General features: G+C 38.1%; 11 protein-coding genes and 1 long non-coding RNA gene across 15 annotated transcripts in view; 7 read left to right on the forward strand and 5 right to left on the reverse strand.

The window, feature by feature from the left end:
• Window positions 1-8452: 8452 nt before the first annotated feature.
• LOC132096081 (low affinity immunoglobulin gamma Fc region receptor II-like) lies at window positions 8453-15369 on the forward strand. The gene is made up of 6 exons (XM_059501222.1): window positions 8453-8509; window positions 8542-8676; window positions 10877-11057; window positions 13839-13874; window positions 14670-14912; window positions 15035-15369. Exons 1-6 carry the CDS (start codon window positions 8453-8455, stop codon window positions 15367-15369), a joined length of 987 nt encoding a protein of 328 aa, XP_059357205.1.
• A 6096-nt stretch (window positions 15370-21465) lies between these two features.
• LOC132096089 (low affinity immunoglobulin gamma Fc region receptor II-like) lies at window positions 21466-37659 on the forward strand. Its single transcript, XM_059501235.1, has 10 exons — window positions 21466-21496; window positions 22482-22508; window positions 32878-33126; window positions 33524-33766; window positions 33889-34161; window positions 34494-34598; window positions 36133-36228; window positions 36771-36857; window positions 36957-37001; window positions 37093-37659. The coding sequence occupies exons 1-9, from the start codon at window positions 21466-21468 to the stop codon at window positions 36998-37000; spliced, it is 1155 nt and encodes a 384-aa protein (XP_059357218.1). The 3' UTR covers window position 37001; window positions 37093-37659.
• LOC132100698 (uncharacterized) lies at window positions 23275-25584 on the forward strand. The gene is made up of 5 exons (XR_009423112.1): window positions 23275-23400; window positions 24300-24429; window positions 24573-24657; window positions 25171-25298; window positions 25434-25584. It is a non-coding gene; the product is annotated as an uncharacterized LOC132100698 (long non-coding RNA).
• Window positions 37660-39527: 1868 nt separating the features above from the next.
• Window positions 39528-44516, reverse strand: LOC132096315 (uncharacterized). Its single transcript, XM_059501605.1, has 7 exons — window positions 44462-44516; window positions 42425-42520; window positions 41576-41872; window positions 41209-41466; window positions 40262-40413; window positions 40041-40178; window positions 39528-39913 (listed from the first exon to the last, which is right to left on the reverse strand). Exons 2-7 carry the CDS (start codon window positions 42462-42464, stop codon window positions 39749-39751), a joined length of 1050 nt encoding a protein of 349 aa, XP_059357588.1. The 5' UTR covers window positions 42465-42520; window positions 44462-44516; the 3' UTR covers window positions 39528-39748.
• Window positions 44517-48794: 4278 nt separating this feature from the next.
• On the reverse strand, window positions 48795-62017 carry LOC132100564 (ATP-sensitive inward rectifier potassium channel 10-like). Its single transcript, XM_059505819.1, has 6 exons — window positions 61442-62017; window positions 55986-56345; window positions 55659-55870; window positions 54879-55010; window positions 54600-54777; window positions 48795-49722 (listed from the first exon to the last, which is right to left on the reverse strand). The coding sequence occupies exons 2-6, from the start codon at window positions 56341-56343 to the stop codon at window positions 49328-49330; spliced, it is 1275 nt and encodes a 424-aa protein (XP_059361802.1). The 5' UTR covers window positions 56344-56345; window positions 61442-62017; the 3' UTR covers window positions 48795-49327.
• Window positions 62018-75252: 13235 nt separating this feature from the next.
• Window positions 75253-78812, forward strand: LOC132100808 (purine nucleoside phosphorylase-like). The gene is made up of 6 exons (XM_059505825.1): window positions 75253-75423; window positions 76279-76448; window positions 76556-76659; window positions 76896-77071; window positions 77187-77377; window positions 78566-78812. The coding sequence occupies exons 1-6, from the start codon at window positions 75401-75403 to the stop codon at window positions 78781-78783; spliced, it is 882 nt and encodes a 293-aa protein (XP_059361808.1). The 5' UTR covers window positions 75253-75400; the 3' UTR covers window positions 78784-78812.
• A 1161-nt stretch (window positions 78813-79973) lies between these two features.
• Window positions 79974-81079, reverse strand: LOC132096095 (dual specificity protein phosphatase 19-like). Its single transcript, XM_059501248.1, has 4 exons — window positions 81016-81079; window positions 80584-80630; window positions 80347-80499; window positions 79974-80278 (listed from the first exon to the last, which is right to left on the reverse strand). The coding sequence occupies exons 1-4, from the start codon at window positions 81077-81079 to the stop codon at window positions 80096-80098; spliced, it is 447 nt and encodes a 148-aa protein (XP_059357231.1). The 3' UTR covers window positions 79974-80095.
• LOC132100870 (purine nucleoside phosphorylase-like) lies at window positions 80986-82861 on the forward strand. The gene is made up of 2 exons (XM_059505830.1): window positions 80986-81441; window positions 82616-82861. Exons 1-2 carry the CDS (start codon window positions 81273-81275, stop codon window positions 82831-82833), a joined length of 387 nt encoding a protein of 128 aa, XP_059361813.1. The 5' UTR covers window positions 80986-81272; the 3' UTR covers window positions 82834-82861.
• A 1197-nt stretch (window positions 82862-84058) lies between these two features.
• Window positions 84059-85614, reverse strand: LOC132096320 (dual specificity protein phosphatase 19-like). The gene is made up of 4 exons (XM_059501617.1): window positions 85319-85614; window positions 84635-84681; window positions 84398-84550; window positions 84059-84329 (listed from the first exon to the last, which is right to left on the reverse strand). Exons 1-4 carry the CDS (start codon window positions 85542-85544, stop codon window positions 84147-84149), a joined length of 609 nt encoding a protein of 202 aa, XP_059357600.1. The 5' UTR covers window positions 85545-85614; the 3' UTR covers window positions 84059-84146.
• Window positions 85615-86427: 813 nt separating this feature from the next.
• LOC132100824 (calpain-1 catalytic subunit-like) lies at window positions 86428-98525 on the reverse strand. 4 transcript variants are annotated; one of them, XM_059505829.1, is made up of 21 exons: window positions 98463-98525; window positions 95272-95636; window positions 94273-94342; window positions 93655-93773; window positions 92558-92691; window positions 92317-92485; window positions 91209-91292; window positions 90893-90978; window positions 90727-90801; window positions 90323-90483; window positions 90064-90236; window positions 89650-89861; window positions 89015-89054; window positions 88764-88829; window positions 88642-88699; window positions 88458-88522; window positions 88309-88377; window positions 87892-87970; window positions 87698-87814; window positions 87109-87167; window positions 86428-86922 (listed from the first exon to the last, which is right to left on the reverse strand). In XM_059505829.1, the coding sequence occupies exons 2-21, from the start codon at window positions 95521-95523 to the stop codon at window positions 86896-86898; spliced, it is 2115 nt and encodes a 704-aa protein (XP_059361812.1). In that variant the 5' UTR covers window positions 95524-95636; window positions 98463-98525; the 3' UTR covers window positions 86428-86895. The 4 variants fall into 4 exon arrangements, with proteins under 4 accessions (XP_059361812.1, XP_059361811.1, XP_059361810.1 ...); XM_059505828.1 differs by having other exon boundaries at window positions 95272-95655; window positions 98463-98499; XM_059505827.1 differs by lacking the exon at window positions 98463-98525 and adding an exon at window positions 89945-89956 and having other exon boundaries at window positions 90076-90236; window positions 95272-95673.
• Window positions 98526-104142: 5617 nt separating this feature from the next.
• LOC132100887 (splicing factor 3B subunit 2-like) lies at window positions 104143-117186 on the forward strand. The gene is made up of 22 exons (XM_059505831.1): window positions 104143-104300; window positions 105469-105512; window positions 105598-105654; window positions 105758-105913; window positions 106733-106783; window positions 107472-107601; window positions 108158-108261; window positions 108358-108466; window positions 108784-108884; window positions 108962-109156; window positions 109359-109481; window positions 109558-109638; window positions 110231-110458; window positions 110945-111094; window positions 111169-111258; window positions 111429-111536; window positions 111618-111725; window positions 111892-112040; window positions 112124-112225; window positions 112806-112905; window positions 115858-116052; window positions 116984-117186. The coding sequence occupies exons 1-22, from the start codon at window positions 104195-104197 to the stop codon at window positions 117053-117055; spliced, it is 2559 nt and encodes an 852-aa protein (XP_059361814.1). The 5' UTR covers window positions 104143-104194; the 3' UTR covers window positions 117056-117186.
• An 8304-nt stretch (window positions 117187-125490) lies between these two features.
• Window positions 125491-143713, forward strand: part of LOC132101129 (phosphofurin acidic cluster sorting protein 1-like) — a 43906-nt gene continuing 25683 nt past the window's right edge. The window contains exon 1 of the mRNA XM_059505848.1: window positions 125491-125904. Within this exon, the coding sequence (XP_059361831.1) occupies window positions 125756-125904 (149 nt within the window). The 5' untranslated portion in view covers window positions 125491-125755. The remainder of the gene's footprint in view (window positions 125905-143713) is intronic.

Raw genomic sequence — 143713 nt, forward strand, 5'->3', positions numbered from 1 at the left:
CATAACTTCTCTTTTTCCACATTCTGAGACAGTCAACGACATTTAGTCAAAATTACCTTATTTGAGCAGTCTGACGATAGGTTTAAAACGATCCGCTTACAGTAACGAATTAGATCCAGCACCAGTGTTGTGCCTGAATGCGTTCATTGAACGATAGTTCATGAACTCGTTCATATTTTGGGCGAACGTGAACTGAACGTGCTGTATTAATGCCTGATGAACGTTACTGTGAACTCGTTCATTCTGGTGTCTGTGAACGGCACGCTCTCTCAGGTAAACTTCGTTCAATAGGGTGCCAGATTTCTATAGAGCCTTCCAGGCGAAAACCCGGCTAAAACACACCGTAAACGGATCTTAATATGTAGCGGAAAAACACCCAATCTGGCAACACCAGCCACCAGTGTCGCGCCGCCGTCCGCCGCCTGCGTGACGCGCCATCAAAAAAAAACTGCAAACGACAGCAGCATGTAGCAAGAAGGCGTATGATCATTTAAAAGAATTTTATAATGTGTATGACAAGGTCGGTGAGAATGGGAGACAAAGCATTAAAGCAACAAAGGGGAAATACTTTCCCCTCAAAGCTAATGTAAACCCCGGTTGGATAAGGATTCAAAATTGGATATGAAGATGAAATCTGACGCATAACTTCATTGTTAAAACTGATAAAATAATTGCTGTCTGTGATTCTATATGGGCTGTGGCAATAATTTTGAAAAATAATAGCTCGCAGCAACGTATGGAAGAAAAGAACTATGAACTAGTTCATTTTTGGAACTGTGAACTTTAGTTCAAAATTTTGTAGTTTGAACTATGAACTGAACTAGTTCATTTTAAAATTTGTGAATTGAACTTTGAACTAGTTCATGTAGAAAGTGAACTTTCCCAACACTGTCCAGCACTAAAATACATCCCTTCTCATTCAGTCTGATATAGTTTTGCATCCCTTGCTAACAAATCATCAGCTTACTGAACATGTACAATATTTTGTGTTTGTGTGTGTGTGTTCAAGATTGCACAAACACACTGAATCAGGGTGTCAAACTTACGGCCCGCCAGAGGGTTCAGTCCGGCCCGCGGGATAAATCTGCAATATAAAAAAAAATTCATTTTCATTTTCGGCGGGCCTAACAGCAGATGGTAGAACTGAGCTTCAGGGTCTGAGTGGCGTTTGGTTCAATCAGTTTTCCCGCTTTTCTGTTGGCACTGGTGCCCTCATCAGCAAAATGTCTTTGTCAAAAAAGAGAAAAGTGGACACAGAGTGTCGGATTTTTCAAGAAAAATGGACATCTTCCTACATGTTCACGGAGGTGAATGGGAAGCCTGTGTGCCTGGTGTGCACATGTAGCGGGTCCCAGCTAGGTCTCCGCTGGCAGATATATAGATAATCCTTTGATAGGAGTGCTATGGAAATATTAGAAATATTACAGAGAAATCAGTGACACAGGACAACAGTTGCTCATTCTCCATTCACTTGGATTATATTTATTTTCAACTTCATTTTAACTTTGTATCTGCAATCATGAATTATTTTCTGTTATTTTGTTCTGCTTTACATTGAAGCACAGGTTATATCCACATTTGGATTACATGAAGTAATATAATCTTCAACTGTCTGTTTTCACATAAATGTATCCTCACATATTTTTCCAAACATGAACTTAAAGTTTGTATGAAACCAAAAACAAACGCTTTCCCTTTAAATCCCATGTTTGGTCTATCATCAATCATGTCTAAACTTCTTCATTTAAACACCTGTAATCTTTGTCCTCTTATCAGAAGAGTATTTTTGTAAATAATTGTACATTTTATAAGTGTTCACTTTATACAACAGAATAATTTTCATTTGCAGTTAAGCTGTATTACATTTACACTATAAGAACACAGACTTCAATAATAAACATATCTGCCTCATAACTTGGCACTCAGTTCTATAAACTAAATCTGTATCATTGTAATATTACCGTGAGTGTGCCCTTAAACAAGGCCACAGCCATAACTGGTCTTACGCTGTACATTCACATTAACTTTTTACCCTTTTAACATTGTACTACACACATTGCTGTTTTCCACACACACTGAAATAACTCACAAATGCCCCGGAGCCGTAAGGTACAAATAAAATAAACAATCTGCGGATGTCGGCCGCCATTTTCTCACCTGCGTACTGTCAAACTTAACTGTTTACACATTTGACATACTTTTAGCTTACAGAGCACAGATCACTGGGGATTACTATTAGCTTATAAACATTTGTAGTCACATACAAGATGTGTAACTAACCTGGAAATATTAGAAATATTACAGAGAAATCAGTGACGCAGGACAACAGTTGCTCATTCTCCATTCACTTGGATTATGAGCTCATCTTGCTCTGCGCATCGCTAAATGACCCAGTGTGACGCTACTCATGGTTACTGCCACCCAGTGTCCATTTTATGGAATACATGTCATTATGTGCTTTTTCCGTAATATCTCATTAATATTTAATTATACCAGTCAAAATAAAAGAAAATATTATTTCAATAAAAGGAAAGGAAACAAAAAGTAATAATCTCAACAAAACTTATTTTGTGAGTGTCACATCCACCCCGACAAACAAAAATGGCTCCTGACATTTGTTACAACAAGAAACCCTTTTTTTCTCTAATAAACCTGTGTGGTGACTGGCATATAATATGTGTAAGGCATGTACATTTGTGGTGCATAAGGTGTAGGCAGAATAAACTGTCTAGTTATGTGTGGCATTAGTGGTAGGGGAGTTGAGGTAATCCGTGAGGAAATAGAATCTACATGGGTTTGTATTGAAGGTTGGCCCAATGATTCATAAGTGAACACCAGCCTCGGCCTCCTCTCTCTGGCCGACCTCCTAATCTCTCTGGGTGTATCTTCGGCAGGCCAAGTCATCATGGAGGGATAACTCCGTGTTTCCTCCTGTACTTGTTCAGCATGTTCCGTTTGCTCATCCTCTCCAGGCTGAGGTAAGTAAGTGACATCAGGTTGTTAATTCGTCTGTAATTCCTCTCTCACTAATTCCACTTCTCTATCTGTTGAGCTTTGTTCATCCTCTTTTTCAGGTGTATTTTGTTCGTGCTCACTTTCAGGTAGGTTTGTCTCACCCATGTGTGTAAAGTCTCTTTCAGATGTCCCTCGTTCATCTGGTAAGTACGCGTCCATCTGTTCAGTGTCCCTCGTCAGTAATGCACCTGGACATTCTTTGTGGGTCATGGTTGGTTTCTTCGGGGTCAGACCAGGCACTGTTGTAGGAGATGACTTTGACATCGGACTCTGTTCTCTCTCTGAGGTCGCTGATCTGTCATGTCCAACTTGATCATTTTCCATCCTGACTACAGGTGTTCTCAGCCTCCTGTCCATTCATCCTCATCATCAGTGTCCGATATTCCATCCTTGTCAGCAGAATTTACCCTCTGTTGAGGCTTCTTTTGTCTCTGATGAGGGATTGCAACAGAGTCAGCTGGCTGTACTGGGTTTTCAACTGGCAAGTCATTCACTAACAGCAGCAAGTTCCTGTGTATAGTTCTGTTCCTCGCATTTAGGTCTCCCTCAGGATGAATGACATATACCGGATTATCTGAAATTTGCTCCTTCGCTACATAGATCCTCTTCTCCCAGTATGAGCGTAGCTTACCAGGTCCACCTCGATCACCCATATTTCGAACCAGTACCCGATCTCCTGGTTTGAGGACCACGCCCCTCGCCTTTTGATCAAAGTAGGACTTGTTCTTTGCACTTGATGACAGGCTGGATTTGTTTGCAATCTTGTATACTTCCGTCATCCTTTTTGACCATTTATCCACATATTCTTTCTGTGTCACTGATTCGGTGTTTCTCAATAATCCAAACAAGAGATCCACTGGGATACGGGGGTGCTGCCCATACAGCAGGTAATGAGGTGAGTATCCGGTGGACTCGTGGCAAGTACAGTTATATGCGTGTATCATTTGTGGCAAATGTTCTTTCCATCTCTCCTTTTCTCTGTCTGTTAGGGTCCGTAACATTTGCAGTAGTGTACGGTTGAACCGCTCAGCAGGATTACATTGTGGGTGTTATGGGGATGTACGTGAGTGTCCGACCCCTGACAAGCGTCCAAGGGTGCGGAAAAGATTGTTCTCAAACTCGCGTCCTTGATCATGGTGGAGACGATTTGGGTAACCCAGACGAGGTATGTAGTCGTTGTATATCCGTTCAGCTGCAGTTTGTCCAGACTTATTTCTGGTTGGGTAAGCCTGAGCAAATCTGGTAAAATGGTCTATTACTACCAGAATATACTCATAGCCTCCTTTGCTTTTCTCCAGATGTAAGTAGTCTATGCAAACCAGATCAAGAGGGGAAGCAGAAGTCAGGCCACCCATTTGCGCGCGTACATGCGTGGTGGGTTTTTTTTGTTTTAGGCAACTGCATTTTCTTGTGACATACTCCTCTATGCATCTCTTCATCTGTGGCCAATAGAAATGTTCTCTGGCAAGATGGAGCACATGTTCTGTGCCAACATGTCCCATGTTATCATGGAGGTGTTTTAGGGCAACTGACCGGTACTTGGTGGGTAGGACTAACTGTTTTCTCTCTGGTGTTTGGCGGTACAGGACTCCATTCTCCAAATGTAGTTGATTCCACTCATGAAGGAGCTTGCGAGTGAGCCCACTCACTGACCTTCTGACCTCATCAGTAAGAATATTATTTGACTCTTTCAATGTCATTATTTCCCCTATTCCAGGGTCCTCTCGTTGGGCTTTTGCCAGCTCTTCATGGCTTATTTTGGGCAAGAGTGAATGAGGCTGTGGTATCACATCAGCAGAGGAGGTGTAAAGTGCAGCTATCCATGCTACATCTTTCTTCTGGGCTGCTCTACTCCCTTCCCAAGTCGCATGCAACACATCCTGAGACAGCTCCTCTGTGCATTTTGCCACATAATTGTCAATATCGAGTGGCATGCGTGAGAGCGTGTCCGCGTCTATATTGTTTTTTCCAGGTCTGCATTTAATATTGAAGTGGAACTCTGACAATTCTCCAACCCAGCGATGTCCAACTGCATTGAGTTTCGCAGTGCTCATGACGTAAGTCAGTGGATTGTTATCAGTGTAGATGGTGAAGTGTGGAGCATAGAAGAGATAGTCTCTAAATTTCTCACACACTGCCCACTTCAGAGCAAGGAACTCGAGCTTTCCACTGTGGAGTCGGTAGTTCCTTTCAGCAGGTGTCAGAGTTAGTGATCCATATCCGATGACTCGCATTTTTCCACACTGTCGCTGATAGAGGTTAGCGCCGAGCCCTTTCTCCGATGCATCCGTGTGTAGGACGAATGGCTCCTCGAAGTTGGGATATGCAAGGACTGGGGGGTTGGTCAACATACTGACAAGCCTTTCCAAGGTGCTTTGGTGATCAGCCTTCCATATGATGGGTGTTTTGGATGGGAGTTGTGGACCCTTGGACTTGCAGTGACGTGGAAGGGGTTGGGCCATGGAGGACTTAACTTGGAGCAGCTCATATAATGGCTTTGCTATTTTAGCAAAATCCTGTATGTAGGAGCGGTAATAACTCAGGAAGCCAAGAACCTGTCGGAGGTCACCAACTGTTTGGGGCATTTTGGTTTTTAAAGCCATCACTGCCTCTAGGTCTTTGGGGTCAATACGAACTCCTTCTGCTGACACCAAGTGACCAACATAGCGAACCTCCTTCTGAAACATCTCACACTTTTCTGGTCGCAGCTTTACCCCATGCTGCTGCAGTGCTTGGAGGACCTTGCGAATCACCGCCACGTGGTCACTGAAAGATCTGGAGTAGCACAGTAGGTCATCTAGGTACGGTATACAGTACTCGTCTCTCAGAGAGCCTTTTCCTTTGAAAAGCAGCAGGTGCATTAGAAAGTCCAAACGGGATCCTTACCCATTCGGAAAGCCCCCAGGGAGTGATGAAGGCAGTGAGATGGCGTGACCCTTCTGCCACAAACCCTGATGGTAAGCTTTACCTTGGTCCAGTATGCTGAACATTGAGTACCCACCTAGTGTGTCTATCAAACCCTGTATTTGCGGCAGTGGATGCCTGTCAGGTATGGTTTTTTGATTTAGGAGACGATAGTCTATGCAAAGACGAAGGGTGCTATCCTTCTTCCGCACACATACAACTGGGGCGGAATAGGCAGACTTAGATTTCACTATCCAACCCTTTACAAGAAGATCTTGAATGTAATCTTTCACTTCTTTAAACAGTGATTTGGGAATGGATGTGAACGCTCTCTGCACAGGAACATCGTCGTTGAGGTTGATCACCATTTGCAGATTTGGGATACAGTCGAGGTCGTTTCCATCCCTTGCAAAGGCGTTTTTTTTTACTCTTCCTTAAGCATCTTTCTAACAACCTCTTGCTGTTGTTCCTCCAGATGGTCAAGGTTTACAGGTGGGTCCCACAGAGGTGGATCTGCATTGCTGACCTGAGTGGTGTTTACCAGACTGACAGTTGCTGCAGGCTGTGTTTTGTCCAGGATATCTGCCTCCACAACATTTTCAACGCGCTGCAGGATTCCTAGAGCTGTTTTACGTAGTATTGTGATGTCATGATTGGTGTTATTACCAATTGGAATGGTGACATAGGGCTTTATTGGGTTCTGGATTTCAAACAAACCTGGCCCTGCATCCCACCGTCCAGACGGTAGGTTGTCTTCATCTGTCTCGAACAACACTAATCGTGTAGAGGCATCCATGTTTGATGGCACCCGACACCTCACCCACAACACTTGACCAGCTGGAAGCACGATATCCTTGGCACCTGTTCTTAAGCGTCCCTGATGCATAACTGGCTTTGCTGTCTGAATAAAGTTGACAAGAGCTTCAGCTGTTTCTTTGGGAACAGATATGGCATTGCTAAGAAGGCTAGCAAGTACTGGCACCAGTCTCTCTGGTTTCCTACAAATTAGCACTTCCAAAACATTAAAGCCAATCAATGGTTTATCCATGGGGTAGCTGCTGATGAGGAATGGCACACTAATAGACAGGTTAGGGTCCAAATTCCCTGGCTAGTTCACTGTAATAACTACCCACCCATCATAGGGAATGAGACTACCATTTGCAGCAATAACCTTCAGTTCCTTCTCTCCTAAGATCTCAGAAACTGAGTGAATACTGAGGTCAGGTAGGTACTCCAATTTCCAGGCATGACTGACTATACTGACTTGGGACCCCGAGTCGAGCAAAGAAGTGACTGCTAAACCATTTAGATAGCTCTGAACTAGGGCCTTTTTCCCAATCAGGCTAGCAACCGCTCTAGCTTTAGCTACACGTGGTGACTGGGGAGGGAGCTGAGCTACTTGGTTACAGTGACTTAATGTGCTTGTCATTATTGGGGTTAAGGGTGAGGAGGGGAGTGTTTTGTCATTGATGACCTCACTTTCAGGTTGGGACTTATTTCCAGACCCGGCCACTAGATGTCCCTCTCCAGTGCCCGGTTGGAGTTTCCCTGTCTCTTTAGACAGCCTGCTGCATGGTGTCCTTCCTCCCCACATGTGAAACAGTGTTTACAGTCTTGTCTGTCTTGTTCCACGCAGCTTGGACAACCATAGGGTTTTCCACGTTTAGATTGTGTCCTATTTTGACTGTACTGGCGCCCCTTGTGAGTCAGCTGTTGTTGGTTTTGTTTTTGCATGGTCTCAACCAGTCTAGTGAGCTCCTCTACTTTGGTCGTGAGGTCTCTCAGAGGATCTGGTTTTGTTTGTTTTACCTCTACACTCTCTGACTTTGTGCTAGGTGTCTTTACCATATCAGACTCGAGCTGTGCGCTGTGTGCATTTGTTACAGTCTGTCGGCGGGATGAACCAAGTCTTTTCATTCTCTCTATTTCTTCACTAGTGATTTTCATCACATGACGCAGAATCATCTCATCAGTGACCCCACTGTTTGTCAACAAAGGTTTGAGCTCTCTGCGTATGTCAGTGTGTTTGTGTCCAAAGCCTTGGTACACGGTATGTAGGAAAACATCTTGCACTGTAGCTGTAGAATATTTAATGTTAGTGTCAGCCATTCGTGCTTTAAGCAAATCAGCATTCGATGTGTCAGGTACATTTAACATTGTAACTGAGCCTGAATCTGGTTCGGCAATACCACTAGGCAATGTAGTACTGACTAAAGTAGGTGTGTGTCAACTCTGCAGGTGAGTGTCTGTGTGGATTTCAGGGTGTGTTTGGGTAGTAACAGAACCCCCAGAAAAATCAACAAGATCATCAAGCTTATCACCACTCTGCCTAGTATGTAACTCAGAATCACCCTTTACATTTAGAAATGACATAACATCACGACATTTTACTATCTCATCAATAGTATATTTTAACATCAGCAACTGAACCATTCCCTCATCCTCTGTTTCAAGTAACTGCTTACTGTACATGAACGAGTTGATGTGCTTGTAGCATTCCTCCTGATCTCTCTCCACAAGCTCTGACTGGTCCATGTCTGACACTGGATTCACCGCTCTGGCGACCCGAAGAAGCTCTTCAGCTGTCAAGGTGAGTAGGCTCTTCCTAATGTCCCACACTAGGCTCTTCCTCCCACCACTCGACATGATGGCTCTTCGTCTCCCTCACAGCTGGCAACACAGTTCAGTGATGGTGCAGTCGGCTCTGAATCGCAGCCCTCCACTCGTCCACGTTTGCAGTCCCCAAGGCTGGACAGCGTTAGTTGCTGGTCAGCGTTGTCATCACTCGGCTCCCTTTCCAATAGGTGGTACCGAAGGATCCCGGACGAGCCCCCAAGAATCTGTAGCGGGTCCCAGCTAGGTCTCCGCTGGCAGATATATAGATAATCCTCTGATAGGAGTGCTCTGGAAATATTAGAAATATTACAGAGAAATCAGTGACACAGGACAACAGTTGCTCATTCTCCATTCACTTGGATTATATTTATTTTCAACTTCATTTTAACTTTGTATCTGCAATCATGAATTATTTTCTGTTATTTTGTTCTGCTTTACATTGAAGCACAGGTTATATCCACATTTGGATTACATGAAGTAATATAATCTTCAACTGTCTGTTTTCACATAAATGTATCCTCACATATTTTTCCAAACATGAACTTAAAGTTTGTATGAAACCAAAAACAAACGCTTTCCCTTTAAATCCCATGTTTGGTCTAGCATCAATCATGTCTAAACTTCTTCATTTAAACACCTGTAATCTTTGTCCTCTTATCAGAAGAGTATTTTTGTAAATAATTGTACATTTTATAAGTGTTCACTTTATACAACAGAATAATTCTCATTAGCAGTTAAGCTGTATTACATTTACACTATAAGAACACAGACTTCAATAATAAACATATCTGCCTCATAACTTGGCACTCAGTTCTATAAACTAAATCTGTATCATTGTAATATTACCGTGTGTGTGCCCTTAAACAAGGCCACAGCCATAACTGGTCTTACGCTGTACATTCACATTAACTTTTTACCCTTTTAACATTGTACTACACACATTGCTGTTTTCCACACACACTGAAATAACTCACAAATGCCCCGGAGCCGTAAGGTACAAATAAAATAAACAATCTGCGGATGTCGGCCGCCATTTTCTCACCTGCGTACTGTCAAACTTAACTGTTTACACATTTGACATACTTTTAGCTTACAGAGCACACATTACTGGGGATTCCTATTAGCTTATAAACATTTGTAGTCACATACAAGATGTGTAACTAACCTGGAAATATTAGAAATATTACAGAGAAATCAGTGACGCAGGACAACAGTTGCTCATTCTCCATTCACTTGGATTATGAGCTCATCTTGCTCTTCGCTAAATGACCCAGTGTGACGCTACTCATGGTTACTGCCACCCAGTGTCCATTTTATGGAATACATGTTATTATGTGCTTTTTCCGTAATATCTCATTAATATTTAATTATACCAGTCAAAATAAAATAAAATATTATTTCAATAAAAGGAAAGGAAACAAAAAGTAATAATCTCAACTAGGGATGGGACGGTATGAAAATTTAATATCACGATTATAGTGACTAAAATTATCACGATTATCAATATTATCACGGTTTTGTTGAAACGAGATGAAAGTGTTCAAAAATAGTTGATGCTCACACTGAAAACATTTCAGCACGTTTTATATTTAATAATCAACAAACAACTAATAAAACAAGCAACTCTATGCACTTAATTTAAAGAAAGATTAAATTCTGTGGCATTTCTTTCCTTACAATGAAAAGTGTAGAAGCATAGAAAAGCATAGAAAAGTCACTGACTTTCGCCATTCCTTCTCGAAAAAAAACAAAAAAAACATTGTGCGCTGCGCTTGCGTCAGACTGTTGCTGGCTGGACATGATTTAATAGTGAGTTATTAAAACCGCGATAATCAAACACGGTTTTAATGATAATTAATTTTTAAACGATATTACTAACCTTCAGCACATTTTATCACGGTTATCAATAAAACCGGTTATCGTCCCATCCCTAATCTCAACAAAACTTATTTTGTGAGTGTCACACACACAGCAAGTTTCAGTTCAGTTGCATGGAGAACTGAGAAGACAGAAGGTAAATGAAATGTTGGTGGGTCTGAAGAAACAGCAATCTGTTTTCACCCGGAGCAGAGAGGCCAGTGATGCTGCAGTGAAAGCCAGGTACCTAATTGCTACCGAAATAGCATTAGCATCAAAGCCGTACTATGAGGGGGAGTTCGTCAAAAATTGCATGTTGAAGGCTGCCGAAATTGTATGTCCTGAGAAGCGACAAGCTTTTGCCAATATTAGCTTGAAGAGAAATACCGTGGCAGACAGGATTTCGGGAACTATCGGCAGATTTGGACAGCCAACTGAAACGCAAAGTGGAGTCATTTCTGACATTTTCTGTTGCAATTGCAAGTGTCGCCAACTGGCCATATTCATTCGTGGAGTTGACGAGACTTTAACTGTCACAGAGGAGTTTCTTGAGTTGGTGCCTATGACCGACACCACAACTGCTGAGGACATTTTCTCCTCGGTCGTTGGAGCGCTGGATAGAGTCGGGGTGGACTGGTCTCGCGCCGTAAGCCTGGCTACAGATGGTGCGCCGTCAATGATTGGAAAAAAGGCAGGTGTTGTGACAAAGTTCAGAGAGAAAGTACAAGCCGCAAATGGAGGGGGTGATTTTTGGACATTTCATTGTATTTTGCATCAGGAGGCATTATGCTGCAAGTCGTTAAAAATGGATCACGTCATGGAGGTGGTTGTCCGAACTGTTAATTTCATTCGAGCCAGAGGTTTCAATCATTGTCAGTTTGACAGCCTTCTCAGTGACTTTAACATTACCCATGGTCTGCCATACCACAGTGAAGTAAGATGGTTTAGCAGAGGTGCTGTGCTGAAGCGCTTCTTTGATCTACAGGAGGAAATCGGACATTTCATGGAGGGAAAAGGTAAACCTGTTAAGGAATTACAGTGCCCACTATGGCTGCAGGACCTTGCATTTATGGTTGATATTACAGAGCACTTGAATAATCTGAACAAAATGTTGCAAGGCCGCAAAAAAATTATAACGCAGTATTATGACAGCATACGTACATTCAAGTTAGATGCAGATGGCAAGCGGTGACCCTGCTCATTTTCCCTGTCTAAGAGATGTGTGCGCAGCAAGCATTAATCCTGACGTAAGATGGTACAAAGACAAGATTTCAGGGTTACTGAGGGAGTTTGAGAAACGATTTCAGGTCTTTAGCGAACTCGAGACAGAATTCGCAGTTGCCTGATGCCTGTTGACATGCAACTTGAAATAATTGATTTGAAGTGTGATGTAGAATTGAAGGACAAATTTGCCTCTGTGGGCTTGGACACATTTTATCAGTATCTCCTGCCAGGCTATCCCAAATTAACAGCACTGGCTGCAAAAATGTTGTGCATGTTTGGGACTACATACCTTTGTGAGCTAATTTTCTCAGTAATGAACATTAATAAAACGAAAATGCGCTCAAAGCTCACACATAAGCACTTAAATGAGATTCTAAAAGTGACTGCTACTCAGGACATGATGCCTGATATTGATGCACTTGTGCAGGCTAAAAGATGCCAACGTTCAGGGGCAAATTGATAAAGTAAATTTGTTTACTTAAAAAAAAAAAAAAATTCCAAAAAACCATACATACTTATGTATAAATTTGCACATTTTACAAATATTATATTATAAAAGATTTTAAGTGTGTGAAGTCAATTCATGTGTTCAGAATTGCTTCCCAGAATTGGAAAATGGATTTTAAATAATTTTTGATTTATGTTAAACTGCAGGACAGTGTTTTTAAGTTCCACAAAACTGTGACTAAATGTTTTGCGACATTGTACACTAACTGTGATCAGTTTTTATGCATAATGCACTTAAATAAATGTTAAACTGAGTAATAGTGTTGTTGAAATTGCACATACTACTTAGGTTGTTCATAATATATTTTGTTAAAGGACAATTCATTTAATATAAATATTTTTATAATTTACTTCTTTGCACTAGTACAATGAAAAAAGTGGACTTATTGTTAGTTCTATGTAATTTTGCTATGAGTTTACTGGTCTGGCCCCCTTGAAATCAGAATAACCTGTATGCGGCCCCCAGACCAAAATGAGTTTGACCCCCCTGCACTAAATGAAATCATTTGTTAATAAGTGGGAAGTCGTGTCCTAGTGGTTAGAGAGTTTGACTCCTAACCCTAGGGTTGTGGGTTTGAGTCTAGGGCCGGCAATACCACGACTGAGGTGCCCTTGACCAAGGCACTGCTCCCCGGGTGCCGCAGCATAAATGGCTGCCCACTGCTCCGGGTGTGTGTTCACTGCTGTGTGTGTGCACTTTGGATGGGTTAAATGCAGAGCATGAAGTATGGGTCACCATACTTGGCTGAATGTCATGTCATTCAATAATAATCTTCAATTTTCTCAAGAATTGTAAGAAAAGACAGGATGACACATTTTACGGGGGAGACATATTCTTCTTTATTTGTTTGTAGGAAGTGTTAAGATTGGGTATAAAACAGCCAGTGTGTTTGACTGTGTATCATTAATAGATCAGTATGGAGCTCAGTCTACTTCCTCTAATGCTCTGTGAGTATAATTTTCTTATTTTGTGTAAAAATGTGGTGAATCAGTGTTCATCTGTATTTCATCGTCTCATGTACAGTATTTAATGTTTTCATTCATGCCGCTATTAATCTTAGTATCTAATCCAGTTCATGATATCTGTGTGTGAAAGTGAATTATACTCATGTGCTGCATGTATCTCAGACAGATCAGTGTATTTATTATTTATCATGTTCTGAATTGTTTTCTTCAGTAGACCTTCACCAGCAGCTAGTTCATCTTTATTTTCACTTGTGGTGTGATGTGGTGACATGAAGTACTGATGAAGTAATGATATTCAATCTCTCTGTTATTTCAGTTGTGTGATGACAGCACCACACTGATATTCTTAGTTATGCACACAGATGTTGTCTTTATTCTTTTACCTTCATCATTCTGGTCATTCTTGAATTCCTCCATTTTTGATAGATCTGAAAGGATAGAGATAGATTTTAGATGATTTGATAGAATAGAGATGATAGAAAGAGTTGAGCTGATCAATTCTGCTCATTATCAATATACAATTGATCTAAAATCTGTTGAATCAAAAACCCATTGACACTGCTTGTAGATTGCTATTTTGAATTATTCTATAATAGAGTTTATTTCTCTCTCAAATTTCAGTGTAAACTATTGAAATGGAGATGTTTTCTTGTGAAATTCCTTACAAAAGTTTTTAAATATATTCATGTAGTTCATTTAGAAGCAACTAAATCTAATAATTAATCAATAATTGTCTTTTCACTTTTCAGTGCTGATTTCAAACATTCATCCTGTACACACTCAAGGTGATTTATTTCTTCAAATATTCACACATATTATGCATATGCATTATAATACTAAATATAATAACATGTTAAGAGGGACTTTTTATTTACATATTTAATTTTACTACTTCATTATACTGTTATATTATTACTACTTTATATTGCACCATTCCTGTACAAAGACAAGAAATAAACACTGATACATGTGTAGATTATTGTGACTTATTTAGATGTTTCACCATAACTTCTGTTTGTTCTGTTCTTACAGACGCACTTAAACCTCGTCTGACTGTTAAGAATAAACGATCACAGATATTCAGAGGAGATACTGTCGAACTCGAATGTGAACTCAAGGGGTATGATTGGAAATACACATTTCAGTGTGGAGATAAACAACACAACTCTAGATTGGATGAGTTCAAGATCACTGTAGAGCTCACACAGTCATGCAAGTGTAAAGTCTGTAGAGACTCATTCTGCTCTGAATGGAGTAATGATGTGACTTTGACTGTTTCAGGTGAGTGATCATCACTGATACACGTCAGGATCTTATTCAGATGCATAAACAATTTATTGACTCCAACTGTATTTTATTATCAGCCAAATGTCCATATGGCAGTAGCATATATAATATAATTCACACTATGTGGTTAATGTGTTGTATTGAGATTAAGCAGACACAATTAACATTCAGTCTGTTTAAAATGCAGCATCTGCAGTAGAAACAACCCAGTCTCAGTATAAATAACAGAAATCATAAGATGTGATAGATGATGACTCATAAAGTAGTCATGGTGTATCATGAATTATTTACAGGCAAGCCCAAATTAACTGTAAAGCCCCAGAGTTCAGTGTTCACTGGAGACACAGTTACTCTGATCTGTGATGAAGGACGGTCAACTGGACAGAAAATTTACTGGCTCAAAAACTTTAAGAGAATAAAAGCTGGTTCTGCAACAGAAACACTGAGAGAAGTGAGAGTCTCTGATAGAGGAAGATATGCGTGTACTGTAGATAGAAAGACCACACAAAGCCAAGGAGTCATGCTAACAGTAAGAGGTCAGTGCTGTTTTTACAGGACAATCAGATTTAGAGTTTACAATAATATTATGAAGATTAATGTCCTCCAATCACAATATCATGTGCTGTCAGTTAAAGTAACTTCAGTTTGTTTTGCACAGAGAGACCCAAGCCTGTAGTGCGTGTCCAGCCGGATGGACGTGTGTCCAGAGGACAGACAGTCACTCTCTCGTGTGACATACAGCAGACAGACGTCATCAGCTGGAGCTACAGCTGGAATAAAGATGATTCAGAGATTCATGTCAGTCAGTCTCAGGAATACCGAATCAGTTCTGTTGATGAATCTCACACAGGTAATTACAGCTGCACTGGAAGAGAAACAGGAGGATCACGATACTCACACACCAGTGATAAAGTTACACTCACCGTATCAGGTGAGAGTCTTTATATCTGTTCACATCATTCTGACAACATGAGCAGAAATGTCTGTAAATAAGAAACCTTAACCAACATGTTTAATGTTTAATATAATGTGCATTGATTCATGCTCTGCTACTTACCTACTGTATGTCATTTGTAGTAAATCTGCAGATAAATAACTTAAACTAAAGGTATTTTAATAAATAAATGTGTTTACTTCAGGCTAAATCATGTCACAATCAAATTCCAAAAAAGAAAAAAGAAAAACTGCTGAGATGTCTTTTGAAGTTGTTTGTTGTATCATAGTACAGTAAAATAAATGAATGTATAATAAGATAATTGTGAAATAAATGTATGAGTCACTCTTATCATCTGTTAGGAAAGGAGAGCTATGGGACGGTTTACTCCAAGCTGAAGATTTAAGGTGAAGTAAACTAAAAACTATGCAAAATAAGCCATGTTTTATACTGAATTAATTTGTATAATTCCAGGTTCTGTTGCTGGATCTATATGATGAATACTCAACTTTTATCAATAATGGAATTTACAAATGTACCAAAAGTTGGTGAATTGGATGTATTATCCTTATTATTAATCATATTGTTTAAATTATTAATCATATTGTTTAATAAATTATTAATCATAGCATGCATATATTCATGATCCATGATATTTTAAAACAAGGTTTGTGTCCCCACAACACATGATTCTTCTAACCGCTGATACAGTACCACTGGGTTCAGATGCATTTTTCTTACATAACTGTTACATTATGTATTACAGAATAATGCATATTATAAGAGAATAGAAATAGGCCTACGTTCATGCATTAATCTTTCCTCTCACTGTCCAATACATATCATCTTGGTGATGATTTGGTTGTTTCATCCATATTTACAATCTATATGCACAATGCAAATCATTGTTTGATAATCTTCCATCTTCTTTATTAACTGTGTGTTTGTCCTCTTGCTTTCATACCTGTTGTACTTTAATCATGCAAGTTAATAAAACGTTTTCTTCCATGCAAGTTGTAAGAACTAAATAAACTACTATATCACTTGTGAAGTGAAACCAACTGAACACTACATCTTTAAATTTTCTCTAAATGGCATTTTTTATATATACATTTCAAAAGTCTTATTCTGTTCACCAAAGATAAATGTGAATTCCCTGTTTGTGCTGCCAGTAAAAACCACATCAGTTATATCCAGAAATCGTTAATCATATGCCCTTCGTCAGCTAAATACTGTACATTACAATCTAGATTCTAGCACTTTCCACAAAGTTGTGGAAAGTTGTGGAAGTTTCTAATGAATCTGAAGACCTACTTTGGTTCAGGTGTGTTTAATCAGAGTTGAGCTAAACTCAGTATAGTAGTGCTCCAGGAACAGGTTTGGACACCCCTGCCTTAAATGAAATAGAATGCAGTCAACATATAACAAATGATGAAAATAACTACTTTGCAATTGCCTTTATTTTAGAAAAATAAAACTGTTTAGTATTACATTATAATTTACATCTTCATTCCTGACTAAAGAGTTGTCAACCCAGAGAGAGTGTGTAATACAACAGACAGTTACGTTCAGAACAGCGTATCATCACTATTTCTTCAGTATGTATGCTGTGCACAGTATGCTATTTCTTTCTCTTTTTTTTTTTTTTGACAAAATGTGCAACTACATGATACATGAGATAAAGAATGCTACAGTCATGTAAACTGCACTCAACTTGACTCTTCATTTCCAGTGTAAAGAATGAACTAGAGACTATGTGTGCTGTGATTTTTAACCACATACATTTTTTTTAAACAAAATGGTTTAAAAATGCAAAATGACACTATTTTCAGAGATGACAACTCAACATGCTACACAATGAGGTCACAGGACAACAACATGGGACTGTTTGAAATGTACAGCATTGCACTTTTAAAAGTAAAGATTATTTATTGCTATTGATGGTTCATGAAGAATCTTTCCATTTCACAAAATGTTCTAGAGGTTCTTCATATTATTAAAATATTACTATGACAATATATATATATATATATATATATATATATATATATATATATATATATATAACCAAAAATAGTTTTTGATCCTCAAGACCATAGTCACTGGTGAAAACACAAACTTTACATTAAATAGCAGTTTTTTTTCTTTCTCACAAAGGTCTTAAATCTCCACTGAAGTGACTTCTCTGACATGTACGTGTTTGTACTTGTGAACACTCTTCTTTTGGCAATACTACAATGAAACCCATAAACAAACCCAATAAAACCAACACCAGTGGTGACAATGATCCAAGTGTTGAGTTTCGACGGAGAGTGCAAATCTCTTCCTGAAGCCAAAGAAGTGACATTTAAAAATCACAATGACATTTATCCATCTAATAACTTCCTTCAAGAAAGATTTAATTGGGAGAACCATTCATGTAGGTTATGTGAGAAAGACATTGAAACTGTAGATGTTTTTCCAATGTGAACTTGTACAGACTTTTTGGCTGGAATTTCAAAACTGGCTTCATTCCAAACATACATTAATACACTCTTTGACTGTGGTCTCAATTAAGGTTGGAGTATTGTTGAAGGAAAATATCCTAGAATTTTTGATAACTTAATTATTTTGTGCAACTACTATATTCATAGATGTAAGTATTTAAAGGTTAAACCCCACTTCAGCGGATTAAAGAATGAACTAAAGATATTTGCAAAGTCTCTTCATTACAGGAACGCCAAGAAACACATATGCTTGTTTTCGCTGTTAGAATAAGACCCTCGTCCTTCTTTTGCTTTCCCTTTTTATTCTGTTTTATCTTGGCAGTATCAACACTAATAATATGTGTTCAGTTGTTGAAATGTGCCGTAAATGTTTGTAATTGAAATTGATACCTTAATAAATGAAAACCATTGGCCAGACACACTGATCTATATATGGTGTATATATGATTTATAGATTAGTGGCCAGACATCAACATTGCTCGAGATAGAAAAGAAATCTAGAAGTCCGCCGTGTTTATTAATCCATTTGTACATAATATCACGCAAGCCCTGTGCGTTTTACTTACACTGCACCATACAACAGCGTCCGTTTGTCATTTTAGCGATGATGAGATAAAATTACCTGAGTTTAATTTTGAAGAACTCACGGCGACGCCATCTTGATGTTTTCAAGTGAAGGTGATGTATTTCCTGTTCGACAGTGGAGCTCAACTCGCCCATGGTCTGCAGCCAGACCCTTCTCAGTTTAGGTCTCTATTTATCAATAATCAAAAACAAATGACAACTATTTTTTGAGGATACAAACGTCTCTTAACACGGTTGGTCACACTAGCTGTTCTTAAGTTAGTCAAAAGTTGTATTTTTTTTACATTAGTTAATGCACTGTGAAGTGATCGAACAAGAACAAACAACGAACAGCTGTATTTTTTATCAACTAACAAAGTTAAATAAATACTGTATCAAATGTATTGCCTATATTTAATATTAGTTAAAACATCAGTGTCAACAAATGAAACCTTATTGTAAAGTGCTACCCTAGAAAAATTGATTTTGCCTGATAGAGAAAAATATATAGTTGACAAAACCACTAAATTATCAAATTTAAAAAGAGTCAGAAGAGTTTAGTAACCTTATGTTACCTGACATTAACCAATTAACCTGCAGCTTCACACGTTTCTCTGCTTTATTGATACAAACCCCCGATTAAAGCTCAAACTCAGCACCTGATCGCATATATCAAAAGAGGCTTTTTTGTTTGTTTGTTTGTTTGTTTGTTTGTTTATATTTAACTGATGAAAAAAACTAGTTAACTTGCCACGGTGTGCAAGCATTAACAAATGGAAGCAGATCATTTATTTATATGTATTTTCCATATGTACATTATTGTTATCAAATTAAACACATTACATGATTAGACCAAATTAAGGATAAATGTTGTTTTGGATTAATTCTGATTCTAGTTACAGAGATCATCATGTCATTTCTGTATTTAAGGCCCACATCATCACCAAAGACTGGATAAAAACAGGTCAGCACCCACAGCGACTGTCAGACGCCTGAAACCGGAAGACTGTCATCCAATTGTACTTGATGTTGCAATACAATATAGTCCCACAATAGCAACGCTTTCCCACATACTTTGCTATTCTAATTGTGCTTATGTCCGTATTAGTAGCAGTGGGTGGCAATTTATTTAAGTTTTATACCATCACCGTGATAACATAGTCATTCGCAAGCCTACAAGCTGAACCACTGTAGTGAAACCATCCTTACATTTTCATGGGACTGACAAACCTGGTATTGATTTAAAAGTGAAAAATATCAGAAAGATCTCAGTTGTAAAGACCCCCTCTAATATTATCACACAAAGGCCCTCATACACACAGATGACAACAGCAGATGATAAATCACTCACACTGACCCCCAGTCACTTACACATCTCACATTCTCCTTTTGCACTGATGAATTCATGGCCATGGACCAGACATGATTCAGTTACCCAAAACAGATGGTTGCAAAATCATTCAGAAATTTAAGCAACGTTTGTGGCTTCATAACTTCCCTTTTTCCACATTCTGAGTCCACATCATTTAGTCAAAATTACCTTATTTGAGCAGTCTGACGATAGGTTTAAAACGATCCGCTTAAAGTAATGATTTAGATCCAGCACTAAAATACATCCCTTCTCATTCAGTCTGATGTAGTTTTGCATCCCTTGCTAACAAATCATCAGTATAAAGTCCATGAACATGAGTTGTGTATGTTCTTATAATTACAGTTTTTTTCGATTGCTAAACGACAGTGGGCACAACTGGAGTCACATGGGCATAACTCTAACTACAGTCTGCACTGCAGCAGTTCCTGTGGACCAAACTCTAGTTCGTTTTTCATTGCTTGAACACGGTTTTCAAAACTCTACACACTTATCCCATGACTTTAACCACAACACTGTGGATTTACAGCACTTTGTTCAAATGCTAACACACTGCTGTCAGAACTGTGAAGCACACATTCAAAACAGAATAGATTTCAAACACTGCTGATTGCAATTTCAGGATTAGCCCTGTAAATTATTTGTTTGAATTACAGTATGTACTTTTAGTTTCTACCTTTTTTTTCTCATTACTGTAATTCCGTAAATTACTGCAGACTATTGAAGCAAACTACTAATTTTCATTTACCTTAAAGAATTGTTATGTTTTAAAAATTTTAATACAGTTTTTTACAGACGCTAGGACACATTTCTCAATACTTAGGTCACTTTTGCAAAACTCTTCACACAGTTCTCCTAACCAACTTTCAGCTTGGCAAAGCAGTTCATTTCACATTCAAAATGCACTACAACTACCAAAACACTTTATTCAGGTCTCAAAACAACTCATTCTTCCAGAACACTAGCAAAGGTTGACAGCCGACAAACACAGTTTGTCAGCCACAAAACAATGACCTAAAAAACACTAACAACATGTAGCATTATACAATGATTTCTTGTGTAAAACAAGGACACATCTCGGTTTATAATTCACTGCAATATATGTTACTGGAATGAATCAGACATGATGCAGAATTCGTCAATATTTTATGACGTTTATTTATTTTTATTTTTTTGCACTGAGTAATTCCAAAATAGAGGAATTTGTATACACACCATCCACTGATACAGATATAATAGTAATGCTAATCTACTAAATGTCCAGTTGTTTTTATAGCATTTAATTTTAAGATTTAAAATATATTTCATTCAAATATTACTGTAGAAATGTAGCAAATTGCTGTCTTATTCAGTTTTGTATTATGCTGTTGTTCTGAACATAAGTTTAACAGTTTTGAAAACAGTATGTAAGCATGTGCAAATTGGCCTGTGCATACAAAGTGTTTTGGCAGTTGTTGTGTCTGAGTGAGAAAATAATTCATGAAATTTGAGAAATGAAGTCATTGAATGCATTTTGTGCCAAAGCATAGTTGTGTGTGTGTGTGTGTGTGTGTGTGTGTGTGTGTGTGTGTGTGTGTGTGTGTGTGTGTGTGTGTGTGTGTGTAAAGGATCTTCCATATTCTCAGGATGACACATTTTACGGGGGAGACATTTTCTTCTTTATTTGTTTGTAGGAAGTGTTAAGATTGGGTATAAAACAGCCAGTGTGTTTGACTGTGTATCATTAATAGATCAGTATGGAGCTCAGTCTACTTCCTCTAATGCTCTGTGAGTATAATTTTCTTATTTTGTGTAATGATGTGGTGAATCAGTGTTCATCTGTATTTCATCGTCTCATGTACAGTATTTAATGTTTTCATTCATGCTGCTATTAATCTTAGTATCTAATCCAGTTCATGATATCTGAGTGTGAAAGTGAATTATACTCATGTGCTGCATCTATCTCAGACAGATCAGTGTATTTATTATTTATCATGTTCTGAATTGTTTTCTTCAGTAGACCTTCACCAGCAGTTAGTACATCTTTATTTTTACTTGTGGTGTGATGTGGTGACATGAAGTAATGATGAAGTACTGATGGCATGCAACATAAGATTTGCGATTCATTTTCTGTGTTATTTCAGTTGTGTGATGACAGCACCACATTGATATTCTTTAACTATGCACACAGATGTTGTCTTTATTCTTCCTCTTTAACCCTCGATCATTCAGGTCATTCTTGACTTCCTCCATTTTTGATAGATCTGAAATGATAGAGAGGATTGAGATGATTTGATAGAATAGAGATGATAGAAAGAGTTGAGCTGATCAATTCTGCTCATTATCAATATACAATTGATCTAAAATCTGTTGTATCAAAAACCCATTGAAACTGCTTGTAGATTGTCTTCTATAATAGAGTTTATTCATCTCTCAAAGGTTTAATCAGTGTAAACTATTCAAATGGAGATTTAAACTGTTTTCTTGTGAAATTCCTTTCAAAGGTTTTGAAAGATATTCATGTAGTTCATTTAGAAGCAACTAAATCTAATAATTAATCAATAATTATCTTTTCACTTTTCAGTGCTGATTTTAAACGTTCACCCTGTACACACTCAAGGTGATTTATATATTTCTTCAAATATTCACACATATTATACATATACATTACTGTATGATCAAAAGTATAATAACATGTTAAGAGGGGCTTTTATTTACACAGAGAAAATAAATATCTTGTAAATAAAGTGAGTCTATTGTTCTCATCAAGCAGGGCAAGAGGCTTCATTGGCACACAAAAGTAAGTGCTTCCAATGTATTGCACCATTCCTGGACAAAGACAAGAAATAAACACTGATACATGTGTAGATTATTGAGACTTATTTAGATGTTTCACCATAACTTCTGTTTGTTCTGTTCTTATAGACGCACCTAAACCTCGTCTCGTATTCTGTCTTCTTTATTACTCAGATTAGCGCCATATGTTTAATCGCTGTATTATATCGGTCATCCGCGGCTGTCTTTGAGTTTCATTGCGTTTAACTAAATGAACACAGCTGCTAATTAGTGTGATTAAACTCTATCTGTCACGTGACGTGCCATACACCTTCTTAATTTCAGGTTCAATGATGTTGTATTTGTAGTAAAATCGTGTTTATCACGACACTTACAAAAGTAATAAATGAAATGTGAAGTTAAAACACAGTAAACGGGACATTAACCATGTTTTTACCACAGTAACTGTAGTTTTACTATGGTATATTAGTAATCAATACAACAATACAATAATCACCAAACCAGCTATGTTTGTATCACTGTAATGTTAGTGTTTTTATGTGCTCTTATATGACAGATATCACAGTTATCATATGTTCTGTATCATGCGTTTTAATACCTTTTAATGTAAATCCAAAAAAAAATCAAATAAAACAAATTAAAATGAAATAATACAAAAAATGTATTTTTCCATCTTGCAGTTCATTCATATCAGTTTATATCTAAATATTTTGCTCACAGATCATTATTAACAATCTGTATATAACTCAATTTTATTTTCTCTCCCCTTTTTTATTATTTTTATTTTTATTTTTAGCTGAAAAGACGTAAAGACAGTCAGTCCAGTGGTGTTTCTGGAGAGGTATTCCTTCAGAAATGGAGACGACAGAAAGCTGCGGAGGCAGACATTTGCAGCAGTAAGTCTGTGATAGTTTGTCTCTTTTATCAAACATTCCTGCTGTTATAATTTGTACAGCATTTGTTGTTTCTTAAACTGTTGCACTGTCCAAATACCCACACTTGCCATCTTTGCACTTGACCACTTGATTAATTATTTGACGTCTTTCCTGTATTTGGCCTAGGTTTTCATGACCTGATGACTGTGTTTCCCAATCCTGATCCTGGAGAACCCCAACACTGCATGGTTTTGGTGTCTCTCTTATCTGACAAACACACTTTTGAGGTGTTGGAGACTTCACTGATGAGCTGATGAGTTGAATCAGGTGTGTTTGATCAGGGAGACGTCTCAAATGTGCAGTGTTGGGGTTCTCCAGAACCACCGCCTTATGGGACACACTTATGTGTTTACAGAGATTTTTAATATCTAATTATCAATATTTCACATACTGTACATTGATCTCGGTAAAAAGTCTGACAATTTATTCCAAAACATGATGCATGATGGGATACACTAAGCGTTGTATAGCGCTCCGGAGCAGTATTGGAGAGGTTTAGTGTGTGTTAAGGACGCTGTGCTTTGACATTATTAAGACCGGGGACAGTCTTGTGCACACACTGTCACGTACACACACTCTCAAGTGGCCAAGACTGCAAGTGTGGGTATCTGGACAGGGTCAAAGTCTTAAAAAAATGATCCCTAAACACAGTCGCACATCACAGTCTTAATAATTCAGTTTAACACTTGTATGATATTGTCTCATCTGACACTATCAAAATAATTCATATCACTATAGCTTGCTATTAATTACTTGCTTTTAATAATGCATGCATTTAACATTTAATTATACAACATCTTTACAGTGTAATGTATAAGTTGCACATAATTAATAATATTTACTCCCTTTCTGTCTTACAGGATTGTTTGCAGATAATGCTGTTCTTCTTTTTCAGAAGTTTTTGGGGAGCCAACCCTCACAAACCTTCCGAAAAACTAAAAGAGCTATTACTGAGTCTCAGCGAATCTTGCCATGATCAGCTCTTCCCAGGTACATTTGTTTAAAATATTTTTGAATCAACATTTACTCATCAAATGCTCTGGTTTGAATCTTACTTTAAATTAACTTAATTATATGTTTAATGAGCAATATTAATTGCACACAGAGTAAGTAGAGATTATCTTGTTTCACAGAAGAGAAGGAAGACCAAGGAAATGATTTGCTCAGGATGAGGAATGAAGACGGCCATCTTGTGCTCAAACAAACAGAAGTCCTCTGGTATGTGTGTGTTGAAGCAATGCTGTGTTATTTGTTACAGCACTTTATGATGATCTCTCACAGGACTGTTCATGTCAGCCTTCATTTTTTTTATATATTATTACAATTACAGCATGTTAGCAAAGTGTGACTGGACATTTTTAATCTTATGTTTTTAAAAACACACCACCTGTTTAAAAGCAGACAAGTGTCATGAAATTGGTTTAGTTGATATAAACACCAATTGACATTATCTCATTGTTTTGTAAATGTTGTGTTATAAATTGTGGATTGATAGTTGATTGGTTTGAAGCCAGGCCTTACACTGCACAGACTAAAACACATTTGTAAGAGAAGTCAGGAACTTTGGAGAAAGATTCTAGAGGAAGAAAGACACATTTACTGCAGCAATAGATGAATTCTAGAGTCTCTGAGAGCTACACATGCTAATGCAGTCTCATGAACAAGACCCTTGCCTCTGTAACTTTTTACTTTAAACTTTAAAATTTTTATTGCAGTATTTAATTTGTACAGATGATCTCATCAGCCAAATGAGGGGTTCTGACCAAGTGATGCTCTTGAAAGGACTGAAAGAAGAGGATGTGGTAAATTGTCTTCAGAGAAAAAGCTTCTCTAAAGGTCTTAAAGCAGCTTGAAGAATGGTAAGTGTACAGTACTACAAGGGTCATAGTTGCTCACCCTGCTAAAATCACACAGCATACATAATGCTGAGCAACATAAACTGAGCTCTCTGTCCATTAAACAACTTCATCTGGATTGTTTTTCACTTTGACCAGGTCTGGGATGTTAGGACTGAGAGATCCTCTGGCTGAGAACAAGCTACACCACATCAGTGCTGGATATCAAACACAAACTGTTTCCAGACACAAGAGAAGAAGATCATGATGGGGAGATGAAACCAGTTTAGATGTGATGATAAGGAATCATTATTTTCTGGAACAGTATCACATGTCTTATAAGTATCACATGATCTGTATCACAGTTGAATATATGAGTTAATATATGAGGTTAATGTATTTTTGTTGATAATTATTTTCCTTGAATCTTATTTGTCTTGATGCTACTTTATCAACTTTATAGTGTATGCTTCAATAAAATGAAAATTGTGAATATTGTGTTCTGAAGATTCTTGGTAAACACATCATTTTACTAGGTAGGCTCATATGTGTTTATTTTAGACTTGGAAAAACTACATATTAATTATTAGGATTATTTTTTACTTAAGTCATAAACATTTTTGATCGGATTAATAACATCTGGGACATCAGTGCACCAGAAAGTTATTTTTTATATTTTAGTAACAAATATGCAATTTTTTTGTGAAATAAAGGGAGTTATGAGATTAATTATTTTGCATTACAAGATGGTGCCATGGGCTTTATTGTTACAAACACTTGAGGGATAACTGAGAATGTAGCAGGAATGATCAACGTGGATCTTGTACTGTATTCAAACCAAGAGCATCCACATTACTAATGTCCAGCACATGAGGAAGATACAGGGGTGAGGAGGACATTTTTACACTGATTTTTGCTAATTAGTTTATATATATATATATATATATATATATATATATATATAAATATTCTTAGTACTGCATGAATTTGTCCTTGTGTAATAGTGAAGTATCACAATGTGTATACATTGTCCTTGATTACTGCTTTACAGTGGGGAATAGATAAAGGCAAGTTGTTGCAGGTTCATCCATTATATTTATTGCCATTTACTTCAAAAATCAAAGAAATAATCTATTATTTTCATTATTAAATAATTTCTTTCTAATTGTTCCATGTTTCATCAGATGGCCTCACAATGTCCTGTCAAAAGCTGTCCTAGTCATGATGTAAGAATAGAAAACAGAGGACTGTGAAAACTGTCAGATATAAATGTGACTCAGCTCAGTTTGTTGTCCATGATGAGGAGAATACATATATGTAGGTTTTACTGTCCTTCTACCCCCAGGGGCCCAGTAGCACCCCCCGGAAGAGCCCAAAACTGTACATTTCAAATGGCTGTAAATCAGAGTCCAATAAACATATCAAAGAGAAAATGGGCAGGATTATTACTTATGCTATGCTGATAAAATAATGTTGAACTCAGTTTTCAGAAATAAATGGAAAGCTGGCATAAAGGCATTTTAAATATTGCTCACTGTAAAATACCACATTTCAGCCTGCCTCTCAAATATATCATAGATGTTTGCACAATGAACATATTTAGATATCCAGTTTTCCTTAAAATAAATAATTTATTTTGTTTCGTTAATAAAAAGTTTTAAACTACATTACCCACAACCCTCCGTCGTTCTATCTATGGAAAGGCAACACTAGGGGGCTGTTTTTTGCAGTTCATTGAAGTTATGCACAGGGTTAGGGATAGGATCTCGCTAAAGATATCATTTTTCTCAAGATAGCGACACTTCATTGTTGACTTAATATATTACTAATGTGATGATAGCAGCAAAACATACTTTTTAACATGATGCGCTGTTTAAAATAGTTTAAAAGATAGTCCAACCACAGACTGTCCTGAAAATTCACAGCCAATGACATCAAAGCTGAGCAGCGGCGTCACACTTCCTTATCCATTTATGACAGATGTCTTTCGTTTTTCGGCTGAAGGGATAGATTCGGTTAACAATAGATAATATTTGCTACTTATTAGATTCTGCGTCTACACCTATTAACACTATTACACTATTAACGTCTACACCTTCCTCCGTTGTTCAGCTTGACAAAAATTGGGCAATATTGATGTGCACATGCCCAGCACTCGCAGTTAGCACCCAACAGATAGATTCCTCTCATTAAATATAAAACAGATTTTTAAGATTTAATTTTTTTTTGACCAAAGAAAAATATATTTACTAATCAAATGATGTGCTTCTAACATTTACATTGTATATTACATTGTGTTTTAAAGTTACAATTGTTCACATTAAATTGTGTTTCTGTGATTTACCATTCTCTACCATTTGAACTCTAGGAATAAAAACAGAAAGAATGAATCAATGAATGAATGAATGAATGAATGAATGAATGAATGAATGAACAAATAAATACATAAAGCATAATGAACATGCATATTTTGTAAAGATCTTCCATTTTTTATTGATATGTCAAACTCATTTAAAGACGTACCCAAATTAAGAATAAAAAGGCAGTTATGTTGTAAACGTTAACTATTTTCAGTATGCAAATGAAAATGCTTTTATTAAAAAACAAAACAGTAAATACAGTATGTCTTTCAGAGAACACTGGAAAAAGCTGACCAAAATGTTATACAACACAATGTAAATGTTTCAAACTCACAAAATAACATCATGAAGCAAATCAAGTGTGTAATATCATCTAAAAAACTCTATCAGCACAGCATCAAATAAACACTGATTGTCCGAACAATGGAAGACAGAGAAAGTGTTCAGGAAAACAAACACCTGCTTCCTTTGACAATAACATCATGAATTCACTTCATGACTGGAATTAGGGGAAGATGGTGTATGAATATCTCCTTTACTAAAACTCTTGATGAGAACTGATGCTTTTTTCAATGATAAAAGCATTAGGAAGACACCAAGTAAAGTTTACTGTATGAAGCTTGAAAAAGAGAACACAATGCTTTATCAATGCGAAAAATACTATTTTTAACTATTCTGTAATGTATTCATTATGAGCTTATAATTAAAACAAAGTTACATCTTCTGCAAAAATCAAACCACTGCAAAGTCTAATCACTGATCCAGGGACAATTTCTGTGTGTGCGGGGGATAAAGAGTTAACGAGGTGAGTCCTTGTGCATGATGGAGAACTACAGTGTTATCTGCAAACAATCCTGTAAAACAGAAAGGAAGGAAATATTACATTACATTCAACTTATACATTACACTGGGTTTTGTTTAGAACACAAAAGCAGCCTCTGTAAAGATGCTCTATAACTAAATGTTAAATGCATGCATTATTAAAAGCAAGTAATAAATAGCAAGCTATAGTCATATGAATTATTTTGATAGTGTCAGATGAGACAGTCCTGGGGCTTGTACAATATCATACAAGTGATGTGCGACTGTGTTTAGGGATCATTTTAAAGACTTTGACCCTGTCCAGATACCCACACTTGCAGTCTTGGTCACTTGAGAGTGTGTGTACGTGACAGTGTGTGCACAAGACTGTCCCCGGTCTTAATAATGTCAAAGCACAGCGTCCTTAACACACACTAAACCTCTCCAATACTGCTCCGGAACACTATACAACGCTTAGTGTATCCCATCATGCATCATGTTTTGGAGTAAATCGTCAGACTTTTTGCCGAGATCAATGTACAGTATGTGAAATATTGATAATTATTAGATATTAAAAATCTCTGTAAACACATAAGTGTGTCCCATAAGGCGGTGGTTCTGGAGAACCCCAACACTGCACATTTGAGACGTCTCCCTGATCAAACACACCTGATTCAACTCATCAGCTCATCAGTGAAGTCTCCAACACCTCAAAAGTGTGTTTGTCAGATAAGAGAGACACCAAAACCATGCAGTGTTGGGGTTCTCCAGGATCAGGATTGGGAACCACAGTCATCAGGTCATGAAAACCTAGGCCAAATACAGGAAAGACGTCAAATAATTAATCAAGTGGTCAAGTGCAAAGATGGCAAGTGTGGGTATTTGGACAGTGCAACAGTTTAAGAAACAACAAATGCTGTACAAATTATAACAGCAGGAATGTTTGATAAAAGGGTAAAACTATCACAGACTTACTGCTGCAAATGTCTGCCTCCTCCAAAATATTTAGATATAAACTGATATGAATGAACTGCAAGATGGAAAAATACATTTTTTGTATTATTTAATTTTAATTTGTTTTATTTGATTTTTTTTTGGATTTACATTAAAAGGTATTAAAAGCATGATACAGAACATATGATAACTGTGATATCTGTCATATAAAAGCACATAAAAACACTAACATTACAGAACATAGCTGGTTTGGTGATTATTGTATTGTTGTATTGATTACTAATATACCATAGTAAAACTACAGTTACTGTGGTAAAAACATGGTAAATGTCCCGTTTACTGTGTTTTAACTTCACATTTCATTTATTACTTTTGTAAGTGTCGTGATAAACACGATTTTACTACAAATACAACATAATTGAACCTGAAATTAAGAAGGTGTATGGCACGTCACGTGACAGATAGAGTTTAATCACACTAATTAGCAGCTGTGTTCATTTAGTTAAACGCAATGAAACTCACAGACAGCCGCGGATGACCGATATAATACAGCGATTAAACATATGGCGCTAATCTGAGTAATAAAGAAGACAGAATACATTTTATAAAAGGCATTAAAAGAGTGTATATACGACTACTCACCCAAACTGTGGAACTGACAGCAAGTATCGCGATGTGTGCTGAATGAGACTTCTTGAACGTGATTTCATAGCGATAAACATCTCATGTCCTCGCGTCGAAGTTCTGACGCCAAAAGTTTCCCACTGAAAGCAATGAAGGTGGTAGTGCGTCGATATTTCGACGCCGAGAGGCACATTTGGCGTCATAAAAGTGACGCTAGGGGCGCTTGACCATGCTTCGGTTTTTGACGCCTTTGGAGTGAAAAATAATAGTGGAAAATAATAAATAAACGTCTCTAACATGTCAGTCTTTAACTTAAGGCATTTTCTGACTGTGTGTCAAACATTTAAAGCTCATTCAGCCAGTCTCTGATTAAATGCATCACACTGACAGGAATCAATGATTATAAACCCTAAGATCCAAACAGCATCACAGTCAAATCAGACAACAAGAAGGCAGGAAACATGACAATATCAAATAAAGGGTACAGTTTAGATGGTCCGACAGATATTTCTAAACAAGTAGTTTAAACAATGGATATTAATTGATATGACCAGATTAAGGATACATTTTGTTTTGGATTAATTCTGATTCTAGTTACAGAGATCATCATGTCATTTCTGTATTTAAGGCCCACATCATCACCAAAGACTGGATAAAAACAGGTCAGCACCCACAGCGACTGTCAGACGCCTGAAACCGGAAGACTGTCATCCAATTGTACTTGATGTTGCAATACAATATAGTCCCACAATAGCAACGCTTTCCCACATACTTTGCTATTCTAATTGTGCTTATGTCCGTATTAGTAGCAGTGGGTGGCTATTTATTTAAGTTTTATACCATCATCCTGATAACATATAGTCGTTCGCAAGCCTACAAGCTGAACCACTGTAGTGAAACCATCCTTACATTTTCATGGGACTGACAAACCTGGTATTGATTTAAAAGTGAAAAATATCACATTTGTTTCATGTATGAAATACAGAAAGATCTGTTGTGAAGACCCCCTCTATCAAAATGAATTCTGGTTAAAGACACAATTCAGTTACCCAAAACAGATGGTTGCAAAATCATTCAGAAATTTAAGCAACATTTGTGAATTCATAACTTCCCTTTTTCCACATTCTGAGACAGTCAACGACATTTAGTCAAAATTACCTTATTTGAGCAGTCTGACGATAGGTTTAAAACTATCCGCTTAAAGTAACGAATTAGATCCAGCACTTAAATACATCCCTTCTCATTCAGTCTGATGTAGTTTTGCATCCCTTGCTAACAAATCATCAGTATAAAGTCCATGAACATGCTTGTGTATGTTCTTACAATTTATACAGAAACAATGAATTATTGATGAGCTTACTGTATATACAAAACTCAATATTCTAACAAAATATAGACTGAAACAATTGTCAGGGGTATTAAGTATAAAAAGTCATAGCCATAATCATGCTTTTGGCAAATTATACTTATACTGTGTGTGTGTGTGTGTTTGTGTGTGTGTGTGTGTGTGTGTGTGTGTGTGTGTGTGTGTGTGTGTGTGTGTGTGTGTGTGTGTGTGTGTGTGTGTGTGAACCTGTCCCAAGTACATACTACTTGGGGGCAAATTTGTGTGTGTGTAAAGGATCTTCCATATTCTCAGGATGACACATTTTACGGGGGAGACATTTTCTTCTTTATTAGTTTGTAGGAAGTGTTAAGATTGGGTATAAAACAGCCAGTGTGTTTGACTGTGTATCATTAATAGATCAGTATGGAGCTCAGTCTACTTCCTCCAATGCTCTGTGAGTATAATTTTCTTATTTTGTGTAATGATGTGGTGAATCAGTGTTCATCTGTATTTCATCGTCTCATGTACAGTATTTAATGTTTTCATTCATGCCGCTATTAATCTTAGTATCTAATCCAGTTCATGATATCTGAGTGTGAAAGTGAATTATACTCATGTGCTGCATGTATCTCAGACAGATCAGTGTATTTATTATTTATCATGTTCTGAATTGTTTTCTTCAGTAGACCTTCACCAGCAGCTAGTTCATCTTTATCTTTACTTGTGGTGTGATGTTGTGACATGAAGTAATGATGAAGTACTGATGGCATGCAAAATATGATTTGCAATTCATTTTCTGTGTTATTTCAGTTGTGTGATGACAGCACCACATTGATATTCTTTAACTATGCACACAGATGTTGTCTTTATTCTTCCTCTTTAACCCTCGATCATTCAGGTCATTCTTGACTTCCTCCATTTTTGATAGATCTGAAATGATAGAGAGGATTGAGATGATTTGATAGAATAGAGATGATAGAAAGAGTTGAGCTGATCAATTCTGCTCATTATCAATATACAATTGATCTAAAATCTGTTGTATCAAAAACCCATTGAAACTGCTTGTAGATTGTCTTCTATAATAGAGTTTATTCATCTCTCAAAGGTTTAATCAGTGTAAACTATTCAAATGGAGATTTAAACTGTTTTCTTGTGAAATTCCTTTCAAAAGTTTTTAAATATATTCATGTAGTTCATTTAGAAGCAACTAAATCTAATAATTAATCAATAATTGTCTTTTCACTTTTCAGTGCTGATTTTAAACGTTCACCCTGTACACACTCAAGGTGATTTATATATTTCTTCAAATATTCACACATATTATGCATATGCATTATAATACTAAATATAATAACATGTTAAGAGGGACTTTTTATTTACATATTTAATTTTACTACTTCATTATACTGTTATATTATTACTACTTTATATTGCACCATTCCTGGACAAAGACAAGAAATAAACACTGATACATGTGTAGATTATTGTGACTTATTTAGATGTTTCACCATAACTTCTGTTTGTTCTGTTCTTATAGACGCACCTAAACCTCGTCTGACTGTTAAGAATAAACGATCACAGATATTCAGAGGAGATACTGTCGAACTCGAATGTGAACTCAAGGGGTATAATTGGAAATACACATTTCAGTGTGGAGATAAACAGCACAACTATTATGATGATGATTTCAAGATCACTGTAGAGCTCACACAGTCATGCAAGTGTAAAGTCTGTAGAGACTCATTCTGCTCTGAATGGAGTAATGATGTGACTCTGACTGTTTCAGGTGAGTGATCATCACTGATACACGTCAGGATCTTACTCAGATGCATAAACAATTTATTGACTCCAACTGAGAAAAAACTACTAGTTAACATTTCATATGGAAATTTGGCTGATAATAAAATACTTCCTATAATTGTAACAATGAAAGTTGAGCATCAAAATGAGTTCAGCATCCAATTTGAGGAGCCAAGTCTCAGAGGATTTGTATCTTCATGTGTCGTCTTTATGAGACCTCTCATGTAAGAAGAGCATAAAACAGCCATACAATTATATTACTCATAATGACAAAATAAATAAGATGACAGGAGAGGCAAAATTAAGAAACATTTAATATAAATAACAGAAATCATACACAGCGATAGATGATGACTCAGGATTGTATTGTTAAATATTTACAGATGATCCCATTGTAACTGTAAAGCCCCAGAGTTCAGTGTTCACTGGAGACACAGTTACTCTGATCTGTGATGTGGGACGGTCAACTGGAAGGACAATTTACTGGCTCAAAAACTTTAAGAGAATAAAAGCTGGTTCTGCAGCAGAAACACTGAGAGAAGTGAGAGTCTCTGATAGAGGAAGATATGCGTGTACTGTAGATAGAAAGACCACACAAAGCCAAGGAGTCATGCTAACAGTAAGAGGTCAGTGCTGTTTTTACAGGACAATCTGATTTAGAGTTTACAATAATATTACGAAGATTAATGTCCTCCAATCACAATATCATGTGCTGTCAGTTAAAGTAACTTCAGTTTGTTTTGCACAGAGAGACCCAAGCCTGTAGTGCGTGTCCAGCCGGATGGACGTGTGTCCAGAGGACAGACAGTCACTCTCTCGTGTGACATACAGCAGACAGACGTCATCAGCTGGAGCTACAGCTGGAATAAAGATGATTCAGAGATTCATGTCAGTCAGTCTCAGGAATACCGAATCAGTTCTGTTGATGAATCTCACACAGGTAATTACAGCTGCACTGGAAGAGAAACAGGAGGATCACGATACTCACACACCAGTGATAAAGTTACACTCACCGTATCAGGTGAGAGTCTTTATATCTGTTCACATCACATAATTAACGAAAGAGAAACCTTGACCAACATGTTTTTAAAAAAAAAAAGAAAGATATTTTTTTTATTTTAAAGCGAAACCAAAATTTATCAGGTGAAAGAATGTTTAATATAATGTGCATCGATTTATGTTCTGCTACTTATTTACTGTATATTATATGTAGTAAATCTTCAGATAAAAAAAACAACAAAAGCTATTTTAATGAATAAATTAGTTTAATTGAGGCTAAAACGTGTCACAATCAAAGTACAGATTAACAAAATGATTAATTTGACCTACTGAACTTTTATTTTAAAACATCAGAATCTTCAGGACTAGTGTTTTCAGAAGCTGGAGTGATCGCAGGACTGAGTGTCACATTTCTGCTCATTTTCGCTCTGGTCTTGCTGTGGTGCTGCAAACACAAAGGTTCGTCTCATCTCTTTAAATCAGCATTAACTATTCATACAGACAATCCCAACTATAATGAACTTTGGAAGCTTTTTATGGTTAAAGGGGTCATATGACGTTTGATAAAAAAGGAACATTATTTTGTTTAATGTAATGTGTGTAATTTGGTGTAATGCAATGTGTTTATGCGGTTTAAGGTAAAAAAAAAAATTGTACTGTACATTATTGTTTCTCTTCTATGCCCCGCCTTTCTGAAATGCCTCAATTTTACAAAGCTCATTGTGCTGATAAGCGAGGTGTGCTCTGATTGGCCAGCTATCCAGTGGATTGTGATTGGCTGAATACCTCAAGCATGTGATGGAAATGTTAAGCCCCTTACCATACTATGATGCTGTCTCCCTTCACGACCAGACAAAACCATTAAAACCCATTACAAACGAGCCATTTGTAGCATCCAGTAGGAACATAATTACTAATTATAAAGACTTATACTGTGTTTTAACGTGTTGTGTATCTACACTACTTAAAACTCGTGTTTGAATCATCAGTGGCAAATTCTTTAAATATGAAAACTTACTTACAGGCTGTGTGTCAGCATTATTTGCCAGAACATGACATTGTAGGCTACTCTCACAGGAAAGAGTCCTCATCCTCCATAAAATGCGCTGCACACATTTGAATATTTGGGACTGTTCTGGAACCATTTGGGCTGGATTGATAATTTGGCATGCCGGGCATTTTCCCCAGTGGACTGATGAACTTAACGGACAGTGCGCAGCCAGTGGCCCATTGGTTTGTCTCCTGTATTGTAAACATCCAATCACAATGTGCTATAGATGAACCGATGAAGTAATTCGCTCCGCCAATATAAAGATCGCATTAACCCAACTTCTTCCTCGTCAGCTTTTTCCACATTTTCATAGCAGCTTTATCAAGAACAGGCTTGCTCTGTGTAATGCAGGCCAAAGAGCCAGGCAGAAGAAGCGAGCTAAACTGGTCAAGTGCTTGATAGGGACTCGCAACAGAAGTAGGCATATAAACTTATCCTAATTTGTGCATGCCATGAGTGTAGAATACGTAAACACTTTAATTAAACAAATTTGTTCCCCGTGATTTTTTGGCCAAGTCAAGTTAAGTGTGTTAATAGAGGTTTTTGGAAGACCAAAGTAGTTTTGCTTTCACAACGAAACACACAGCATCTCCACAACACAGTGACAATGACAACAATACTACAGAACCAAAGTTACGGCTTCTTCCTTTGTGTGAACATTTGGGCATTGTTATGCAAATCTTTCCACATTGCAACGTAGATGGGGGCCGTGTTTAAATGGGGCATTTTAGGAGGGCGTGGACGAACCTTAACTTTTATAAAGAATATCTCTTAGAGGGATCTTATCTATTCACAAACATCTTGTAACACTCCAAAGAAAAAGGAACTTGAAAACACATCATATGACCCCTTTAAAGATAATTTTATATTAATATCTGTCATAATCTGAGGACAGGAAAACAGTTTGTGAATCATTCCTGAGGTTTCTCTGTGTTTAAGTAGGTGCAGGATCTCCATGTTCCTCTACTGACCATCAGCCGCAAAACATCAGACAGACATCAGAACAGAAGACGAGTGGACAAACACCACCGCAGTCCGGTCAGTCTCAGTCATCACCCAGAAATACTCACAATCTCTTTAAATTAATAGCAGTAATGTGTTTTGTTTGTTGGTAAATATATGTGTTAGATAAGTTACATTCAAAACGATGACCTATATAGAAACGAGTGCTTTGGTTTAAATGATTTAACTTTATCATGGACAACAAAATAGCCATAAGTTTAGGACAGAAAAAAACTCAGTAAATAAACAACTGAAAAACAAAAAACAGAAAAAGAGAGGAAAAATCTCTCACATGGTCATGGTGCTACTATGAGGGAGCATGGAAACAAGGAGACCAGAAGTACATCAGACTTTCACTGAATCAAGGGGAACCAGGAAAACACATGCAGCAGAAGACAATCAACAAGTAGAACTAACAAACACTAACTGAAAGGACTGGGGCTTTTAAACACATGATAACGAGGGACTAAGGAGATACACCTGGAATCAAATTAACAATCAACTTGAGGTCACATGGAGCAAAACACACACAAAACATGGAACAAAGTCTGACACTCATTCATTATTTTTTAATGCAGATACCATATATGGACCTTCTTATGTGTCCTATGTAAAGATTCACCTGAAATCCATGAATGAAATTAAGAAGAAAAAGAAAGACCAAGGTAAGAAACCAACCTGCTGAGATGTCTATGCAGTTGTTTGTTGTAACAAAATACATAAAAATAAATGCATGTAAGATATAATTTAAATATATCTGTTAGGAACGGAGAGTTATGACACTGTTTACTCCAAACTGAAGATTTAAGGTGAAGTGAACTAAAAACAATGTAAAATATCATAATATGAAGCAATTACAACGATGCATGTTTTATACTGAATTAATTTGTATAATTCCAGGTTCTGTTGCTGGATCTATATGATGAATACTCAACTTTCATCAACAATGGAAATCAAAAATGTACCAAAAGTTGGTGATTTGGATACATTACCCTAACTATTAATAATATTGTTTAAATTATTAATCATATCATGCATATATTCATAATCCATGACATTTTAAAACAAGATTTGTGTCCCCACAACACATGATTCTTATAACTGCTGATACAGTACCACTGGGTGCATATTCATTCATCTTACATAATTGTTACATTACTAATATGCATATGAATATTTTAAGAAAATAGCAATAGGCCTATGTTCATATGTTTACATTTAAGCACAGAGCTTCCTCAAGCATCAGGGTCAGTTTATGACACAGTTGTTTTAAGATTTCTTTGGTGATTTCAAATATTAAATTGTATCCTAAGCTTAGTGAACAGTTTTGGAGAAATTGATGTTTCCCCATTCAAAAAGATAGGCGATGCCTGAGAGGCGTTTTAGAGATGGCAGCTGAGTGACATGACTTGTCTTAAAGAGACTTTGATCATTGCTGTTCATAAGCGCCATCTGCTGTCAGAGATTGAATCTATATCTCATTCAGCTTGTGTGCTGAACATAACTTTTTCTCACTCCTGTAAATATGTTTATTAGACACATTTATTAAGACAAAAAAATAATAAAATAAAATTGCTGTGTTTATGATGAGATCTGATAAATCTCATTCAGGTAAGACTCTTATTATGTGGGATAACAATAATGCTACTAATTCTTGTGATTAATTCAGTATCTCTGTAATTTAGCGCAGTTGTGATAATTGGATAATCTGAAGAAATATAAAAAATAAAATTTGGACAGAAAGTTTTTAACAACTGCATTTTGACAACACACAGACATCAAGAATCAGCATAAGAAACTCGACAGTGTTGAAATCAACAGACTATACATATAATCTCTGACGATCACAAAACAAGCAACTAAAGTCATGATAAAACAGGAAATATAAAAGCAAATAATAAGAATACAAAGAGTGAGACAATTTGGCTTTATAATTGATTCATGCCTGAATGCATGCTGGGAGTCATGAATATGTTTTGTACTATGCTAGCCCCCATCATGCACTGCAGCAGGAAGCCTTTCATTTGATTGACACCATTGTTGAGATTCATACGCTGATTCTTAACGTCTCTGTTTGTCTGAAAAAATCTTGCAAAATTTCTGTGTACATTCAGTTTTTTTTTAAATCATCAGGATATTTGGGTTGTCATGACACTGCTGGGTCTCAAGCTGTAGTATCACAAGGTTACTGTTTTATTTTTTATAATTATATATCTTTACATTTTCTCTATATGGCATTTTTTAATAAGTTTCAAGAGTGTTATTCTGTTCACCAAAGATACGTGTGAATTTCCTGTTTGTGCTGCCAGTAAAAACCACATCAGTTATATGCGGTTATATGCATTAATCACATGCCCTTCATCAGCTAAATACATTACAGTCTAGACCCCAGTACTTTGTTTCATTATGAGCTTAAATCTGGGATGTCAAATCCTGCTCCTGGAGGGCTGGAGTCCTGCAAAGTTTAACTTCAACCATCTTCAATACAACTTCCTGGAAGTTTCTAATGAAACTAAAGACCTTGATTACTTTGGTTCAGGTGTGTTTAATCAGAGTTGAGCTAAACTCAGTATAGTAGTGCTCCAGGAACAGGTTTGGACACCCCTGCCTTAAATGAAATAGAATGCAGTCAACATATAACAAATGATCAAAATAACTACTTTGCAATTGCCTTTATTTTAGAAAAATAAAACTGTTTAGTATTACATTATAATTTACATCTTCATTCCTAACTAAAGAGTTGTCAACCCAGAGAGAGTGTGTAATACAACAGACAGTTATGTTCAGAACAGCGTATCATCACTATTTCTTCAGTATGTATACAGTATACAAAAATGCAGTGCACAGTATGCAATTTTTTTTGTAAAAAAAAAAAAAAATCGTATTTTTTCTTTGCCAAAATGTGCAACCACACGATACATGAGATACATGAGATAAAGAATGCTACAATCATGTAATTGCACTCAACTTGACTTTTCATTTCCAGTGTAAGGAATGAACTAGAGACTATGTGCTGTAATTTTTACCACCAAATTTTCCTAGTTTTTTAAAATCAAAATTACACATTTTTCAGAGATGACAACTCAGCTCAATGCTACTTGCTGAATGAAACATGCTACACAATGAGGTCACAGGACAACAACATGGGACAGTTTGAAATGTATATCATTGCACTTCTAAAAATAAAGATTATGTATTGCTATTGTTGGTTCCGTGAAGAATATTTCCATTCCACAAAATGTTCTTTAAAGGTTCTTCATATTATTAAAACACAATTTTTTTTTAAAGAGTTTAAAAATTAAGTTCTTAGGGGTACCAAAAGTTATTCTTTCCTCTGTATTGCTAAGAAAACCTCCTTTTTTGTGTATTGAATATACTGTTTCACAAAATAGCCGGTTGCAAACAGCATATATATCGCATCCACCAATGATCCTCAAAACCATCTAGTCACTAGTGAAAACAAAATTTACATTAAATATTTTTTTTCTCTCTCACAATGGTCTTAAATCTCAGCTGAAGTGACGTCTCAGGCATGTACAGTATGTGTGTGTTTGTGTCATATCTCTCCCAGTTTGCAGTAAACCGTGTTCATTGGTTCTGAATCGGGTTCTGCTGACTGGTGAACTGTAGCTTTTACTTTAATAGCTCTGTCGTGTCCAGATTGCTGTTGCTCCTGATTGTTTCTCTTCACTGCCACACTGTCTACTTGACAAGCCTTGGTCTGAGAAATACATAAACCAGCAAATAAACAGGTCACACAGAGTTTCACTGCATCTAAACAGATCAGAGGACATTGATTCAAATTACAGTCTCACTATTTGGAGGAGATTCAGTAAGATATTGCGTACATGCCGTGATGGAGTGTCATAGATGGTTTCTACTTTGTTGCTGAAGGTGTTGTTTGTCGGAGATGTCAGGGATGTGGATGGCTTTTGCACTGTGCTGTAGATTGTCTCATGATGCTGTTGAATCACAAAATAACTGGACTGATACAGAGAGAAAATACAGAGTTTAAAAATAAAATAAAACTAGTCAAGAAAAATAATTCTGCTCTGAGAGAGAATTATACCTGCGGATGAATTTTTGAACACTTCCTTCTCATGACAAATACTACAATGGAAGCCATAAACAAAACCAATAAAACACCAACACCAATGATGATAATGTTCTGAGTGCTGAGTGACGATGGAGAGTGCAAATCACTTTGCAGCTTTTCATTACCTAAAGATAAATATAATAACACATTTTAGAAAACTAAACAACAAGAAAACAACTATTTAAACTTGGTACAGCATAATATCTTGGCACTAAATAAGCAAATAGCCAAGCCATCTTCAGCTCCACATCAACAGCGATCATAACGGAGATAGAGCATTATTAATCATGAAGCAGAAGACCACAGACTTCAAACACACAAAGAAAACAACAGCCATATTGTCCCAATCTGCAACCGGTGAGAAGCTGATGACTTTAACCCCCGATTATTGTCGAAATCCGAAAATTAAAAATCATTAAAATACAATAAATGCAGAATATGGAAGTTATTGATGCACCTTAAAAAATATTTTAGCTCCTCCAAGAAAACTCTTCTGGAGCCACCAGTGCTGGTCATGTTTAGCAGTTTGGCACATAGGATAGTTCACATATTGTAACCATATAAACAATAATGAACTTAATGCCAATTGTTAACCAGTCAACAGGCTCCGTTTTTGCCTTATTACATAATCGTGCACTTATAAAGCCACAGAAACACTTCACTCTAGCGCATGGAGGAAATGATTATAAACTTGTGATGTAAACACCGTTCTGTTTCTTCCTTCTGTCTTTCTTTCATAAGAATTCATTGGGGGATTTTCATGAACACATATTCACAGATGTGACAGCTAATAAAACTCATGCTTGTTACTCATCCAGTTTGCATAAAGTATGAAATCCCAAACCTGACTTAGGATGAATGAAAGTACAAACATTGTGAAACATGACACAAGATGAGTATTAAATAAAAGTCCTGCTTACACATAATAACTTTGGTAGTCTGAGAATGATTCTTGCTCACGTGGTTGCTGGCGTGGCACTGGATGTTGTCCGCTGATGTGACAATCACAGTGATGTTAATGGAGGATGTAGTTTCTTGTTTCTTTGCACAGAGACTTTGGTTGCACCCAAACGTGGCCCAGCTGCCGTCAGTCGAACAATTTACTGTCGCCTGACACGCTGCAGCAGATGAATTAGAGTCATATTGACTCACTTTGAGTACAGGCTCAGAGACAGTGTCTGGAAAATACACCACAGATGAGTTAGCAGCAACATCTGAGCTAAGATACTGAATTACAGATCATGTAATAAGCATTCAGTGTAAATGAGATAGATGGCTAGATCTTACTCTCCACTGTAAGTGTGAATGCAGTCAGAACATCATCCTCAAAGTTCGAAAGGGCCTCATATTGTCCACTGTCATTTTCCTGAAGGTCGTATATGGTCAAAGACCAGTCTGAGATGTTTAAGCTCATTCGATTCCTATATTTAGGAGAAACTCCCTTTGAGTTTGCAAGCAACTCTTGCCTGTTGAATCGTCGCCATACAGGTTCTTGCACATGTGACTGATTTCTGGGACTGATGCTCAGTTGGATCGAGCTTCCTTTCAATCCATAACGATTCTCTTGGCAATCAGCGACAAAACCTGCATGAAGGAAAATTTTATTTGATTAAGCTGTCTATAATGATTAGGGTTTTTGTGTTTTTGGAAGATTCCTCTTCTGCTCACCCATTCTGCATTTAATTGTATATATGTACATACACTCCAAAAGTATGGACTACTTTTTGCACCATGCTGAAAAAAGGTACAAAGGCTGTCACTGGGGCAGTAGCCTACCTTTGCAAAAGGTCCACCTCTGTACCATATTTACCCCAAAAGTGTACATATTGGTAGCATAAAGCTACATATCAGCCTCTAAAATGCACATAGCTTTTGAAACAACGCCACCCCAGTAACAGCTGTTGCGCCTTTATTCCTGAGAGTGTACTTCTGATGCTCAATGCCTTCATTGTAAAGGAAAATCAGGTTATAAATTCTTACAAATATTTGTCTTCTACAGATGAAAGAAAGTTTGGAACAACACAAGGGTGTTTTGTTGGAAACTATCCCTGCAGTAATTAAGTTTAAGAAGAACCTATAAGGGTCTATCTTTTGACTGTTTTAAGCTGGGGATTTTTTCATAAAACAGATACGTACCTAAACTGAAGCAAAAAATCCACCGCAGAATGAGTTTCATTGCTGTCAGCTCGTTTTTGAAGACTGAAAAAAGATACTAGACTTCCTGTTTAACAGCTGCTGGCGAGAAACAGGAAAGAAACAGAAAAGTGTACATCAGCAGTGCAGTTCTTCTGCAAACTAGGTTTACAAACAGAGTAGAAAATGAAGCAGTCTAAATGAATGGGTAATTCTACCTCAACCAACTGTTCAGACCAACTTTCTGATAATAATGCTTCTTCTAGAAAATGAGCAATTCCTGTAGGTATATGTGACCCAGTCTGTGAAATTCAGGCTAAGAATCTAGATAATTCACATCAAAGTTTGATTTCAACCATTAATTTCAGTATGATTTCAATCTTTGACATGGCCTTAGCTCTAAAAAATCCTGTGTTATTTGTTTAACCCAAATGCTGGGTTGAGCCTTCTGGGTCTTTCTGGGGGTTATTTTTTGTTTGGGTAGCTTTTGTCTTCCCCAGCTCCTGGCTCAAATGTAACAACCCAGTGTTTGGGTTGTTTTGCAGCTGATGGGTCAGATATAACCCCATTACTCAGATCCCGGGTCAGACGTAGCCCAGAGGTTGATTTATTTATCACAGGATTTTGCGTCTTCTCTTCACGAGAGAGCAGTTCTAAGCGCCATAGAATTTATGCATTCTTCAGTAAAATAGGCTACAGGTTTGAGTGCATTTTATTTTATCTATAAATGCCTTACTGTTCTGTAATATATCGTTAAATTCTATGCAGAGCAACATACAGATGCGCGATACGAATCACATTTAAGTTAACTAGTGTTGCGGTCTTTTTGAGTAATAGAAAGCCTGATGCTTTGCATAAAATAAACAATTTCATAAAGATACAGAATATAACACTTTGGGTATTAAAACATATCCTCAGAGGTTGTTTATTGGCAGGTTATGGAGACACAGAATGAGTGAAACGCAGGTCTGTTAGCGAACACGACTCCAGCTTGGGCACGAGAACCAGCGTATTTACGGTATCTTATCATGGAAACCAATGGTTGTGTGGAGTATTTTAGAAAATTTAGAGGATTTAAGTTCATCTGTAAATGTTATTTAATGTATGAAGTAAAGAAAAAAACCTAGTAATATAGTACAAATGTATAACCTCATTAGCTGGGTTAAATAAACTACCCAATCTGCTGGGTAAAGCTGGTCTCTGTCCTATATTTACCAGCCCTTGGGTTAACCAGAATATTGACTAGAGTCAGTATTAAAGATATAAAGGTTATATTTTCACAGAATGTTCTACATCTTTATGGAAGATGATTTTATGTAGAAAACGGTAAATCACACACAAAAAAAAAAAGACTAGCTGGGTTTCTAAATGCAGGGTCATATATGTGGGTGTTCACGGGTGGGCGGCTGGGTGTGTGTGCAGTTAGCAGAGCATATCAGCGTAACTTTTCACCTAATGTGGTGGAAAGTTTGAATCTCCTCTGAACTTGAGATGTTTTTCAGTGTTGTTTTCACAATGAGTCACAGAAAGCAGAAAAGATCATCTCCGCCAACACACACACATACAGACAATCAATTGTATAACTCACATGGAATTATTATAATTAAAGTCTTGCCTACTCAGTCTACACCACGAGCACATATAATAGATTCTAAATTAAATCTTAAAGATCAGAAATTTGTGCTGTAAGTTACGCAAATGTTTACATTTCTACCCCTTTAATACAGAAATAAGCAGATAACACCACAAACAACTAAACCTGCTTAACCAGGGAACACTTTCTTTAACCAGTCATTACAACTTTAATGTAAACAAAAAAACAACTGACATGTTGTCAAAAGTGCACATCACTTGTGTTAAATCTAGAATTACAGACCTGAAAACATTGCGCATTCAGAAACAGCTGTGCACAGTTATAAAACTATTTCTATTTTATAATTAATTCAAATGAAACTGACTGTGCTTGCATTCAAATTTCACTCGTTACATGTCAAATGATTTAAAGCAAGAAATTGGTCCCATACTAAAACAAGTTCTTACCCGCAAGCTCTGTTGTAGTAAATGTCTTAAACAGGATGAGACGCAATGGTTTTCAACTCTCAAAATCTGTCTTCCCTTTCATTTGCATTTGCATGATTTACCCCACAGTATGAAAGTTATGTCATACAGAAACTATGATTAATACATCACAATGTACTGCAACAGCTATCTTTCTATCTATCTATCTATCTATCTATCTATCTATCTATCTATCTATCTATCTATCTATCTATCTATCTATCTGCCTATCTATCTACCCAATTCATCTTTGAACATAATTTTTCACCCTAAATGGTACATATTAGTACTTTAAAAGCACACATTAGTACCTAAAGTGGACGTATTACTAAACTACTTTACAAGTGCATAGTACCTTAAAAGTAAATATTAGTACCATGAAGTGCATATTATCACCTTACAAGTAAATGTTAATACTTATAGTATGTGTGACGACCACAAAAGTGTCGTATTTGTGTGTTAAGAATATTCACAATTATTGTCTTTTATTTGAACATGTACATTTTTTTTTTTAACAAGTATCCCAAGGGTTTCTATTTTCATGTGATTTTCCTACTTCAAATGTAATTGTGTAGTGTTTGCTCCGGGCCAGCAGGGGCAGTGTCAGGTGACAGGTTTACTGTAGCTGTGTGAGTTGAGAGTTCCTCCTCATTACTGCAGAGAGCTCGAAACTGATACACTGTCTCCTCGTTGCTCGAGGACTCTCCTGTTTTACAGGTGGGTAAATGTACAAAAACAACTCAGAGTTAGAGTTTAGCTTTGCTGAAATGTATGTGGGATATGAGTGGACTGTTTTAGCGAAATAATTTTCATTAGGGTCTGTTTCTGATTTAGTTTGAAACGGGTTTGAGATGAGAGAGCAAAGTCCGATTGAGTAATGGCCGACTGATAACGTGCACATAGAGAGCAAGTTAGCTCAACACACACACACTGTCCCATGCACAGATGCACATGAACATATTTTTTGAGATTGCAATGCTAAAAGATATGTTTAGCTCACTGTGTGTTAGTTCTCCACCATTGGTTGGAAATGTTTTTTGCTCAATGAGTGTAGAAAAAAATGGTCACAGTTTAAAAGGAAGTTTAAAGTTATATTTGAAGCACTTTATTAGTTCTGAGCATGATTTTGCAGTACTGTATTGACATGATACTGATAAAATACTGTGAATGGAAGTTTCTAAGTATCTTAAAAATAGCTGGTGAATATTGACATTGTCTTTACATTTCATTTTGATAAATAGTGTAAAATACAAGCACGAAAAGTAAGTGAACATGCATCTGTGTACTGAGAGTTTATTTTATTATGGATTTTGTATTGACATGGACACTGAAAATTCATTGTAATGTTAAAAAAAAGACTGAATATGTAATATGTGAAACATAAAATGACTCTTATAGAGATGTGGGCCCGGTTCCCCAAAACGTTCTTATCGCGAAGTAATTCTTAACCTATTCCTTAACCTCTCTCTTAACCTTATGGCACGATTCCTGACACGTTTGTAGGCTAAGTATATCTTCTTTAAGTCACACTTTCGTAAGGTTGGTCTGGACCGTAAGCTCTCTCTTAGCGTTGTTTGAGCTCAAGACGCAAGTCGCCTCCACTGTACAGCGGTCTTTAGAAATCAGCGCAGCGCAGTACAAGTCAAACTATGGTATGTTGACAATATTGTGGCTCAACAATGATTTTATGTTATGGACATATTAAGACTAAAAATATGTTCGCAATGGATACATGTCTATTTATGAAGTTGACTTTATTTGGTATCAGAACTAATATGGTGGTAATTAGCCTAGGCTATTTCATAATGTCATTAAAGCATTTAAATTGGCAATCACTTTTGATAATTAAAATCTGGCAAACAATTTGGCTCTAAATGACTAAGATCTTTAAATGGGTAAGCGTGGTGGTGTCCAGTAAGCGATCAACTATGGCAACGATCCAACGTGTCCTTGTATTGAATCAAAGACGGAGCCTTTAGTCCATGTCATTTTTTTTATTCGGCAAAACTTAAGCCCTTTTGACATTTTGCCTGACGTGGCTATATAAAAAAAAAATTACTTCCCAAGACAGCTCATTATGGAGCTGCTGGACCTTCTCAGACCTGCGCTTGCCAGGTTAACGTCCTGAAGTCCAGCTTCTTGCAACGCTAAGTTTTTTTGCTACAGGGAGCTTCATCGAGGTCGTGGGAGAGGGCTACGGCCTAAGCAAGACCTCGGTGTGGAGGTGCATCCACACTGTCACCAACACACTTCTGCGCCATACCGGGGATTACATCCGGCTGCCGTACTTTAAACTTACATATCAATACCATAATGTGTACATATTAATATATATAAAATCTTAAGTGTTTTGGCTTTGTCTGTGTATATATGTGACTACATACATTTGTTGAAAGAAATATAAATATATATACTGTACAGTGACTTCAGATGAAGGCTGAATTCATCGCAGACACATCTGCATCTGCATCACACTTTAATCTTTCATTTTCATGATGCTGGGAATTAGGGAATACACTGGGTATTTTTAACACTCACCTCAGAATCACACCAGGTGTTGGCAACTATGATCTAACACCGTTCACTGAACACACTGATAAAATCACTTCAAAACTTCTCATTTATTAAAAACAGACATTTGAGATCATTTACGGTTAAGGTGATGAAAGTCCAGTTCTGAAAGTGACTAAACACAAAGGGAAATTTATGAAACAGGTGTTTCCTTACAGGCAGAACGCAATAAAGATAAAACCAAAATCATTCTTTTTCAACAACATAAATTTGAATAATAATAATAGTGTGGTTTATATCGCCTGCAAGTTTTATATCTGATCTCTCATAAAAATAGTTTTATAAAATTAATTATTCACCTCAGTAGTCTGTATAATGGGGAGTTTGTTCACTCAAATAACACAATGCATGAACAGTAATTTACCACGGTAAAAGTGATTCTTGACTTAATAAACAGCTCTAACGTTTTATTACTATTATTGTTGTTGTTGCTGTTGTTGTTGTTGAGTCAAAGGCACATTGACTTGACATTTACTATATTTCAAAATACATTCTTTCAACATCCTCTTCACATTTAAAAGGCCATAAACAGTTGAGTGAGTTGGACCCAAACAAAATATCAAAAATAAAGCCTCCTCCTCCAGTTAAAGTGCTTTTAGTATTGTTAACAAACACCCTGTTTATTCCAGTGTCAACTATGGGTAAAACAAACTAGATCTTTACCCAAGATAGCTCTATACTGGCACTGTTAAACACAAACATAAATATAAATCACATCCAATGCAGTCTCTCAATAAGACACGCACAAGTTATTCACTCTAAATGTTGTACCTTTTCTCTGTCATTAAATACAGTAAAGTGGTTTAAATATGATTTTTGTTTTTCATTTGTCCATTGTAATCCATAATCCTTCAGCAAAAATAGACAGATATCCATGTGTTTATGAAATCAGGTATTGTCCATCAGAGTTCACAGAATATTATAGATTGCAGCTATGTCCGGAATGGAACACTAGCATAATAGCATTCATATGTAGCATATATATTTTAAAAGTTACATGTGAAACGATGTGCATAATGCAGTGATGAGAGTTTTAAATAATAAAGAAATAAAGTCAGGAAAATGGGTTCCTCAACTGGTTGAACATAACACTAGAAACATATCGTTTGAATGCACTGCAAGTAACGCTTAATAAAAGATCAAATCGTGGCTGAATTACCTCAGCTTCTGAAATCATAATATTGCACTGCATTGTGAGAAGCGTATTCCTCACAGTGTGCTCTGGTTCTGTTCTCCACAATTTGCGTCCCAGGCTTTTTGGAAAAACACGCCTGCATCGCCATTTCTGCAAAGTAAAAAAACTCGTAAAAATGACCAGTGGGGGTCTCAGCAGTTTGGAAATGAAATGTCCAGTTTGTTGAGCTGAACATGAACAGATGGACACGAAACTGGTAAGTTTCTGTTTCATTGGTTATTGTACATATAGTAATGTATAATTCACAAATGAATGTCCGGTGAGTGTTTGAAAATAACATCATCTACATTAAATCCAGGCTTAAATGCAACCAATAGTGTTAACAAAAGCAAATGTGACATAAAATACATTTGCTGAGGAAATTATGGCATTTTATCTTGCTTCTACAAGCCTTTGAGCTCTTTTATCATGACTCGTATTTCAGAAGACTGCAGCGCTTTGCATCGCATTGCACCGGGTGAGCTATCCAGCAAGTTTACTATGGCAGGAAAACCACATTAGGGACCTATGTGATTTTTATGTGCAAACATTAAAAATCTATTACTTATTAGCCCATAACATAGTATTGTTCAAGTTACCATGTGAAAATAGGCTTTTAACAATCAATAATCTGTCCTTGTAATCATAATTAGTTTGAAAAGGAATATAAGTTGTTGGTTCTTTACTGTGACCAGAAACTGCAGTGAGTTGTAAGTGTAAAAGTATATTTTAGGAGTTTTGCAAATATGTAGGAGAAGGCATGCTTTTCCAATCATTTTCCCATAGTAGATCATTATGTGTTCTGTTCATACAGACCACGTGCATGCTATGCACAGTATATACATACTATATACTGCAGAAACAGCAGGTGTAGTATGTTAGTGTGCTATTCCAAACATAGTCGCTCTCTTATCTTCTCTGTTTCATGCTTGTATGCCAGTGCATTTCAGTGCTAGCAAACTCTACTGGCATGCTACCTTGAATAACAGGTTAGCTCAGTGGCATCAACAAAAGTTGGCGAACACTGAATCAAACAAGTAGTCAAGCAATTTATCTCCATCTGATCCCCCCCTTCATTCATTCATTCATCTGTATTTCGCTCTCTAGACATTACTAATGCGGATGCTAAGCTGTTTTTGGACACGCCCCCTGCCCCGCCCCCTTTCCTCCCGGTAACTCTCCTCCAATCGCATCTTCTCCACATCCGCCCGTTGGTCTCCATTGCCTTGATGTTGTGGTGACTGGTTGTTTGGAGGCGGGGCTTGCTTGAAAAGGGGCATGGTCTTGGTCTTGGCAACCTTGTCAAAGAAGGTAAAATCAGCTACATACTTTCCAGAGGGGGAGAGGGAGACAACAGGTGGAAACTCATAGCCCCACAGGATCTCATCGGGCAGGTAGGAGGTGCGAACTTGGCAGGTGGCCGAGGTCGGCTCCACGGTAGCACTCATGATCACAAGCAGCTCAAAGTCAGCCAGCTCTGGATCTGTCCACCCACCACCTTAGAAAGAATGATTCACAGTGAAACAGACAGCAGAAATTCAGTAAAGGATAGCGTCAATTATTCCCTGTATGGCTTTCTTTAAGTATGACAAATGAAATCTGATTTATGCTAGTGTGTCATATCCAACAGATTTAGAGTGGGACTTTTTTAAGAGCTCATCTATTTTCATTTACATTATCTTATTGAAAAGAACTTATATTCTTCAATATTCTTCAAAGAACATTTATAGAATATTTATCATGTACACATTTACTTTATAAAGGATATTAAGTATACTTAATGTGAACATCTGTTCATTAAGTCTTCTCCTTTCTCCATCTAGATGTCTATTACTTTTATTTTTCTACCTTAATTCTACTTATTTCATTTTTCTTCATGTTCATTAAGCAGGTTTATTTCAGCTAACTAAAACTAAAACCATGAAAAACATTTCTGTTCCTTGAAATAAAATAAACATTAACTGAAATATCAAATAAAACTAAAATAAAACTTATTTTCATCTTGTTGCCAAAGCAACATTTCTCATTTTCAGTTAATCTTGATGTACTAATATGAAAAAAAAAATATATATATATATATATATAGACATTATGTAAGGAAATTATGGCTCATAGCATAGCAAAAATAGCATTCACCCACTGACACACACACACACCTGCATCAACATCCCACATTCAGAGCGAGAGATCTGTCATCTGTGAAAACTCTCTCTTTTAACCCAGAGCCAGTTCTCTTTTTAACCCAGGAAGCAAAAAAAAAAAGAGGTTTCATGAGGTTTCCACAAACACGCAAGATCATGCTCAAAAAAAAAGTTATAAAAAAATAAAAAGTGTTTTACAGTGGCCACAAAAAAAGTATCTGTACACTTGAATCATACTTAGAAATGTCACTGCGTGACATTATAAAATGTTTAATTTAGCATAATTTATTTTACAGAAAGACAGCACAATGACTTATTTTAGAGAAATGTGTTTGTATTGTTTTATTGTTAATGCTAAACCAAAAGATGACAAACGACAGTAACATTAAGAATGGCATAAAGCATTCAAAACTGTTTTGGGCCAGTGTATATACATTATAAATGAATGCAAATATACTGACATGTATTAATTATCAGCATTTAAAGATGTTCTTTGGTGTCGTTCACACACTGATCATGGCAGAACACAGTGAAAAGATCCTCAGGGGATGTCATTGAGTGTTTACTAGCGGGCAGATCTGATGAGGCCTCACACCGTGTCTTTAATGCGTTCGAGGAAAATAGATACTTGTATGGGACAATCGTGAAATATAACTTAATATAGTGAATAAAGGAATTAAATGAGGAAAGGATGACAGAAATTCCATTTAGTTTGAAGGTTTCTTTAACACACTGTTGGGAGAGAAAAAAAACTGACAATGGGATCATTTGTTCTTCTGCAATATATATATATATATATATATATATATATATATACTGGTGAAAATTTGGGTTTTCAATTTTGGGTGATCAATATAATTTTTTAATATAATTTTGTGATTATTAAATAAAAATACCAAAAAAAAAAAAAAAAAGATTTCATTGTATAGTACAAAGATAAAATTCAATACTAATATTTGCATATTCAATTCTTCATTTTCAAAAGTTAAAACATCAAGCTTACAGTTTGATGGTTTGCCTGCATATAAACATATGCGCTGCCAGTTTCAGAGTGAAGTGGCATGGTGTTCATTTACACATTACCATATTATAATACAGCATTTCAGCATCTCAAAGCAGCTCGATTCTCCTTTAATGAACCAAGGCTCAGTAAAGATGCTAAAATGCAGTATTTTTAAATGAAATCGCAGCCTTCAAGATTTGATGATTGCATTCAGCCCTATCACAATGTTTGTTTTCGATATATATATATCATGCAGCCCTAGTTTGATACCACAAGTAAAACAATCTCTGACTCAAACACACACACACACACACACATATTCATGAGAGAACATCTTGTTCAGCAGTTCATATAGCTTTATGCTGAGTGGTCACAGGGCTCCCACAGAGGCCTGTGTCTCCTCTCCTCAGCCTCTTACACAAACACAATGCCACATTCAGCAGACTGGCACACGGTGTATGGAGGTTTTTTGTTTTGTTTTTTACTATAGATTCACACACACTGGTGCACTGTGGGCACACATCCATACACATACATTTACACACAGCCACTCAGGCACACACAGATTTACACTGTAATGCAGCGGCACGCTTTCAGACACGTTTTCTTCATTCATATGCAAATGTGCTTCCATTGGAGCATCCTGAATAACTATTTCTTCTTCATATTCAGGTTTGTAAAAAAATACAAATTTTAAGGTAAACATACAAAACCGAGTCATTTCTGGGAGGACATGATGAAACGTGAAGTCATTGAGTTTAATTTGGATTAGGTAGCATAGATGTAAGTGGGGTCTATTAAAAATAACCAATTACACTGTGCAATCTGGCTAGACTACAAACACGATGAGAAAGAAGCATTGAGATGAGAGAAAAAGCACATCAGAAACCATAAACAGATATACAAGGATATGCACGAACAGGAAAAACTCATAGACGTGCAAGATGAGAGTCGTATTCATTGAATCAAGTGCAAAAGCGGGGACTGGAGGGTCTGATATATTGGGCCCTCCATGGGGTATAGACTGGGACCATAACTGGATCCATGACCTGCATGTCAGCACCAAGAACTGGGCTGCTTTGTGCCTCTAATGAGACACTCTGGCACGCTCCCATACACACATTCCTGCCAAGGAGAGAGAATGTATAAAAGAAAGAGCTAGGGAAAGCTACGTCTGAAAAGAAAGTGACTGTGTGCTAACAGATGGCAAATGAGATGGAGGGAGTTAGAAGACAATAAATGCAGCTCATCTGCCAATAATAGAAACCCCAAGTTCTTGTAAACATACCCCAATCCTCTACACCATTACCACCATCACTTAGTTCATTATTGCATTTTTTACCATTCACACTAAAACTTATGTTTTACTGTGTATAGAATGTGAAATCCGTTTCTGTTCTTTAACCTCACAAAATTCAATTAAACATTTGCAGTCTTTACCACAAAGGATTTAAATAATTCCCAAAAAATGGATTCCCAGCTAGTTTAAGCTTGTATTCCTGTCTAGCTCAAAATCTACTTAAAACCACCAAAACAGACCAGCCTTGTGAATTGGTGGCTTGTCCGGTCTGTTTTTCCCAGCATAATTCGAAGGGATATCTGTTTACATTTAGTCTTGTTGTATCTTGTAATAAATAATTACACCAGCATCGATAAACCAGCTACATTGGCTGATGGCTGGTTGATTAATTCTGATGCTAAATGTTGCTGCTTGGTAGAGTGATATTATTATTGCTTAAACTGAAGCAAGGACTAATAGGACAACATTTGTCCACCACAAATTCACAGATGGTAAGTGGAAGACACATTTTCACATCCGAAACATAGAACTCAAAGAAAACCCCAAGTTTTTCCCACTCATAATTACAACATTGTATTGGTGTTCATTTGTGTTTATCTTATAAATACTAAAAAGCATCATTGCATTTTGTTGTGGACCAGCAAGCAACAACCCAGAACATTAAGCAACCACTAGCAATTCTCAAAAAACTACCCAGAGTACTCTTGCAAATGCGTAGCAATGCCTGAGCAACCTACCCAAAAACCTTAAAATCATGGTAGCAAGTTTTGCGCAAGCAAACAGTAAATGTACAAATCTAGTTCACATTTATCCTCATGAATAATTAAACAGAGGCAAAATGCAAACATAAATTGAGCCACTTTGGCCTGCCATGTGCACTTGATTCAGGTGTGAAGTGTCAGTGGAAACAGGGCACCAGCATGTACTCAAAGTGCCAAAACTCCCTGAACCATCTGCCTGCAGTCTGACCTCTGCGCTGAAACAGAGCTTCTCTGGTGTCTTCGACATCTCTCCCTGCACTGCTGTTTCACGTTTCTCTTGTGTAGCACTCTATCCTCAAAGCAACTCTGCTGTAGCCACGGGAGTCGGTGCCCAACCACGCTGTCCCTGTTCTTAGGTGTATCCTACTGACAGTCTTCATCTGCCACCATAGCCAGTGCCATCTCAGCAGTCCCCCACAATCACAAAGAAGCTAAGATTAGATGTAGGTTTTTAAGAACTAAAAAAAAAAACATGCATTTGACAGACTTTTTATTGAAAACAACTTTCATTGCATTTATGGAACACATGGTCATGGGTTCAATTCCCATGGAATGCATTAACATCAGTTCAACAAATGTTGAATATTTAACATCAGTGAACATCAACATAAGGTCATACACTCCTTGGGAATTGAACCCACATGAATTTGGCAGACGCTTTTATAGAAAGCAACTTACATTGCAGTATACGTGGTCATTGGTTAGATTCCCAAGGAATTCATGACCATAGCTATACTAGAGCTATGCTCTGTTTAAGCTACAGGAATCTCTAAATTCCTTTGAGGTGATGGGTTTGAATTCTACATATATGAGGAAATGGAGTAGTGACATCTAGTAATTCAAGCTCAAGGCTGGTAACCAGATGGTTGCTGGTTAATTCACCAGAAGGAACAGTCCATGAGGCAACAGAGCAAGACACCTAAGGTTGCACCTGCTGAAACTGTGCCTCTTGTGTTTTACATCTACCCATTTGGCATATGCTTGACCCCAAGACCTTGGCATGGCCAGTACCATGCACTTCCATCTGCACTACAGTGATACCAGTTCAACTTACAGTAGAAAGTAATGAATACTTTTTTGTAATGGGATGGTTCTATGCTTAGGATTTCAAGCACCATTTTAGAATTTTCATGTTCTAGTTAACCTCCTAGTTCTCCTAGGCTTGCATACCTTTGGCAGCCCAGGCCCGCATTGGACTGTTGTCATCAATCACATGGTAGTAAGTGAGGGGCAAGATGAGGAAGGGGCTCTCACTGGATGTGTCCACTTGGAAGGCTACATTCCTCTGGTCCAGACGCACCGTCTCACCCTCTTTAGTCAGGGACGTCTGCAGCAGCTTACCTGTCATCTGAACAATCCCAGGAATTGGACATACAGTATGATAAGTGGCACATATGTTATGATATAAATTAACATGAAATTAAAGATTAATGCATCATATGTGTTTACCTGGCAGCCTAAAAGGAGACTCTTACGCAAGTTAGCGACACGGATCATAAGACAAGGTCGGCCCTCATGATTGGCGACCACAGCATGTTGACTGAACTTCACCGTCTCACCACGTTTTTTCGGCCGTGCTACCTGCATACACCAGATGAAAATGTACATAACAATTTATTAGATCTGACCTGAGTCAAATGTACAGGTCATAAAATTGTTTATTTTTAAGACAATATTTTTGCAGTTCAATCCTGTTCCAGTATGGCTGCATGATTAACACAAATGAAATCCCAATATGGCTTAGTACGATTATCAATCTGCAAAGGCTTGGGTTTATTTAAATGAATATATGTGTTGTAATTTTGAGTGAAGCTTAGCACTGTTCATTTACACATGAGCAGCTCATGATAGATCATCCTGTGTTTTCAGTGCCTTGGATCGACTTCGTTCAAACCAAATGCTGCTCCGCACAAAATCCATCTCTGAATTTGCTGTGAGTTTGGTCCACTTATGCATTTGGGAACTCAACATTTGTCAGCCTTCTTCCCAAACTTGTAATGAGAAACGCTACTAAACTGGCTAAAGTCAACAAAATAAGAGATTAAGGGTCTCCTTGAGATCTTCTGCCAAAATAAATATTTAAAAATATTTTAATATATGAAAAAAATTCTTAATAATGTGATCTGATTTTTTATTCACAAATCATGCAGCCCTAAATTCCAGTGCTGCTAAAGTACATTTGAGGTAAAACCAAAACAACTTCAGCATCTTTTCAGTATTCTGTTGCACCTTGGCAAGGAAGCTTCCAGTGATGAAGATCTCCATCAACATGGTGATGACAAGTTGGACAATAAGCAGAATGATAGCAAGAGGACATTCCTCAGTGATGCAGCGAAAGCCATAACCAATCGTAGTTTGTGATTCCAGGGAGAAAAGGAATGCTGCCGTCAGGGTTTGGACCTGCATCACACATGGTGTGTGGTTGGACGGAGGGTCGAACTCTAGTGAGAATAGACAAGAACCAAAGAGAAGAAATTTACAGGGTAGCAATATAAAATAATATTTACTTAAATTAACATTCAGGTCCTATTTAAGAACATATTCTTTACTCCTCACCTAGCAAATCTCCATGCACAAGTGCCACTATGTACCACAGCACTCCAAAAACAAACCAGGTGCCAGCGAAGGTGGCAGAAAACAGAAAAAGCTTGTAACGCCACTGCATGTCCAGGAAGGTCGTCCACAGGTCACGCAGGTAAAGCCTCCCTCGACCACTAATGTGTTCGATACGTACATTGCTCCGCCCATCTTTAGATAGCACCCGTCGACGGCGTCTCAATGCTGCAGGTCCGTTTTCTGTCGGAGTCCCGCCTCCTCCACCTAGGAGTGGCTTTAGAACATCTGTCTGTGTCTGGGAGTGGCAGACCTTCTGTGGGGAGGAGCTACGGGAAGAAGGGGGCGTGGCAGAGGTCATAACTAGAAGGGAAGAGAGAGGTGGTTTAAAATCAGTAGCTTGATTTCTTTTAACTTCATGCAGACTCGATCTCCAGGGTTGCAAGGGGATTGGCTACCCCTGGTTTAAAATGTGCACGTTCACTATTTATGGTAAATAAATAAAAGGAAAATTAAAAGTTGTTATTTTTTTACAAAGATTATATATGTCTTGAGTACAAAACTCTGCAAATTATCTCCACTAATTTCCGCTATTACTGAGGTTAGATCTGAACTTCAACCAGAGATTAAGAACCAAGAGCCTCATAAAACATTCATGCATTAAAACTCATCATGGCATAGTGGTTTGTGTTCAACATGCAAACAAAAGCAGTTTCTAAAATGCTCAGGTGACAAGGCTTTCTTCATTCAGAACTCTAGTTTAAGACTGCTGAGATTTTAAGCACACAAGGCTGGTTGTTCCATGGAAAAGAGACAGTCTGTAATTAGGTCAATGCTCAATTATGACAAAACACTGAGATGATCAGACAATGATCAACAGATAATACTGTCCCACATAAAAGTGACTCTCTCACAATTAGAGTTCAATGCCATGAAGTCTACATTTTACAGTATCTTGGTGAAGCATAGAATAAATCACTGTATTTTTTTAAGTGATTCACCATATAAAGCAGTTTTTAGAAACTTCTTAGCACAATATCATTACAAACGTGTAAATTACAATTAAAGTCCAAGGCAGGTTGACTTTTATTTTTAAGATATATTACTGTAATAACAACCAACGTTGGGGATAAAATGTAACCTGGACTTCTCTTTGCCTGAGTGTTAGGTTTTTGCTCTGACACTGAACTGTGATGTTGTTATCTGTCAGTTTGTTTTCACATTGCCAATTATATTTTTCTCACAATTCCACTGATCTCCCTCATTTTTGTTCTGGCCAGAAGTGGATGTTATCAGGCGGGACTCATACATGCCACAGTTTAGGTTACAGAAACTACTAGTATCTTGTTACTCTGACATAAAAAGAAGTTCTTAATGAAATAACCAATCCAGCAGTTGGGCTTCGGTGTGAGAAACCTGTCACCTTATCACCGTCTGTAAAATCTAGGTCGTCTTGAAGCATTTTAAAAGAAATAGCACATGGGAAGCGAGAGGGCTCTATCTCTATCTGAGCTCTATCTGAAAGACGTGCATCATCCAATTAAAGAGAGCCACATTAGGGACACATTAGGGACTCTCAGCAGTATCTAAAAACTTTTTTTCTAAAAGCTGAAATGGGCAAAGTAGCTTTATCGCAGACACGTGAGTGCATCCTTCTCTCCAGAGGTTTGTGTGTGCTAGGAAGGGATAAAGGGACAGGTTTGGGGGCGACCCTGGTGGTCTGTTACTCTTTTTTGACTCTACATTCAGGCCCACCAGCTGCCCAAGTGCATTAAATGGCCCTCATTCACACAGTGGAAGCAGCTGCCCTTTCTCATTTAAAGGCTAGTCGTCAACGCTGACCAACTCACATGCAGTGCTCGGCTGACCCGGGTGAGCAGTGAAAAGGGTAACTTATTCACCATCCAAAAACACAAAACCGCAGGAAGGAATCAGAGATGAAAAGAACAACACAATGTTTTCCATATTCTCTGGATTCCTCTCTTACACTGAGGATGACATTTCTTAACCCTTCACCTTTATAAACTGTTTTATTGATGCTGCTTCCAGCTTTTTCACTTCGCCTGCGCTTTTGCTCAAACTTTGTGTATGCAAACCACACATTATCTAGAAAAAGTACAGAGATCATGCTCTGAGAACAGACTATTCTGACATTGTAAATACCAAATAGTGATGGATAAAAGACGAGACGAACCATCATAGATGAACCATTTTAAGCTTCACAAACATTCTACAAACGTCAAACTCTACAGTGGCCCCGAAAGTATTTGGACACTTCAGTAATTCTTTAAAATGTCTGAATGTCATTACATCAGATAACAAAATAGCAATTGTCAACTATTTTCAAGAAAGACTACATAAACACAATTTTTAAGCAAACATCTGGAAATTGTCTTACTTCAGTGGAACACCAAATATATTTTGAAGAACATTGGGAACCAACAACTTTGGACCCCATTGACTTTCATTTTATGCTCCACAAAATAAAGTCAATAAAATAGTTGTGCAAGTTGCAGGAAATAATGTTTTCATTTTGGGGTGAACTGTCCTCTCCATTTACGAGGTATTTATCTTGGTAGAGCATTCATTAGAAGTGTCTGAATGTTATTTCATTATAAATATATGAATATTGATTATGTTAATTTATGAATAATCTATATATGTTAAATATTTTTTATATTACAGGAAGATAGCACAGACAATTTTCAAGTAAGTCAAAAGAAAGAGACAAAACAATAGATGTACAGTAGCATTGAGAATGAAGAGTATTATGTAACTTTGTTTGTGGTTAGTGGATCATACTGCTACTTAATGTGATTCTCTACTGAACTTGAGAACTGACTTTATACATCCACTAAAAATCGCCAAAACAGTAGCTGATTCAAAGAAATTAAGACAATAATTAAGAAAATTGTTTCTCCTGAGGAAAAAAGATGCCAGAAATCTCAACAGTGACTCAAACTGTGTTCAGATTCGCCAAAAAAATCTTTAATCAAACTAAATCTCAAAAATGAGCTCAAACACTTTTTTTTTTTTTTTGTGGCAAAATGTATCGCCCAGCTCTTTATACCCGCGATATACTATTTATATAGCAAATCTCTCAACTGCTTGATTGCTTTAACCACTGATTAAATGATTTCTTGAAAGCTCTAATCTGCTAAATGTGACTATAAACACAAGATATTATAAACATTAACATCATGATTTTCTGTAAAGCTGCTTTGAAACTATATGTATTGAGAAATTATTTGACTTGTAAAATTCTGTTCATGTTCACTTAATAGCTTTAACTTACTGGACATCAAACAATTGACTCATTTGTAAATTTGAGGGCAAACAGCTAATAGGAAGTTAATACATAAAAAAACATAACTATAGGAACCCATATCTTGGCTATGGTATACACTAGGAATCACTGTAGAGGGTGAAACTTCATTCACACTCTTCAATCTCTTCTCTTTCTCTCTGCATTCTTGATTAAATGTCTAGTGGTAGTTTAGTCTCACTCAGCCCTCTCCATCAAATAAGATAAATAAATGAAATGAATGAGTATCAGGGAGATGTGATTCGCTCTCGCCTCTCTGACCTCACTCTCTCTCTCTCTCTGGACTCACACTGAGAGAATGAATAAGTATCTGTCTGGATCTCTGTACTCTGAATACTAACGCCAGCCGAGAGTGAGGAGGCGGTTCCTCGCCGAGGCACGTGTTATTAGCAGAGTGTACACAGAGCTGACCTCTGAACTCCAGCAGGACACGCCCACTGATACAGTGCATACAGCAGACAAACACTGACAGGCACTTGATTCGATGTATGCTTCTCATGCTCTCAAAGACCTTGAAATGCATGAAATTAGCTCTGTAGACAAATATACATTGTGCCTACACATGAATATTTGACTAGAATACATGCAAACTAATTCAACACTACTGAGAAGGAAAATTGTCATCATTTCCAAATTTCAGTGTGTTATTTTATAACTTTATTTTTATTCTGCAATGTGGAAAACAGTCATTAAGAATAAGGAAGTGCATCCAAACTTTTGAATTGAATTGTATTGATGAAAATGGACATGAGTTCACAGGAAGCGGCAAAAACGAAGCCTTGTTGTTTCACTGTGAGAGTTTACAAATTGTCTTTGTTTTTTTCCTCACTCTTCCTCTCACTTTCTGTCCTCCCTCGATGTCTTTCTTTCTCACTGGCCGTCCTGTATACACAAGAATCCTTTTGTTTAGAGACGAGATGAAAGAGACAAAAGCCACCATTGAAAAATACAGCAGTTCATGTGTGAGAGAGAGAGAGAGAGATGAAGGAAGGAATGACATCCAGAGATGGACAGAAAACAGGCCGATATTAAAACTCTCATCAGTATTCTGTGGATGTGCGAACTATTACCTTCCTCTCTTCAGATCCAGTGCGATTCTCTCAGTCACAGTCAAACGTACTTGACTTTTCTATTTTACAATTCACTGGAAATCACTCTGCAAACAAAATGACTCTCCTAACAGATCAACATGTGCACAATTATCTGATCTAGGCAGATCAGTTATTTCATCGGCTAGCTTAGATTAAATCTCCGAAATAACCATTTTGAAATGAATGGGGGGGGGGGGTGAAGGAAACGTCCAAAAAGGAAACCCAAAGACTTTCCCAGGTCTGATGCTTGCCAGAACGAGCCATGGGGAGCATATCAGATCAGTTGAAATGAACAAAAAAAGAGAAGAATACCCATGCGATGCTGTGTTTCAGTCAAAGTCTATACAATTATTTTGATAACAGCCTGCTCCTTTATATCACTGCATCAGTAAATATTATCTCTCTACAGCTCATACATGAAACTTAATACAGTGAACTGTAACTGTAAATTGAATTTGAAAGCTTTACACACTAAAAGTTATCATTTCAAATCAAACAACTACTATAATAAATGATCATGATATTTAAAAGATAACATTACATTGCAGACACAATACTAAAACCAATACCTGGCAATAAATAGATAAATTTTATTTTGCATAATATTAAACATATTAAACTTCGAAAGAGAGTGATGGAAACTAATAAACATTATGCGCATTATTAATTCGTTTTAGCAAATTAAATGGCAAATTAAAACACATAATATTACATTTGCGCAATCACATCTGAAAAACAATATAATGTTTATTTCCTGTGTAGCCTACTACTAATGTTTAACAGTGATATGTTTATACATCTTAGAGATGCACCTGTTTGTTCACTGATGCATTTACTGTCTGGCATTGCAAGGATCTTATGCATATTGGACTTATTTAAGGATGAGACATGGATTCAAAACTCCACAGATGTAGCATAAATGATGCTTATGGTTTAGTTTCTTCATAAAGCTGCTTCATCCTAAAAGAACACAATCTCAGCACATCCTCCAGGCCTCAGGGCTGACTTCAGCAAGGATGTTACAGGTTTACCTCAGCACTTACCTTTTCACTGAGGACTTGAATCCAGAGTTCTCTCTCTCTCTCTCTCTCTTTGTGATTCACAACAGTCGCTGCTGTTTTCCAGTTTCAGGAGACAATCCGAGGCGAAAGTTGTGAAAGCGTTCAGGACGGAGAGAAGCGCGTTCCTTGCGTCTTCGTCGACATCATCCGCTCCAGAAGAGTGACAAACCGCGCAGTTCTCATCATGTTCATCACTCATATGAAACAGTACTAATTCAAAACAATTATAGGCTTTACATTTAAATATTTGTGCAAATATGCTATACAAAATCGGTCAAGTTAAAAAAAATAGCCTAGGCTATATATAATCGGCTTGATAGCAATAAGTTAGTCAGAGTCAAATGTTACCGACTAATTATGTCTATCTGCCCCCCTCTCTCTATCCTCCTCGGTATCTTGTCTTGTTTTAAGTGCAACTCCTCAAGAAGTTTAGTTTGCAGCTCTCTCTGACAACTTTCTCCTCTCGTCTCAGTCCTGTCTTTCATTGTTGATGTAAATACGTACTTTCAGCGCCTCAGTACTATTTAATTCATGAATTCATGGGCCCTCCGCTCCTCCTCCCGCCCCCCGTGTGTGTCTCTGTCCGTTGAAAGAGCTCTTGTTGAGCTCCTCCGCTGTTTAGCCTTTGTAAACTTTCCTGCTTGATTTAAATATGTCGAAATGAAGTAACTGTGTGTTGCTTTTGTTCGCAGGGCACATGGCTACATTATTTAGCCTATAAAAACGACCTCGGATGTTAAATAAGTGCTGTGGCGATTTTGCCTCTTTCTTTATCCGAGCGGAGTTTGCGACTTTGACTCTGAAGTCGATCCATGACGCTTCAATAATTGCGCAGAAACAGGCGCAAACCTTTGAAAAGAGGCGCTAGTGGGAACAGAGAAAGAATTACTGTAATTATGATAACTATTTATATTACTACTACTTAAAAACAAGCAAAATAAATAGCTTAATAAAAAAATTATTTAAAAAAAAACTACCTACAAAAAAGATACTAACCCTGATAGAACATGTAACGGAGATGTCTATATTTTTTTTTTTCTTATCTGCAATAGGACGTTTCCTATCAGATGTCAAATACACGTTTAGAAAACCTCTGATCTATAAGATGTTTAAGATTTAGACTGTAAACTAACATCTTGAAGACATCAGATATGTTTGTCCACCACATGAAGCGATCTTTAACAGACATCTTGCAGACGTGTGTGTGTGCTATCTAGGAAATATTAATAATTTAGTGTAAGCATAACGTGGAGATGGTTTATATATATATATATATATATATATATATATATATATATATATATATATATATATATATATATATATATATATATATATATATATATATCTTTTTTCAAAGAATTGCCTTTTGGTCAGACGTCATATTAAATTTTTTTTTCACTAATGAAAGCGAGACTGTAAATAATAAAAAATACATAAATAAATAATTTATTATGTGCATTTTTACTGTTGCGCTAGCACAATAATTGAACAGATTGCTATGACTGTTCCTCTCAGCTTTTCATTCGCACAAACGTAAATACGGTAAATACGTAAAAAAAGTTTTGGTCACAATGATTGGTGTATGACTTCTAAAGTCTCAGGCTAAATTAGCAAGCGGCTGTCATACAAAACTAATAAAATGAAATTATTTACTCTCTGAAGGCTATTTGTGAAGGCTGGATAACGTGAAACCGAAGCTTATTGTGGCAGAAGATAAATTTCCCGGAGCAGATACATAAATACAGTCCTGATTGTGCCGCGAATCATCTTGCTTTACACGCGCATTAATCTTGTGTTCCCGCCCAATTGTCAAAGCGCGCAATTTTATTAGGCGGGAAGAAGTCAATGTTGGAGAAGCTTTTAATTGTTTTGAGAATTAAACCTATGTAATACTATAAATAAATATAGTTATGAACAGGGGCGCTGCACAAGACCCCGGGCCCTATGCATAGGCAGTCCTAATGGGCCCCCATCCCCTTGAAAATATATATTCCAGACTTTTCAAGGGCCCTCTCTTCCTTTGGGGCCCTGGTAATCAGTACTGGTTTTACCCCCAGTCCAGCGCCCCTGGTTAGGAAAGCTGTCACTCAGGGATGAAAGATGCAAATGAGATGATGTTGTCACACAAGAGAAGAAAGGTTGGATGACAAAGAACAGGATGAGGCACAAAAAGAAAACTGGCGTGATGTAATTTGGTCAGGACTCTTTTTGGCTGCACAGCTTTGTCGGAAGAGATTTTTTCCTTTTTTTCTTTCTCTTTGTTGATCATTTTCTCTGGCATTACACTTCACTTGTTTACTGAACTCATGGTTCACTTGCTTTTTCCCACTTAACTTCCGTCCCTCTCTCTCTCTCTGTTTCTCTATCAAGTGTTCCCTTCTGAGCAGTTGATGTTCAATTCAATGCTAGATCCTTTCTGTCAGTTCAGTCTAGCAACACATTTTTATGCTACCTCATATGCTGAACATTAAAGTAAGTTTCAATGCTTTTTTTAGTCCAATCCATGAACACACACACACACACACACACACACATTCAGCAGAGTCTTCCATTCTGGATATATATATATATATATATATATATACAGTACAGACCAAAGGTTTGGACACAAAGAGTTTTCTTTATTTTCATGACTATGAAAATTGTAGATTCACACTGAAGGCATCAAAACTATGAATTAACACATGTGGAATTATATATGGAATTATATACATAACAAAAAAGTGTGAAACAACTGAAAATATGTCATATTGTAGGTTCTTCAAAGTAGCCACCTTTTGCTTTGATTACTGCTTTGCACACTCTTGGCTTTCTCTTGATGAGCTTCAAGAGGTAGTCACCTGAAATGGTCTTCCAACAGTCTTGAAGGAGTTCCCCGAGAGATGCTTAGCACTTGTTGGCCCTTTTGCCTTCTGTCTGCGGTCCAGCTCACCCCTAAACCATCTGGATTGGGTTCAGGTCCGGTGACTGTGGAGGCCAGGTCATCTGGCGCAGCACCCCATCACTCTCCTTCTTGGTCAAATAGCCCTTGATGCCTTCAGTGTGACTCTACAATCATGAAAATAAAGAAAACTCTTTGAATGAGAAGGTGTGTCCAAACTTTTGGTCTGTACTGTGTATATATATATAAATTTTTTTTTTTCACAGCTGGCCTCATGGTTCAGTGAAGGGATTCTCCATCATGTTCTTCCATTCCTGGAATCAGATGCATGGTCTCTTAGGTCCCTCCTGTGGATATTAAAGAAACCAGTCCAGCTGGTTTCCCTTTTCTTTATTTTGAAAGACTTTATTCAGTAGTGGGTGATATTTTGTCATGCATTCGGTCTTCTGACATTAAAGGGGTCATATGACATTGCTAAAAAGAACATTATTTTGTGTATTTGGTGTTAAGCAATCTGTTTATTTTGTTTAAGCTTCAAAAAACACATTTTCAACATAATGCACATTATTGTTGCTCCCCTATGCCCTGCCTTTATTAAACGTGTTGATTTTTACAAAGCTCATCGTTCTGAAAAGCAAGGTGTACTCTGATTGGCCAGCTATCTAGTGGATTGTGATTGGACAAATGCCTCAAGCATGACAGTAATTTTACGCCCCTTAACATACTGTGATGCCATCTCCTGGAGCGACGAGACAAAACAATCAAACCCGTTACAAATGAGGCCTTTTTTGCATCCAGTGGGGAAATAATTACTGATTATAATGACTTATACTTTGTTTCGTGCCAGACTGTCGTTGCACAGAGTGAGGGACAACATGGCGGTGGCAACAATACTACAGCGAGAATAAAAATTATGCTTTCTGTCTTTGAGTGAACATTTGGGCAGTGTTATTCAAATCTTCCCACATAGTGACGTAGACATGTGGGGGCGTGTTAGAAAGAGCCGTTTTATAAGGGCTTTGACTAATCTTAACTTTGATAAAGAATATCTCTTTGGGTTTTAGACTTTAGTCTTTGCAACTTTACAGATCTTATTTATGCACCAAGAGCTTGTAACACTCCAAAGAGAAAGAAAAACTTGAAATCGCATCATATGACCCCTTTAAAGTAGTTGCTTCTGGGAAGGACACATTTAACGGTGTGTTATGCTATGGCTCTGTTCATCTAAAATAGTTTTAAACAGCATTTTGCTAATGTTTGTATAACTCTGCATGCTTTTTATCTGCATGCATCTTTCTTTTAATATTCTTTTAATACACTGTAACATGAAACCTGGCTGATTTGGATTTCTTTTCCTAAACAGTTTTCCAAAGGCTTTGTCTTTATTGAAAAGCTCAGCAGTGATGTATGAATGAATAGATCCAGTAGAGGGCGGTGCTGCACAATTCATCCCCACAATGGACAGAATCAAGAGTGCTGGGACAACTAGGTTATGTAATTTTGCACTAGTACTCTGACATACTGCACTTACTATATTTTTGCAATATGTGTTATGTATACAGAGCTCTATGTATATTTTCAGTATGCTTAGACCATACAGAACACTGTAATATTGCGTCCCAAAATAAAATGTATTTGACCTTGATTTAGTTAAAGAACTTAATGTAATTTTTTTGGCTAAACATGTAATCACACCAAAACATTACACACTTTTGATGAATCGCTCAACTAAACTTGAAACATACTGAGTTGACATGTTTATTGCATCTCAGGAGTCTTGTCCATCTTTTCAAATCCACATTTTTAAGGGTTTGCCAGTCAGAACCAGAATGACTGGATGTTAGACAGGGCTTCACACATTTTTACCCGAGGTAGGGTCAAAGGTTGAAAAATTAAGGTACAAAATGTGCTTAATGCAATAGCTTGGAGGGGAATATTATCAGTCAAAGACTTCAATGTCTTGCTGTTCTTCAGCCAACTGTTGTATTTGAAAATGTTTCCTTTTATGTTTAGTGGAAGAAGGTAAATCATATATTTTTGGAACAAAATGAAGATGAGTAAATTACCTCTTATTGAATATGATATATATGTGCATGTGTGTGTGTGTGTGCGTGCGTGCGTGCGTGCGTGTGTGTGTGTGTGTGTGTGTGTGTGTGTGTGTGTGTGTGTAAAGAAGTAGCAGATAAATCAGTTTGCCTGTTTTTTTAAGTAACAGGCCTTGAGGAAAAGATGATGTTCATAAATCATGAATTCTCCTTTATTTTATTATTAGATGAGTGAATGTGTCATCATTAATTTGGAGCAACTGCAGGAAAAACTTGAACAGACTGACTGAATGTATGTGATGCTTTTATATAGCACACTTTACATTTACAAAATGTAGCTACATTGCCTCAAGGCTGGATTACTTATCAGCCAACTTCAGCTCTGGACACTGCTTGGACATCTACTACAGATGAGACATTCACTCAACTTTCACATGATGAAATCCTACAATCTTTGCTTTCTTACTTTTGTGTATTTACATTTTTGGCTATATGTTGCGATATTAACCTGAATTTAATGTTCTCTATTTTGTATTTAATAAATCCATTGATTTGAAATCCCTTTGGCTACTGTACATTTTTGACAGTATAGACATTAGTTATGTGGTGATTGCATCCATTTCAGATTTATAGTAACTGATTTTCCACAAAAAAAACTAAAGGTATAGTATAGTAGCTGAAAAGTATTTAAAGTGGAAAAGATGTATTGTTGAGGCCCAAATACACTTCAAACGAAATCGAAGAACGAGCTTATAAGATGTAATTTCGAACAAAATCAGACCAAAAATAACATTTCAACAGTTTGAAACAGCTGACCACAGCAAACGTCCTGGGGGAGTTCGTTTTGGCTCCTAAACCCCTTTGAGTTTCCATTGGTCCGTGGAGTTTATGCAGTCAGTGGGTGTGTTCTGAAACTCCAACTCCTTGACGAGCGAATTTGCCCAGTTTGTTTCTCATTCAGTGGAGGTCCGTTAAGAGAATAACATCTCCTAGTCACTAGCAACATGAATACACTGCAGTGTCGAATAGATGAGCTGCACAAATATATCCGCACCTGTACGATCATCATCTTCATTTCATCTATCATTATTCTTTTGTCTATAATATTCTGACCATTGGTGCCCATCTCACACCTAGATTGGCTACACTTCTTCATTTCATCATTGTTGTCCCTTACCAAAAAGTAGTATACTTCATGTTTATTTTATTAAGTCCAGGACGTATTGCATGCTGTGGATGTGTTCCCTGTTGTCTCCTCTCTAACAGGATTGGTCCAAGGCTTAATGAGGGACTGCCAGTGATTGGACCAGAGACGGGACCTGTACTATAAATTCCCCCGGATCTCGCTGGAGGGGGTTATCTCCTTTGCTGTTCTCAACTTTTTTTGTTGCTAGCTGTGATCAATGCACTGTGTGTGTCTCTCTTTGATTGGACATGCTGGCTTCTGTGTGTTAAATGGTAGTGAAAATGCTGTTAGATCTTAAGTCTTTAACAGAGTGCTGATAGCCACATGTGCTTGGAGAGCTTTATGACTTGAACCCCAACGTTTCAGTGTTTGTTTGTGACCCACACATGAGGCCGTAGGGGTTGAGTGCCTTTTTTTTGTAGGCCATTCGGCCATTACCTTTTTCTCCTGTTTTTGATAGGTTGTATTTTGATTTCTTTATTTTGATGCACATACAAGTTAGTCTCTTAATGGGAAGTTAGAGGGTTGTTTGTTTGTTTAGGCATTTGCTCACCCCTGATAATTTGCCTCAGTTTCTTCTAATTTATTTTGTGATTGTTTGTACTCTACAAAATTGCTACCACATTAGATAAGAGAATAAGTATGCAAATATCAGTGTTATAGTAGTATACTTGTAATAGATCAACACCCCGAAGCTTGTAATTATTACCTCTTCATCTGTCAACATTTTATTCCATAATGTTACAGTTTTGATGCTGTTTTATGTCAGATGATCCTGCTACATGTATTAGTATCAATTTTTTTTTTTTGGAAATTCTTTGCAGAAGATGTGTACTAGCGCCATCTACTGTATAATAATGAAAACACAGATTCTAGGAGCACTATTATAGGTCAAATATATTTAGACTTTTTGTAAGTATAAGTCAAGTATACGTAAATGTTATTTAAAGTATATTTATGAGACGTACATAAAGCCCATTTCTGAGAAGTATATAGTAAACTAAAAGCATACTTTCCTGTTTTTAGTTTAAAAGTATACTAAAAGCACACTTTAATAAACTTCTTTATCCTAAGGGCTGTTTAGGGCATACACACAAGCGTCGCGACATGTTTACATTAATCTATACCCCCCCTCCAGCAGCACAGGGGTGTTGGAATGTTCGGAAACAGTATACCATCGCTCAGCCTTTTCAAACTTCTTTTTGCAACCAAATAAAAAATTCAAACGAACTTCCTTTGAAGTATATAGGGGCCTTTATAGATCAAAGGTGCATCCTGTTCCTGGAGATCTACCTTCCTACAGAAACCATCAACTATCAAGTGCTCCTTCAGATCCTAATTAGTTGGTTCAGTTGTGTTTGATCAGGACCAGAACAGACACCCTTGTTGTAGATTAACAGTGTGTGCTAAGTGAGGTCTGCCCATGCAGGGCCAGCACTAAGGGCCCAACATTTTGCCAATGAGCAAAATCTAAGAGGCCCTGCACTGGCAGCCCGCTGGGGGCCCTTAGGCTAGCCCTATAGTGTGCCCGTAAAGGGCCATTGAAGGCTTATTTACAGGGATGTTTTCTACCCAAAAAATGCAGTAAAAAAGGACAACAAACAAGAGTCCTTGATCAAGGCTTTGCATGTGTTGGAAACTCTTAACAGGACTGGAGATCACAGTGAAGTGTGTGACCAAGATCATAATATTCCTAAATCATAACCTTTCAGCTGATGAATTTTGTCATAATTTAGAATCCAATAAAATATTTAATTTACTCATCTTCATTTTGTTCCAAAAATATATGACTTACTTTCTTCCACTAAATATAAAAGGGTAAATTTTGAAATACAACAGTTGGCTGAAGAAGAAATTCACAGCAAGAAATTGAAGTTATCTTTTACTGATAATATTCCCCTCCAAGCTATTGCATTAAGCACATTTTGTACTTTAATTTTCCAACCCTTTGACCCTACCTCGGGTAAAAATGTGTGAAATCCCGTCTAACATCCAGTCATTCTGGTTCTGACTGGCAAACCCTTAAAAATGTGGATTTGAAAAGATGGACAAGACTCCTGAGATGCAATAAACATGTCAACTCAGTATGTTTCAAATTTAGTTGAGCAGTTCATCATCATTTATTAATTTGGAATTAAATATGGTTATGTTGCTCATTTATTTATTTAGATTTTCTCCCAATTTTGTGTAAAAGCGTGTAACCTTTTGATGTGATTAAATATTTGGTTACAGAGAGGAGAGAGAGCAAAATAACAGATAATAGAGGTGTGTGTTTTGTGTGTAACTGAATATCAGGATCTTTTATTTACTCGTGATGCCATCTCTTTCTGTTTTTCTAATCGTCTTTATCTCTCTCACGTGCAGGACATGGACAGGTTTGCTTTTCCATTTTAACTCATTTGACATAATACGAAACGGCACGTCCCTTCAAATAGCACGTCTAATTTTCAGTTTTAGGAGGAGCACGTTACTCACAACAATAAAGGCCTTCAAGTGCACTCTTGTGAGGACCAAAGTGAATCTCGCCGTTTTCACATGTGACACTGCGGTGAATTTCTCCAGATACATTCTCACTTAATCAACTGTGTTTGACAAATCTAATTTATGTCTGAGAGAAAAGAGAGCGCATGAACAATCTCTGATTTCAAGAGGCACGACCAATGTCAACGGCCCTGTCATTGTCGACAAACAGAGAAAACACAGTCTTCTAAATTTGCATTAATCTGTTTCTTTTATCAATGACTAACTTTCTCCCATGGGGCACAAATGGAGAAATTTTGCAATGTTTGCCCTTCAAAGCTGCTGTTCTCCATACAATAAAAGCAGAGGACCAATGGCATTCACCATCAATAATGTCAAACCTGGCGTGATACATCTTCATTGAATGGTGGTAAATTTCAAAATCCACTTTGATTGAATACAGTGCAGTTGCTTGGATGAAATCAAGTCATGGTTTTGGAATGATATGAAAGCAAACTAATTAATTTTAGGCAAAGTAAATATTTAATAGCCAGAGAAAGGGCCCTTTTAATAACCACTGGGATATTTGTCTTTGAGTGAGTTCACTACAGCAATCCCTTAGTATACAATGACTTGCAAAAATCATGAGTTGTGTAATCTTAATCAAAGAAAACAGTCCGTTCCACTCAGACTTGAGGGAGGGACATACAGGACACGCACTTTTATTCTCAAAACGCTACCATCATCGCACCACCCCCTGTATTATGTATTGACTGACCTGTACATGGCCTTGGCCTTAATATTTGGTAAAACAACATAAGAGCCCTCTGTACTTGATAATATGTCTGGTACTTTTATCTGACTTCCTCATTTGGAATTCAATTACATTTTAATGAGGCCTGTATTCTTGCGACTGGGTGAGTTTCCTAATGGGTTTGTTGTGACATGTTTAAACTGTAAATTCCAGTAAGTTTCTGTTATTGACAAAGTCTTAAAGAGATGGAATGTGTTTTAAGGTGGACACAAAGGAATGCCAATAAAACTTGCTTAGCCTTAGAGAGTTTCCATGAAGACAGACTGATGGCATGTTCCATGAAGGGAAGGCTGGCGCAGTGTCCACATTCTGATATAAGGTGATGATTTTTTCATAACACTGATGAAGCGCAGTGAGCTCATCTTGAAAACCTGATTGGCTTTACTATAAAGAGTTGATAAAGGTTTGACGTCTACTTGTGAATTCCCACCCTCTCTATTACATCACTTTTATAATGTCAAAAATTTCCTCATATGTTTTCTAAAAGTTCTTCCTCAGTGAAAGTTGCTGAAAACTGTATGTTAACTAAAGCTCTGTGTTTGCTGCGCAGGAAGTTTAATGAAAGGCTGTGAGAGAAAAAACAAGCTAAAGTCTACATTTGCTTTGGTCCAAGTCCAAATATGTTTGCCAGTGAATTTCGGCAGTCATATTGACCCACTCATTTATAATCCAAATTCAACGTTTCTCGAAGATTCTTTCTGGGTTGGGTAAATTAAAACCTGGAAAATTCTACATGTGTTAGAGTTTGCTCGTGACTTGTCTCAGTTGAGCTTGTGGTTATCTTCTTAATGGATTAAAAATAAAAGGACTCATGCATGCATTAGCCAAACTGCATATTCCTGTCTACTCAGGTTCCAAGACATCAAGCTAAACAGACATTTCATGTGTTTTGCACACACTCTGAGTCAGTATGAACAATGGGGTCACTATGTATGATGGCTACACACATGCTTGCAATTCCTGCGCTGACTGAGGCATGTGATTTTCATGCACACACTTGAAGTGAATTTACTTTGCAATTATCAGGCATGCACAACAGTCTACTACCAGATGTTATGCATGCAGTTTGTTGCGTAAAGATTCCCACCCTCTCTATTACACCACTTTTATAATGTTCTAAATTTACGCATATGTTTTCTTAACGTTCTTCTTCAGTGAAAGGTGCTGAAAACTTCAGAAGTCACTGTTCAAGATTTTTATTTAAACTTTTGGACCAGACTGTATGTTTACTTAAGCTCTGTGTTTGCTGTGCAGGAAGTTTATTGAATACATTCATTCAAGACCCGTGTTAAATAGAAGCAGCTTCTTCAATCTAAAAGTAAAACCCCTCAGTTGAAATGAAGCTGATTTATTTAAGGACTTTCCTCAGACAGTGTTTAGATGGAGGATTTCGATTGATTCAAATCATAAAGATGAGACGTCCTGACCTTGTTCTGCAGGACTTGTTGCATAATGAACATGGCAGGGGGACAGCTTGGGGAACATTTGTATTGATTCCTACCAGGCTGTGAGTGACCTCTGAGGAAAAGGCTAAACTGTTTTGTGGCATCATAAGGCGAACGGTCAAGCCATTGGTCAGGATACAGGCGTGTCAGCTTGTGTAAAGAAAACCATGTTGAACTCAGCACAGCCTTTTCTCACAACTGTGATTTTTGGGTTGATTATACACAGTCACAACAGAGAGGCAAAAACAAGGCCCTCTATCATTATAGGTGAGACTGTAAATATGCTTATCTGTTAACTACTCGGCTGATCACAACAACAGGATATTACACAAAAACCATTATGATGTCATGAATTGCAATGGTGCCATTGAGTAATTTAATGGGCTGATGTGGGAACTGTGCTGTTACGGTAAATATCGCATCAACCTGTCAGCCACAGAAGTGATCAAATATGACATCTTCATTGATAACCCTAAGACGGTTCTGACTGGCATGATCGCGTGTGGGAAGTGTGTCTCATACAAGGTGCTAAGGCTCTTCTACCTCGTGTGATATGTTTAAAGCAGGTCATAGGTCAACAGGGGTCGTAAACTGTATTCCTGAAGCACCCTGGTAGGTCTCTTTCTCAGGTCAGGTCTAAAATAAAGCATGCTTGAACATTTAAACATGTGCCGCAGTAACTTCTGTGATAACTTCAGAGTGCAGGACTCTGAAGTCCTTGTTTAGATGTGGATAGAGTTAAACTCTACAGGACAGTGGCCCTCCGGGAGCAGGACTGGACAACCCTGCTTGAGTATGAGAGGAATGTTGAAAGACTTACGTTTTTGACTTTCTTAGGCATTTTTGAAATGTTGATTCATTCAGGAACAGCCAGCACAAAGCGAGACAAAATATGTTGTGTGTTCAAAACTCAGCGAAATAGGTTTTATATACAACCCGAATTCCGGAAAAGTTGGGACGTTTTTTAAATTTTAATAAAATGAAAACTAAAAGACTTTCAAATCACATGAGCCAATATTTTATTCACAATAGACCATAGATAACATAGCAAATGTTTAAACTGAGAAAGTTTACAATTTTATGCACAAAATGAGCTCATTTCAATTTTGATTTCTGCTACAGGTCTCAAAATAGTTGGGGCGGGGCATGTTTACCATGGTGTAGCATCTCCTTTTCTTTTCAAAACAGTTTGAAGACGTCTGGGCATTGAGGCTATGAGTTGCTGGAGTTTTGCTGTTGGAATTTGGTCCCATTCTTGCCTTATATAGATTTCCAGCTGCTGAAGAGTTCGTGGTCGTCTTTGACGTATTTTTCGTTTAATGATGCGCCAAATGTTCTCTATAGGTGAAAGATCTGGACTGCAGGCAGGCCAGGTTAGCACCCGGACTCTTCTACGACGAAGCCATGCTGTTGTTATAGCTGCAGTATGTGGTTTTGCATTGTCCTGCTGAAATAAACAAGGCCTTCCCTGAAATAGACGTTGTTTGGAGGGAAGCATATGTTGCTCTAAAACCTTTATATACCTTTCAGCATTCACAGAGCCTTCCAAAACATGCAAGCTGCCCATACCGTATGCACTTATGCACCCCCATACCATCAGAGATGCTGGCTTTTGAACTGAACGCTGATAACATGCTGGAAGGTCTCCCTCCTCTTTAGCCCGGAGGACACGGCGTCCGTGATTTCCAACAAGAATGTCAAATTTGGACTCGTCTGACCATAAAACACTATTCCACTTTGAAATAGTCCATTTTAAATGAGCCTTGGCCCACAGGACACGACGGCGCTTCTGGACCATGTTCACATATGGCTTCCTTTTTGCATGATAGAGCTTTAGTTGGCATCTGCTGATGGCACGGCGGATTGTGTTTACCGACAGTGGTTTCTGAAAGTATTCCTGGGCCCATTTAGTAATGTCATTGACACAATCATGCCGATGAGTGATGCAGTGTCGTCTGAGAGCCCGAAGACCACGGGCATCCAATAAAGGTCTCCGGCCTTGTCCCTTACGCACAGAGATTTCTCCAGTTTCTCTGAATCTTTTGATGATGTTATGCACTGTAGATGATGAGATTTGCAAAGCCTTTGCAGTTTGACGTTGAGAAACATTGTTTTTAAAGTTTTCCACAATTTTTTACGCAGTCTTTCACAGATTGGAGAGCCTCTGCCCATCTTTACTTCTGAGAGACTCTGCTTCTCTAAGACAAAGCTTTTATAGCTAATCATGTTACAGACCTGATATCAATTAACTTAATTAATCACTAGATGTTCTCCCAGCTGAATCTTTTTAAAACTGCTTGCTTTTTTAGCCATTTGTTGCCCCCGTGCCAACTTTTTTGAGACCTGTAGCAGGCATTAAATTTTAAATGAGTTAATTAAGTGGAAAAAAGTGTAAAATTTCTCAGTTTAAACATTTGCTACGTTATCTATGTTCTATTGTGAATAAAATATTGGCTCATGTGATTTGAAATTCCTTTAGTTTTCATTTTATTAAAATTTAAAAAACGTCCCAACTTTTCCGGAATTCGGGTTGTACTTCATGCTTTTAAACACATGTCCAAAAATCCAATAATAATAGCATAATACTCTTCGTTTGTTGACATGCAAGGCACAGTTGAGGCTATCTGTGTGAAAGTTTGTGATGTCTTTATCTTGACTCATTGTGGGTTAGTTTGAACAAGCCAAACACACATGGACCCACATGACAGTGTTTATATGTGGGTGACTCTCAGTCACGTGCATGAGTGCTGTTCAACCATCCATAAATCTAATAGCAGGTGTAGAGTCTGACAGCTGTTGTTAAAGTTGACTCCATCCCTGTCCGGCGGCGGGGCACGCTGCGTCAGGAGGTGTGCCTCGCGTCTCGTGTGCGTCAGAGCGCGGGGAGGAGCGCCGTAAGCGCACGAGCTATAAGAACACCGGCTACGTGAGCGACGCTTCAGCGATTTTTAAAACTCCGTGGGTTTGTTTCATTTGTATCTCTGATTTGTTTCACTGGTAGGTCATCGCGTAAGTTGCGCTCTTGTCTACCATCTGTTGCTATAAAGTAGCTAACGTTTAAATTTCCGTTGGGTATTTTGTGAAGGATCTGACCAGCGATTTTAATCATGTTTCCAGAGAGCACCACTGGGTAAACGATTATTATTTTTCATGTATAACTTTCTATTCCTTCTTGCTTTAGTGAAAGCGCGTATAGTTGAGTCTCTATTTCGATGGTGAATGTAGTTTACTCGATCAATGGAATAGTACAGCGAGTTGTTTGATTGCTTCTAATAATTGATGCGTGGTGATGCGCGAGCGCGCTTCTTGATTGACGGAACTGTTCTTTGATCGAATGTTGCGCGGTTCAACGCTTTGAAGTATTATTCATTGAAATAAACCTCTTCTTGAATGTGAACTGCTTGTATCGAAATTCTGTTGAAATGTGCGACAGTAAAATTCTAAATTACATAACGAATAATTTACATAATGCACACAATAAAATCTGACACCCTACTCTTTATATATGTTTAATCAACCATTCATTTTGGTCAACCAATAATACCTTTTGAAGAAGTGCTTGACAGGTTAAAAAAAATATTAGAGACATTGTCTAGTTATTTTAAAAACATATTTTTTGACGATTGTATTGAAATGCATTTGCTGCAATTGAATTATAAATCGAAATTGAGTTTCATATGTTTCTGCAAAGACCATAGGAATGATCATAGAAGCTCACAGGAAGTTTATTTTAGCAGTCAGCTGCTCAGAGCACAGTAGTGATGTGTCAAACAGTGGCTCATGTTTCAGATCTGCCAGGATATTTTTATTTGGTTTCTGCTGGCTTTATCATAGCCATTCAAATATGTTACAATATTCAGCATCCTTAGTTATATAATACATATGCAAATGCTATTGTATATTTGTCAGTCTTAAGCTGGAAACACTTTAGGTTACAGTCATGTGTGTGACTTTGTAACCTCATTTTCCCATTCTCTCTGTGCAGGTACAGCTATGAGGACTGCCAGGCCACCGCTGACTGGCTTCTGTCCCAGACTGCAATGCGTCCTCTGGTGGGCATCGTGTGCGGTTCAGGTTTGGGTGGACTGGCTGATGCGTTGAAAGACCAGGTGGCCTTCAACTACAAGGACATCCCCAACTTCCCCCAAAGCACAGGTGAGGATTTCCGTGTAATGTAAGATATTGTGTACTTTATCTTCTAAGATCATTGCATTGACTTCTTCTATTTTTACTGAACCTGTGCGTGTCTTTCTCTTCTGCAGTGCACGGTCACGCGGGCCGGCTGGTGTTTGGCACTTTGAAGGGTAGACCATGTGTCTGCATGCAGGGACGGTTTCATCTCTATGAGGGTTATCCCATCCAGAAGGTACGAACACCTTATAAAACACACTTTGGCACATCAGAGTCCAAAAGCATTAATAGCATTAAATAGCATTCACACAGGTTTTTCTGTGCTAAAATTAAACTTACTACTAATATCAGCAAGATGCATCAAGATATGTCCTTGTGTATAAAGACCAACAACTAAAAAACAGCACTAACTGAACACTACCTGATGTGAGATTCAGAGCATCTCAAACGAAGCTTGTTCTTCTGTTGTAGATTACGATGCCGATGCGGATCTTCAAACTGCTGGGTGTGGAGACTGTGATTCTCACCAACGCTGCTGGCGGTCTGAACCAGGACTATAAGGTGGGCGACATCATGATCATCAGAGATCATCTCAACATGCCTGGATTTGCTGGAAACAACCCTCTGTCTGGACCCAATGACGAAAGGCGTGTTTACGTGTGCTTTAAGCACTGTACTCAGGACATGCAGCTGTTCTGACATGCAGAAATTCCACACCTGCTTCTGTACATGTTGTTCATAATATAACCTTACCTCTCTTAGGTATGGGGTTCGTTTCCCCTGCATGTCTGACGCATACGATCGAGAGCTCCAGCAGCTGGCGCTCGACGTGGGTTTGGAGCTGGGTTACAATGACTTCCTGCGAGAGGGTGTGTACTGTGTTCTCGGAGGACCGTCGTTCGAGACCATCGCTGAGTGTCGCATGCTGCACAAACTGGGAGCTGACGCTGTCGGTAAGAGTCTCGTCCGCTGTACAGCTCGTACATTCGAACCAGATTTGACAGCAAATTTTGATTTCGTTTTAGAACAAAAATGACGTTTAGTTTTAGTCATATTTTAGTCATCTGAATTGATTTAGTTGACTAAATATCATACAGTTGTAGTCTTCTAAATCTAAAGTAAGTTATTCGACTAAAATCTAAAGGGTTTATTCCAGTTGTAACATATTATTTTTTTACTTATATTCTGGTTATTTTAGTACATCAGGTTTAGCTAAAGTTTACAAACTAAATTAAACAATCTGTTTTATTTCTCTTTTCAGATTTGTTTTATAATTTCAGTTAACATTTTATTTTATTTAAATTAATATTTTTATGGATTACGTTTTAACCATAAAAACGTGATACTAGTAAAATGTATTTATTTATTAAATAATAATTTTGAATAATAATTTAGTCTGTCCATCTTGTGTCCATCTATTGAAGCTACAATAGTTGTTAATTAAATGTAAATTAAACTAAATACAGTTTATGTACCCAAAATATCAATAATGACCTGGGGAATATAGCATGAAATGCACAGTGACTCTTATTTTGAAATATCTCCACTGTTGACTTTATAGTTGCAAGCTGCTTATTCAAGTTCATATGAGGGAAAATAAATGATACATTCTTACAACCATCTAAAACATATAACCATATAAATATTGTGTAGTAAACATCGTCATAAATAGTATATAAGCAATCGATTGGCTTAAATTTGCTTTATTCATTGATTTACAACCCACACTGAAGCAGTCTGAAGTGCGAAAATGTCGTTGACGAAAATAATTAGTCAACGAAATTAACGCTGATTTGAACTGACCACATTTAGTTTTCCTGTAGGTCATGGGTTCGATTCCCATTTTTAATGCAGTAGTAGTTGTGTAAACGTACCCTGAGTTCAACCAAATGTAACCTTTATGCAAATTAGCAGCAGTTTCGTGAGCATAAAGAAGTGGTAGAGCATTGCGTTAGCAGCGCAAAAGGTTGTGGGTTTGATTCCCAGGGAACACGTTAGGTAAAAAATGTTAGCCTGAATGCACTGTAAGTCGCCTTGGATAAAAAGTGTCTGCTTTTTATTATAAGATTGTTATTAAAATTGGTTTATATACAAATTTGTCTATGTGAGCTAGTTTAATAAGCAGACAACTTGTGTTTTAGGCATGAGTACGGTTCACGAGGTGATCGTGGCACGGCATTGTGGGATGCGTGTCTTCGCTCTGTCTTTGATAACTAATAAGGCGGTGATGGACTACAACAGCGAGGAAAAGGCCAATCATGAGGAGGTCCTGCAGACGGGCAAACACAGGGCGGAGCAGCTGGAGAGGCTGGTTTCCACCATAGTCACCCGGCTAGAGCAAAACAACAATCTCGCTTAAGACTGTTCTCAGATCAGATCAGACCAAAGAGCGCAGACTCGTCTGTGAATGACCATCTCGGATATGGTTATACAGGTCAATTCCTTTTGGCTCCCACTTATTTATGTTTGTTGAATCTTATCTTACAGTGGGAAATGGTTTTAGTTTATTTTTGGTCGGTGGTATCTTGCTCTTATGTATAAACCCTGTAAACAGGAGAGCGCTTATTTTTATTCAAGAATAAGACAAATAATGGTTACATTCCTCTGAATGATAAAACTGATGTTTATTATTTCTAAGTTAACGTTTACCATTTGTTACCATGTCTTAAATTAAAAGGTGAATCCTCTGTAAAACTTTAATAGCTTTGTGGTATTTGTCAGGAGATGTACTGTAAAGGTCTGTCTTATGTGTTTTATAACATTTATTAGTAAAATTGGTTATTACACCCGTCTCCCTCTCGTTTATGGTGGAAAAGTGAGTTTTGTGTACAATTTTAATATTACACATTCATGGGTGAGCTGTCTGACAAAAAAAAAAAAAAGTATTTCTACGGAGCCTCTAATGAGAGTCAATGCAGACTTTTCTCTGGGGAATGCAATACTTTTGCGACAGAACGTAAAGATTTTGAGAGTGAATGCAAACATGCTCCTAAATTTTAAAATGCATTATATATTTATTTTCCATAGACGTATATTTAACCCCAAACTCCAAAAATAAATATATTTTTCTTAATTTTTATTGCATTTTATTTTCATTATTTTGAATTTTTTTGCATTATTTTGCATGACATTATTTTACATTTTTAAATAGTATTTGTACTCAATGAAGATTATTTTATTTATTTTTTTAAACCGTTTACTTTTTATGCTCTCTTTGATAGTCTTCAGATTGTTCTGTATTGGGCTCTGTTGATTCTGTAACATGAACAAGTCATGCTTTAAGATAGGATTTTGTATATTTAGGCCTCATGAAAACATATTACAACATGTTAATCCAAATGCATTGATGTCAGGGAGTCTGTACCATCTACAGCTGGAGTTTGACACTTTATTACATGCTTCTTCAAATAATGTAATGTTGAGGATCAAAGCTCCCACATTTTTTAAGAAAATGACTTATATGGAAATCCAAATTTTCTTATATACAAAAATATTGTAATATATTTAATAAAATATAAATATGAAAGAAAAAAATGTTGGCACTAAAACAGCTCCTCAATCGTGGTCCTGGAGTCCTAAAAAAAACACATTTCTAATATACTCATCAAGTACTGTGTGAAATCTGAAAAACATTTACATGTTTGGATTATAAAAGCAGACTTTGAGTGGCATCATGGATTATACTTCTTCAGCTGTTTCATAAAGCCTGGGTTTGGTTGAATTGAAGGCCTGGCGGTTTTCACAGCGCTGAAGGCTTCATCAAAGGACATGTTCTCCTGGGACATGAGGAACCCGATGACAACAGAAGCAGAGCGAGAGACACCGGCGTTACAGTGGACCAACACCACCCCACCCTGACAACACACCAGAAACAGGTTATAAACACACACACATCTTCATATGTGTGCTTCCACATACACACCTGCTGACCGGCTTCCTTGATGAACTGGAAACACTCGGGGAAGTAAGAGGTGATGTCTGTCTCTGGAAGATCTAACACGGTGACAGTCTTATACGTGAAGAGATCAGGGAACACGTTCTCAACCCCATACGCCACATTCAGCACATGAGTCACCTCAAACACAACAGCACAGACACAGATCAATAAACCTGCTTATTTAGATAAAACAAATCATATATTTTTAAAAAGTCTGATTACCTTTAATTTCTTCAACGTGTCTAAATCATGAGCAGCATCCTGTGACGCTAAAAATCACAAAATTAGTCAAATGTAACGAGTAGAGTTAAAACGCAGTGTTCATGGTAACTCATTTTTCAATAATAACAATAATATATTTAATAATACTAATAGATCTATTTAATAATACTAATAGATCTATTTAATATCATTTTTTATTAAACTGGAATTCGCCATAAAGAAATTATCTGGAGATTTTTTGTAGTTTAAATTAAAATGTAATTTGTTCTCACTTTGAACAATAGCTAGAAACTACAGAATGGTTTGGTTTATATATTTTTTGGGGTTACCATGGACCATGACCATTTTTTAATATAATAAATATTATTTTAAATTAAATAGGAATTAATATCATAAATTCAAACTGCTGGGTGTGGAGACTGTGATTCTCACCAACGCTGCTGGCGGTCTGAACCAGGACTATAAGGTGGGCGACATCATGATCATCAGAGATCATCTCAACATGCCTGGATTTGCTGGAAACAACCCTCTGTCTGGACCCAATGACGAAAGGCGTGTTTACGTGTGCTTTAAGCACTGTACTCAGGACATGCAGCTGTTCTGACATGCAGAAATTCCACACCTGCTTCTGTACATGTTGTTCATAATATAACCTTACCTCTCTTAGGTATGGGGTTCGTTTCCCCTGCATGTCTGACGCATACGATCGAGAGCTCCAGCAGCTGGCGCTCGACGTGGGTTTGGAGCTGGGTTACAATGACTTCCTGCGAGAGGGTGTGTACTGTGTTCTCGGAGGACCGTCGTTCGAGACCATCGCTGAGTGTCGCATGCTGCACAAACTGGGAGCTGACGCTGTCGGTAAGAGTCTCGTCCGCTGTACAGCTCGTACATTCGAACCAGATTTGACAGCAAATTTTGATTTAGTTTTAGAACAAAAATGACGTTTAGTTTTAGTCATATTTTAGTCATCTGAATTGTTTTAGTTGACTAAATATCATACAGTTGTAGTCTTCTAAATCTAAAGTAAGTTATTCGACTAAAATCTAAAGGGTTTATTCCAGTTGTAACATATTATTTTTTTACTTATATTCTGGTTATTTTAGTACATCAGGTTTAGCTAAAGTTTACAAACTAAATTAAACAATCTTTCAGATTTGTTTTATAATTTCAGTTAACATTTTATTTTATTTAAATTAATATTTTTATGGATTACGTTTTAACCATAATAACGTGATACTAGTAAAATGTATTTATTTATTAAATAATAATTTTGAATAATAATTTAGTCTGTCCATCTTGTGTCCATCTATTGAAGCTACAATAGTTGTTAATTAAATGTAAATTAAACTAAATACAGTTTATGTACCCAAAATATCAATAATGACCTGGGGAATATAGCATGAAATGCACAGTGACTCTTATTTTGAAATATCTCCACTGTTGACTTTATAGTTGCAAGCTGCTTATTCAAGTTCATATGAGGGAAAATAAATGATACATTCTTACAACCATCTAAAACATATAACCATATAAATATTGTGTAGTAAACATCGTCATAATTAGTATATAAGCAATCGATTGGCTTAAATTTGCTTTATTCATTGATTTACAACCCACACTGAAGCAGTCTGAAGTGCGAAAATGTCGTTGACGAAAATAATTAGTCAACGAAATTAACGCTGATTTGAACTGACCACATTTAGTTTTCCTGTAGGTCATGGGTTCGATTCCCATTTTTAATGCAGTAGTAGTTGTGTAAACGTACCCTGAGTTCAACCAAATGTAACCTTTATGCAAATTAGCAGCAGTTTCGTGAGCATAAAGAAGTGGTAGAGCATTGCGTTAGCAGCGCAAAAGGTTGTGGGTTTGATTCCCAGGGAACACGTTAGGTAAAAAATGTTAGCCTGAATGCACTGTAAGTCGCCTTGGATAAAAAGTGTCTGCTTTTTATTATAAGATTGTTATTAAAATTGGTTTATATACAAATTTGTCTATGTGAGCTAGTTTAATAAGCAGACAACTTGTGTTTTAGGCATGAGTACGGTTCACGAGGTGATCGTGGCACGGCATTGTGGGATGCGTGTCTTCGCTCTGTCTTTGATAACTAATAAGGCGGTGATGGACTACAACAGCGAGGAAAAGGCCAATCATGAGGAGGTCCTGCAGACGGGCAAACACAGGGCGGAGCAGCTGGAGAGGCTGGTTTCCACCATAGTCACCCGGCTAGAGCAAAACAACAATCTCGCTTAAGACTGTTCTCAGATCAGATCAGACCAAAGAGCGCAGACTCGTCTGTGAATGACCATCTCGGATATGGTTATACAGGTCAATTCCTTTTGGCTCCCACTTATTTATGTTTGTTGAATCTTATCTTACAGTGGGAAATGGTTTTAGTTTATTTTTGGTCGGTGGTATCTTGCTCTTATGTATAAACCCTGTAAACAGGAGAGCGCTTATTTTTATTCAAGAATAAGACAAATAATGGTTACATTCCTCTGAATGATAAAACTGATGTTTATTATTTCTAAGTTAACGTTTACCATTTGTTACCATGTCTTAAATTAAAAGGTGAATCCTCTGTAAAACTTTAATAGCTTTGTGGTATTTGTCAGGAGATGTACTGTAAAGGTCTGTCTTATGTGTTTTATAACATTTATTAGTAAAATTGGTTATTACACCCGTCTCCCTCTCGTTTATGGTGGAAAAGTGAGTTTTGTGTACAATTTTAATATTACACATTCATGGGTGAGCTGTCTGACAAAAAAAAAAAAAAAGTATTTCTACGGAGCCTCTAATGAGAGTCAATGCAGACTTTTCTCTGGGGAATGCAATACTTTTGCGACAGAACGTAAAGATTTTGAGAGTGAATGCAAACATGCTCCTAAATTTTAAAATGCATTATATATTTATTTTCCATAGACGTATATTTAACCCCAAACTCCACAAATAAATATATTTTTCTTAATTTTTATTGCATTTTATTTTCATTATTTTGAATTTTTTTGCATTATTTTGCATGACATTATTTTACATTTTTAAATAGTATTTGTACTCAATGAAGATTATTTTATTTATTTTTTTAAACCGTTTACTTTTTATGCTCTCTTTGATAGTCTTCAGATTGTTCTGTATTGGGCTCTGTTGATTCTGTAACATGAACAAGTCATGCTTTAAGATAGGATTTTGTATATTTAGGCCTCATGAAAACATATTACAACATGTTAATCCAAATGCATTGATGTCAGGGAGTCTGTACCATCTACAGCTGGAGTTTGACACTTTATTACATGCTTCTTCAAATAATGTAATGTTGAGGATCAAAGCTCCCACATTTTTTAAGAAAATGACTTATATGGAAATCCAAATTTTCTTATATACAAAAATATTGTAATATATTTAATAAAATATAAATATGAAAGAAAAAAATGTTGGCAATAAAACAGCTCCTCAATCGTGGTCCTGGAGTCCTAAAAAAAACACATTTCTAATATACTCATCAAGTACTGTGTGAAATCTGAAAAACATTTACATGTTTGGATTATAAAAGCAGACTTTGAGTGGCATCATGGATTATACTTCTTCAGCTGTTTCATAAAGCCTGGGTTTGGTTGAATTGAAGGCCTGGCGGTTTTCACAGCGCTGAAGGCTTCATCAAAGGACATGTTCTCCTGGGACATGAGGAACCCGATGACAACAGAAGCAGAGCGAGAGACACCGGCGTTACAGTGGACCAACACCACCCCACCCTGACAACACACCAGAAACAGGTTATAAACACACACACATCTTCATATGTGTGCTTCCACATACACACCTGCTGACCGGCTTCCTTGATGAACTGGAAACACTCGGGGAAGTAAGAGGTGATGTCTGTCTCTGGAAGATCTAACACGGTGACAGTCTTATACGTGAAGAGATCAGGGAACACGTTCTCAACCCCATACGCCACATTCAGCACATGAGTCACCTCAAACACAACAGCACAGACACAGATCAATAAACCTGCTTATTTAGATAAAACAAATCATATATTTTTAAAAAGTCTGATTACCTTTAATTTCTTCAACGTGTCTAAATCATGAGCAGCATCCTGTGACGCTAAAAATCACAAAATTAGTCAAATGTAACGAGTAGAGTTAAAACGCAGTGTTCATGGTAACTCATTTTTCAATAATAACAATAATATATTTAATAATACTAATAGATCTATTTAATAATACTAATAGATCTATTTAATATCATTTTTTATTAAACTGGAATTCGCCATAAAGAAATTATCTGGAGATTTTTTTGTAGTTTAAATTAAAATGTAATCTGTTCTCACTTTGAACAATAGCTAGAAACTACAGAATGGTTTGGTTTATATATTTTTTGGGGTTACCATGGACCATGACCATTTTTTTATATAATAAATATTATTTTAAATTAAATAGGAATTAATCTTATAAATCAATTAGTCAATCTGGTCTGTTATTTTGACATTTAAATTAAATGCTTTATTATTATTGGTGGTGACCATGGTGAGCTTTTTTCTTTTAAAAAAGGTTGTTCATCTTTGATATGCATCGTTACACAAAGTAGCATGCAATGCCACATTTATTTAGACCTTTAAATCCATAAATATAGTAATAATCCTCGTGGAATAATGATTTTCCCAGCAGTGTATCATGACACAACCACCGTTGGGGTTTCATAATAAACATTGCAATAACTACATTATAGACACATAACGCACAGAGTAGGAGGAATGGTGTAATGGTGCCCACTTGCAGGTCGAGGCTCGAGTCCTGCACGAACCCGCACGCGTCGCTACTCTCGCGCTCCGTGTCGCGCGTCACGTGAAAGAGACCACCGCTGCGCGTCTCGAGGAGCTTCTCTCCCGTCACGGTCGTTACTCTCGTGCTCCGCTTCCTCAGACGAGCCGTGGAAAACCCCTGGATCTCCTGCGACAGAGAGCTCATCTTTATCTACAGGTTTATATCGATCGAGCTGCGGAACTGAAGAGAGGGGGGCTGTAAAAACGGAACAAAAACAAAGCGGGGAACCTTAAGCGTGGTACACCAGTTAATTTCAAAATAAAAGCCTCTCTTCAGGCAAGACTTTAAGAAAAGTTAAAATTTTATTTGTAGTTAGTTAAAACATTGGTGTAAGTATTAGTAAATAAAGTAAAATAATAAATTTGTTTTTTTACACAGTGTATTTCTTATAAAAAATCTTTACATTTAAACAAAATCTTAGATCGCTAGTTGATTAGATTAAAATAGAAGTGAATTTATTGCGTTTTAGTTTAGTTTTAGTTAAGACTTTCAATGTTTCAACTTTTCATACTTTCCTTTGAGCCTTTTTACAATTAAGTAGTTAACCGAGCAGTGCCAGCTAATTTTTAATTTCAAATATTTGATCTAATCTCTAAATTTATTATATTTTAAAGCTACATGCATTAGGACATACAATAATTACAATATCCTTACATCATCATTACAGGTATTTGTTTACCAAGAAGGAAAAATGCACATTGACAAGACCTTGAATACCAAAAACATTTTACTTTATTGAATTTTTTTTTTAATTTAAAACCCACACAAATTAATCAAACATATTGTAAAGCCTTCTGCTTGGCATTGAAAAAAAAAAAAAAAAAATACATTCACCTTTACATATACATAATTACTTCTAAAGAAAAGTGCCATCTTGTTAAATCTCTTGGTTCTGCGTATGAAAATATGACCGAGTCTGTTCCCAGTTCTGTTGCTCCTGTCCAGATTTTACTGAATGGACGCTTTGCATTGCTCATGTAAACAGAACTAAAGGAATGCATGAGGGTTTTATGAATTCGTTAAAAGATCCTATAGTTTTTCAGTTCATCTTAAGAAGTTGGTCTCATAAAAAAGCTGCATGCATGAAATTCAGTCCGACCCAAATCACATGCATTAAGTCAAGCTGGGTTCGATCTACATGCTAATACAGCATTCCTTATGCCTACAACATTCAAATAAGACATTCACGGAAAGATACGCAGCTCATGAACATGAAATATTGAAGGAACAAAATAAAGATTGATTGAAACAGGCACAGAAAGGTGTAAACGAGTTTACATGCAGCTTGATCCACAAATGCTAAGGCGTACTGCAAATGGTTTTCTCTTGGCTTTAGAGATGCGTTTGGCCCAGTGTAAACAGGGTTGCTTTATCAAGGCTGTTTAACCCTCAGAAATACATTACAGAAGTGTAAAAAGGAAGGCACTCTTCAGATGGCAGGACTGCTGAAGCCAAGACAGTCTCAGTGCAGACAAACGGAGAAAACCTGTTCACTTCAGGCAAACATGGTCAGAGAGATCCACTGCGAAACAGAGAGAGAGAAAAGAGACCGTATTAAACCAGAAGCATAGTTTGTGGAAGAATGTGACTGCTCGACTGACACTGCAAAGACATGTTATTCACACATTCAGAGATCTCAAACAGGCTCATACACGCTCTCTACATGTCTGTGTGTTTGCATGTGTTGAAATGTTCATGTAAGTCAAACCTGAAAGAAGGTGAGCGATATGAATCCATCAGCGTCTGTGTCCAGCGCCTTGAAGGTCTCTATTAAAACAAACGTCTCAGATTGTCCTGATAACTTTGTTATCAATAACAGCAGAACACTTAATTACACACATCTCTATACACTACAGTTCAAAAGTTAGGAGCCAGAAAGATTTCCAAAATGTTTTTGACAGATAAATACAATCAAGAAATACATTATAAATCTATAATATTATGAAATATTTTTACTATTTAAAATAACTGTTTGCTATGTGATTATATGTTAAACTGTAATTTATTCCTGTGATCAAAGCTGTATTTTCAGCATCATTACTGAAGTCTTCAGTGTCACATGATCCTTCAGAAATCATTCCAATATTATATTATTAGAAAACATTGATTATTAACTTTAAAACGGTTGTGGCTTCATATTTCTGTGAATTTTTTTTTTACTTTTTAACAGCAGTGTATGCATTTTTTACATAAATCCTTAATTATCCTTGCACAATACTGAATTAAAAAAAAAAAAAAAAAAAAAAAAGATTTTAGACCCCATAACCCCATTTGTTTGGCATGACATGGTGACTCACTGAACATGGTCTCCAGTCGCACTAAACAGGTGACAAAGTTGTCGAAATCCACACACAGATCTTCCTCCGAGTACCGAAAGATGATCAGCTGGAATAATTGATTGTTCAGCTTAAAACCTGGACAGAGAGAGAAACCGAGTCAGGGCACAGACAGGAGCAGAACAGACCCAAGAAGAGTGTTTAGTGGAGTGAACCTGCTGCGTCCAGAGCTTTTCTCATCTCATAAGAGCTCATAGTGCCAGATTTATCCCAGTCATGCTCTCTGAAGATTTGCTGTGAACATATGAGAGGAAGAAAGGTGCAAGGACATTTAAAAGTCAGCAACTGGAATTTAAAATCATGCCATGAGTATTTCTTAAAGCATATTTCAAGTAATGATTTTATGGTTTTAGCATGGTTGTGTATGAGCACTTTGTAGCTTCTCTATGACCCTTAGAAAGAAACTTGTTGCTGCTTCTGCTCTTGTATGTAAAGGAGCTCTCTTGTGATTGGCCGACCTGTTTGCATGTTTAATGAGCTGCTGTGTTGCCCAGACTAACCAATCATAAGAGCACTCACTAAAGACTACCTTTAAAAATACATGAATATAAAATAATATCACACCGTCTCACCAGGTAGTGTTTGATCTTTTCCCACAGCACGTGAAACTCCACGAGTCCGAGCTTCCCGTTGCCGTCCGTCTGAAAACATGTCAAGGACAATCAGAGTGAGACAGACAAATACTGCGAGAGACTGCAGTGTCAGTGTATGTAAAGGATACGTCCATGAGGTTGACCATGCTGCGGCACGACTCCTTACAGAACCCATCAGTCTTTACATCTTTATCTGTGAATAAAGACCAGTTTTCAGATTCAATAATGATTTGAATGCATTGCGAGAACGAGACGACAGACGTTTGGCTTCTACAGAAACATGTATATCATACAATGGAACTTAAATCTCACGTTTGCTGATGATTCGGTTCAGGATGGTCTGCAGCTCCGTTGTGCTGATCTCCATGTCCTAGAAAACAAATGCACAGGTGATTCCTTAAATATTACCATGCATGTATACATGAGTCTCTCACCTCTCCGGCCAGCTGTAGGAAGAGACTCTTAAACCCGGCGTCAATATGACTCTCGTCCAGACGTTGCTAAAGTGAGCAAGAGACAGAGCCTCATTTTATAGCAGGAAATGTTTTAGCAGTGAATACTACTGTGTGTTGTGCCTAATATCTATCCTTCACTGAGAATATTCTGTAGTTATTATATAGTGCAATCGCTCTTATCTTATTGCTAATAAACAGGAGTGTGTAGTGTGTTGATGCGATCGGCTCACCTCTTCACGAATATCAGCTGTGACTTTATCATCCATTTCTCTGAAGGGTAAAGAAAGAAAACTACTATCAGCCAGTGAACTCTTTCTTCACTGGATGAACAGACTGCTCAGGGTTTTTCAGCATTAGAACGAGCGCTATAGTGGCAGGATTTAATTAAGGTAAAAAATTAATGCTCAGCATTTTTTTTTTGAGTAAATAAATAAAAATAAAATAGACCATTACGTCAGAATAATTGCAAAATATTGGTTCAATTTGCAAAGTAAGAGCAATTGCCTTTTTCGGGGATATTTGTAAAAAAACAAAAAGACAAGCACGAGTTAAAAGTTTACTTGTAATGTGTTTCTTTTTTGGTTTGTTATGTTTTTTTTTTGCAATTCCAGAAATGAACAAATTTAAGGCCTATAAAACAAAACCTATGCAATGCAATATTTAATTTTCTAATATTTGATGCTTTGTGTGGCAGTATGAGCTACGCTGTTTGTTGCGCATATGCAACAGTTAAAACCGCTAAACACAATATGCAAATAGGATAAAATTATAGGAAATAGTGCATAGTTAATGAAGTCTTCATGACCTCCTGTTAATTTGGACCCTGATAGGAACAGCTGGACCAGTAAGTGCATGCAGGACTTACTCGGAGTTGGCAGGTTTCTCAGAGAAAACTCGGAGCACGAAGTCGCCCTCTTTCTGCGGCTCGAATGTGGAGGGTACGATGATGTACTCGCCGGCGGGCAGCTGGAAGCGTGAGCTCACCTCGCGCAGGTTAAGGAAGGGCCCAGAGCGAGCTCTGGACTTGTGATTCAGGAAGAAATCCTCCTTCAGATGAACACCTGACTTCCCCATGAACTGAGCACAACCGCACACACACACAGAAACACAGAGTTAACTCAAACGAACATCATTCATTAACATGCATATTAAAATCGTACCTCTCTTGGCACCTGTAAAAATAAAGAGGAAAAAAAAAAAAGCAAACAATCAGAAAAGAATAAATCAAACAAAGAGTCAAAAACACATGAACACAAACTTAAAGTTAAGTGAAAACGACCCGAGTGCTGACCTCAAAAATGTCGAATCCAATGGTCTCCATGTCCTGTCCTTCTCTCCGCTTCTTCCTGTGGTCCTTCTGCATCAGCGCCACCAGGAAGCTGCACGCCGACTGGTCGGGGGAATCTGGGTGTTCGAGGGTCACCTTGAACTGAGGGTTGATCCAGAACGTGGCTGTGGTTCACAGAAACAGACAGCAGATGAGGATTTGTCCTCGTCACTGACCCCTTCATCATTCCCGTCCCCTGGAGCCGCTGTACCTGGGAAGTTCCTGCATCCGCCGGCCGTGCTTCCTCTCCTCCACTCGCCGTGATACAGTGACGTGCTCCACTTCTTCAAATGACTCTCAGCGATAGCGTCGGCCGTCAGGTTACAGATCTCCAACTGACTGAACTCATGCAGGAAATCTATGAACGACATCCTGACAGAGAGAGAGAGAGAGACCCGGGGACACACCGGAGCGGTTCAGGTGAATCGAAAGCTTGCTAAAGTGTTCGGTTCACATGGCATTTACAGGTCTTTCATCTGGTGTTCAGTGTGGTTTCTAGGGTTTTGACTTTATTGGGTGTTGCTGTGCTGTTGCTAAAGAGCTGTGGGGAGTTTTTCCACTAGTATCAGTAGAAACTAACTGCTATTCTCCTCTGATCGTCTCTGATCCACTCACCAGAACTCTCCGTCCTCGCTGCGGTTATGTAATCTGCCCCGGGTCGTGCCGTCTATGTGGTCCCATTCCAGAGAGCTGAACACACACACACGTCAGATCGGTCATCAGAACAATCACATCTCAGTCAAACGCAGTGTGAACGAAGCATCAATGGTGTGATTCTCACTTGTCACTCCAGGCTCCCGTCCACTCCACTCCACCCCACGGGTTCCTGATGCGCATCAGTTTAGTCCTGATCCCTCTGTACAACACCTGATCCACACATCATTCAGATTTCTGTTTAATAAGTCATTTACCATCTGGAATAACATGCATTGATCAAAAATGCACAACAAGACCAGAAACATCCGTTGAGATAAAAAACTAAGTCTATTTTGATTTCATGTTACCATTATGCATCCATGCATTCCCTGGGAACTTTCACAGAAAGACATGTATAGTAATATTTTTACTATGTCTTCGTGTTTAGGTGTCTGGCTCACCTCTTCTGCTCCGGTCACCGAGTACGCGTGACCTTTGACCAGCTTCTTGAAGGTCACCGCCTCCATGTCAAACTCACTGGAGATCTTGAGAAGAAAAAGACGTGTAATGCACTCAGACACTGATACTGATCACCATCACCAATACAGGATGTTTAATATCTAATATGAGAAGCAAAAGAATCATCCGAACCAGTGTTATTATTGATAAGGACAACTATTTAAAAGTATTTTTGGTTATTGAAAGCCGAGATAAAATATATTGCATGTTAAACAAATTATAAACATTGCCCTGGCAATTAACTTGGGTTTTAGTTGAAGCATTAAAATTACTAAATCTAAATGAATTAAAAATGAAAGCTAACTAGAAATATATTTTTTAAACATCTAATAAAAATGGCATCTTCGTCATCTTTGACAATTTAAATGTTATTTTTAAATTAAATTTAAATGAAAACGTAACTTTGAAAAAAAAAATCATAAAAATAAGAAACATTTAATGTTGCCTTTGCACCTAAATAAACTAAACAAAAATACATAGAAATGTAAAATATAAAAGTAAAAGACAACAACATTTCTAAATTAAGCTAAAATGAAAAAATACAAATACAAACTTAAAAAGGTAATTAAATAAATACATTTAAAATATCATTGATCCTTTCAACATTTGCTTGTTTGTAAAAATGTCTGAACAAAAATACATTCAAAGGTTTTCACACATCATTCCAAACCCTGAGTTAGAAATTAATCATCCTTTGTAGGCATTTAGTTAATTTTTTTAATAACTGATTGGACAAGTGCTATACATGTGATCTGTTAACCATTTGGCCATGTAATTTGAAAAAGAAAGCGTGTTTATCATTAATGCACAAAACTGACCATTTCCCACAAACTAAATACAGCCCATTAAAGTCTCTGCGACTGTACAATGCTCATGAATATTTAATTAGGCTGTTTCTGATTGGTTGTCTGTTCATTCTAGTGAAACCTAAAAACACATTTAGCGCTGCAGTTCAGGGTTGCAGCTTCATCATTTAAAGGTTAAGGGTTAACTAACCCATTTTCAAACATCACCAGTTTTTGCAGCGGTGTTAAAAGACTCAGCGCTCACATCTATGGAGCAGCCCAGCAGTGATCCTCTCTCGATGGCTCGGCCGATGATGCTGAAGAGGTCAGCGGGAGCTTTCTTTAACTTGTACACCTCGGAGACTCCTCCTGTGAAATCCTCAAAGGCCTCACACGTGCTGCCGCCCTGCAGAGCCTCATAACAGCCGTTCAACCTGATGAACAATGGGCTTAATAAATGCAGATTACTAGTATTTGATTGACAGGTACAGTTCAGATGATCGTACTTGGCGTAGGCCTTCTCCAGCAGAGTGCTCCAGAACTCTCCTCCCTCGTCCGAGTGAACGAACAACAGCGTCCCATCCTTCACGGGCAACCGGTCGTCAATCACCACTTCCACCCACTCGCCGAACTGCCAGAACTACACCGAGAGGGGTTCGGTTTCATATACACTCAGTCAAGATCATCGTGATGAACAAACATGTACGTAATTGTCTTTACACAAAACAGTTTCTTTATGATTTTGGAGTCGAAAATGACCCAACGTGAGATTCACTCCTTAATGGTTTCAAACACACTGTGGCCTTCTTCCCGTCTGTGATGTTCTCTCCCTCTCTCATAATTAGGTTGTACACGGTCAATACAGTTTTGCTCCTAATTTAATCTAAATGAGTCCCAGATGAGCCAAACAGCTGTTTGACATATTTAGCAGTTCAGGGTTCTGCACAGAAGTATTTCGGACATGCACCACAGTACAAACATGATATTAAATAGTATGTAAATACTAAGTTCCATTAATATTTCTATTCAGTGCTATGGTATTTCCCAAATAAGCTGGATTTTAGATTGTGTTGTCCTTTGCCGCCTGTACAAATTGTACAGAATGTAGGCATGCTGTGTGACTTCCTCACTTCACTGAGGTTATTTGAACAGCAGTGAGCACCTCTGCCCTCCCCAGGACTCACGGAGACCGAAACGAACACACTGACACACACACACACGAACACGAACACTAGCGATGCCCCACATGAGGAACAGATTGAGCAGACTGCCTTACACGGTCTTCATTATTTTAATAATATGAAAAGTAATGTTTTCTCTGAACATTAAAGCATGTCAACATACTCCGTTACACCAAATGCACAAAATAATGAGCATCATATGACCCCTTTAAGAACCTTTACCATCCATGGAATCTTTCCAAGGTTCTTTTTCTTCAAACTAACAAAAAACTGATTCTTTTTGGAACCGTTTGCTGAAAGCGATGTTGAAACAAAAATGCAAAAACCTCTTTTGAAAGCTTTACTAGTAAAAGTGCAGTACAGAAGTATACTCTAGACCCTAGATCTGAGCTAATGTTCTAGCAGTGGTCACACGGATGTACCTGAAAGTGAAATATTCCAGCGTAGCCGGTGTCAAAGCTCTGTCCCTGTGGCACCACGCGGTGCAGGAGCTCCTCGTTTAGAGTCAGAGACGCGATGGCCGCCAGCAACCAGCAGTCCCCTGAGAAACACACCAGAGCAGACCAACACATAATCAATATATCTGAGCGAAAACTGCAAGAATCTGTCGTTGAAACATTATCTGAATATAATGTGGCCCACGATGAGAGATTGAGTTTTTAGTTGTTGCTGCGGTTTTATTTCAGTAAAAGTAATTGTAAATGTTAAATAGTGAAGTGTATTAAGCGCCTATCTATCAATCTGGTCTGTATTTATAGTCGCTGATAAAATAATTGCCACAAACAGTACATCTGCTGTTGGAAGATGTTAAAATATTCCTAATGAATTAATTTTATATGCACTCTACTGTTAAAAAATAAATTACATTTTTGAGTGAATTCACATTAAACAGATTAAAAGTGGCAGTGAAAAAGCTCTTTTTGAGCTTCAAATAAAAATAAAAAAAAGTAGTGAGTGTTAGCTGTAGTAAATGAACATCTGGTTGAGGTTGAAGTGTGGTAAAAGACTCCTGGTCTCTAGACGATGACAGACAGACTCACCCAGAGCTCCCTGACAGATGTCAGTACGAGTCGCTCCATCGATGATGAACTGGGGACTCTTACAAATCTCCTGAAAACACACACAGGTGACGCTGGATTAGATTTAACATTTTTCCTGACAAATCATTTCAACTGTAGATACAAACATAGCAACAGGCACATGATGTGGTTATGTAAAACCGTGCATTGATGTACTGACTAGAAGACATGAAATCCTGCGGGACGTCGACTGTAGAGGTGACCCGTCACATCCTGAAGTGCACTCAAATGTTCAGATGTGTAAAGAGCATAAAGAAAGCCATGAACATGTGATGGCAGAAGTCGAGCGTTATTAAAAGAATAGTTCACCCAAAATTCTGAATAGATTTGGAGAAATGTAGCATTGCATCAGTTGCTCACCAATGAATGCTCTGGAGTGAATGGGTGCCGTCAGAATGAGAGTTCCTACAGTGAAAAAGTACATCCTCTGTTGTCTCTCACAACAAAATACACCCACTGACTCCTGTTCGGTCTTGTAAAAAGTGCTTGATCTGTGCAGATTTCTTTCCTGATTCAGACGAGATATACTCTTTCACCAGAGGAAGCATTATTATAAATTATGGACTCTTATTTTGGACGCAATGGTTTGAAGTTAAAACATAATGGATTTGTTTTACAAACACACATCATTTGGCTTCAAGACATTAACTGATGGACTGGAGTGGTGTGGATTACCGTGATGTTTTTATCAGCTGTTTGGACTCATTCTGACGGCACCCATTCACTGCAGAGAATCCATTGGTTTAATGCTACATTTCTCCAATTCAAATGGAGAAATAAACTCATCAAGAACTTGGATGATTTGACAGCGAGTGCATTTTCATTTTGGTGTAAACTATTCCGATGAAATAAGGCAATTGGAAGAGAAGTAACAGGAAGTAACAAGTATAAACAAAGTAGTTGTAGTAAACAAAGGCAAGACCACGCATTTGACCGCCTCAACCTTCACGGTCAGCTCACCTTCGGTCTCATCCACCGCACACCATACATCTTGTAGGATTGTGAACTCAACTCATCGAATCCCAGAGAAGAGGTGCTGGCTGGGAACAGAGGGTCTTCAAACAGGGTGCTGGTCTTTTGGCATTGGGCCCTGAGTGAACCATAATCTTGGCCTAAGTACTTCATGGCATTGTGGTTCTGTCCCAAACCTGCACCCCGGTCCCACTGACTCCGCAGCTTTGCTGCCATTCCTGAGGCATAAATGGGCTCCATGTTCTCGCCCGCTTTACTGTGACTGGCAGACTAACACAGGACGTAATCTCAGATAGCCAATGAGAATGGAGGAAGGGGAGGAGACGAGCCAATCACAACCCAGGAAATGAGGACTAGATGAAATCTGTTGATCTTGAATCAGTGGGGAAGATGTTGGATATCATTTATTTGATCAGCGGCCAATGAAGTTCACAAGTCCTGGAAAAGAGAAGAGTCTTCAAAAGAATTATAATATTATAAAAGCAATTAAAAAAAAAAAAAAAAAGCAAGTACAAGAAGAACACCGGCACTAATGCAACAAAATAAAGAGCGAAGGTTGTGCTTTAGTTATGTTTAGTTTGGTATTTGGTTTGTGCGGTTTATATTTCTGGCTTGTCACAGAAAATGATGGGAAATGTAATTCTGTTTTATGATAAATCAATATAATCCGTTATATTTTCTGGCAAGTTTCATCACTATTATTCATCAATAGGGCATGAAATGTACACAAACTAAATACAGTCAACATACACAATTATAACATGTTCAATATCAATTCTTTTCCAGCATCATTTTGTACTTTACGTGTTTCCAACCTAGAAAGTCAGGACAGAAACACACAGTTGTTGTCTTCTCTAGACATTAACTAACTGGAGTGGTGTGGATTAATTGTGGATTATTGTTTTTATCATCTGTTTAGACTCATTCTGACGGCACCCATTCGCTGAGCAAGTGATGCACACTACAGTTCTCCACATCTGATGAAGAAACAAACTCATCTACATCTTGCAATACAGTGAACAAATGGCCTTCCTTTCCTTCCTATTATCTGTTTAAATGTACCTTCCCCCTCCTCTTCATTCTCACAATACTGTAAACTTGAAGTGCTGCTTACTCTCCGTTCCGACTCACGCTACCTTCCTTTGTTTAGCCATAAACAAATATTAGCAGAGTCTGTGCCCTTGTTCAGGTTTAAGGCTGAAGCTCAATAAAACCTGATTTTTATTCTAAACTACATGTGGTAAATGCTGTCGCTCCATCTTACTGCGGTCATTAGTTGTAGTTAAATGAACTGCAGTGGTTGTGAACACACTGACTCGCGTGTCATCCAAACAGAAGAGAGAAATTGTGATGTGGTGCGTGAGATCGGTGGAAAACTGAAGGAGCGCAAGACTGTATTAAACTGCAAACGCATGTGTGGATGTTTTCCAGGAGGACGAATACAGCGTTCAGGACTTGAAGAGTGACTCGACATTAATGCATCCAAGCTATAATAAATATTAATATATAAAAATGAATATTTATTTATTTATTTAGGTGTTGCAACTTAATCACAATTGAGCACATTTCCGAAATAATCAAACAATCAACCTATCTATCTCATTGTAATTAATATATAATCCTTACAGCATTAATTTTATATATATATATATATATATATATAAAAAAGAAAAGCCAAGTTGTCTAAGATTTTTAGACTGTTTTACAAGAAAATAGCATTTCATTCGCATTAAATTTTGCACACTTATTTTTATGTCCCTTGCCATTTTTTGTAATCCATTGTGAAATTTACTAGCAATTTCTGCATTTACATTTTTCTACACCACTTTTTTTCAGTGTGCTTAATTTGCACAGTTAATGACACACAAAAAAAAGAGAGAGATGTATATTTTTGGGGTAAAATGTTCAGGGTTGAAGCCAGCTTCTAACAATGCTTTTGGAAAATGCAGTTCCAGGCATCTCATGACAGTTTTCATGTGCTTTACGCTTACATTAACCCCACGGATCCACCCTCATGAAATACATGTTCATCCACTTCAAGTCACTCAGGCCTGAAGTTATTAAACATAAGCTTGTAAAAATACTAAGCTTAATATTAAAATTGTCTCTAATGAAGGTGTGAACATCAGTTTCATAGCGGTCTTAAGAAGGATGGGCTGATGAAGATCACCCACTGCACTTCTCACTATTAGAAACATACAATGACAGTGTTTCCTCTGCGGTTTGATTTCTACAAGCCATGATGCATGTCTGCTCTTCCTAATGTAAACAGTGGTTTACACCCACAGAAATGCTGGATCTCTCCTCTGAAACCATCACATGTCAACAGTGCAGAAATCAATGTTAACAACACTTCTGTGTGCAGCTCCGCTCAACTTACATCCTAAATGAGAGGTGACTTTAATACAAGAGACAACTGAGGGGTTCAGGGCTTTTCAAACTGGAGGCCAGTAGAGGGATCCGTGGAAACAAAATGTAAAAATACTATTCAGATGCTTTTTTAATTTTAGGATGGGGTTCCTCACACAAGCATGATTGTATTTGGGGGTCTGTGGCATCTAAAAGATTAAACACTGGAAGTTTCTCCAATAACGTTATTAAAACAAGGACCATGGTGCTTCCAAAGCGGCCTGGGTGTGGATTTTAGATCAGAAATAATAAGGTTATATATGGGGAAACAGCTCTTGCTTTCATCACTTCCTGTGTTTTTCAATAAACCCAGACTGACCACAACAGCAGATCATGTGTATATGCTTTAATAACCATGCATGCATGTATTCAGTTTCAAACTAATCAATTTATGAAGAAATCCATGTGAATTCAGTCTGATTGTAAACAAAGTATAAAGTGCTTCAACTACACGCATTCACACACATGAACCATGATAAAGGATGATTTAGCGGTTTAACAGCAATGCATGCATGCAAACAATATTAGAGCTCACAACAGTCAGTTTTAAAGGAAAACAAGGAAATGAAGTTTACATACCTTTTGACGTTTTAAACTCAAGATGTTAAAACTACTGGCTGATAAACAGTTATTTAACGCAACGTTCACGGAAAACAAAACTGTTGTCAGTAACACAGGTAACAACCGCGTGTGTGGATCTGCAGACACTGCATGAACAAATATTAATAAATTCACATAACTTCTGGAGTTCGTGAGGTTTAACGACTTACCCCTGATTTCACCTCGCCATCAGCACAAACGCCCAGCAGATCCAGCGCGCGTCTGTGCAACGCATATATATGTATATATATATATATCCTTTTCAGCTTGTGGAAGAGCTGTTTGTGATAAGCTTTGATTAATCATGTGACTTTCTCATCACCACCTGTTTTTGGTGGTTATCAGTATTACTAAGGTTCAAAACAGATATTAGTACTTCAATATGCTGGTTTATTAACAGTACTTCAGTTAATGAACTACGTTTTTTTTTTTTTTGTGAATCTAAGTTAAGTCCTAATACCTAAAATGTTGCTACCATATTTTTTATTGTGACGTTCTGGCAACCAATAAAATGTATTATAAAAACATATACCCATATTGAAAAAAAATAATTACAAATTATAAAAACACAATAAAATACTGAAACGTCAAATCAAGCTGCGAGACGTAATGAACAACAAAGAGCGTTTGGTCCTCGGGAGCGCGAGGAACTTCAGCAACTTTGTGTTTTGTTGGTGAAACCCGTGAATAACGAGCAGAGACGAGTCTCTCGGAGAAAGGAGCGTATGGAAGTGGGAGTTTGGAAAGAGGTCATGGATATAAGTCAAGAAGATAAAAAAAAGAGGGACAAAAGAGGAAACACTTTTGCTGGGATCAGTACAAAAAGGGCAAGGAGTAATGAGGATTATGGGAAAGTAATAAAAGATAATGGTATGAAAGGACTAGAGTTTAAAATCATATTGAGATTTGGTGAGGAGAGGGGAATTTCGTCAATAAGTCCGGTGAAATTAACAACTGTATTGAGAAACCAGGTCGGAGATATTATAGTAGCCAAGGTGTTGAGAGATGGTAATCTAATGATCGGTTGTAAAAATGAAGAACAGAGAGAGCGGGCTGGAAGGATTAAAGAAATTGGGAGGTTTAAAGTAATAAGTACAAGTCAAATTGAAAGAGGAAACATGTGGAGTAAGGGAGTGATATGGGGGGTACCAGTCGGGGTTACAATGGAGGAAATCAAAGCAAATCTTAAAGGAGGACATCTAAAAGGTGTCCGAAGGATGCAGATAACTCGGGAGGGAGTGAGGAAGGACAGTGAGCTTGTGATTCTGGAGTTTGAGGAGGAAGTACTCCCAAAGAATGTAACACTAGGTTTTTTGAGTTATAGTGTAAGAGAGTATGTTCCAAAGCCAATGAGGTGTTATAACTGTCAAAGGTTTGGACATACAGCAATAACATGTAAAGGCAGAAGAAGGTGTGCAAGATGTGGAGATGATCATGAGTATGGTCATTGTAATCACGAACAACCAAAGTGTTGTAATTGTGGGGGTAGTCAAAGTGTGGCTTACGGTGGATGTGAGGTGATGAGAAGGGAAATGGAAGTACAACGAGCTAAAATTCAAAATAAGATCTCATATGCAGAAGCTGTGAAAATGGTTAGTAAGAGTGATGAAAGAAACAGAGAGGAAAGACAAAATACAAGAGTACCAGACCAAGATAAGGAAGAGATCGTAACGGTTGATCTAAAGAAGTTAGTCACTTTCATAGCAGGGGTGATAAATGCAACTATGGAGGTTAAATCGAAAACTGAGAGAATACAAATAATTGTAAAAGCAGCAATTCATCACCTAGATATCAGGGAGCTGACATGGGAGGAGGTGAGGAATGAGCTAAACAGTCAAGCAAGCCAGGAGCAAGTAGGGACTGGATAGTATTAATAATGGTCCTCTTGCTACAATGGAATGCTAGGAGCTTGATGGCCAACGGACAGGAATTTAAAAAAAAAGTACATTGATGATCTTCCCAATAAACCAGACATTATTTGTGTACAGGAAACTTGGTTGAGACCAAATTTAGAATTCAGATTAGATGGATATGCTTCTGTAAGGTGTGATAGGGGGGATGGAGTAGGGGGAGGATGCGCTACATTTATTGGAAATGATATTTCATTCAGAGAAGTGAGTGTAGGGGGGAAAGAACAAGAATATGTTAGTGTAGTGATATGGACAAATGAGGGAGAGTGTGTAATTATAAATTATTATAATCCATGTAGGAAATTAGAGTTGGAGCAGATAACACAAATAGTAGGGTTGGATGGTAATAAGGTGGTGGTATGTGGTGACTTTAATGCACATAGTACGTTATGGGGAGGAGTAAAAACAGATGTAAATGGTGTGGTTATAGAAGAATTGTTAGAAGAGAGAAACATGGTGTGTTTAAATGATGGGAGAGGGACTAGAATAGATGTACATACAGGGAACATCTCAGCATTAGATTTAACTTTAGTTTCTAGGAATTTAGCGGGAATATGTGAGTGGGATCTAGCTGAAGAATCATTGGTAGGTAGTGATCATTTTCCAATATGGTGTAGTGTTTTATTGGAAATGAATAAGGATCAAAGGGAATTAGTGGGGAAATGGATATTTAGTAGTGCAAAATGGGAAAGATATAAATATATGTGTGAGCTAGAAATGGACAAAATAGATCTAAATGAGGAAATAGAGGACATTGATAAAAATATTAGAACAACAATACTACAAGTTGCTAAAGAAACGATATCTAAAAGCAAAGGGAAAATGAAAAGAAAGGCAGTTCCCTGGTGGACAGAGGAGTGTGGGAAAATAGTGAAAGAAAGGAATAAAGCACTCAGATTATTAAGAAAAACACATAATTTTCATAATTTGATTAAATATAAAGAAACACAAGCAAAGGTTAGGAAAATTATACGAAAAGCAAAAAAGCAAAGCTAGCAGACTTTCTGTAACAAAATTGGTAGAGCAACACCTGTTGGAGATGTGTGGAACATGATTAAGAGTATGCAAGGAATTCGAAGGGAATGGAAGTATCCAATATTGAAGATGGGGGAGGAAGCAGCAGTGTCTTACCAGGAGAAGGCAGAGATGATAGCGAAGGCATTTACTCTTATTCATAGTTCCGATAACTTAACGGAGGAGGGCAAGAGAGGAAGGACAATGACAAGATTAGCATATGGAGATTTACTTGAAAGAAGGGAGGATAGTAACAGTATAATGAATGCACCAATTACAATGGAAGAAATGAGAAGGGCAATAAAAAGATCTGGATTAACATCTCCGGGTAAAGATGATATCTGCTATGTAATGTTAGAACATTTAGGTGTTTTAGCATCTAAAAAAATGCTGGGGTTTTATAATAAAGTATGGGATTTAGGGAAATTGCCAGCTGGGTGGAAAGAAGCAGTAATTATTCCAATCAGGAAATCAGGTAAAGATTTGTCAAGCCCAATGAATTATAGACCAATAGCACTTACATCACATGTAGGAAAGATAATGGAAAGGATCATTACAGATAGATTATCTTTTTATATGGAAAGTAGAGGAATTTTATCACCTCATCAGAGTGGATTTAGGAGGGGTAGAGGAACGATGGATCCTGTTATGTGTTTGGAAACCGAGATCAGGAAAGCTCAAGTTAATAAAGAGTCTGTAATGGCAGTGTTCTTTGATGTAGAAAAAGCCTACGATATGGTTTGGAAGGAGGGAGTAATGATAAAATTAAAAATGATAGGAATAGGAGGTAGAACATATAAGTGGATTAAGGGATTCTTGGATGAGAGAAGTATACAAGTAAGAATAGGGACAGCTGTTTCAAGAAGATACATGGTAGAGAATGGTACTCCTCAGGGCAGTGTAATTAGCCCTATACTCTTTTCCATAATGATTAATGATGTTTTTTCACAAGTACAGGGGGATATCGGACAGTCACTGTTTGCTGATGATGGAGCCTTATGGAAAAGGGGAAGGAACATTAATCATATTAAAGGTAAAATACAAGAGGCAATTAATGTGGTGGAGAGATGGTCAATTGCATGGGGATTTAAGTTTGCAATTGGGAAAACCAAGACAGTGTTTTTCACTAGAAAGAGAGGGGTTGAAGCTAAGGTAAAGATGTATGGGCAAGAAATAGAGCAAGTAAAAGTTTTTAGGTTTTTGGGTATGTGGTTTGATGATAAGTTAACATGGAATGAACATATCAGAAGGGTAAATACCAAGTGTAAAAAGATACTAAATGTGATGAGATGCTTAACAGGGTCAGAATGGGGGGCAAGTAGGCCTGCTAGTAAAAATGTGTATATAGCATTGATAAGATCAGTATTAGATTACGGGTGCATTGCTTATGGATCGGCAGCAAAAACGGCATTAAAAAAGTTGGATGTGGTGCAAGCTCAAGCTCTAAGACTATGCTGTGGGGCTATGAAAACAACTCCTGTGGCTGCTCTTCAGGTTGAGATGGGGGAAATGCCGTTACACATTAGACGTAAGCAGTTAATGATGCACTACTGGATAAATTTACAAGGGCATTCTGGGGATCGACATCCTACAACTAAGATACTTCTCCCATGTTGGGAGAGTGAAAGAGCTAAACGGGGATGCTTTGCATGGAGATGTGAAGAAATAGCTGAAGACATGACATTAAATCAAGGTGGATATATCCCGACAGTGCCATTATCAGTGACACCACCTTGGTTGTTTCCTCCAGTGTCAGTAGATTTATATTTCCTGGAAAAAATGCAGGGTAAAAAAGGATTTGGAAATATAGCAGTACTGGTGGAAGATAGAATACAAACACTATATCAAACATATGTTCAAATATATACTGATGGATCCAAGGATCCTAATACAGGGAAAGCAGGTTTTGGTTTTAGTATTCCTACATTACATGTTTCTGGTAAGAGAAGGACTTCAGATCATCTATCAGTGTATACAGTTGAGATGGTGGCAATCGTAATAGCATTAGAGAAGGTAGAAGAATTACAAATTAAAAAAGTTATTATATGTACTGATTCATGCTCTGCATTAATGTCACTGCAGTCATTTACATCTAACAGCAGACAAGATATAGTAAATGAGATCTATGAAATATTGTATAGAATTAAAAATATGAACATGCAGGTAACATTTATGTGGATTCCGGCACACAGAGGGATTAAAGGAAATGAAGATGTGGATGCATTAGCAAAACAGGCGCTGATGCAGGAGGAGGTCTTGTGCGTTCCACTCAGTAAGTCTGAAGCAAAAGGAATAATTAAACGAAACATCATTAAGGAATGGCAGAACAGTTGGGATACAGGAAACACAGGGCGACATCTCTATATATTACAGCAAAATGTGGGAACAGGAAGGATAACCAGAAGAAACAATAAAGAGGAGAACATTTTGACAAGGCTAAGGGTAGGACATACTAGGCTTAATAAAACCTTGTACTTAATAAATAAGCACCCTTCAGGAGTGTGTGATCACTGCCAAATAGAGGAGTCAGTTGAGCATGTAATTCTTCATTGTCAAAAATTCTATAGAGAGCGGGAAGTATTAAGGGAGGAAAGTAGAAAGTTTGACCAGGAAGAATTAAGTTTAAAAAATGTTTTTGATATTGAAGTAGGGAAGTTATTCTGTTACTTGAGAGAAACTGGGTTGATAAATAGAATTTAGGGACAGGAAATATTTTTAGTATTATTACTAGTAGTAGCTGTATTTATTATTATTTATTAATTTTTTTACTCAAGGGAAGGAAAACTCTGACCCACACTCCAACATAGTAGGTGGCGGTAATGCACCATAATGCTGGTTGCCACCCGCCATTAAACGAAACAAAGAAGAAGAAGAAGAAGAAGAAGAATGAACAACAAATCCCATGAGGAAGTGCGCGGCGTCGTTCCCGTGATCCCTTGCGCCGGAACGCGTTGTGGTTTGTTTCGCAGAGGTTAATCATGGCTAGCGACGGGCCGCCGGGCGCTGATTCAAATCTAGACTTTAACACATGGACTCACGGCGAGCTGCAGTCCAAACTGGCCGAGTTTGGAGCACCTAATATGGGTGAGATGAAAACGTTTTATGGCGGTCGGTGTGGCGGAGTTTGCCTCGGTTTTCCTCTCGTTAGCTAGCATTAGCCGCTTAGCCTTTTAAGCTCCCGTCTGCTGCTCAGGCCTTAAGTGCACTGAACTTCGCGCTAAAGTGTACTGCATTCAGGTGCATCTAAAAAAAAAAGAGAGAATATAATGGAAATGTTATTTTATTTTTTCTTATTTAATTTAAAAAAACGTTTATATTCTAGATTCATTGCACACAAACTTGCATGGATGTGATCAGTTAATTGTGACGCTGCTGAGTCAATGCTGTTATTGAAGACCAGGTTTCTTTGATCGCGTTCTTCAGCTCTTCTGTATTTTTTGCCTCTTCACAATACCCCATAGATTCTCTGTAAGGTTAAGGTCAGGTGAGTTGGCTGGCCAATCAAGCACAGTAATATCGTGGTCAGCAAACCACTTGGAAGTGTTTTTGGCACTGTTGAATCGGCTTTTCCTGACAATCTTCCCAAGGCTGTGGTCATCCCTGTTGCTTGTGCACCTTTTCCTACCACACTTTTTCCTTCCAGTCAACTTTCTATTAAAATATTTTGATACAGCACTCTCTGTGAACAGCCAGCCCTTCTGTGGCTTCCTCTCCTTGTGGAAGGTGTCGATGATTGTCTTGTGGACAACTGTCAAGTCAGTCTCTTTCCCATAATTGTGGTTGCATGTTCTAAACTAGCCCAAGAGGTACCCAGTATTAATACTCAAGCTAATCAAGCTCAAAATTGAATATTCTCATTTTTTTGAGATGCTTAATTATTATTTTCATGAGATGTAAATCATAACCATCAGAATAAAAAAAAACACACACTCTTTAAATATTTCAGTTTGTGTGCAATGAATCTAGAATATAATCATTTTTAATCTATTTGTTTTATTATTATTAAATTACAAAAAATAAAGACCTTTTCCATGATGTTCAAAAAAAAAAATTTAGATGCTCTTGTACGTAAATGTTTTATGCGAGGCTGTGTGTTTATATTTATTCTGGTAGTAAAAATGCGTTTGGCTGTAATTGACATCAGCTGTGTTTTTTGTGTGGATTTATACACTCCAGTACACATTAAACTCACAAGAAGCATGTGTAATTCAGTGGTGTTTATTATATCCATTTATGCTTTTTTTGTTTTCAGGTCCCAGAGAGGAGCTCATAGACAGACTGAAATCTTATGCACAGGTCAGTTATATTCAGGCTTTTTAACTGCAAATCTGCCCTTAACTTGGATTTCCTTTTATGAACATAACGTGTATTTCATCTGCAGTCTGGGATGATTTTAACGAAGCCGAACATGGCCGGAGATGAGAAGAGCATGACTACGGTACTGGCATGTTTCCTGTATTCTCTTTATTAGTTGTGTTTGCAGTGGCATGCATCACTGCTGTTTCCTGTATTTGAGAGCCAGAGCGTGTTGTGTGTCTTAGATGCCAGGTCTGCCACCGCTGCCCCCGATGCCCTCGATGCCTCTGCCTCCAGGCATGAACATGATGCAGGCCATGAACATGATGGGGGGTCCTCCACCCATCCACATGGGCATAGAGCCGCCGGGCATGATGCAGCATGACGACAGAGCCACGCAGGTGAGAGAGAGAGACACAGCTGGGTGTGTGCTGAACACAGTTGTGTGGCAGGGCTCCAGACTGCGGCCATCTTTTCTGTCAGTGCGAGTCATTAGCGCTGCATTTGAGAAACATCTAACAGAACAAACTTAACGTAACCGCGCTACAACCTGCTCCAAGCTCAGAACAGATTTACTCAGGAACCAGTGTTGATCTCGATACACTGTTACATCACAAGCATTAGAATTCAGCACGGAATTCTGTTATAACAGAGCTGGCATAGAAAACCAGAAGTAGTGATGCTATAACCATGCTGTTGTGGCAGAAGTAGTTGAATTAATTTGTACAACATTTTGAGAGAGAAATTCAACTTTTTCCAGCGCAAAAGCTCTAAGAATGATTCAAATGAAATGTTATTTTTAATGGAATGACCTAAATAAGCTTTGTGGTAAGCAAACACATTTAATGTAGAATGTTAAAAACCGACATCAGTGACCACTGTAACCAGTAGATGGCAGCAGAGGAGCTCTTATGGACTCAGTCATTCATTTACACTTAGCTTTATAGAATATCAAATTATCAAGAAATCAAATTTTGGACTTTTTCTTGCGTATAAAGTAAGAAAACTCACAGAGTGCCTTGAAGAACAAACATTTCTTCAGTTTGTCGTCAGTTCTGTATGATGCTATTGAAGAATAATGGGACGTTTAATAAGAGTAGAATATACACATATCAAATTAGATTTTGCACTTGTTACCTGTGCATTGTTAATAAAGGTAAAGTGATGGCAGTTTAAGTAGTTGTTTATAACTGTGTGTGTGTGTGTGTGTGTGTGTTCAGGGTGATGCACGAGTGATGGATGAGCAGGAGCTCCTGGAGCAGCAGAAACGGGTGAGAAAATACTTCTTCCTGTTCTTAACAGAGCTGCTAAATTTCAAAGGATTTATGTCATACTGCACAAACATTTCCAGCTGTATGATTGTGAATTATTTTCTATGCACTACCATTGAAAACTTATGGGCTCAGTGCGATCATTTATTTTAGTTGTAGTTTTATTTGGCACATAGCTCTTGTTGTACTTACCTGTGCACATTCTTCTTCTAGTACACACCTGAATAGTTAATGTTTAAGTCTGTTGTATCTATTGTATGTCTTTTGTTACTATCTTATCTGTTTATTTTTTCTCATATACTCTATATATAATTGCACAGTTTATGGAGTGGACCTGATTTACATTTCACTGCTGGTTATATGTTTTCAATATAACCGTGCACGTGACCAATAACAATCTTGGATCTATGGAGCACACGTTAAATTGATCTGAAGTAACAGTCAAGTCATTGATAATATTACAAATGATTCTTACTTTGAATAAATGCTGCGCTTTTGAACTTTCTGTTCATTGAAGAATCATTCATATTTTTTTCTTATATTTCCACAAAAATATGACGTTGCTTATTCTGTGATGTAGATTGTGTTTGTATGACATTTGTATTGCCGTTTCACTCATCAGCTTCAGACGTTTCTTCTCTGATTTGCTCTGAATTCTTCTGAAGCAGATGTTTGTCTCGTCTCTCAGGCTGCTGTGCTTCTGGAACACGAGAGGCAGCAGGAACTGGCTAAACTCCCGCTGGGGGCGGCCCCAGGCCCCAGAGGACCTGAACTAGGACCCCGTCCCAACCTCCTGCCCCCCATCCCACCCCTCAGAGGTCGGCCTTCACACACTGATTCACTGTGATGCTTTCGTTAACAACAAATCACGCTGACTGGATGTCTTTTATTTTAAGTTTTTTTCATGCACCAGTCAGTTTTGATTAACCTTTCATAAAGTGTTTTCAGAATAGCGAAAAGAAAACATTCAAAACACAATTTTTGCACCTATAGATTTTAATTGTAATACAGAACCCCCTCTTTTAAAAAAAATCTGTAGCAAAGTGAAAAGAATTTTGAACCTGGCTTTATCTGTTCAGATTTATTTTATGCATATTTACATATATAAAAATCGAATGCAAAGGTAATTAGATAATTCCTTATTTTTATACTATAACATAACATTTCAGGAATCTTGTAAAACATAAAAGGTTTGCTTTCCTTAATGTGTTCAATGAACTGGGGGATTATGGTTTATATTTTAGTTTTTCTTTTTTTGCCCATTTCATCTAATCTGTTTTTCCTTTTAACAACTAGACTCAATTTAAAATGACTACGACTGATTTTAATCAGGCTGATTTTCCTGTAGTAAACATGATTTCTGTCCTCCTGTAGTGGGGACTCAGAGTGGCCCCGCCCCTCCAGGGGTTTCATTGATGCACCAATCTGTCAATCAACGACAGAAAGTCCCGCCTCCTCCGGGAGAAGACGGCAGAGAGGTATGAGAGCCTGAGAGCCTGGCTGCATGATCAGATGAACTCCTCTGTTCAGTGATGCTGACGTGTGTGTGTGTGTGTGTGTGTGTGTGTGTGCAGCCGTGGCAGGGTGAGGAGGTGGGCATCGGGCCGAAGATCCCTCAGGCTCTGGAGAAGATCCTGCAGCTGAAGGAGATGAGGCAGGAGCAGCTCAGCACCGCTCCTACAGGTCACTATCAGCATCCTCCAACATAACCGTCATACACTTGAGCACTTGAGCACATCATGTCTAATTATTTCGTTTAATTAATTTTGCACATCTTGTGCTCAGTTATGTGTTTTTTTTTAATGCATATATAATGCATCTCTCTTTCTGTCTGTTTTAAAGTAATTCATTAAATGAGCCCTCTGCACTGTTTATTCAGAATTGATTCAGCAAATTTGAGCTTCATTGTTGTGTAATTGCAAAAAACGACTTGTCTTTTTGAAAGACGTGCTTGCATCTACACAATGTGAACTCATTTTTGTGTCTTGTTTGATCCACAGAGGAGTATGATGATGCAGACACCAGTGAGATGGACCTGAACCGTTCCTCTGCCCTAGGATACTCCGATGAGGAAGACCAAAGCGGCCTTTCTAAAAAAGACGTACGTCTCCTCACGTCTCTAGTGTTTGCGATTCTGTTCTGCAGACTTTTACTGAATTTCTCCTCGTTGACTTCTAGAAGAACCGCAAGCGCAGGAACAGGAAGAAGAAGAACAAGAAGAAGCGGCAGGAGGAGAAGCAGCAGCAGGAGGAGGAGAAGAAAGAGGAGAGCCGTGACAAGGAGAGCGAGGTGGAGATCGAGTACGTGACGGAGGAGCCCGCCATCTACGACCCAAACTACATCATCTTCAAGAGGATCTTTGACACCTTCAAGGTCAGAGGAGCAGAAATACGATGGAGATTTTGAGATGAACGTAGTGTAACGCTAAGAGTCCAGAAAGATCCGCTTGTGTTTGATGTGAGAAAATGAAAAGAATGAAGCTTGTTTGGTGTTGCATGTCAATGTGTTGAACTGCTGCTATTTTAAAGACTCCCATGTTCTGATGGATGTGCCATTCAATGGTTTTCTATCACAGCTGACAGATGATGTGAAAAAGGAGAAGGAAAAGGAGCCGGAGAAGCCCGAAAAACCCGAAATCCTTTCTTTCAAGAAGAAGGGGTTTGAACTGGAGAGGAAAGACAGCGATGACAGCGACGAGGTGAGTTACGGGCCTTGTGAAAGTCCTCCAGCCCTGATGATGTTCACGTCTCACCCCTCCACTTCCTGTGTGACAGGAAGTCAAGAACGACATGCCCAAGCTGTCCAAAAAGAAACTGAGGAGGATGAACCGGCTGACGGTGGCAGAACTCAAACAGGTAACAAATGACACATTTCTCTTTATTTTCAAAATTACTCCTAAAACACTTCAGAGTTCAGTGCGTTTAGATTCAAATGGACAGAAAAAGGGTGTTTTTAAAATATCTACTTAATGGAGTGGTTCAAGCTCATCCAAGATCAAGATGAGTCTGTTAGTTTACCTGGATCACAAAAGCAGTCTTCAGTCTCTGGGGGATATTTGTAGCAATAGCCAAAAATACATAGTACGGGTCAAAATTATAGATTTTTATTTAATGCCAAAAATCACTAAGATATTAAAGATCATGTTCCATGAAGATATTTTGTAAATTTCCTACCCTTAATATATCAAAACTTAATTTTTGATTAGTAATATGCATTGCTAAGAACTTAATTTGAACTACTTTAAAGATGATTTCCTGAGTATTGTGAATTTTTAGCACCCTCAGTTCAATTCAAACAGCGTATTTATTCAGCTTTCAGATGATGTATACATCTCCGTTTTGAGATTGACCCTTGAGGATCACACACACTTTAGTCGTCCCAGTGGAAGTGCTTGGTATTTTCAGAGCTAGAGGCAGCTGATTATGTTTGTTGTCCTCTGTTTCTCAGCTTGTGGCGCGTCCAGACGTGGTGGAGATGCACGACGTGACAGCGCAGGAGCCCAAGCTGCTGGTTCACCTGAAGGCCGCCAGGAACACGGTGCCTGTGCCCCGTCACTGGTGCTTCAAGAGGAAGTACCTGCAGGGCAAGAGAGGCATAGAGAAACCCCCGTTTGAGCTGCCCGAGTTCATCAGGAGAACCGGCATCCAGGAGATGAGAGAAGCCCTGCAGGAGAAGGTGATGTCACGCTAGTGTCCCTCACTTTCCACGAAAACAGGAAGCTGTTTCCAACATTGATGATAACCAGAAATGTGTCTTGAGTGCCAAATCAGTATATTCGAATGATTTCTGAAATGTATTCTAGATTAAATAAATGCAGACTTGAATACTTGTATAGAAAACTTAATATACATATTTAGTTCTTGCTATAATTGCATATGCTTATTCATACAGTTGCAGATTGGTGCTGTTTGACTAAAGATCAGACGATGTGTGCAGAACCATTATATTATCATCTGTTACATTAAAGAATGGGACAGCAGACATGAATGAAATCTGTGGCGCTTGCGGGGAGCAGCTCAGTGTTTAGTTTCCGTCTGTAAATGTGAGCTCCTGAGGCCAGTCTTCATACGAGACCGCGCTTGAGTGACGCTTATAATACAGTGAATCTGGTTCATTTAAACCGTAACGGTGTGTTTCACACACGTCTCCGTATCCCTGCAGGAAGATGCCAAAACCATGAAGACCAAAATGAGAGAGAAAGTTCGGCCCAAGATGGGGAAGATCGACATCGACTACCAGAAGCTGCATGACGCCTTCTTCAAATGGCAGATCAAACCCAAGCTCACCATCCACGGGGACCTGTACTATGAGGTGCGCCTGCTTCACCTGATCATCCTGGCAGCTTATGGAGCATAAATAACTCTGCTCTGCTTGTTCTGTGTCAGGGTAAAGAGTTCGAGACGCGGCTGAAGGAGAAAAAGCCGGGCGATCTGTCTGCTGAGCTGCGAGTGGCTCTGGGGATGCCCACCGGACCCGTGAGTGCCTCATCCGGCACCGCTTTAAACACTAACCATGCATTTAGATTTTACACAAAACACCTGTTCTGTTCTGTGAAATTGCAGGAGGGCTTTCCATGCACTAAGCACTTCTGTAAATCTTCCTGTGTGATTTTAGCTGTGTTTTTAAAATGCCTTGGTGTCCGCAGAACTCTCACAAAGTTCCTCCTCCGTGGCTGATCGCCATGCAGAGATACGGACCTCCACCCTCGTATCCAAACCTGAAGATCCCCGGCCTCAACGCCCCCATCCCTGAGGTCAGACACACACCCAAACACAGAGGAAAAGATGTAGACCTGGTATAAAGCTTCACACTTCTCTGTGTGTGTGTGTTTCAGGGCTGTTCGTTTGGGTATCATGCGGGCGGTTGGGGTAAGCCTCCTGTGGACGAGACGGGCAGACCGCTGTATGGAGACGTGTTCGGCACCAACGCCATAGACTTCCAGGTGAGAGAACTACAGTCATGTCCTGAACATACAGAGCCCTTTACACTAGACACTAGACACCTCAACCTGCGAGAGGAAAAGTGCTTTATTGCTTTCACAGATAAAAAACTAATATGAGGGACACCCTTCTCATTCTGTGGTTTGGTTTGCCTGATCATGCTGACAGGCCAAAGCAGAGGAGGAGGAAGTGGACCGAACCCCGTGGGGCGAGCTGGAGGCGTCTGATGAAGAGTCGTCTGAGGAAGAGGAGGAGGAGGAGGAGGAGAGTGACGAGGAGAAGCCAGATGAAACGGGCTTCTTCACTCCAGCAGACAGGTGCTTCTCGTCTCTGGTTGAGTTGTGTGTGTGTGTTTGAGACGTGAAGGCTCACAGATGTCTGCTCTCTCGTTGTTTGACAGTGGCTTGATCACTCCGGGTGGCTTCTCCTCTGTTCCCGCCGGCATGGAGACGCCAGAGCTCATCGAGCTCAGGAAGAAGAAGATCGAGGAGGCCATGGACGGGTGAGGCGCAGAGCCAAACTGATGGGCTCTTCTTTTCTAAATCTGAAAAATCTTACCAGATTGGATATATCAGGTTTATATGTAACCCAGGACCACAAAACCAGTCATAAGGGTCGATTTTTTTTAAAATTGAGCCTTATGCATCATCTGAAAGCTGAATAAATAAGCTGTTTGTTAGGATACGAGATACAACTTGTTGAAAATCCTAAATCTGAGAGTGCAAACAAAATCTAAATACTGAGAATATATCACCTTTTTAAAGTTGTCTAAATGAAGTTCTGGCAATGCATATTACTAATCAAAAATGTATTTATGGTAGATAATGTACAAAATATCATGATCTTAATATCCTAATGATTTAGGGCATAAAAAGAAAAATGGATAATTTTGACCCATACAATGATTTTTTACAAATATCCCTGTGCTACTCATGTTTGGTGCTCCAGGGTCACATATAGTGTGAGTATAGAGGAAAAAACTGTTTTATTCAGACGCAGACGCTGATTGGTGAACTCATCACTTCAGATAAAAGGGTCTCGCTACTAGTGTAACGTGTGTGTGTGTGTGTGTGTGTGTTCAGAAACGAGACGCCTCAGCTGTTCACGGTGCTGCCGGAGAGGAAGGCAGGGGCGGTCGGGGCCGCTATGATGGCGTCCACACACATCTACGACATGTCTACGGTACGACTGTGTGCCAGAGATGGATGCGTGGTTTTGATAAATTCTTGGTACAACCCTAAAGAAACACAGGAACTGAATGCACGGTTTCACTTTAACATCCATGTGCATTTAAATCTGAAATCTTGGTTATTTAAAACAGTGCACATTGTGTGCATCATGCATCAATTCGAACTGATCTTCATTTTAATTAACCAATATCAATTCCTAAATCAAATTTTATCCAAGTCCTCCAGAAATCACAGTAAGGTGTGCTAGTTTTGATATGAAAAAAAAATCTGAGCTTTCAAATTCTATCAATTGAACCACAAAATACAGACAATAAATGTGTTGATGCTTTTTATGTGGCGTGACCCCATATCTATATACACCGCGGTTCAGTTAGCACATAATCAAACTATCTCCGCAGCTTTACTAGTTACAGCATGAAATAAACCTGAATGAACATTAAAAGGTATTGAAAGAAACCGAACAGCTTGCTGAAAAACAAGACCGACATCTTTCTGAGGTTGAAATACTGATTGAGGTCAAATCATTTCAACCACGGAAAGTGTTTTTTTTTCTGAGTGCTGATGTATTATAGCTGAAAATAAATGAGTTAATTTTAGCCCTTAAAATTGTAGTAATGTTGTTTCACCTGACATTGTGTAGTTTACAGCATTGTTGAGAGAGAAAAACTCAAGTGTACAATTGATGTACATTTAAACGAATCACAAAATCTGTGCCCTATTATGCTTCATATTTTCAAAAACAAAAGCAGATGTCTTCTTAACCTTGAGAGGAATCGGTGCAGAAATGCAAGCTGGTTTGTGTGTGTTAAAGTAATGGTTTCCCTTCGTATCCCAGAGACCTCTCTGTGTGATCGATGGCAGATAAGCTTCGCAGAAGGCTGACTTCACATCTCCATCAGATCTCTCTCAGCCGTCACATGCACAGGACACATTTGTGTTTGAAATTAGAGCCCGACCGATATGGATTTTTGGGGGCCGATGCCGATATTAACTCGAAAAGAGCCGATTTATAAGCCGATATTTTGATTTTAAAAATAATCTGGATATTAGACCCATTTCCTATAAACTGCACTTACACAACATTCAATAGCAAAATATCTGCCTGTTCTATGTATGTGGGCTGTATAAACCATTTTCCAGAATGGACTATGTTAAAAAAAAAGCCTTAGATTACAGTCTCAATGACTAAACAATTGCACATCAAAAGTATATATTTTTTAATGATCAAAAAACAGTCTGGTTTTAAACATTTAACTCTTTTACTTTCTCCCAGTTGAAGCTGGTTTTAACAGTCTGTGTGTGTACTGTAAATAAATTATAATACTAAAGTTAAAGTATTTGCAGAAATAGTCCCACACTTTGCTGCTACAGCATTCACCTTTTTCAGCCATCTGTAGGCAGAAAGAGAGACGGAGAAAGAATAAGCATGTCTATTAATAATATCACCATGTATCATTACTCATGTCATCATTAGAATTATAATAATAATAAACTGGGATCTTCTGCATAGGCAAAAATGAGAAATATATATATTTTTTTTATTTGTCAAGCAATAGGTATTACCTACTTATATTTAACAATATTATTTCAACATTTTCCTGTTATGTCTGTAAAGCTGCTTTGAAACAATATGTAAAAAAAAAAAAAAAAAAAGCGCTTGTTCAGCTCACATTTATTTACATGTCCCCTCTGGTTTAATCATTTCTGACGCACCTACTGTAGTTACTGTAACTACACTATATTTGCTCTCACAGACACATTCACAACAGACCCCTATATCTTCTCCTCTTCTCTTTGTGCAGTCTGAATCAAAACATCGTCTTGCCTACTATTACCGGAAGATTACGGAATCAATTCGAAGTTGAATGGTTAACGTTAGTGTCATGAACACACTGCTGTCAATTTTGAGAAGAACCACCTTCAAACAAGTTAATAGCAAGCATTTAAGGGGCCTGCTAAAAAGGAAGCTATTAGCGTTAGAGTAACGTAACCAGCCTGAATTCACCAAATTGTTCTCTGGACCTGAGGGTAGCCTCTTCTTCCTTGCTTCTCTCTTAATTCTCATCAGCAGGACTAGCGCTATCGCTCGCTTCTTACAACGGGACAGATACGTGTTTGCTGCTGACCGAAAGGTGTAGGAACAGACTATGAAAGAGCTCCCGCTAAACGTTTTTAAAACTCCGCCTATGCCATAGCGCAGCGCAAATCGCGTTGTATCTGAAGGGCAACGCTGAGCCCAGCGGCAAGCTCCGTGCATACCGCGTCCTGTGTGAAAGGCCCAATTACGCGGTCATTATGTGGGAAACACACCGCAATAGAATAAGAATAAGTTAAACGCTAACGTTATAGTTTGACCTCCTATTAACGTTCGCGCTCTTCCATTGATAAACATGGTATTAGCTTTGTGGCTAATCTAATATAGCAATGCATTAGCGGCTGTAAATGATGTTACAGAATATTTAGAAGTAATAATGATAGGACCGTTAGCTAGAACTACCACACAGTTTTTATATACAGGGTATGAACTAAATCTACAATCATTTCACATGATGAACGACAGACTCACCGTCAAAACAGTTGATCGCTTTCTTCTGTAGTGGATTTCTGGCGCTGTTGTTAACTCTGGAGCTGCAGAGCTCCCTCTGGTGGGCACACTATGCAACACTCATAACATGAGTGAAGCATGAGACTCTGTTTCTCATGTTTCATCGGCCGTTATAAATGCTGATGCCGATTTAAATGCAATTAGCTTATATCGGCCGATAATATCGGCCGGCCGATATATCGGTCGGGCTCTATTTGAAATGAGAGCAGCAGGGCAGTGACGGCTATATAGCGTTTATATCAGTGCAGATGTTTGTTCAGTGAGATTTTGACCCAATGCTGGAGTGTCTGTCATGTTTGCATGCTGCCTCCGTCTGATTGTGTGGTGTGGTTGGTGCAGACGGTGACCAGCCGTAAGGGTGGAGTCTCGGTGCTGGGTGGAGACGGTCAGGGGGTGGAGGTGGCTCTGGCGCCGGAGGAGCTGGAGCTCGACCCCATGGCCATGACGCAGAAGTACGAGGAGCACGTCAGAGAGCAGCAGGTGGAGAAGGAGGACTTCAGCGACATGGTGGCAGAGCACGCCGCCAAACAGAAGGTGAGATCAGATGAAGCCAGTCATAAACCCTTCGCTCATATTTCCATGCAAAATCAAAAACAACAAGTTATGTCTTTTGCGTTCATTTTTGTGCATTTGAATTTGGTATTCTTCATTGTCATCATTGAAATGCATAATGAGCTCATCATCTTTGTTCAGAATCATTCTTATTGAATGACCAACAGCTTAAAAAAAACTTTCCTTATGATCTACTTCATTTATTAGTCTTTAGACAAAAGCGTCTGCTGAATTAAGAAATGTAAATAAGAAATCAGCCAATTAAATGAATGAACAGTCTATCATGATGTACCTTATATTTTACTTTAATACTTTTTTTGTACCATTTTATACATTTATTATTTTCTTTAATTTAAGTTAATTATTTTCTTATTATATTTAAGAGCACATATTGCCTATTTTAATTATAAATATAAAGTTTTGCATATATACACAATTTATGATTATATACAGTTTATAAATGTAACTTCTAATTCATCAATTTAATTTTAATAATAATTGTATAATAAAATTGTTATTACAAAGATATTAATGCATTTGTGTTTACATGCATAAACATGTTTTTTTTTTCTTCATTTTTTGTATTCACACTGAGGCTAAAAGTGCTTAATTGCCATGAAAATCAGTGTTACTTTCATTAGGCTTTACTTTTTTTTTTTATATAAATGTAAATATTAGCTCTGCATTTTTTTGAAATGCTTTGCAGTGGATGCTTTAATAAATGTTGAGAAGATGCTATTAATACATGTATAATATTAAACCGTAATAACTCAAAAATCAGCATATTATCTACGTTTTTTTGAGTAGAACCACTTAAATGTCTTTTGGTGTTTTGTGTACATCTATGTTTGTCGTTCTTTTTAAATGGTTAGTGTGTTTTAACCTGTTTCCTCAAATGTTTCTTCTCTCACAGCAAAAGAAGCGCAAGGCTCAGCCGCAGGACTCGCGCTCTGGAGCCAAGAAATATAAAGAGTTCAAGTTCTAGCCCTGCGGTGACTCTCCTCCTTCATTTCTTATTTCTTTAACCTGCTGATGTCGTGCAGAAGCGCCCTTGTGTTTGTACTTCACATGACAGTGAGCGACGGTTTTCATTTATGCTTAATGTTTTTGTAAATAAAATGCGTCCATGACAAACAGATGTTAGTGTTTTATTTCTTGACATTTCACCCCCTTTTTCTGTTTAGCTGATTTATGTGCTTTTTTATGAAAAGCTTATTTTCGGATTCCTGCTACTGATTTCTTGGTGAACGTACTCGGTTACTAACGTAACCTCGGTTCCCTGAGATGAGGGAACGAGTACTGCGTAAGCTAGCTTACGCTATGGGAAAAGGTCCCCTTTTCTCGAGAATATGAAGCCAAAAATTATCCTTAATTTTTAATAATGTAAAACGCAGTGCTGCAGCACAGCAGACCTAAGCGAAGCCGCTCGCGCGCTTATTGGCTGTGCTGTGGCAACTGCAGCAACCTATGGTGAGGCGGCGGAGATGAACGAATCGAATGGGGGCGCTTCGCGCCCATTGGACGTCAGAGCGCGCCAAAATAGGCGTGGCTGGAACTATATAAGCCGCCTCTTTGCCATAGGGATCAGGTTTTAAATCGACTGAAGCGATCACCCGATCCGAGCACATAGCACGGCAGGTTACGCAGTAATTACTCATCTCAGGGAACCGAGGTTACGTTAGTAACCGAGTACGTTCCCTTTCGAGAGTACTCTCGTACTGCGTAAGCTAGCTTACGCTATGGGAACACAATGTAAAACGCCGTGCGTGCTCGGGAACTTCGACCTGTCACAGCCCGAGGCGAGAGCCCGGGGCTTTATAGCAGGAGAAATCCCAGTCCCAACAGCCAACCTTAGTGAGCTTTATATAGGGAACGAAAAAAAGGGGATGTGATAAGGCTTAGCACGTCTATATAGAAAGTACCCTGGCCTGCAGGGCAGGGACTTGCAGATTATAGAATCTAATAAATGTGGACGGAGAGGCCCAGCCTGCCGCCGCACAGATATCATCCAGTGGTATCCCGCAGGACCACGCCCATGATGAGGCCATACCTCGGGTGGAATGGGCTCTGATGCCGAACGGGCAGCGAAGGCCCTTAGATTTGTAAGCCAGCGAGATAGTGTCTACTATCCATCGCGATAGGCTTTGCTTCGTGGTGGCGAGACCTCTGGTGCGCCCACCAAAGCATATGAAGAGCTGGTCCGACCTCCTGAATGAGGCGGAGCACGCAATATAGGTTTTGAGAGCCCTGACGGGGCAGATGAAGCTCGTGTTGCTTTCGTCGCTTTGCGAGGAAAGGGCTGACAGCGAGATGACCTGTGCTCTGAACGGTGTTGAGAGCTCCTTGGGGACATAGCCGTGTCTTGGTCTGAGAATGACTCTGGAGTCATTAGGCCCAAATTCGAGACAGTCAGCGCTTACAGATAGCGCATGTAAATCTCCCACTCGCTTGACTGAGGCCAGAGCCAGTAGAAAAGCGGTTTTGAACGAAAGAAGCTTCATGTCGACAGACTGAAGCGGTTCAAAAGGGGGGCCCTTTAAGGCCTCTAGGACCGTAGACAGGTCCCAGGAAGGGATTGAAGGGGGTCGGGGAGGGTTCATCTGACGAGCTCCCTTAAGGAAACGAATGACCAGTTAGTTTTTTCCCAGTAATAGGCCGGCCACCGGAGCATGAGAAGCTGCAATGGCTGCCACATACACTTTGAGCGTAGACGGGGATCTGCCCGCATCTAAACGCTCCTGTAGGAAGGCGAGTATCTCCGTCACATCACATAAGTGAGGGTCTAGGTTCCGTGTCCCGCACCAGGTGGAGAACACTGACCATTTCTGCGCGTCAAGGCGCCTGGTTGAGGGCGCTCTGGCTTCCGTAATGGTCTTTAACACTCCCTCAGGGAGGTTCCCGGGTACCATACATGAAGGGCCCAAAGTTCGGGGTGGGGATGCCAGAGCGCGCCCTTCAGCTGCGTGAGGAGATCTTTCCGCAGCGGTATTGGCCATGGGGCTGTACTGGACAGCTGCATCAGCTCGGAGAACCAAGGTTGGGTCGTCCAGAGTGGGGCTACTAGCAGCATAGCACATCTGTTCTTCCTGACCCGATCGATGACCTGCGGTAGCATCGCGACCGGTGGGAAGGCATAAAGCGGGCGTCTGGGCCAATCGAGGGCCAGCGCGTCCCTGCTCTTTGAAAAATATATTGGGCAATGAGCGTTGTCTTCTGAGGCGAAGAGGTCGACCTCTGCCCTGCCGAAGATGCTCCACATCAACTGAACCGTTTGTGGGTGAAGAGACCACTCCCCAGGGGGAACATTCGGCCTGGAAAGCATGTCCGGGCCCCGGTTCAGGATGCCAGGTACATGCGCTGCCTTTAGCGAGCGCAGGTTGTAATGTGCCCATGTCAGAAGACGTTCGGTCAGGGTGTGCAAGGTTTTTGACCTGACACCACCCTGGCGATTTATGTAGGCCACCACTGACATGTTGTCTGATCTGACCAGAACGTGGTGGCCCTTTAAAAATGGGAGGAAAGCTTTCAGGGATAGTTCGACCGCTATCATCTCCAGACAGTTTATGTGTAACAGTCGCTCCGGGCTCGACCAGAGGCCGGAGGCAGACCTGCCCTCGTACAGGGCGCCCCAACCGAGGTTGGATGCATCTGTCGAGACTACTTTCCATTTCGAGACAGCGCCCGTGCTTACGCCTAACTGATACCAGTTGGCTATTTTCCAAGGGGCCAGAGCTGTGATGAAGCCGTGGGTCACCTTGATGCGCGCACGGCCGGAAATCCAGGCGCGCGCTGGAACACGGCCTCTCAGCCAGCGTTGTAGATGTACATGTCACAGAGTCTATGTCTATCCCCAAAAAGGAAATCCTCTGGCTGGGAGACAGAGCGCTCTTGACAGTGTTGATCGTGAGACCCAGGCATTCTAAATGGCTGATGATCCAGGATCTGTGTGTCGTCAGTAGTTCCTCGGAATGGGCTAAAACTAGCCAGTCATCGAGGTAGTTCAATACTCGCACTCCCCGCATTCTCAGGGGTGCGAGAGCGGCATCCATGCACCGTGTAAACGTACGGGGCGCTACGGAGAGGCCGAATGGAAGAACCATGTACTGATAAGTCTGCCCCTCGAAGGCGAATCTCAAGAATGGCCTGTGATGAGGTGCTATTTGAATGTGAAAGTAAGCGTCTTTCAGATCCACTGAGAAAAACCAATCCCTCGGGCGAATTTGCGCGAGTATTTGTTTGGTAGTTAACATTTTGAACGGTCGCGTCATAAGCGCTTTGTTCAAACGTCTGAGATCTAGGATGGGTCTGAGACCGCCATCCTTTTTTGGTACGAGGAAGTAGCGGCTGTAAAAGCCTGACTCGCGCTGCGCAGGGGGGACAGTTTCTATCGCCCCTTTTGCAAGAAGGTTTATCAGTTCGGCGCGAAGGACGTGTGTCATTTCGCTTTTCACTTTCGTTTCGACCATGGCGCGAAAGCGTGGCCGTCTGCGAGCGAACTGGAGCGAGTAACCTCGTTTTATTATATTCAAAACCCAATTTGATATGCCGGGGATGGCCTGCCATGCAGCGGCTCGTGCGGCTATGGGTTGAATGTGCTTCGGGCACTGGCCGCCTGTTATGAGGGGACCAGTAGCTCGAGTATGCTGTGCTTGGGACACTGTGGTGACAGCGCTTATTTGTAGGGTTGCGCACTGAGAAGTGGGCACGCGCGCTACATTTAGAGCACCTAAAGGGGGACCCAGCGGGACTTAACCACGGTCTTTTCAGCACGAAGGTCAGGAGGGCTTCGGAGGCTCGGGGTTCAGCACAATCCTGGGCCGAGGTCCCCGTCTCTCTGGCGGTTTGCGGCTCGTAGAGCGAGAGCGGTGCTGGGTTTTGGTCGCTGGGCGAGACTGTAAGTCTGGCTGCGATGGCTTCGAGGTCTGAGGGGGCGGCGCATTTCTACGGCGTCCCGCAGCAGAGCTAGAGCGTTTCGGCAGGAAGTGTCTCATTGCTTGTGACGTCTTCTGAGCCTCAGTGAAGCGTTCAGCGAAACCCTTAACCGACTGGCCAAAGAGGCCGGAAGGAGAGATAGGAGAGTCGAGAGTCCGCAATGGAGCCCGACCATTCCTCACTACTGGACGCGGCGAGAGAAAGGCTGTCGTGTCTGTCTTCTTCCGCCTCAGGCGCTCCGAAGGAGAAGGGGGCGCTGGTGAGCAGAGACTGGCGCTGCTCGTCCACGAAGAGGACAGGCGAAGGAGAGAGAGCGGGCGAGGCACGCGGGGAGTGTTCCGGCGTGAGCTCGCGTGTAGCAGTGTGCTCAGGCATTCTCTGATCGCGGCGTTTCTTACGCGGCACTTGAGAGAGAAGAGGCGGAGCGGGTGGAGCGTCGTGGCTGGTTTGAGCTAATCGAGCCCGCAGGGTCGATATAGCCATGTTGTCGCACTCAGGGCAGCCGCCCTTGGAGAGTGCATTCTCAGCATGCTCGCGGGCCAGGCAGGAGACACAGAGGATGTGGCGGTCCTTGCTGGGCAGAGGGCCTCGGCAGGAAGCGCAGGCCCGAGGCATTTGAAACAACGCTTCGAAATTTGCTCCTTTGCGAAAAAGTGTGATGCAGCGGCAAACACACTTAGCTTTTTAAAGGATATAGTCACGCCGGATGGCGCAGCAGGAAGCGAATGCTGAAGGCGGCGTCGGGATGAAGCACGAGCCGACGTCCTCAGATCTGCGTTGCAGTGCTATCCCGCTGAGAGGCTTTTCGACGGCGTGTAGAGGCTTCTCCGGAGAAGACAGCGAAGTGCAGGTGAGATCGCTGAAGGAGATGAAATCTGATCCCTATGGCAAAGCGGCGGCTTATATAGTTCCAGCCACGCCTATTTTGGCGCGCTCTGACGTCCAATGGGCGCGAAGCGCCCCCATTGGTTCGTTCCTCTCCGCCGCCTCACCATAGGTTGCTGCAGTTGCCACAGCACAGCCAATAAGCGCGCGAGCCGCTTCGCTTAGGTCTGCTGTGCTGCAGCACTGCGTTTTACATTATTAAAAATTAAGGATAATTTTTGGCTTCATATTCTCGAGAAAAGGGGACCTTTTCCCATAGCGTAAGCTAGCTTACGCAGTACGAGAGTACTCTCGAAAGGGAACAGGTGTGTTTCTCTGAATGAGTCTGCAGTGAGCCGCTCCGGCCAGCAGGGGGAGATCTGTCAGGAAGTCTGACTCTCACCTGATGTCTGGGATTTGTTTTGATCTACATAACACTTTCACTTCCACTTGAACTCAGTCCAGATTTGTCAATAATGACAATATCATAATTTTGAAGTATGTCTGTTTATATCATAAATATGATTCACCAAAGCATGTTTATGTATTTTTTAATATGTGTCAGAAATGGGCTTCCATGACATAAAAGTTAGACTATCCTTTAGTTTTTTTAAATGCACTTCTGACTGCGCTGTGATGCAAGCCAGTGTAAATCCAGTGTATTCAAAGCCAGATTGTAATGACTCAGCTAATTAGCGGTTTTATTTGAATACCCACAGGCCAGGAAGCTTACCTTCTGTTACAATCACACAACATCGTCAGCATCCTTAGGCTGTACTCGTTAAGAGATGAAGTCATAAACGAGACACACACACACACAGATCTCAGGAGAAGCCCAGCTGTGTCATGTGCTGGTCACACTCTCTCCATCAGACGCCCACAGGGCTGCATGAGCTGATAAATATAGATGTGTTTTCATCACCAGCCTCTTCTGTGGGCTTCCCACTGCTTACCGGACAAAGACGAAATGTGTGACTGAACAGGTGCTGGAGGGGAATCTCAGTGGCCTGTTGTCATGCAGGGGTCGTTTTTGTGCTTGACCCTCAGTGCTGATGAGGTGGACGAGGTGTGTATTAGGACAGGACAGGATCACTGTCATATCCAGCACGCTGCTGCAGTAATCCTGGCTCATTATGATGTGACTGATCACATGATCAGCTCAACTGAGCAGGTTAGGGTTAGCGTTGACCTCAGATGACCTCAAGCAGGGTTGGTTATTTATTCAAATACATGCAAATTTTGCACATTTTGACTTGGGCTGGCGTATTAATTATTCGTATTAAAGTAGAGATGAGTTCAGGCCTTTAATAAAGTTTTTAACCAAAACACTTGATACAGTTACTGATATGTACAGTGCATGTTGACTGACAGATGGATGTGTGTGTGTGTGTGTGTGTACAAATATATATATTATGTAATAATACATTAAATAATTAAGTTTAATAAACTAATAGAATAATGACGTGCAGAAAAAATTAATAATGCATTAAATTATCTTTTTTTTTGTTTTATAATTCAATAATCATTTAAAAAACTGATTATTAATTAAATTATACATTTCCTAAAAATATGAGTATGTCATATTCATATATATATATATATATATATATATACACATACGAAAAATACATAACACACCTGTATTTTTAATAACATGAAAAATAATTTATGTATCAACAATATTTTTCAATTTTATCATTGTTATCAAAAATATAATATAAATATATATGTTATAGATAGATAGATGTAAATATATTTTTAAAGTGAGTATATTTTGATTAGGGTCTAGTTTGACCTATATATATATATATATACAAACCAGATTCCAAAAAAAGTTGGGACACTGTACAGATTGTGAATAACAACTGAATGCAATGATGTGAAAAGTTTCAAATTTAAATATTTTATTCAGAATACAGCATAGATGACATATCAAATGTTTAAACTGAGAAAATGTATCATTTCGAGGGGAAAATAAGTTGATTTGAAATTTCATGGCATCAACACATCTCAAAAAAGTTGGGAAAAGGCCATGTTTACCACTGTGTGGCATCCACTCTTCTTTATATAACAGTCTGCAAACGTCTGGGGACTGAGGAGATAAGTTGCTCAAGTTTAGGAATAGGAATGTTGTCCCATTCTTGTCTAATACAGGCTTCTAGTTGCTCAGCTGTCTTAGGTCTTCTTTGTCACATCTTCCTCTTTATGATGCACCAAATGTTTTCTATGGGTGAAAGATCTGGACTGCAGGCCATTTCAGTACCCGGATCCTTCTTCTACTCAGCCATGATGTTGTAATTGATGCAGTATGTGATCTGGCATTGTCATGTTGGAAAATGCAAGGTCTTCCCTGAAAGAGACGACGTCTGGATGGGAGCATATGTTGTTCTAGAACTTGGATATACCTTTCAGCATTGATGGTGCCTTTCCAGATGTGTAAGCTGCCCATGCCACACACACTCATGCAACCCCATACCATCAGAGATGCAGGTTTCTGAACTGAGCGCTGATAACAACTTGGGTTGTCCTTGTCCTCTTTAGTCCAGATGACATGGTGTCCCAGTTTTCCAAAAAGAACTTTAAATTTTGATTCGTCTGACCACAGAACAGTTTTCCACTGTCCATTTTACATTACATTATTAATTTAGCTGACACTTTTATCCAAAGCGACTTACAATTGCTATATATGTCAGAGGTCACACACCTCTGGAGCAACTAGGGGTTAAGTGTCTTGCTCAGGGACACACTGGTGTCTCACAGTGGATTCGAACCCGGGTCTCTCACACCAAAGGCATGTGTCTTATCCACTTGCTCCATCAACACCCTATAAATGAAAACTCCCATTTTAAATGAGCATTACAGTAGCATTCCTGTATGTGATGCAGTGCCGTCTAAGGGCCGAAGATCACGGGCATCCAGTATGGTTTTCCGGCCATGACCCTTACGCACAGAGATTGTTCCAGATTCTCTGAATCTTTGGATGATATTATGCACTGTAGATGATGATAACTTCAAACTCTTTGCAAGTTTTCTCTGAGAAACTCCTTTCTGATATTGCTCCACTATTTTTCGCCGCAGCATTGGAGACACTGTCACTCTGAGAGGCTCTTTTAAACCCAATCATGTTCCCAATTGACCTAATAAGTTGCAAATTGGTCCTCCAGCTGTTTCTTGTACATTTAACTTTTCCACCCTCTTATTGCTACCTGTCCCAACATTTTTGGAATGTGTAGCTCTTATGAAATCCAAAATGAGCCAACATTTGACATGGCATTTCAAAATGTCTCACTTTCAACATTTTATATGTTATCTTCTATATTCTATTATGAATAAAATATACGTTTATGAGATTACTAAATTATTCCATTCCTTTTTTTACTCACAATTTGTATAGTGTCCCAACTTTTTTGGAATCGGGTTTGTATAATATTAATACTTATAATGCAATATAAATAATATAAAACTTTTTTTTTAATAATAATAATACAAATCAATCAAAAACAAACAAACAGATATGTCCCTATATCAACCTCCTCTCTCTCCCTCTCTCTCTCTTTCTCTCTCTCTCTCTATATCTCTCTCTCTCTCTCTCTCTCTCTCTCTCTCTCTCTCAAGGGCTGGTTTTGAGGGCTCGTCTTTCACAAGAGGCGTTGCTCTTCTTCTGTAGCGCTCCTCTGCGAGCAAAACAGAAATTTCCGCTTCCTGCAACGGTAAACAAGTAGCGCAACTTAAGAGTTTGACGGTGAACTGCGGGTGCGACTGTCGCGATCAGCAGAACCGAGCCTCAGTCTCGTGGACGGATGATTGTGCTGCAGTAGAGGATCGGTGCTCCGACAAACCGTTTTATTCGGTTTTTCTTCATTGTTTCCAAACATAAGGTTCCTCCAGTATGTCGGATCGGGGAGGGCTCCCGAAGACTGGAGGCGTACCGTCTCCGCAGCCCTCCAAACCGGTGGCGATCACCTCCAATCGGCCGGTGCACATGAACCTGTACGCCACCTGGGAAGTGGACCGGTCGTCCCCGAGCTGCGTGCCGAGGTAAGGCGCCTGTCCGCCGGGGAGGGAAGCAGCGGTGCACCGCCGAATAATTCTCGATGTTTCCTTGACATTTATACACATAAAGGACAATGCATTGACTGAACAAGATAGTGGATACAGCTAGATGTAATTAAATAATAACATTATCCTTGACACATTTCGCCACGATATGTGTCGCGGTTTGCAGCGAAGGCGAAATGAAGAATGATCGGTGGTTGAATCTGAACGCGACAGTGCGGTAAAAGACAACCAGAACAACTTATGCTTAACAAAGAGAGCAGGAGGTGAACTGTTCAGACATGTAGGGCTTCGTGTATTATATTCCAGTCTGTCAATGGTCTGGGACATGTGTCTGGAATGCTGTTACGTGAACTGTAGAGTTGCATGCTTTGTGTTGCAACCTGCTGTAATGGTCTAATGGATATTTAACATTACCGATATTGCTTTTTTAATGACCTGTGTTAATATATATCATTATTATTATTATTAGCAGTAGTAGTAATAACAATAATTTCTAAAGAAAATTATTGTTGTTGTTATTATTATCAGCACTATTATTTTCCCCGATATTATGCTCTTATCGGTATTCCCAATATTGACGAACTAAGAACCAATTTTTCCCCTTAATGGGTAATAATCATGGTTAATCTTATTCGTGCATTCTATTTAATCTCGTGAATTTTCTAAAATAAATGTTTGGAATGCTGAAATACTGGTTTGGTATGTTAGGGTTTCATGCTTATTCTAAGTTGGGAATGGTTTGGAATTGCTTTGGGATGCAGGCCGATGCATTAACTGTAGAGCTTCATGTTTGTATTCTCATCTGCTGTTCTGGAAAACATTGGTGTATATTAAAATATGGCGTATCCCGATTATTCTATACATTGGAGTATACTGATATTGTAATTTATGACATGTAGTTTTGCAGAAATTATTATTACTTCTACAAGTAGTATTATTACCCACATATCATCAGTAGACCTGATATTGACAAAACCAAGAACGGATATTGATTGATGTAGCCTAAATATCAGGAAAAATATCTCTGCCCATTTAGTAAATTTAATCCTAGTTTATCTTATTCATGCATTACATTCCATGTTAGGAATAGTCAGAAATATTTGTAATGCTAGATTGTTGGGAATATATTGGTGTAATAATAATATATCCTAGAAATGCTGGTTTAGCACTTGTAACAATCAATGCAATGTATTCTATATAGGGATTGGTATGGAATTGGGTGATTGTGGAGTTTGATGTGTTGTATTCCAACTTGACATTCTGGAATATATTTGAGTAAAGGATAGCGATTGATTGATATTATCATGACCCATACTGATACATGTATTTATTTATCATGTTTTATTGTATTATTAGTGTTATTGTTATTACTACTCCCAAAATTATGCCATGTATTGGTAGACCCAATGTTAGACAACTGAGAACCAGCATTGTTGGGATTGTTGAGAGTAAATAGTTGGATTGCTGAATTGTTTGGAATATATTGGCATAATAGATCCTAATATGCATAGGGATTCATATGTTGTATTACTGAGAACAGTCTTGTATATATTGGCTTGGGATGCTGCATGGTAACTGAAGAGCTTCATGCTTTGCATTCCAACCTGGTGGTCTGGAATATGTTGCAGTCGTGTGGTAGTTCTAGATGTGCCGGTTTAGAATGTGTGGAGATTCATGCATTCTGTTCTAAATTGGAAACAGTATGGAATTGGTTTGGGATGCTGCCATGGTAACTAGCGTTTCAGGCTTTGTATTCCAGCCTGGCACCAGCGTTGCATTACCCTGCATTTGTGATCAGGTGAAGATTCACGGGTCAGTGTTCAAAACAATCATTCCTCTTGGAAGCCAGTACTCCCTGCTGCCTGTTGTTTTCGCCTGGAGTTACATTTACATTTATGCATTTAGCAGACGCTTTTATCCAAATTGAGTTACAGTGCATTCAGGCTATACATTATTTTTATCAGTATGCGTGTTCCCTGGGAATTGAACCCACAACCCTTTGCACTGCTAAATGTTCTACCACTGAGACACAGGAACACAGTTAATATCGGCTACGGGTTCAGACATCACAGACACGTGAAATGGCTGTCCATTGAAGCTAATTGGCTTATTTGTATTAAATATGTATTGATGGAGCAATTGGGATAGATCTGGGTTGCACAGCATGTGGTTGTGTTTTGCATGGCATCACACTGCTGGTATTGAAAGGAAACTCTAAAAATAAACCAAAATATCGATCGGCTTGTTGATGTTTCGCGTTTGGCCAGAGCTGATGGCTGTATTCAAAATGTAATACATTAGGGAAAGAGCATAGCGCTCTCCTTACCTCTACTATCATCTTGCTCGGGACTGCTATTAAATATTAATGTGATCTTGTATTATGTTTAAATCAGGTGGACAATAGCCCTGTAACTCACCCCGGATACTTAATTAGAGCTAAAGATGGCACAGTGGGCGGCAAAGGGCACCCATGTGGCGCGTGTCTGATTTCTGACCGTGTTGTGGGTTTGTGAGTGTGTAAATGTGTGCATCTCAGTGGAAAGAGGGAACAACAGGCAGTAGGAATGAGAGTTGATTAACGTTGATTAAGCATTAACAGCTCAGTTACACACCCCCATTCAAATTGGACGTAATGAAACTAAATGACTAAGATTTCAATGAATAAATCAACAATCGCTCTGGGCTAAAAGCATCATAAACCTAAGTAGATCATGACAAACATTGACACCAGCGGTCTGCAAATGCTGTTCTGACTGATTTAGTCATTAGACAGATTCAGCTCAGTAATCCATGAGATTAAAGTCCTGATTACACCAAAAATGAAAACTACAACTATAAACTTGCTAATTGTACTAATTCTATGAGAATGGGAATGCCAACAATTCTATGAGAATGGGAATGCCAACAATTCTATGAGAATGGGAATGCCAACAATTCTATGAGAATGGGAATGCCAACGATTGGTTTAGAACCACATGCTGGTAAGTAAATGATGGCAATTTTCTTTTTGGGGTGCACGATCCCTTTAAGAACACTTCTCCATTCACAGCCCTGTGAGTGACTGTAGCATGTGTGCCATCATTAGTATCTGCGTGTCGACGTCTTTGTTGTCGCAGGTCTGTCATCTGTCTGATATTTGTTAAGATAAAATCCCTCCTTGCAAATCCCCCTCAGCGTCTTTTGGCAGCTGAATCATTGATCAGTGCCAAAATCCAGCAGGAAAGCAGACTGACACCTCATTCAACACGAACAACAACACGCTGCAGTCGGCCTCAGTATGCCACACTTCTGCTGCACACTTCCCAATGAAACCTTTAATAATGGGATGTGAGCTAGCAGTTCAGGAGCTTGGTTTTTGAAGATCACGTCGATTAACCACAAAACATTGACGTCATCGATACCTAAAATTTGCATCTTGTTGACACATGCGTTTCTGGATTCTGGACAGGAACGTGGACATTGCATGTGTTTGTATTTATAAATGCATACTAAATATACACCGTATACATGCATATATTGTGTAAATGAAAAGTTTTATTTTGGATTATTCGCGATTAATCGTTTGACAGGACTAAACTTTAGATAATCATCATCTTTTTTTGGAGTGAGCTGTTCTTTTAATTCTGAATCATTTGCATTAGTTTGAGGCTGTGGCATGTGTTCAGTATTACAGATGCCGTTTGTTTCCTGTTCATCTGTTTCCCTCTGCAGTCTGAGGGCTGACGATGTCACATCCTTTTGTTTGCGCTGCCACTGATTCCTAGAGTCACGCTCTGTTCACAGGATGTGATTACTGAGGACAGAAAGACAGCGAACGGAGAGACGAGGATGGTGTGGAGAGGCTGAAGATGTGAATTAGGGAGCGAGGGAGTGTGGGGGGGGATGATAGGTTGAGGGTGGAAAGGTAATTGCTTCTGCCGCAAGATTCTGAGAGAGAGAAACAGAAGTGTGTGGCAGGCCGGCACTCGAAAAACCATCCAGTCTGAGATCAGTCTACAAACTAGATACTACGGCTGAATTCAGCACCAGAGAAGATTGTGGTTTCAAGTCTTAATGAAGTAACTTCGTTTCTTTCCATGGAACAATTTATCTGTGCAAATGATCCCAAACTACTTTTATTCTTTACTCCAGACTGATATTGATGCCCACTTCTCTGTCATGATCTGCTGGATTCTCTAACGATAAACTTAGGCCTCACTTACATTTTTATTGTTGTTGTTGCCATTTAGACTAAAACATTATTAAAAGACTTTTAATACAAGGATTAAATTTTTTATTTATTTATTATTTTGCTTTTAATCATGCCCTACAACATCCCATAATTATTTTAGTATTATTTATATACTTTAGTATTTATAATATTAATTTATTTTGTATTATTTTGAAGATTTAATTTTTATATTCTCAATTTTAGTAATTTTATGTAATGTTTTGAATTAGTGTTTTTATTATTGTTATTTCTATTTAGCTTTCATTTATTTTTATTTGAGTTCTTCAGATAAAACACATTTTATTTCTGTTAGTTTCCTCTGTTATTTCTGTTTTCTTTTTTGTTCCACGTTTTTTGAAAGTTTTTCAGTGATATTTGTAATTATATACAGTGATATTTGTAATTGATATTTGATATTTATAATTATACCCCACTCCCATATTCTTAGATTTCAGTTTCAAATTTTTCTAAAAAAAATTTTTAATTTGAATCATCAAAAAGCATGTCTAATAAATTTAATTAATCAAACTTTTAACAGTTTAATAATTTTTAAATGTCAATAAATTAAAATATAACAATTCCTTTACAACCGAACATTGCATATATATATATATATATATATATAATATAAGAATCATAATATTTCTGTCATCAATTCAAGTTCAAACTAAACTTTTATTGCATTGGGTTGTATTTAATGTTGTTGTAATGCATTATTTATTTTTTTAATTTTTTTCACATGCAATTCAATGCATTTTATCTAAGAATGGTTTCACACTGAAATATGTTCAACACCTGAGCTGCAAAACTACTGATGTGCCAGATTCCCAGAGTTTATTATGGAGGCTTAACGCTGGCTTTACTGCGTCGCTCACTTTCTGTATGTGTGTGTTTCTGCATTCGCTTGTGATGATGATAACAAAAGTTGCATGCATTTTCTGCAATCTCCAAGAACATCTAGTGTTGAAAATGAAACTGGTTGCTGTACTGAATCACCAGCAGCATGATGAGGCTCTGATGTGATTCCGGCGATTGTTCAGTGTGTTTCTGTAATGAATCACACACATGCTGGTGTGATATCAGGCCGGAGACACACTGACCCACTAACACCGCTCCAGCACATGACTGATGATATTACACACTCATTCTCTCTGGATCAAATGCTTCTGATTTCTAAAATGTTTCAAACTGTGCTCTATACAGTAAGTCTGGTCTAGCAGACTTGTGCAGGTTTGTTCATCAATCTGAGCACATCCTGGAAAATCTAAAGATTGTCTAAAAGGACTTTGTTGGAATTAGAATTATAACCAGAATCATCAGTCATTATATATATATATATATATCAAAAATACAGAAAAAACAGTAATATTGTGAAATATTATTACAACTTAAAATAATAGTTTTCTATTTGAATATACTTTAAAAAAATAATTTATTCCTGTGATGCAAAGCTGAATTTTCAGCATCATTCCTCCAGCCTTCAGTGTCACATGTAACATCAGTCTATCACATGATCATTTAGAAATCATTTTAATATTCTGATGTATTATGAGTGTTGGAAACAGTTCTGCTGTCTAATATATTTGATGAATAAAAGGTTAAAAAGAACTGCATTTATTCAAAATAAAAAGAAAAATTCTAATAATATATTTTCTTTACTATCACTTTTTATCAATTTAACACATCCTCGCTGAATAAAAGTATTGATTTTATAAAAAAAAAGAAAGAAAAAAAAATACTGACCCCAAATTACTGACCAGTTGTGTAAATTATTATTACAAAATATTTATATTTTAAAAACATAGCTTCTTTTTTTTTTATTTTTTTTTTTTACTTTTTATTCATCAAAGTATCCTAAAAAAGTATCACATGTTCTGAAAAAATATTAATCAGCAGAAGTTTCCAACTTTGATAATGAATCATCATATTAGAATGATTTCTAAAGGATCATGTGATAATGATCCTAAAAATTCAGCTTTGCATCACAGAAATAAATGATAATTTAAAGTATAATAAATTTAAAAACAATTATTTTAAATTGTAATAATATATCACAATATTAAATTTTATTTCTGTATCTTTGATCAAATAAATGCAGGCTTGATGAGCAGAAGAAACTTCTTTCAAAAACATTAAAAATAGTAATGTTTCCAAACTTTTGGTCTGTACTGTATATATATATATATATATATATATATATTATAGTATTTATTGATATTTTGGGTTAGCATTTATTTTTTTATTTTCATTTGAATTTTATTTATGTGCTTTTTTATTTTCATTTTAAATCAAACTTATCTCATTTAAGTTAGTTGCAAAGGCAACACCTTTAAATATTTATCCATTTTATTTTATGTATGAAAAGGTTTTAAATAGTTTTAGTTATCGATAACAAAACTGGATCTAAAATATCTTTACAAATATTTTCAAACGATATATTTATTTTATAAGATAATCTTCATAATTATCTTTTTAATATTAAAACAAGCAAATGAATCTCATTCCATACAAACAAATAATTTTTTTCTTTCAAAAGATTTCTATTTTCAATAAGAAAATAAGGTTTGGTAGTACATGATCTTGACTAATAATAATAATAAATATTATATTAGAATTTTCCAAATTCTCATTAATGTGTTAAACTCATATTCCCATCTAAACAGTACATCTATTTTTAAATAATAAACAAATTAAATTTAAATTCCAAACAAACAAAAGAATTGATGTATTTGGTACATTGTCAAAAGTTAGTGAAAAATAATTTGCATTACAAATAAGCAAAACAATATTTGTCATGATAATCATTTAGGAATTTTCCAAATTCCCATTACAGTAATGTGCGAGAATCTCATTTCGGTCTAGACAATAGATATTATTTAATACTAAAACAAACAAATAAAACTGGACAATGGACAAATAATAATTCTTACTGCATTTCCTGACATCCAGTTCTCTCTGGAATCAGTGAGTCACAGGAAACGGCTTGAGATTATGACATCATCCTTTTATGATGTGCATCTTTATGATGATGTCATCACTCAGATCACCTGACAGTGATGTCATCTCTCAGATTAGAACACGGCAGAATATCAAAGTCATATGATTGTGTGTGTGTGTGTGTGTGTGTCTGTTTTAGTCTAGTCTTTGTGTGAAGCTGTGATTTTTTTTTTTTTTTTTTTTTTTCTTAATTTTTTTATTAGTTTTAGTCACGTTCATACTCTTTTTAGTCTAGTCAAGTTTCAGTCAACTAAAAGTCTGAGCATTTTAGTCTTATTTAAGATAGAATTATCCATAAATATTCTCATCTAATCTTAGTCGACGGAAACTGATGGCATTAAAATTGTACTTTACTCTCTTTTTAGTAATGCAACCCATTTAACCCAGTCAATATAGTACAAGTACCTAGTAGTATAGACGAAACCAAAATGTGAACAGCTCTGTGTGCATGTGAGTGTGTGCGTGTGCAGGGCTGGACTGGGACAAAAAATCGGCCCGTGCATTTTTGCCCAGACCGGCCCACTATATGATCATAAACACCACCCATCTTTGCATGCCCTTAATTATATGCATACCAACTCCTATTCATTAAAACCACTAATGCCATGTAATGAGTGAGTATAGGAACTTGTGAGAGTTAACAGATGAAATAAGTCAAAATTTGATATATATTAATACAGTTGAACTATACTCCACTGCGGTGAATCCTAAAACAAGCTATAAGCGGCTCTGGCATAGCAATACCAGTGTTTCTTACAGGATTTTTGTTAAAACTATGGTGGTGTGTCCTCGGTCCTTCTAGGGGGGTTCGGGGGCATGCCGCCCCGTGAGAAAATTTTGTGCATTTTAATGTTAAATTCATTAATCTGGTGCACTTTGAGAGTTCAAAATTAAAAGCTCCAACCCATATTCAGTGTGCAAATTAAACAAAGAAATATTCAAACCTCTTTTAGTTACAGTGTCTATTTACATTACACCTATACATAATAATAGTTATAATATTAATCCAATGACAGTAATAGCCATATTTTGTAAAACAAATGCACAAAAAGATAAAGGAAACTTTCTTAATTAGTTGTAATAATTTCTATTTCTTGAAAGAGAAAAGCACATGATCTTTTATTTTGACGCAAACTGCATCAAGCTTTTATTTTGGCGGAAAACACGGTTTACAAACGCCTCTTATTAAATTTCTAGTGAATTGCGGTAATCGTCAACTATGCAGATGTGGAAATAATCTACACTCATGACATGGCCTAAGTGTTTTGAAAGCAGTTATGCTTAGCCTACCGCAGGCTCTACACTTTCTCATCTCTCTCCTGATCTTCCGTCCTCACTATCATCATCTGCCACAGGAGCTGATGAAGGTCAGAAAACATATATTTTGACACAGTTTACAGTGTCTGCTTTAAGAGCCTGGTTCTATTTTTTCACGCTATTTATCTGCACATTCCTTGCGTTTCTTCTCCATCTTTTTTTACAGATACACACTGACACTGCTGCCGCTCGCTCACTCGTTTAAAGTTGTGATTGGGCCAGCCCAGTGTCAATCAAGAAAAGAGCCAATGGGCCACTGATCTACGTGTTTCATGGGCCGGTCTGTCAGAAAAAAAAACTAACACTGACTTTGACCAATGCATTACACCGGCACAAACCCAGCGCCGCCAATTAAGCAAAACAAAACAAAACAAAACGAATGGGCTGCCGATGCAGGGGCGTAGTTTATGGGGGGGATGGGGGGGAGGTAACCCCCCCAATATTCAAATCCATCAGTTACAACCCCCCCAATATTTCAACATGAAAATCACAGTAGATCAAATGAAAAATATAATATGAAAAAATAGAATTCATTTATTTTGTAAAAATAATTTTGTTCCTAATCAAATATGAGTATGTCATAATAAATCAGACAAAAAATACTCCCCCTCCATTGAACCGATTGGTAACGCCCAACCAATGAGTCGCACTTTCACCAAAACAAGCGAGTGGTGTTTGAATGGGAGAGCACACGGTTAATGTTAACGCCAAAAATGAAGAGAAGCGCTGCACAGCGGACTATATTTAACTGCTGGTCAGAGAGGGATGCAAAATAAATAAATAAATAAAGCATGTACTGAGAATGAGGTATGAGAATATTGTGTAATAGTTAGTACACACCACATATATTTTAGCTAGCAAATCCATTGATATGTATTTAGCTATAACTATCAGTGTAACAAGTTACCAAAGCAGCTGCCTGTTTTGCTAGTATATTTTTCAATAGTGTCTATAATTATCAACGACAAAAGTATTCACATCGGTGTTTTTTTTCTTACTAAATTAATCTGACTTTTGAACGAATTGGATGAATGAACGATAGAAGTCGTGGCCTAATGGTTAGAGAGTCGGACTCCCAATCGAAAGGTTGTGAGTTCGAGTCCCGGGCCGGCAGGAATTGTGGGTGGGGGGAGTGAATGTACAGTTCTCTCTCCACCTTCAATACCACGACTTAGGTGCCCTTGAGCAAGGCATCGAACCCCCAACTGCTCCCCGGGCGCCGCAGTATAAATGGCTGCCCACTGCTCCGGGTGTGTGCTCACAGTGTGTGTGTGTGTGTTCACTGCTCTGTGTGTGTGCATTTCGGATGGGTTAAATGCAGAGCACAAATTCTGAGTATGGGTCACCATACTTGGCTGAATGTCACTTCACTTTCACTTTCACTTTCAGAAGTGGCTAACTCATTAAAACAGTGAAACACTGCAGCCTACAAGCGGTTTCAATACCTAATTTCTTTCTTTTGATAATCTCTACTATGTTAGAATTTTATGAATGATGATTATACACAAATTTCATAACGTTATGAAGTTTATAATCTCTTAACATGTTTTTATAACAGATTCGATGTAAATATAGCTGCAGGGTAGAAAAGTCAGCAGAGGGAGAGGAGGAGCAGGTGATCAGGTAAAGAAGATGCCATTGATTAATCAATAAAATAAAATAGGAAACAGTATAGAAAAACAGCAGCTTTGTAAAATTAGGCTATACATTAATGCCTTTAATGTTTTAAAGATGTGTTTCCCTTTAGAAAAAAAAATAAAAGGCATTAAGGTGAAATGTAAAAATCTTAAAATAAATGTCTAAATGTTGTCTCTTTCATATTTGTACATGTTGAATTTGTAATCAGTTAAAGCATGTTGCCAGATAGATAGATAGATAGATAGATAGATAGATAGATAGATAGATAGATAGATAGATAGATAGGAAGAAATAAATTATCCAATAACAATACACATAAAAAAAATTTTTTTGAAAAAAAAAAAACGGGCAGCATACAACGTTCAACCCCCCCAATGTTCAAACCAAATCTACGCCCTTGTGCCGATGTACAGATTTTATGGGCTGTTTAAGAAAAAAAAAAAAAAAAAAGTATGAGTATGAGATATCGGCCCAAAAAGCACGTCGGCACGGTATGCCCAATGGCCAGTCCAGCCATGTGCGTGCGTGCGTGTGTGCGTGTGTGCGTGTGTGTGTGTGTGTGTGAGAGTCGGTCACATTCACATTTTTTTTCTCTCAGGTGTCTCTGCTGCTGCAGTCGAGCAGCTCTGTGTGTGTGTGTGTGTGTGTGTGTGTGATTGTTTCTGCAGAGCCACATTCATCACTGCAGGGTCTCTCTCTCTCACTCTGTGTGTGCTCTACTGGCCTGACAAAGACTTGTGTGTTTATATCACCAAAGCTTTTGCAGTTCAACACCACACCAAGACTTTGTGCACATAGATTAAAGAACTGTCACATATTAAATATAATATGGAAGATCAGCAGTAGTAATGCACATTCCCTCTCTACACGTTCCTCACTGCTCCTCCATCTCATCTCTAAACGAGATTAACCGTCTTTACATCATTAGCAGCTAATCGCTTTAATGTGAGGCCAGTGTGTGTGTGTGTGTGTCAGCTGGTGTCAGTTTATCCCTTTAAAGTGATCATTGTTTAACTTGTTGCGTAACAGATGGATAAAATGATGGCTGCATCTGAATTCACATAACTCTGGTCTGTTATACACTCGCTGATGATTTTAACCTCACGCACCATACACAAATTATGAAATATGCCTAGTCATGTCCAAGAAGTGTAAAAAAAAAGATTAAGTTTCATTTTATTTTAGTGAACATATTTTAAATTAATTAAAGGTCCCATTTTTCTTCCTTTTTGAAGCTTTGATTGTGTGTAAAGTGTGCAATATAAAGTGTTCATGTTTCGCGCGAAAAAAAAACACAGTATTTTTCACACAGTTCACGTATCTGTATACCGCTGTTTTCACGGTCATAAAAACGGCCTGATGACTTCCTTGTTCTATGAAGTCCCTCCTTCAGAAATACATAACGAGTTGTGATTGTGCAAGCGCTTCCTGTGTTGTGATTCGACAGCAGCTGAGCGCACGCTGCCCTCCTGGAAACGCGATTGGGCTAGTTTTGAGAAGCAAGGAGCATGTGCTGGAGATGTACTTATAATCACAGGAGCGTTTTTACTGACGAGATGTGCATGAAAATCGCATTCGTTTTTTTGCACAGCCCTAACATCTAGTTAACAAAGCTAAACAGCGTTGCCCTTTGTGTAATATGTTACAGAAACTGTTAAACGCACCAACTTAAATAATAAAATACACTTACCAGCTGTGGTCAATAAACAACGCCTTCTCCAGACAAAGAGGGAACTGCTCCATCTTTCAGGAATAATCTTTGTGTGAATCCGGCATTAAACTGATTGAGATTGAGTAAGCTGTCCTCAGCAAAATGTGCTGCACATAGTTTTACATGTGGATTATAATTTTCGGGAACCGAGTTAAACATAAATTGTAACCATTAATCTCCAAGTGTCCCTGGGAAGCCCAAACAAAGATGACTGGATGAAAATAACAGCGTTTCGACGACATGGCGACAAACACAAACGCAGCTCTTCCTCTTCTCCGTGGTAGCACAACAAGACCACGCCCCCTTTTTGTGTATTCCTGTGGGCGGAGCTTAGTCAAAAAACTGTTTTAGTGACGTCATTACTGCAGGAAGTAGAGGGATGTAGTCCAAACGGGTCGTTCGATGTAGGCGACTTCTGTTAAATAAAATATCTCGCTTGGCATTGAACTTTGAGCTTTAGAATTTTACAGATATTATTTATACTCTAACAACAACATTACACACTAACTAAAGTTTAAAACATGGGATCACGAAGAAGGGGACCTTTAAAAGGTAGATTTATTTGCCATTTAAGTGGAAAAAAGTTTTTACAACCCTGTTATTTTAGTATGATTACAAATATATATATATATATTTTATATATACTTTTTTGCCTGCCATTTCTATATATTTCAGCTTTATTTCAGTATTTCATAATAGTTTTGGTTATCAATAGCAGCACTGTTTTACTGACTCTTTCTGATCGAACCCTGTGTGTGTGTTTGAGTCAGTGTTAATGTGAGCGCTGAGCGAGTCTTTGATGGATATCACAGCTTGTTTTGAGTGTGTGGGACGTCCCGCTGTGTGTGGGAGCTCCATGACGTACGTTTGGTCTCTTATCTGTCCTGCACACACCCCTCAGAAGCGCTCGGGAGATTACCACTGTTCAGGGCTCATAGCACGAGCAAACGACGGTTTACAATCAGACGCCAAGCCTACACACATCAAATGATTAATAATAGTAAAGGGTGAAACAAACAATGGAACCATCTTCAATTAAATATTTCCCATTTTTAATATTTTTATATTGGATTATTGTTTTTTATGTGTAATTTATGTGTTTATATATATATTGTCTTATTTGATAGAAATATCTGGACAATCAAGCTCTTTTACCCGTTACTGTAATTTGTTAAACAATAGGTTTGTTTTTACTGAAACTAATTAAATTAATAGCAAAAATGCCATTCATTTCGGTCTAAGTATGGATTTGTGAAGTGTTTGATGTCTGTATGCTTTAATTGCTTCTCATTTTCTCAGACATTAACCTTGCCAAATGTATTTTTTATAGACATTTTATATTTATTATATTTCAGTATTGCCATTCAGCTTTTATTTATTTTTATTTCAGTTTTATTTTTAGTAGTTTTGATACTTAAACTTCTTTTTTAGCTATTTGCCAAGGCAACATTTCCCATTTTAATTTTATATGTAATCATTTATATGCAATTATTTTTAATAATATTCTAGCCTTGGTCAAATGTAACAGAGAGAACCATTTGAATAAAAATAATTCAACTTTAACCTTAGCACATTTATTATTATTTCTAAATATTTATATTTGCTTGTATTTATTTTATTTCAGTTTTAGCTGCTTTATTAAGTTAGTTACAAATTTCTGTTCATGTTGTTCTGTTCAAGTTTATGTTGTTATATTATTTAATGTTCTAGCCGTGGTCTAAACCACCAAACAGAAGGACCTGGATAAAACTAAGCAAACTTTAACTTTAGTGCATCAGGCAAAGACACGACTAACCCCATTCGAAGAGAGTGTGTGTGTGTGTGTGTGTGTGTGTGATCTGAGCATTGCCCAGGGGTTGTGAGCCTCTCTGGCCAGATGAGTTGGACTTGTGAGCGGATCACGGTTGAGGATGTGAAGGAACAGACTCGTCCTGGCCGCGAGCGATGCTGAAGACGGGACGAGGCGCAGAGCTTTGCTGCTCTATTGTACCGTGTCCATTAGGAACCCAGCGAGCCGAATGTCAGCTGTGCTCGTGTGTGTTTGTGTTTGATCACCTACTTTCCTCTTCCATTTTAGTCTGTTATATCTTGTGTGTGTGTGTGTGTGTGTGTATACAGTGTCCCCATTCCTCCGGCTCTTTACGTTGATTTGTTTATGCACGTATGACTGCAGATTTTGTTCGTGTCACTGAACAAACTGCATTTATCACATTCAGTTTCAGCATATTAAATATGAGTACATGCTTTTATTTTGTATTTTAATTGAAGTTTTAGTCATTATTTGTGCTTTGTACTTTGGTTTTCTATATTTCAGTATAATTTGTTTAATAACAAAATTATGCAGTTACTATTTATATTTCTGTATAGCTTTTACCAGTTTATTTCAATTTCAGAATACTGTTGTTGCTTTTATTTTATAAAAAAATTCAGTTTAATTTTAGTTAAAGTTTTAGCAATTTTATGATTTTTTTAATTTTATTTTAAAAATATTTTTATACAGCTTTATTTTTTATTTTAGTTTTAGTAATTTTATTATTATTTCAGTTTTAAATTCCCAAGTTTTTTAAGTTTAGGGTTTTCCTTTAATATAAATTTTTTTTACTTTATTTCAGATTTATTTTCAGTTTATTTTCAGATTTTTTTTATTTTTTTGTACTTCACTGAACAAACCATGTTTATTAATAATAATAATAATAATAATAATAATAATAATACTAATGTGTCATATAAATTAAATGGGTTTAAATAAAAGTATAAAATACTATTTAAAAAAAGTACTGTTAATTGGCATATTTTCCTGTGATTGCATCAGTGTAGGTGTGTGTGTGTTTGTGTTTGTGTGTGTATGTGTAGAGGTGTGTGTGTGTGTGTGGATCATCTTGGCATCTGCACATGATTTGGCTAAAACAGGAGCAGGTGTGATCATGGAGACGGCCTGGGACCGCTGATCTTCTGTCAACCTGTTCACATTTCGTGAGTGTGTCTCTGTATAAACCTCACTCCTGGAGCGGGCGATCAGTGCAGCTTGTGTGTTTCTCAGTAAGAGCTTGTGCTGGTGTGTGTATGTTGTTCTGAAATGTGTCAGAAGAATGCACTGCAATGAGGGCTACTATATGCCACAGTCAGTTATATTAGTATTATCTATATTTTTGCAATTTCAGTTTTTATTTGAAAATAATTTAGTTTAGTTTTTTTATTTTAAATGAAGCAAGTGGAGCAAAAGTAAAATATAATAGTGAATAATATCTCCTAAGTTTGGGGTCGGTAAGGTTTTTATTTTATTTTTGAAAGAACTCCTTAAAGGAACACTCCACCGTTTTTTGAAATAGGGCTTATTCACATTATTTCCTACATTTAGATAGGTGGGCAAATGCATTTTTCTGTCAGTGCATGTATTGTTTTAGTTTGACTGGGTCGGCGTTAGCTTAGCTAAGCACAATTAATGGAATCCTTTGTTGCCAGCTAGCAAGGCCTGAGTAAAAGTGATCAAAAAAAAAAAAAACCACCTAATTACTTCTTCTGGCCTGCGTATTCACAACGAGTACAAATAGCGATCCAGATTAACACTAGGCGATTTCCTAGGCAGATATTGACTTGGGACTATATTATGGGGAAGCACAGGTGAAGCACTGCTGCTTAGGCGAAGCACTGCTACTTCGGCGCAGAGATATCACGCAACACATGAAATCCCACGACTTCCGTCAACATACCGGCGTGAATAGTAGCTGCCTGGCTATTTTCCTTACAGTACACGAATGGCGATGAACATGGCTGATTTTGAGAGAGACGAAGAGGGTGACTTCTCAGACAGTCAAGAACCAGAACCATACCTATTTGAAACAGAGTTTACAGAAGACGAGCTGCGTGCTTTGGAAATAGAATGACAGGAGGAGGAGGTTGCGATCGCTCGTGATGAGAGCAAACATGAACTGGTGGTGTGAATGTGGGGGAATATGCCAATCTATGCCGACGGAAATAGAGTGTCTGTGCTGTAGAGAGTGGGACATGTTTTTGCCATTGATGACCAGGCTCAACACGTCAGATCAAGATGAGCGTGCCCGAAGTTGTGTCACATCTACAGAGGATTTCACGGCGCTGATCCATTCTGCAGTACTCGATTTTTTTTCCGGTGTGACAAAGTGAACTGGAAAAAACGCCCCACGCCGAATGGACCAAATGGACAGCTGTCCACAGAGTAAGTGATTATTTTAATCATGACGCATGTATAGATCGACCCATATTATACCTGTATTCACATAGAGTTGATGTTTTCACATGCAATATAGGTTATATAGGAAGAGAAATAAAAGACAACTTACATGTGCACTTTGTTCTTCCTGTGCTTTGAAAATAGATGGGACGGCCGTATCTTTCAGACTTAGTACCGTCTTTCTGGACCCATATTCAATTTTTTCAAAGTAGTCCTCTGGTGCAAAATGTTCTTCGCAAACACGATACTGCTTTATTTTGTTGAGAGGCGTTGAACTACAGATCTCCAGAGCTGCTAGCCATTTATTTCTCAGTTCCACATTAGATGGAATTCTGTGAAACATTACATTCGTGTATGTCCTTTGCTTGTTCTCACAACCTTTTGCTATGCAGGTAATAACCATGTTTGCTGTAACTTCTCAAAATAAATCATCCAAAAGCGAAGACACTCAGTGCAGGTCACGCCGGTATGTTCTTCTTCTTCTGTTTTTTTTTTTACGCGTTGCACGCCGCTATGTTGACGTAATTCGTGGCATTTCATGTGTTGCATGATATCTCTGCGCCGAAGTAGCAGTGCTTCGCCTGTGCTTCCCCATAATATAGTCCCAAGTTAATATCTGCCTAGGAAATCGCCTAGTGTTAATCTGGACCGCTATTTGTACTCGTTGTGAATACGCAGGCCACAAGAAGTAATTAGGTGGGTTTTGAAAAATTTTTTGATCAGGCCATGCTAGCTGGCAACAAAGGATTCCATTCATTGTGCTAAGCTAAGCTAACGCCGCCCCAGTCAAACTAAAACAATGCATGCACTGACACAAAAATGCATTTGCCCACCTATCTAAATGTAGGAAATAATGTGAATAAAGTTTAAAAAATGTAAATCCTTTAAAGCAATATATAATCAATATTTAGATTTCATATTGACTTTTCTATTTTAAAAATGCACAAATTTAAGTTTTGTCATTTCCATGTTCACAGTTCAGAGCTCCAACATCATTTGCCTTCATGTGAGCTCACAAAGACTGCATTTATTTGATCAAAAATGCAGAAAAAAACGGTTAAATTATGAAATATTTTTACAATTCAAAATAACCATTTATAGTGAATATATTAAGAAATGTAATTTATTTCTGTAATGTGCAACTGTATTTTCAGCATCATTACTCCAGTCTTCAGTGTCACATGATCTTCAGAAATCATTCTAATGTACTGATTTGCTGCTCAGGAAATATTTCTGATTATTATCAATGTTGAAAACAGATGATGAAATATCTTCTTTAAAGAATAAACATTTTTAAAAAATTATAACACAAATGCCTTGTCATAACTTAAAAAAACAAAAAATCTTACTGACCCCAAAATTTAAAACGGAAGTGTTGAAGTGATGGTAGAGCAACACTCTTACAAGAGGAGACTATTAGAAACTGAGAGCTGGTGCATGAGTTGTGGTATGTGTTGCATGCGTACCTGTGTGTGTGCACGCTCATGTGCGTGTGTGTGTGTGTGTGCGTGCGTGCTCATGTGCGTGTGTGTGTGCGTGCGTGCTTGTTTTTCTGTGGCTGTGTGAGGTATGTGATTGTGAAACCGTGCGAGCAGAAACACGGGGGAGTTGTTCAGAGCAGAATGTTGTTGCTCAGCTCTCTTCAGTCATGTAGATGAGCATCAGCTTGATCTCAGATGTTTCTTCTGCAGTTTCTTAGAGATAG

This window comes from Carassius carassius, chromosome 2 (assembly GCF_963082965.1).
Source record: "Carassius carassius chromosome 2, fCarCar2.1, whole genome shotgun sequence".
Classification (NCBI taxonomy): Eukaryota; Metazoa; Chordata; class Actinopteri; order Cypriniformes; family Cyprinidae; genus Carassius; species Carassius carassius.

Coding starts and splice junctions, on each gene's coding strand:
- LOC132096081 (XM_059501222.1), top strand. CDS start 8,453: ATGTCTGACACTGGATTCACCGCTCTGGCGACCCGAAGAAGCTCTTCA. Junction 11,058..13,838: donor CGTAAGCCTGGCTACAGATG/GTGCGCCGTCAA, acceptor TTCACTTTTCAG/TGCTGATTTCAAACATTCAT. Junction 13,875..14,669: donor TCATCCTGTACACACTCAAG/GTGATTTATTTC, acceptor AATTATTTACAG/GCAAGCCCAAATTAACTGTA.
- LOC132096089 (XM_059501235.1), top strand. CDS start 21,466: ATGGAGCTCAGTCTACTTCCTCTAATGCTCT. Junction 33,767..33,888: donor AGTCATGCTAACAGTAAGAG/GTCAGTGCTGTT, acceptor TGTTTTGCACAG/AGAGACCCAAGCCTGTAGTG. Junction 34,162..34,493: donor AGTTACACTCACCGTATCAG/GTGAGAGTCTTT, acceptor TTAAAACATCAG/AATCTTCAGGACTAGTGTTT.
- LOC132096315 (XM_059501605.1), bottom strand. CDS start 42,464: ATGAAACTCATTCTGCGGTGGATTTTTTGCTTCAGTTTAG. Junction 41,873..42,424: donor GATTTTTTGCTTCAGTTTAG/GTACGTATCTGT, acceptor TCCTTCATGCAG/GTTTTGTCGCTGATTGCCAA. Junction 39,914..40,040: donor ATGACACTCCATCACGGCAT/GTACGCAATATC, acceptor TGTATTTCTCAG/ACCAAGGCTTGTCAAGTAGA.
- LOC132100564 (XM_059505819.1), bottom strand. CDS start 56,343: ATGACCTCTGCCACGCCCCCTTCTTCCCGTAGCTCCTCCCCACAGAAG. Junction 55,011..55,658: donor CTGGAAGCTTCCTTGCCAAG/GTGCAACAGAAT, acceptor TGGTGTATGCAG/GTAGCACGGCCGAAAAAACG. Junction 49,723..54,599: donor GCGGGCCTGGGCTGCCAAAG/GTATGCAAGCCT, acceptor ATTCTTTCTAAG/GTGGTGGGTGGACAGATCCA.
- LOC132100808 (XM_059505825.1), top strand. CDS start 75,401: ATGTTTCCAGAGAGCACCACTGG. Junction 76,449..76,555: donor CAACTTCCCCCAAAGCACAG/GTGAGGATTTCC, acceptor TCTCTTCTGCAG/TGCACGGTCACGCGGGCCGG. Junction 77,072..77,186: donor TCTGGACCCAATGACGAAAG/GCGTGTTTACGT, acceptor TACCTCTCTTAG/GTATGGGGTTCGTTTCCCCT.
- LOC132096095 (XM_059501248.1), bottom strand. CDS start 81,079: ATGATCTCTGATGATCATGATGTCGCCCACCTTATAGTCCTGGTTCAG. Junction 80,500..80,583: donor ACACGTTGAAGAAATTAAAG/GTAATCAGACTT, acceptor GTTGTGTTTGAG/GTGACTCATGTGCTGAATGT. Junction 80,279..80,346: donor TCAAGGAAGCCGGTCAGCAG/GTGTGTATGTGG, acceptor GTGTGTTGTCAG/GGTGGGGTGGTGTTGGTCCA.
- LOC132100870 (XM_059505830.1), top strand. CDS start 81,273: ATGTCTGACGCATACGATCGAGAGCTCCAGCAGCTGGCGCTCGACGTG. Junction 81,442..82,615: donor ACTGGGAGCTGACGCTGTCG/GTAAGAGTCTCG, acceptor CTTGTGTTTTAG/GCATGAGTACGGTTCACGAG.
- LOC132096320 (XM_059501617.1), bottom strand. CDS start 85,544: ATGAGCTCTCTGTCGCAGGAGATCCAGGGGTTTTCCACGGCTCGTCTG. Junction 84,551..84,634: donor ACACGTTGAAGAAATTAAAG/GTAATCAGACTT, acceptor GTTGTGTTTGAG/GTGACTCATGTGCTGAATGT. Junction 84,330..84,397: donor TCAAGGAAGCCGGTCAGCAG/GTGTGTATGTGG, acceptor GTGTGTTGTCAG/GGTGGGGTGGTGTTGGTCCA.
- LOC132100824 (XM_059505829.1), bottom strand. CDS start 95,523: ATGGAGCCCATTTATGCCTCAGGAATGGCAGCAAAGCTGCGGAGTCAG. Junction 90,802..90,892: donor ACGGGAGCCTGGAGTGACAA/GTGAGAATCACA, acceptor GTGTGTGTTCAG/CTCTCTGGAATGGGACCACA. Junction 88,523..88,641: donor GAACCGAATCATCAGCAAAC/GTGAGATTTAAG, acceptor CTTTATTCACAG/ATAAAGATGTAAAGACTGAT.
- LOC132100887 (XM_059505831.1), top strand. CDS start 104,195: ATGGCTAGCGACGGGCCGCCGGGCGCTGATTCAAATCTAGACTTTAAC. Junction 105,513..105,597: donor GACTGAAATCTTATGCACAG/GTCAGTTATATT, acceptor TTTCATCTGCAG/TCTGGGATGATTTTAACGAA. Junction 109,157..109,358: donor GGATCTTTGACACCTTCAAG/GTCAGAGGAGCA, acceptor TTTCTATCACAG/CTGACAGATGATGTGAAAAA.